This window comes from Pyxicephalus adspersus, chromosome 3 (assembly GCF_032062135.1).
Source record: "Pyxicephalus adspersus chromosome 3, UCB_Pads_2.0, whole genome shotgun sequence".
In the NCBI taxonomy this organism is placed as follows: domain Eukaryota; kingdom Metazoa; phylum Chordata; class Amphibia; order Anura; family Pyxicephalidae; genus Pyxicephalus; species Pyxicephalus adspersus.
Window position 1 is genome coordinate 103594386 of NC_092860.1, and position 144179 is coordinate 103738564.

The 144179-nt window shown below is 36.6% G+C and overlaps 3 protein-coding genes across 5 annotated transcripts in view; 2 read left to right on the plus strand and 1 right to left on the minus strand.

Annotated features, from left to right (window-relative positions):
• The window catches only part of GAB1 (GRB2 associated binding protein 1), a 61881-nt gene extending 37205 nt beyond the window's left edge, over window positions 1-24676 (plus strand). For 2 of the 3 annotated variants that reach the window (XM_072405868.1, XM_072405871.1), the window contains exons 4-11: window positions 1963-2552; window positions 5076-5161; window positions 5263-5566; window positions 13700-13789; window positions 14249-14336; window positions 15411-15531; window positions 16334-16453; window positions 16941-24676. In XM_072405868.1, coding sequence (XP_072261969.1) covers window positions 1963-2552; window positions 5076-5161; window positions 5263-5566; window positions 13700-13789; window positions 14249-14336; window positions 15411-15531; window positions 16334-16453; window positions 16941-17099 — 1558 coding nt within the window. In that variant the 3' untranslated portion in view covers window positions 17100-24676. The remainder of the gene's footprint in view (window positions 1-1962; window positions 2553-5075; window positions 5162-5262; window positions 5567-13699; window positions 13790-14248; window positions 14337-15410; window positions 15532-16333; window positions 16454-16940) is intronic. The other variant, XM_072405869.1, reaches the window with a different exon arrangement.
• A 29811-nt stretch (window positions 24677-54487) lies between these two features.
• On the plus strand, window positions 54488-74116 carry SMARCA5 (SNF2 related chromatin remodeling ATPase 5). The gene is made up of 23 exons (XM_072405872.1): window positions 54488-54769; window positions 59959-60039; window positions 61068-61234; window positions 62457-62557; window positions 63898-63998; window positions 64630-64809; window positions 64933-65088; window positions 65636-65836; window positions 66273-66382; window positions 66975-67201; window positions 67473-67594; window positions 67685-67837; window positions 68342-68474; window positions 69126-69274; window positions 69377-69496; window positions 69715-69825; window positions 69923-70036; window positions 70123-70245; window positions 70331-70463; window positions 71232-71350; window positions 71440-71652; window positions 72152-72262; window positions 73669-74116. The coding sequence occupies exons 1-23, from the start codon at window positions 54644-54646 to the stop codon at window positions 73732-73734; spliced, it is 3117 nt and encodes a 1038-aa protein (XP_072261973.1). The 5' UTR covers window positions 54488-54643; the 3' UTR covers window positions 73735-74116.
• A 1778-nt stretch (window positions 74117-75894) lies between these two features.
• FREM3 (FRAS1 related extracellular matrix 3) lies at window positions 75895-118682 on the minus strand. The gene is given in 24 exon segments (XM_072406829.1): window positions 75895-77395; window positions 78503-78649; window positions 79673-79860; window positions 80091-80217; window positions 80304-80438; window positions 80813-80940; window positions 81910-82014; window positions 82819-83011; window positions 83563-83894; window positions 84057-84188; window positions 84291-84594; window positions 84945-85103; window positions 85347-85477; window positions 85782-85964; window positions 86893-87057; window positions 87904-88101; window positions 89073-89282; window positions 89439-89588; window positions 94934-95185; window positions 96858-96983; window positions 97547-97777; window positions 98475-98621; window positions 112980-113069; window positions 113657-118682. Coding segments are annotated over 24 exon segments (9381 nt in total). The 3' UTR covers window positions 75895-76873.
• Window positions 118683-144179: the final 25497 nt, after the last annotated feature.

The window sequence follows — 144179 nt, forward strand, 5'->3', positions numbered from 1 at the left end:
TCTGCTTACAAAGATATCCAACCTGTATTTGTCCCTCAAGAACTGCAGTTAGGTAGCCCTGATCTAGTGGATGCTAGATTTGAAGTTATTGTTCTAGGAATCTTAAAAACAAAAAAGTACGTTCAAGTAACTTGCATAGCCAGCATATATAAATATTATGTATCACTCAAAGACAATTAAATGATTTATTCCTCAAGTCTAAGCATTCATATTGGCTATTTCATTCCTATGTAAATTCTGTTGATAACTCAGGCAAGGGTCATCGTCTGTCACATCAGAAGAGGATTATCTACTGCTGGAAGATTTTGAGAGCAAAAAGATCTGTTGGCAGTGAGTCTGAGGTTACTGCAATGGGAATTGCACTTTGCATGTGTGTTTTGTATCACTAGTTTTGTACTTTGGTTTGTATATGAAAAAATTGGCTTTATATACTTATGTTATGCAGTGTACATTTCAGTGCATCTAACGTCATCAACCATTATAGTCACCTATTATTTATTTTGGAACTTTTTTTTTTACTTCCAACAAAGCATGCTAATGCAACAAAGTACTGAAAAAAATACAATTCTGTATACTTAGAAGATTGAGGACAAATTTACAGATATGTGTTTTGGTGTTTTTTCATTGGAAACACTGGTAACAAGTTCAGTAATTTTATGCATGTTTAATGCTTTTTACATTGATTTCAATGAAAAATATGTGAGACAATGAAAAATAATTTTACCACATCCTATGTTATTGCCCAACTTTGGTTCATTGCCCATTGGCCCTTTGCAAATAGTATTTGGCTTTTTGGGGGTTTTAACTACATTTTCTGAAGTTTTTGGACTGTTCATTTGATACTGCAAGGTCCTTTTTACCTCCCCAGGTTGACTAATTCTAAATGATGCAGGGAGCCCTCTGCATAATAGTGCAGTGACCACAGGGTGCCCTCCCCAGATTCACACCCCCTCTTCACAGGGGCGGGTCCATGACGTCCTGCAGTATGCCTATAGTCTTCCGGTTAAGCGACACTAGATGAGGTTTAACCCAGTGGTTGCCAACCTTTATGGACCCACAGACCACTAAATTTACCGACTCTGAACCGCGCATGCGCGAGGAGCCAGGTGTCCCTTAAAGGGGAAGAAGCTTCCCCCATAGTGACTTCATGACGCCAGAACCCGCCCGCTCTCCCATCGCAGGCTTAGAGCTGTCCAGAGACAACCCACTCACTTCCCTGAGCCTGCCATCCATACAGGGAATGTGGTCCGTGGCTCTGGCCAGTCTGCCCCCCAGCGGGGTCCTTTTCCGGACCCCGCTCAGGGGCGCATCAGCCAGAACCATGGACCACCAGTTGATGACCGCTGGTTTACCCAGAATGACTGGGGACATCTTGTGGTTGAGAAGAGGTATTGCAGGCAAAAGCTCCAAGTTGAAGTTGAGCACTGTTGTATAAGCTATGAGCTGCTTTCGTCCTTGCACAGTAGTTTATTTAAATAAACTAAATATTTCAAACCATATCAAGTCAGAAATTGGAAATCTAAAGTCTTCAGATACAAAGCAGTTATTGTTTATTTCTTTCACACTAATATGTGGTTCATTATGTGAATGTCATTAGATTTCTAACATATATTTCACAGAAAACATTTTTCTTCTGTACTATCCTTATGCGAGCAAGAAAAGGAGGGGTTCATACACTTTTCTTCTGTGCTGTTAAATATCTATTTATTCAAGGAAATAGTCCCTGACGTTCAAGTAAGGCACATGGGACTGTACTTCATTATTTATTTAAAAATTGCACATTAGAAAAATGTGTACATGTCACTAATATTTTGCTAATATTTTAAGTTTTTTTAATTAATATTTTAATATTTTAGTTTTTTAATTATTATTTTGTATTAATAATTTTCACTTGTTTTTATTAGTATTTTTGTCAACAGTTGATTTGTGTGTTCTAATTATGTAATGTTTTTCTGCATGCAGGCCTCACCCAGATTCAGCAAAGTCTTTACCATCTGAAACAGACTGTAATGACAATGTTGCTACTCACAAGAGTTCGTCCTCCCTCAAGCATGCATTAAATGGATATTACCAGCAGTCCAGTGTATATGACTCTCCATCCCGTGCTGGCTCTTCTTCTGAGTCTAGTTTTTACAATCTCCCCAGAAGCTATTCACAAGATATTTTACCAAAAGCTGTGTCACCATCTGCTACAGACATGGATGCTGATCAAAGTGTTTTTAATATGTCTGGGGCCTCATTATTAGAATCACAACTGAGGCAAATGAATGTAAGCTATGACATTCCTCCTAGTTCGGGAAGCACTTATCAAATACCTAGGACTGTACATGAAAACTCATTGGCACAGTCCTCGTCAAAGTTAGACACAATTACAGATGTTCCTCCACCTAGACCGCCAAAGCCACATTACTCCTCCGAGCGTTCCCCTGCAGAACACAGCCTAACCCGTACTGCCTCGGAGACTGACTGCAACTACAGTGTTCCCACAGGTGGAATGGCATCATCACGTAGTAATACAGTTTCTAGCTTAGAGCTAAACAAATACAGGAAAGGTAAGAATGACTTTATATCTGAGCATTCATTTATTTTTTTTCTTTCATTTATCTATAGTTTATTTTTATAAATAAATGTTTACTTTACCCAAAGTGTATATTTTGGGTTTTGTCTTTGTGCTATAGCCTAAATGTACCTTGGCTTCTTATCCCAGAGAATTTACATTATGAAACCTTGTCAATCAGAAGCCCTGGGCCTGATTCCAAAGTAAATGTGTACGGCTATTAAATTTGTGTCCCTGGAAATCTTTTTTGATCACTTCCAGTGGTAGTAGAACAAACAAGTGCTGTACACACATGGAGAATGCAAGTGACGGGATATCACAGTGGTAATCCCCACTCGGTTGTTTACTGATCTGACAAGGAACTGCTGTATGCAAGGTAGTTTGTTTTTTGTTTTTTGTTTTTTTTGTTTTTCCAATTTTTTTGCTCACATTCTCCCTTGCCCATCAGACATTTCCTCAAACATTCCCCCATTGGAATTCTCTGGGCTGTTGTGTTTCAATTGTAATAATTGTTTCCTACCAGGGAATGTTCGAGGGAATGTCAGATTCCCTGTTTAATAAATAGCACTCCTATTGTTCATTTAACAGTCGGTTGTATGTATGTTCACATTGTGGTATGAAATTTTTAGGCATTTACAAGTTTTTAGTTCTGCATGAAGCAGAAAGGATGAGCATTTGCAAAGTTGTTAAACTGCAAGATCTAGCGTGCTGTCACTTCAGGGTACTCCAGCAAGGAGATCTGGTTGCATCTAAAAGCAATTAGCAGTAGGAAAGCATCAATGCACTTGCCTCTGCACTTATATAGAGTATCCTCACAGTAGAGGAATATCTATGAAACCAGTTTACCAGTAATGATAGTCTATACAGCTTGATGGAGCACAGTAGGTTTTTTTTTGTGTGGTGTACTGGACTGTTGAATGGTGGAGGTTGCTTTTTAGGTTTTGCTCTAAGCCAGACAGAAGTTGGACTGCGGTTTAAACTGTTTGTCTGTGGATCTGGTCCAAACCATAAGATGATAATTAAAAAGTATGATTGCTGATGCCTGTAATTGCAGTTTGTACAGATAGAAATATGGTAGCTGCTATTGCTTTCTTGCTCATGCTGCTAAGTAGGAGCAAGCCAAATAGGACGAGAAAGACCCTTCCAGAGAGTTGGGGCAGCTCTAGAAAAGTCTTGGAGCCATGCGTGTTATGAGGTTATGAGTGAAGAAGTCATTAGTAGGTCATTAGAGGAGCAGAGAGAGCGACCAAGGGAGTATTTTTTTTACCAGGTCAGAAAGATAAATAGGACAAGAGCTTGTGGAGGGATTTTAAGGAAAAGCACAGGAGCCTGAATTTGATTCTAAGGTGAAATGGAAGCCAATGAAGAGAACTGCAAAGAGATGCAGCAGAAGAGGAGCGGAGCGGAGGGAAGGATGGATGAGTCTGGTTGCAACATTCAATAAAGATTGTAGAGGAGAGAGTTGGGTTAGTAAAATACCAGGATGTTACAGTAGTCCAGACGAGAGATAAGAGTGTGTACAAGGAAGGTGTTTGGTGGTCTCTAGGGACAGTTTAGGGCAGATTTTGAAGATGTTGCGTAGGTGAAAGTGACAGGACCTGGAAATGTTCTGAATATGGGGGCTAAATGAGAGGGCGGAGCCAAAGGTGACACCAAGATAATGTGTCTGAGGGAAGGCAAAAATAACAGTTAGGAATATGTCAGTGGGAGATTTGAAATTTGAGGGGTGGAAGATGATGAGATCTGTTTTATCCAGGTTGAGTTTCAGGAATGGGTCAGACATCCATGACGAGATGGCAGCATGAAACCTTATCCGAGACTGAAGGGGACAAGTCTGGGGTGGACAGATAGATTTGAGTGTCATCGGCATACAGATGGTACTGTAAGCCAAAGGAGGATATGAGACTGCCGAGAGAGGAGGTGTACAGAGAAAAGGGAACCGGTCCAAGGACTGACCCTTACGGAACACCAACAGGGAGTAGAGTGGGGGAGGAGGAATTATTATTGAAAGAAACTTGAAAGGAGCGGTCAGACAGATAGGAAGCAAACCAAGAGAGAGCAGTGTCACTGATACCAATGGAGCGCATGATTTGTATTAGAAGGGGGTGATTAGCAGTGTCAAAAGCAGAGGAAAGATCGAGGAGAAGGAGCAGGGAAAAGTTGCCTTGAGACTTAGCTCTGATGAGGACCTTGGCCACTTTACTAAGGGCTAAATCAGTGGATTGGACAGCTCAAAAGCCAGACTGGAGAGGGTCAAGGAGAGAGTTGGTGCTCAGGTAATCGGTGTGTCTTTTGTAGACAAGGCGCTGAAGAAGGTTGAAAACATATGAGGGACAGGAGATAGAACAGTAGCTAAAAGGTAGGGAGGGGTATAGTGAGGGGTTCCTCAGGATAGGGAGATTCAAACAAAGCAGGAAGCTTACTCTTTACTGGTGGGATAGCTGTGAATGTTATCATTTAAATACATTTTCTCAAACATTGTAACTTGTAACATTGTCACTAATATTTGTCTTTGTAGAAATGAGTTCCCAAGATTTCTACGATGTCCCTCGTCCCTTTACCAGTGACCGATCCAGTTCTCTTGAGGCCTTTCATGGCCATTTTGTAAGTTTTTGATCATCATTCATGTACAATAATGTATGCATGTATTAATTGTTCAAATCCTTCTTTGCTTCAGTTGCAATCAGTTGTGTTCTTTATTGCAGAAAAACAGAAGCATGTTAACAGTAGGAAGTTTTTCAACTGAGGAACTAGATGAAAACTATGTTCCAATGAACCCAAATTCACCTCCTCGACAGCATTCTAACAGTTGTACAGAACCCATCCAAGAAACAAATTATGTACCTATGACTCCAGGCACATTTGACTTTTCTGCATTTGGAATGCAAGTTCCACCTCCAGCACATATGGGCTTTAGATCCAGTCCACAGACTCCACCAAGAAGGTCCGTTCCCTCTACAGACTGCGAGCCTCCACCTATTGACAGGAATCTCAAACCAGACAGAAAAGGTAGGCTGAGCTTTCAGAGGGCATTTTTGCTTACCCCTGCCTCTACTCAGCAAGGCTACCACAACTGCTGCTAAATCTAACCTGCTTTCTGTAAAGCTTAAGGACTATTGGTGATGTTTTGGCTTGGGAAGAGGTCAGCTAATGAGAACTAATCCAAAAAAATGATAAAACAATTGATTGTGTTTTATCAGTTAACTAAAAACAAACTGTTGACTCTGCAGTTAACTACATCTCACATGTCTACCATAATGCTAACATTTTTTATAATCGTAGATTATGTGTATAGTTTTTCTATATACAAATATTTAATTTTAATAGACACACAAAGTTTTAAATTCTTTGTGTTTGCATACCAAATGCCTGAAAATTTTAATGAAAAGGAAGATTTTTAAAAACTTTTTTTTATTAAAAGGTTATTTGCCCAAGACTTGTTATTTTTTCCATTCTATATTGGTACATACCATGGAGAGTGTTGAAGGGAAGGAAAAGGCCTGGAGGGACACAAACCTATTGCATCCACAATAAATAATACAGAATATATTACTTTAGCCTTAGGAAATAATTAGTCATACTCTAGCACCCACTAGCCAGTAGGAAGGAGGGCTGAGTCTCTTAAAATTCTGATTTGTACATTACCAACAGGGACAATGCCAATCCTCCAGTTTATGTACTCAGCTGCTCCTTGGTGCATTTTTTTTTGTTTAAAGCAAATATAAATCTGTTGCGGGTCAACCACATTTATAAATAAAGGAATTTTGATTTTTTTTTTTAAACGGTATCTCAAGCCCTAATATCACAGTATCATGTATCAATATGTATGTATTACCCCCTATTAAAAGGAAACAGCAAGAAAAGCATGCAGTTCATCTGTAAGTAAATTATTTGTCAACCTAATCATTAAATTTCTCATATAACATTTAACATGTGGTTTTAATTTCAAATAATACCCGATGATCTTGCTTTACCCGGTCACTTCCTGTTGTGTAATAATGCATTTATTAATGCAATAATTGCTTTGAATATCAAATTTTGCTTTTTTTGCTAAAAATTTGGCTATAGGAAAACGTGTTGCAGATACATGCAGTGAACCCTTTTCCCTTTTGCATCTTACTATCAGGAAAGTAATCATTGGACACCACATGGCATTACAAATTTTACTTTTTTTTCCTGATTGGAGCCTGGGAGACTCTACTTCCCTATTTATAACTATTATTATAACTGAGACAAAAAAGATGGGAAATAAAGATTGCCCCTGTTCCAGTGATAAATGTATTTCTTAAGTGGGAACACTTATTCTGATCACAACCATCTAAGAGGCGTGTGATTTCTCCCTTTGCAAAGACTAAAAAGGAAAACTCCCTAACAGAATACAATGAAATGAGATGAGTACAGTAAAACAAAACGCGAAAAACTGTCTGGGTTTTTACTAGACTTAAATGACCCTCTCACTAAAAGGTCAAAATAACAAATAGCCATACCTGCATTAGGAATTTTCTATTCATACCTTTCAAACAGTGTCTTCTGAGTGTGTAACTTCATGCTACCCCAACCATATGCAGTTATTTTACTTTTGCCGGTTTGTATATTACTGAAGAATTCCATGATGTTACCCTGTTCCTGATGATCCCTTTTCCACTGTTTCCAATGTAGTGGTCCTTCCCACGTGCGCATATGTTCTGTAATGACATACGAGATAGGGGCAACATTCTATGACTCAAGACTCCCACAAGTTCAAAATAAAGCGGTTTTTTTTTTTTTTTGTAGTGATGGAGTTACTTTAGTTCTACTCAAAACTTAGTGGTTGCTAGATTATAATGCCTATTATATTCTCCGAAACCAGCACCATTTTTATGATATGGTAAAAATCTTGGACAGAAGATATTACAGTGGTGTCATTGGGTTGTATTCATAAGTAATATATAATTTATTCCCTTGTCGGTACGGTTGTATTTTTAATCATCATACCTGTGCAAATCCCTATGCATTGCTCATTTCAATGCAGATTTAAAACTAAGACTCAGGATTTTGGCCAATAATCAAGAGAAGGCGGCAGTCACAATAGGAAATGCCATTACTTCTAAAGAATAATCTGGTGATTCTAGGTTTACCTGAAAGGGGAATTATTCATAAATACATCTCATTGTACAAGTACATGGAACAGTTTTAGTTTCTCAGCCCAAAGTTAGGTTTGAACATCATGGAAGTGGTTCTTCCAAATTGGATATAAGAAGCTGGTGTGTGAATGTGTCCATCCAGCAAACCAGGAATGGATCTGGTCCAGGATTTGCTAGCAAATAAAAATGAGTTTGGGGGAATCCATTCCAGTTTTGCTGGATCACCCAGGTTCACTGATGAAAGTTTATCATCTCCAGCTTTGAAGAACGTCATAAATCGGACCCTTAGACTTCACATCAATATTACTGAACCTAATATAGGTACGGTTTGCAATACAATATTTGCCCTATGATATCCTCTGCCTCCCATCTGCAATTAGGTTAATCTTCAACCTAGAAATAAATGTTACTATTATACATAGAATAAGGATAAGAGCGAACCTTTTCAAGCTTATTTGTGATCTTTGTCTTAAGGGGAAATTTCCCTCACCCCTCCGTGATAGAGTGAAACCCCTTGTCAGTTTTTTTTTTGTTTTGTTTTTTTACACTTTTTGTGTCTGTCTTTTTCAGTGAAAACTGCTTACTTCATTTCGCGTTTTGCCGTCACACGTGAATTTTCCCCAAATAAAGTCACCCACAGCAAAAAAAAAAATTGACTATCTACTACTTGTATACACATATAAAGCTAGTCTGCTTTTTTTTTTTTTTTTTTTTTTTTTTAATATTTCTTCTATCTTTTATATTCACCAAAATATACAGGATAGCACTCTCTACAGGGAGAACTGTAATCTGCTAAAATCCATTAGAAAACACTTGGATAGTTCACTTTTCTGATATAAAATAGAATAAAATCTCTATGTATTAAATTCATACCACTTATACTCAAATATAAAGTGATCTGGATATAAAATAAAAATCCAAACCTAGGACACAAATGTGGACTACTACAAATTCAAAATGATAAACAGAAGTACTAATAAAATTATTGTAAATAAAATATATCCATCGTGTGTTCTTTTTAAACCCCTTTTTTTAAATGAAGAAAAAATTAAAGCACACATTCTTGTCTTTTTTTTATTTTTTTCCCCGTCTTTTCCCACAGGTAAAAAAACTTTCTGTTTTTAGAGTTAGTTGTGACTGGTTGCTTTTTAACCTCCCTGGCGGTCTAATTATGTCAATGTTTTTACGCCAAAAGCGGTACATTTTTGGTGCATGGAAATTTAGTTTACATTGTAGGCCTATAATTCTTAAGCATAATTTACAGAAATACGTCCAACATTTAAAAAAAAAATTAATAAACTTTAAATAATAAAACACAAAAATCTGTTAAAACGAGTGCATAAAAAAATACTGAAACCTGTAATATTTCTGTACAGTAGCATATACCAAACAAATTTTTCCCATAAAAATAAAAGAAAATGATTAATCCGTTCCCATGAAAAAAAACATATATATATTTATATTTATTTACATATATATATATATATATATATATATATATATATTTGAATCCAATACAAATTTTTTTTAATTTCTCGCCGCACCTCCCGCATGCACTGACATCACGGGAACCCGCGAGTAACGTCAGTGCACTTGTCGGCGGAAGATCAGAAGAAGAAGGCACGTCCCGAATGGGATTCGACAGGAAGGACGCCGATGGAACCTGGTAAGATTTTTTGTTTTTTTGCTACCCGAGTGTAACTCGGGGTTACTGCTTTCAGCGTGTTTTTTTTTTATCCCGAGCCACACACTGAAATATATCAGGTCCATATGTTGGTAGTAATTTATTTTTCTGCCACATTAATTTGTGGAGAATGTCAGATGTATTGTACACTTTATAAATAGTCACCATAATGTGTGTGTTTTTTCGTTACTACAAAAACTTTTTTACTTTATTTAAGTTTGCATTTTGAAGGAAAACTCCAGACAAAAATTTTTTTTAATTTATTTATTTATCATGTTTTTCTAAGATTATTTTATGTGTAACTAGCATATCTGCCTTAAAAATCATCTGGTAATTCTCACCAGATGGTACAGAAAATCCTTAGTTCTTCATTCTGTTTATCATACTGAGTTGTCTGACCACTGTTAGTTTTGCAATTCTGACTGAGGAACGTCACTATATATTTTTCTGGAATGCCCAAAAGTCCATCTCTCCTGGGTAAAGGTCCATCGTCTGATCCAAACTTATGTACCATAACTTGCTACTCATACGCTTGTTTGACACAGAAAGAGAATGTATTCCTGTGATGTGGTGTCAGCCAGGGACCCCTTCAGTAGCACAGTGGTTTTGTAGAATCCATGTGCTTCATTTGATGAAAACTTTCACTTGAGAGGGACAGGGGAAGCTACTCGACTGGAGTGGATTTACTGGTCAATGTTCTCCTTCTCCGAGGATGATTGGGCTGTAGACTCCGGTTGAGTGGCTGATTCTTGATTCATGTTATTTCCTACTGCCTTAAGAAGTTTGAGCAATGTTGGTTGTTTTTTGGGCTGAATTACTTTTTTTTTTTTTTTTTTTTCTATGGTTTTATTGAAATATTAGAATTTAAATCTAAAAGTCCGCTTCTGGAATTTAACTTTTAACCATGAGGGATGGACATTCTTCTAAGAGTATTAGAGTGCTTCTGCTTTACCTAGTGATGGCCACTCTCACCCTAATGTTTGTAGTGGGGGGCCTAATCTATGTGCCACTACCTCTTTATTCCTTAACCTCCTGAGCGGTATTCCTGAGTATGACTTTGATTCCCAAGTCACACTCGAGATAGATTTAAGCTAAAAATAAAAGCCCACTTTTCTTGCTTTGTCGCCGTCCCCCATTGTCCTCCTGGTCTCGCAGGTCCTGGGGACACTTCCTTCTGCTCCGATCTCCAGCCGCGAAGTGCAGAGACATCCTTGCGGGGCTTCCTAGTGACGTTGGTGCAGCGGGAAATTTAAATCATTTTGTATTGGATTCAATACAAAATAGTTGTACTGAGTCCAATACAAAGAAATATTCATTAAATATATATAATATATTATACAAGATACTGTACAGCTATATTGCACATTAACTATTCTTTTATTTTTTTTTATTTTTTTAACAGATTTTTGTGTTTTTTAACTATTGGACATTTTTCGGTGAGTTATGTCTAAGAATTATAGGTCTACAATGTAAAATAGATTTCCATGCAAAAAATGTTACCGCTTTTTGCATTTGAACTTTAATTCATTTTTTTTTTTTTTTTTTTACTGATTTTTTTTTTTTTTTTTTTTTTTTTTTTGTTTTTTTTTTATGATATTTTTTTTTTAAGTTTATGATATTTATTTCATTTATTAACTATTGGACATTTTTCGGTGAGTTATGTCTAAGAATTATAGGTCTACAATGTAAAATAGATTTCCATGCAAAAAATGTTACCGCTTTTTGCACAGAAATCTGGACAGAGTCAGACCGCTAGGGGGGTTAAGTGCTATTACGGGGAGGGAGAGGTGACTAAGAAAGTAGAACTTTTATCATTTTGTTGTTTACATCAAAAAAATTAGGCTACAAAATATTGTGTATGGGGGCATATAACATAAAAGACCTAATATTTTGAGCAACTGCAACATATAAATTGCGTCATTTACTGATGATCTACTATTACTACTTTACATCTTATATTCTAGAGTGTGCCTACCGCACATCCTTTCACTTATCACATATATTGGCACTGTCTTGGACTAAGCGAATAATCTGGACAGATCTAGAGCATTTAACCCCATTTTAGTATGCCGGGCCATGTTGGACTGTATCTTATTCCTTTTTATGGTCAAAAATAAAATATCATGCTTTGTAAGGGCCCCATTACTAAAATATCCTAAAATTTATCATAATAATGTTTCATCATATTATTGTTTAAATCCCTACGTGAGAAACTTCAAAAATGGACCAATCTTGTCCTGTGAGATTTTACTAGAATTAGAATTTAAAATAGTCCTGTTCCCAAAACTTTTGTATGTCATACAAAGAGAGAGAGCTTATGTATGTTTTTTGGATAGACTGGATTAACATCTTCAGAGACATAATCAAGCATTGGCTTGTTTGGAACAGCAGAACATTATAAACACGAGTTTTCCCAGGCATCATCCTGGATGAAGTGATGTTTGTCCTAAAAAATTTACCCCAGGACACTGTAAAAAAGATCTCCTTAGTACAACAACAACCATGTTTCCTTCTTTTGAACATACATCATTTTCTAAATTTTGCTATCTACAGACCTACAGGTTAGAAACCTTTTCAAATGTTCTGGTACTTCTTGGCCAGCCCTCATGCAATGGCTGACTCCCCTGAGTGTAGCCTCATTCTAGAAAAGGATACTTGGAAGAAAAGTCAGTGTTTGGGAGTCAGACCAAGTGGCCAAGAGAGACCATGGCTGCTTAGGTAATGGTTCCTTCAGGTATGGTATCCTATAGCCAGCGCCTCTTTGGTCTCCTTGTTCTTATGTTGATGAACTTTACAGTATAGGGGGTTGGGTATGTATCTTCCTTTTCTACATTGAGGAAGTGACAATCTTTTGCTTTATTACCATTGTTTTTATATTTTCACCTCCTTTTTTTTTTTTTTTTTTAAACTTTATCTTTTTCCAAACCCCTTTTTCATATTTATTTCACCTCCTAGGTAAATTTTCTAATTTTGTAGTTTTGCCTGCCTCGTTTCTGCTCCTTAGGTGAATTGCCTTTACTTGTATTAGAGTTTATCGAAGAGCAGTTTGCTTCTACCTCCAGAATTCATGTCTCTAAAGCCTTAGTTTTTCATTTAAGAAGCATCACTTTCTACTGAGTGTGGATTCTACAAACTAAAATGCTATGGTTTTAGTCCACTGAATGTGGAAAATCGTCACCATTTGCTTGTTATTCCGTCTTATTGTTTTGTACCCATAGCCTTTGTAATTGCAACTCCCTCTGCCATTTTCACTGCGGCACTGGTTCTAAAAAAAAAAACGCATCTGCGTATTTGACAGCTGGCAGCAGCAAGTGGCACTGGTGTACCGCTCACTGCCACCCCCTATAATTTTCAATGGGGCTGCAGCAGAGAGAAGCTTTATGTAGCGTCTCCCAAGTCAAATGTTCACCAATATGGGGAAGTGGTAAGGGCACCACAACTGTGAACACAAACCTATTTTCTTGATAAATTTAGTTTATGCGGTTTGGACTGGACTTTCTGTTGCCATGTCTTCTGTATGTGCCTAAACATTTGTCCAGGCTAATGTAGGCTTTTTTTTTTCTTTAAAATTAACATACATTATTTTCTATCAAACAACCCTCCTTCTTAGTAAATTTATTTAAACAATATTATTTATTAAAACAAATTTATTTATTTAAACAATTTTAAAAATCGCTGACTTGAGGTGCAATACACCTTTAATGCCAAGATACTACAAATACCTATAAGTTAGTTGAAGTGCTGTGTGTACTAAAAACATTTGAAGTTGGATGCTGGTCTATTGCATGACTAGCTTGCTTTGAATCCCTAATGACTTCACTGGAAGATGCAAAGAGATATTTATAAGCCTCTTTCAATGGCTGTGCCAGTTAGGATATTGCTACTGTTAGTATCCAGCTGGAGTGACCGAGCCAAAAAATCTAGTAAGTGATTCAACCTACCATCTTCTACCAAGACATAAAAGCAGCTGCTCTGTAAAAATCCAAGCTTTAAGTTAAGCCTTATATGAGTTGGAAGAGGTGAGTACTGTGTTCCCAATGTTGGGGATCAATTTGGGAGAATTAGATATCCCTTTAATTCTCCTTCTGTTTTGCTGGCTTCAGGCAAGCTTTTGGCATGTGGCATTTTATCTTTTCAGTTGGGTGCTTCCCTTCCCCTGTTAGCATGAGTGCAGCTCAGCTGTGAAGTCTCTGGACAGGGTTGCTTTTGCTGAATAAATTAACCCTGCTGTGCTGCCTGGATTCCGCTGCTTTTGATGCAGAATTCCATTTTAGTAACTGCCTAATTTATATTTCAGAAAAACACCATATTAAGAGTTTTCTTTTTACCAATTAGGTCAGAGTCCTAAAATTTTAAGGACTAAACCCCATGGTTTAGAACGGACAGATTCACAAACCATAGGTGAATTTCCCAGAAGAAGAAAGGGTATGTATTTTAGATCTTAGCAATGTCCTGTTTACACTTATTTTTCTGGATTCTCCAGGGGCATTTAAATCAACATCATTGTTGTAAAATTGTTTTTTCATACAATAAACCAAGGCTAACAGTTGTTTTGGTTAACAGATAACAGACCTGGTTTGCATTATATTTCACTTAATTTTACACTTTATTATTGGATGTTTTAAATACTGCTCCGTGTATTTTGTTTAAGTTGTCAGATGTTAGGTTACCTTTTATGTATTTTGTTTTTTCAAAATGGTTACAGAAAAACTTTAGTAGTAATGTACACAAAATATGACACCACTTTGCAAGCTTTTAATGTGGACTTTGGGTTGTGAGTACAATGAAACAAATGCGGTTAACACAGAAGAACAAATTAGGTGTGAAATGTACACATGCTCATTTTTGGTTTATTACATAATGTACCTTTTCTTTTTTGTGTAGTAAAGCCAGCACCCCTGGAAATAAAGCCAGTTCCTGAGTGGGTAGAATTACCCGTACGATCCCCTGTAACCAGAAGCTTCACACGAGAGTAAGTGTAATTAAAAATGGTGATGAGTGGTACAATTATAAAATTATTATTATATTTTTTTTTTTTTTTTTTGGTTTAGAGATGAGAGGGATGATTTAGTTAAGACAAATGGGCAGGGATGCAAAACATTTTTGCATTCGGTTCACAACTTGAAACAAGGTGCCAAGCATATTTCTTCCATATCACATGCGTGTTATAAGACTACACACACAAAGGGAGTTCTCCTTATGGAATATTCCCACTCCCACTTTTATTAGGTGAGCCCATTTATTTAAATGGGATTGAACACACCAGAGAAGACAGACAAAATGTACCTGCACATTTTTTTTTTCTTCTAGTTTTGTTGCCATGCATTTTGGAGGAATGTTGGTGTGCTACACCACAATGCATCAATACCCAAAATGCTTATTATGTTAGAGAGGTGGTGTTGATTAAACTTAAACTAAGACCAAGATAGTCTTGGGGCATTGCTCAGCTCTATACAGGTTGTGAAAAGTCTTTGAAACCTCCGCAGGAAGCTCACCACACACCTCCCCATCAATCTTCTGCTGCGTACACACTTGAGAGTTTTGTCTTTCACGATCCTTTCCAATGACATAAGACCGAAAAATGCATGAACGAGCACTGTACATACAGCGCCATTCTGCTCAATGGGAAAGGGAGGGAGGAGAACGAGCGACCGGAACCTCTCTGCACTCTCCTCCTTTCACTTTCATTGCGGTTGTTCATCTTCTCTTCCAAAATGGATCCATGAATGTCGGACACACCTCAACCTTGAGGTGAGCATCTGATGAGAATCCTCTGACGTGTGTGCATTGCCTTAGGAAAGGCAAAGTTTTGGTAATTTAGCTGTCTTGAAGCACTCATTATTACATAAATCTCTGATCTGGCTGATCCTTTCTCTTGCCATAAAAAAAAAAAAAAAAAATTACACAGAACGTCAGATAAAATTGAAAAATATATTACCAGGTAAATAGAATGTTAACTTTTTTAAAACCAAAATTCTTTGTAAGTTTATAAATGTGACAAGATTATGAAGTTTCACAAATAATTGTAAATAAACTTGTTAATTAGTTCCTCCAGGTTCCCAATGCCTCCCAGACCAGACTCCGTTCATAGTACAGCTTCCAGCAGTGACTCACAAGACAGTGAAGAAAACTACGTACCAATGAATCCAAATCTCCCTGATGGTCCAGTATGTACCAATTGTATTTGTAATTCAACTCTGTAGTTGGTGAATCTCACATTCTTCTTTATAAATCCAACTTAGTATATGGCCTTCATCAAGTATCAAGCTAATTTTTAGGTGTGAAAAGGTTTGCAAATATGTTGGTTTTATAAGTAAAGGTGCAATACACTATATATAGTGTATGTCTGCTAATGACTTGTGTAAAGCACATCACAACTTGGTAGACCCGCAGGGTAAAATATTTTGGATCTCTCCCCCCCCCCCTTGAGACAGAAGTAGTAGCAAGTCTATATGGTGCATTACAAACCCTACCTTGTCTGAATATGCCCTTTTAAAAATGATAGTTTTCAGTGATTAACCTCTTGGGGCTCATGGGAATCTTCCAGGTTCAATGTTAGTAATAGATTCCCACACGGGATAGTCCGATTCCCTGCTTTATAAAAAAAGAGCCCTTGGTGTACAACTTTTGACATTAAAAACACTCCAGAATCATCACTTAATTCCAAAGTTTTCATAATTGTATACATTTTTTATTGATAACACAGAAGTCACCATAACAGTGCAATGTGTTTGGTCCACACAGCCCCTTAAATCTCTGGATATGACTATAGGGTGGCTGAATATATTAAAAATTTAAAGATCACAACAAATACCCAAACTTAGGTTGTAGTTAGTCTCGAACAGTAAAAGTCTTGCTATGTGCTCAATTGAAGACTGGCAGGCTAACAAGATTCTACTTCAACAAAAAAAGCTGTTAACTGCAATTTTAACATACCCTTAGTAATTTCATTGCTGTTCATGATTCCAGATATTTGAAAGCAACAGCCTTGATGGAGGAAACAGCCCTATGGTGAAGCCTAAAGGAGACAAGCAGGTGGAATATTTAGATCTAGATTTGGATTCTGGCAAATCAACCCCTCCAAGAAAAGTAAGTGACCTCTAGGAACCAATACCTGTGCTTATATGGTACATATGCTTGTTCAGTTTTACATGAGTTTGAGAGCCATACATACAAGGTTCAGTACTCCGTTTCTAATCTTTACTAACATTTGACATTAAGGCAAAGAATCAAACTAGGGCTATGTACCACAAATGCCTCAAAAGTTGAAGAACCAACTTGCTTTTGTAGTAAGAAATATATGTAACATACAGAAGTTAGTCTGCCTATTTGGCATGTGATTTTGCACCCTTTTGATTACATCACAGACTGTAAACATGTGGTTTTATGGATAATGGAAAGTTATTTTTGCTGTTTTCACAGGAGTCAAAAACAAACATGTTAAAGGCTTGTGCTTACACTTTATTGCAGTATTATTGTACAGAATTTATATTCCATTGTATGCACTTAAAAGGTTGCAGTTTATTCTGTTAAGTTCTAGAAGCTAAAATCAGTTATTTTTTACCCCACACTACAGAAGAAGAGCAGTGGCTCCGGGAGCAGTGCGGCAGAGGAAAAGGTGGATTACGTTGTGGTTGACAAAGAGAAAACCCTAGCTTTGACAAATACAAGGAAAGCATGGACTGATGAAAGACAGTCAACTGAATCTGAAACCCCAACCAAGAGTGTGAAATGAGATTCTAGCATGAACAATCTTCTTCCACCACGACAACCAAACCTTGTCTCTAGGAACTTTCCACATGAATTGGTGATACAGAGACTGATCAGTGCACTGTACCGCTCATATGAGAATGTAAATACTTTTTTCATGGGAAACCAACAAGGACCATTTGTTTTAACACATTTAGCCATGTTTTGTAGTATTACTATGTTTAATGCACTTTTGTGGTTCGAACAATGGTTCTTGTTCCTAACACATTTTGCTATTAACGCAGATAACTTCTTAGTTTTATGTCCTACACTAATACAACTAAAAACTTCAAGAATTTTAACATGGTAGATTGGCCAAAAATGCATTGCAGTGCATGGTAGCATAACAATGGCCAACGATTACCAAAACACAGAATTGTAATTATTGTATTCTCTGATTATAACTTTTATGCTTCCTTTTTTTTTTATAATAATTTGTGCATTTGTGTGAAATATGTTTTAGATTTCAGAAATGGATGTTCTTTGCGGACTTCATTGTATCGCTCTGGCCTTTGAATTTGCAGAACCATGTGCTAATTTTTTAAATGGGTTTTTTATACGGCCTATGTAATTATTACATTAGTAGATATTATTAACACAAACGTGTTCCTCCTTCCCAAAATTGCGGTGTGGAGGTTAGGTGTCTGGTATCCAAAAGACCACAAAACCTGCAATACAGGTTGTTTTTTTTAACTACATTGAAACTGGTAACATTTAAAAATATATTTCAATTTGTTTCCCTGATATCAGTCGCTAGGTAAATACTTTCCGTCTTTCTAGTTCAGTTGTACTTACTGGTTTAGGTAGACTGAGTGACGTGGACAATTCCTTAGGAAATAATGAATTAAAGTTCTGTATAATTAAGATTAAGTGGAAAGAGACAGAAAATATATTTTTTTTATGGATTTCACCCATTTTATTCTAACTAGCCATCTTTTTATTCATTCTTGAATATTTGTGTTAATGGATACACACACACATGCACTTAAGTGGCAGTTTTTAATAGATGTTTTATCTTACATCTAAAATGAACATTTTACATGGCATGTAAATATGTGTTGGCCTGTACACAACATCCACACAAATGTCCTGTTCATATATTCAACATTTTTTAGGATGACAATACCCATCTTCTGTTATCATGTTATGTTGAGACTGAACTGTCAATCATTGTATGGAGTGTAGAAGACTATAAATTGGATCCTCTGGACACCATCATTTGATGCATTTCTGCCCACAAATTCCATCTGTTCCTCAGGTATGTCACAGCAGTTTATGAATCTGTTCATTTCTGATAGCATGTTGGTGACTGTTGTGATCTTGTTGGGTGGGAGGGAAGTGTAGTGCTTGTGCATTATCAGTCTATAGGCACACTCAATGTGCTCCCCAGCCCCTTTTAGCTGTGTGCATCACCGGCACTTTTCAGCAACCGCCCGGCTATTTTTGGGTGGTTACTGAAGAGTTGAGTCACAATTGATGGGCTTCCACCTGCCTACAATTTCTTCTCACCCAACTTGGGTTGAACTGTGTTGAACTGGGTTGAATTTCTTCTCACTCAACTCTGGGTTGAACACTGGGCACACTGGCTCAGGCTAACAACAAATGTTTGGATATCTACACAAGTAGAGACATTGCAATAATAAGCCACTGCTTGCTCTGGCTTTGCATGTGTGACATGTTTGGGATTCACAAGAATAGATAGTGCAGTCAGGTGAAAGACCAGCTGTGAAGATTTTCTTGATTTCCGTTCAAAGTAACATTAATGGTACTGTTTATAGTCGTTTGTACAAATGTTAAAAAAAATGCTTTATCGTTGTATTTAAATTTACTGGCATTGTTTTTCTAAATAGAGATTATTCTTTGAACTTGGAATTTTAAATACTTAGTAGTAAAACTTAAAGCTTTCATTTTTATAGTTTGGCCATATCAGGCAGTTATTACATACAAGTGAAGTCACATCACCTTAAATTGTCATTCTGGTAAGATCTTCAGCATAATAAATATATTTTTGAATGTTACGTTTTGCTATTTAATACAAATTATAGCCTTTATTTGGTTTGTGGTCTTTCAAAGATAATGTCAGTGTTTCATTTATCCAATAGCGGCATCTCCTTGGAATTATCTTCAGCTTCAGTTCAATGACATGAACTTGTGAGGTGGCCAACAGTTTATGCTTGTCACTTTTTTAATGGTATAGTTTTCCTGTCAAGATGGTGAAAATTCTGCAGGGTCAGATTTTCACTGACAAGTGATTTTATTTTTTGTTATAGATTTTTTTTTTCTTGCATATGGTGTCTGCATTTTTTTTTTTTTTGTGTATCATACAGAAGGTAGACTAATAATAATCAGGTACTTTATAAGCACGTCTGTGCTGATAACACTGATCAGGACTTTACAGTAACATTAAGCAGTTGAGGTTTTAATGATTCTAGTGCTGTTGTATTTTATTAAGAAAGCTGCCATACACGTTTTAGTGCTAGCACAATACTGTGATTTGTGTTTGGAATATCCAGATATAGAATGTCTTTTGACACCATTGTGCCCTACACATTGACATACTTTAACTTAACACCTGCTTTGCCTTATATTTATATTTAAATTTTCTATGCAACTTGTTTTACACACAATGTAACACCTGTTTCATTTTTTTTTATTTCATTTTTTTCCCCACTATCTCATGACCCACACAATTGTAGACCTAAACCTAAATGTAGTTACAATACTTGTCTTGTATTGCACTTCCCTCTGATAAGTTTTTCTGAAGTCCCTTTACTTTGTCATACTAGTTGTGATGGCACTTGTATTTCAAGTTTTTTGTTTTTTTTTTGCTAGAACATTATATTATATATATTTCTTCACCCATAAATGCCCCACACAGACATTGGGACAAACTAGAATGCCAGCAGGGCATATGACACTCATCGTTTGCTCATCTGGTTAAACCCTGTCACTGCCAATGAAATTGTGGGATTTAAAGGGTTATTGCAAGTTTACATAAGTGTGTTTTACCAGCAATCTTCCTGCTATACTGTAGAAGTGATCACTTATAAGTGACAAGAAGGTTGATGTTGTCCTCCATGTTTCCAGAGCTCTTCCACTCTTCTCCAGACCTCAGAAATGACAGCTGCTAGTGGCCAAGGTTGCTTCAACCAACTTATTAGTAAACTCTAAATTGGTGGGCTGTAAAGAATTTAAAGTGCTACTTATGAACAATATTGGGTAATAGGATTTTTTTTTACTATTGTATGTATTCAATGCAATCTCATGTTTATTTGCTTGTGTAGAGGGACACAAAAATTAGCAATTTTATTTTCTACAGACTTTCTGCTCTGTTTTGTGGTGTCCATCTCATGTGGGAATTTCTCTGGCAGTGAAATGGTTAAATATCTTCAACCAGAAATGAACAAAAAAACTGTTCCTGCAAATGCCGATTCAACCTCTTCCAGTTTGTCCCAACCCCTCTACCGCTTGCTAACCTGCATGGTCTGCATGTAGAAGAACAAAGACTTGTGAAATAAAAAGATTTACTCTAATGAATATGTTTTCTGTTGCATGCATTTAACTGTTTGACAGAAAACCAGGCTGTTTTCAGAACTAAAGAGCTATGTTCAAATACAATTAGGGTAGAAGGTACTGCTGTGTGTGTAGAAAACCCACAATGCTCTGGTAAACCAGTGTTATGGGTATTTATTGCTTCAGTGTGTATGAAAAAAGCACTAGTATAAACCTTTGCATACCTAAAAATAAAATTCAAAGTGGAAAAATACAATTTCACCCCAAACCATTATGGTCTATTTAAGTACATAAGAATAATAAAAGACAATATTTTTGTACGATAAGGTTTTTTAACCTATAACTTCCAGCAAATCCCCCATTTACAGATAGCTTTTTAGGATCTGTCTGTTTAAAAGACTGCTGTTAATTTAGTCTGAGCGACTGTTAACCACAATCCATTTTTAAACACTGCACCATTTTTTACCCAATTATAGAGAATATAGAACTGGTCAGTATACCTCAGTAATGGGATGTGTAGATGCCACCATGATTAAATATGAAAAGAATTCTAGAATTTAAAGTCTATGGGGGGATTTGGTCACCATCATCCTACAAAAACTCCACTCCCTTCCTAAATGAAAAGTGTCCTCCAATAATCACTAGATGTTCTTGATGGTTGTTTTGGGATATGCATCTTTATCAATCGATTTTTATATATATATATATTATCATACCTAAGCCCCGTTTCTTAGTTCTCATTGTATCTATTATATTTTGAATGAATTATTTAAAAATACAACCTTCTCTAAAAAAAGTTTAATTTGAAGGTATTGGTTGGTAAGCGAGCATTGTGCATGACTGTCATGAATGGTCTTCAGGCAAGTTAATTGGCCTATTCCTTGCATGTTCCAACACATTTATATATGTGGTAAGCAGTCCAGTATTTTTTTTTTTATTAAATCATTTAAAATATTGAGAACCATACTACTGTTGTGCCTTTTAGTTTTAAAAGCTTTAAACACAAGCATTGTTTACCTCCCCTAACATATTTCCTATTATGGCATGTTGTTTTTGAATTGGTAACAAGTTACAAGAATTCTTTATACCTTTTACTAAAGAACAAAATACTACTGTTAAAAGCATGCACATTATCTGACTTGTGTTCATGTATAATCTCATGTCAATGTAAAAGCATTTGCCTTTGTAATGTTTGTTGGAAATTACATGAACATAACATGTACATGTGTTGCCCCATCACTACATTTTTTTTTCCTCTTTTTGTAATGGGTAATATCAGTCTAATGTGTCCCCTTTATAAAACTTTGTGAAGGATGCTATTTTGTGTTCTTATCAACTATATCTGGGTTTATTCATTAAAGCAAAGTGTAGTAACCTGTAGTAACAAATCAGAATCGGTCCTTTATTGATCTGCCTTAAATAATCTTGATATTTGGTGTCTATAGGTTATTCCTTCAGACAAAATTATATCTGACTGTGCTTTATGAATATATTGTATTCCGTTTTTTTGGTTTAGGCAACATACAGGAAAGCTTTTAGAGTAAGTAATCTGCCTTTAAAATGTTTGTAAATCACCATATGCTAATATACTTTTCCCCAAATTTACTTTTTTCTGTTCTCTTAGAAAGGATTGTTTCCATATTTATTAAAAGAAAAAGAGATTGTTTGAGGAGATTTTGAAGAATGCTGGAAAACTAAAGCCAAGCTTTTGCTTGATGTAATTTTTGAATGCATAATTCATACCTAAGCTATACCTAGAGATGCATGAAGCACTTAAATAGCCAGGTTATGGCCAAGGACTAAAGGAGTGTGTTTCATGTGAGAAGCAAGTAATATATAGGCCTTTATTATTACTACTACATGGATAAGTGCACTTATTCTTCACACATACACACACCCACGCTTGACCTCTAGCTCTTCATTGACCTTTGTTAAGCAGGCTTGAGCAGTCTTTTTTTCTATCTAATATTTCTCCATATTGAACAATTTTCAACATAAAAAGATAAAATAACCCTAAACACACCCTCTCCTGGGAAAAAAAGTATCCTAGTGGATACAGAATAGTTAGAGGGGAATTTGGCAGCAAATGATCAAACCTCTAACATTGTTTAGGTTCTGTTTGAAAAAAAAAGGGAAACATAATAAGAATACCATTAAATATTGTGCAGGCACTCTAAAATGTTCCCAGTTACTGACCTAATCCCTTAGCAGGTCTGGCCCAAAGAAATTCCATTCAGCAAGTTAACAAACTGCATAGGAATTTCTGGTAAAATGAATTAAGGCAGCCCATGTGCAGGAGATGAGATAAAGGACTGGAAAGATTTAGAAATGTCAGCTATGGGGCATCATTTCATATGCAAAAATGCTGCACAGGAGCCTAAAAAGAACAAATTCTTATTTCAATAAAACCATTTTGTATTGCAGAATGATCAAAGTATGCAGATGTTATAATTTGTGGTGTTTTAAAACAAAAATACCGAAAATAATCTACACAGTAGTGTCAACACCTGGATCATTGTCAGAGACTAAGGAGATAAAACTGAGAAGTGTTCACTTATAACATAAACCGCCATTCTTAGCCAAACGTACAAGCTCCTATTATGTAATGAAATTGCTTACTTGCTTCTTTTCCTAGCTGGAGGACATCCAACATTTTATATGTAAACATTTTCTCCCCAGTCTTAAGCTACGTACACACTTCCAATTATTATCGTTGGAAAACGAACGACGAACGATCCTGCACGATATCTACGAACGATCGTATAGCACTGATCTTGCACATACAGATAACGACACGATCGTTCGTAGATATTGTACACACAATAGATACGATCGTTTGAACGATACAGGAAGTTACGTGCACCACAGGAAGTGAGCGAACTTTCGTTCATTACGCATGCTCAGCCCATGGACGATCAACGAACGACCGTACACACGAACGATGTTCAACGATCGTCGTCCGATCCGCCGGTCCGGTCGTTCGTTTCCAACAAGTTTCCTCGTTCGTCGGCGTCGTTGGTTACTTTTTTACGAACGATTTTTTGCCCAATCGATCGTGGTTCGATTGGAACGATAAAAATTGGAAGTGTGTACGCACCTTTACTGTCATTCAATGAATTTCAGTTTATCACAGGGGCTCTGTCTCATATGTGGGCTTTACCTAGGGGGAAGACTATTTAAGTACATCTGCAGCCATCTTTTCCAATTCTAATATAAGGTATGTAATGTAAACAGGAAGGTATGAACCAGTTTCATTATGTTGAAAAGAGAAACCAGGGAAGGTAAAAATATATATATATATATATATATATATAATGGCAGCTGCCTTATACACTATCTTCTAGGTTCTAATGGTTAAATGTAAAATTAAAGAGCCCATAAGACTTTTAATACAGAAAATGTGAGAAAGTAAGGTTAGACTTCAAATAACCTTTTGGTACCTAAACTGCTGTGTCAGGTATTCATATACGCAATCCCATGAGTATAATGATTGAAGCCTGAATAAAAAAAAAAGTAGTATGCATTGTGCATGCTGTATTATGACTGATTATCTATCAAGAGGATGTTCTGAGATAAATCTGTCTGTCTGCTTAAAATGCTAGATTTTTATATTTCCCATAGGAGTGATGTTAACTACATCAAATCTGCATACTTGGTCAGTAAAACAGCCAGAAATCTAACATTTAGAGAGGTCACCCAGGAGTTAGGTAACATAATATTACTAGGATATGCCAACATCACTTAGGTACATCCTGCTGAAACAGGCCGGTAGTTTCCATGTAGCAAGTTTGGAACATTCATGTTGTCAGGTCTGCTAAGATGAATGATGCTTCCTTACAAATCTGGTACTTAAAGTATTTTTTTCTTTTTTTTTCTATCTTCTATCCATTAGTTTTGAATATATTTGTCCATGCATATAAACATTATAGTTGTTTTATTGTTTATATTGGGATGAAATGGGTACTAAATGTTGTCACTGACATCAGTGAGGGCGCTAACATACATTACTTTTTCCCTAAAAAAACTATAAATAAACAAGTCTTTCTTCTACCTTGTATTTGTTTCTTACATATAATGTCAATTTTTATACAAATTATTTGTGTTTATGCTTACAGTGAACATTGTGGTAAAAACACAGGGCTGTGGAATCTTTCGAATGGTCTAAAGATGGTAAACTGGCATATTGTTTGCATGTCAGCATGAACTCTCATCTTTGGAGGACAACAGTAAACTGAGAATTTGTGCATTTCTACTGTCTAGTGAAGTTAATCATAATGCTGATCAGTAACGAGATAGGTGGTACCTGGTACCTATACAAGCAGACTTGAGACACCAAAAAGAGAGAATAGAAATGTGTACAGGTACCCTATGATGCCTTTTACCTAAGAGAGGCCCCTATGCTTTTTATAACACAAGTTTAATTTTAAGAATCTGTTGGGGGGGATATAATGTAATCTGCTATGCTCAGCTCCACCAGAAGAGTTTTTTGCATGGGCATTTATACTGACTTTGAATCCTCTCTAAAATATTGAATGTTTATTTTCTAAAGTGATAAAGGTTATTCACTTGGCAAAGTGAATTATCACCATTATTACCAAGGGATATTTCACTTTACCTAGTAGAATGGCTGAAGAGACCAGAGCTTCATCACATCCACTAAGCTAACTGAAATTTCCCTTGAAAGTTGTTTATTCACTTTGCTAAGTGAACTGCCTATATTCCAATGTTAATTAACCCCAATTACTTTAATTGCTACATTTAAAAGTATTAATTAGCAATGACCCCATACATATTTCCTTCTCATTCACTGAAGGACAGGAAAACTTACCTTTAGTTTATATTGCAAGAGGATTAGACACAAAGATCTGCAGACCAGGTGGCTGGGCTTACACTACCATCATGACTCTTTATTATTTTTTTTTTAACTTCATTATTTAAACAGGAGTTTAAGCACAGACCTGCCAACTTTTATTAGCTCCATTTTTTTTTTTTTTTTTTGGACTAGGTAGCCTGGAGGTACCTACGGCCACAGCTTTCCACATTAGATTCTTTCCAGATTCGTAATGCTAACAAGTTAGCTGTAAAGTTCTCCCTAGGTACAAAGCCATCAAAATTGGCTCAACTTACTTCTATCCTATTCAGATTCAATAGGTGCATTTAAATTCCCTGTTTTTCTTTTGTAGAAGTGGTTAAAGCGGTAGAACTGAGCGCTAACATTTTACAGAGTGGAGTGTTGCATGCTCCATTCCCTCATTCCCACCATACTACATTGAGGAAGTATCTCGCCATAGATGCTACTGTTTAGAAAGAGGCAAATGAAGCTTTGATCATGAGTCTGTTCCTGCTGCCCTCCTATAATGAACTCCAGCCATCCAACCCTCACCTTCTACTGTTTGGATTTTGTGCATAACTCAGGCCTAACTTTGTACCCTGAGCTTTAGTTGTCTTACCACTAATATTATTTATTATTAAACAGAATTTATATAGTGCCAACATAATAGCAGCGCTGTTCATTAAATAGGGGTTGCAAATGACAGATTCAGACAGTGACATGAGGAGAAGAGGATCCTGCTCTGACGAGCTTACAATCCAAGAGGTGGGGGAAGTATTACACAAGAGGGGAGATCACGCAATAGGCATGTTTGTTTTTAGATACACAAGGGACAGTAATGCTGTACCAAGTGACCGCAACTTACATTACAGTAAGCATATGTGCTCTTTCAGGAGTCAGTCTTCTGCTATTACACCAAAATTGAAAATAAAGACCCTATTGGCTTATTGATGCAGTGAGTATCACTTTGAAACTTGAGGATCAGCTTGTTTCTGCCAATTCTGTTTCCACTCTGGTCTTTGGATTTTGTTAAAAAGTGCTCTATCATCACTGTTGATGGGCATTTAATATAGATAAATGTAAATTTATGCACTTGGGAGCTAACAACATGCATGCTTCATACTGTCTAGGGGGAATACATTTGAAGAGTCAGAAATAGAAAAGGAATCTGCAGGTTCTGGTAGATCATAGACTTAATAACAGCATGCAATTCCAAGCTGCAATATCTAAAGCTAGTAAAGTACTTTCTTGTAATAAAAGAGGAATAGACTGCAGAGATGGAGACATAATCCTGCCCCTGTACGTAGGATTGGTCAGACCACATCTGGAATATGCAGTCCAGTTTTGGACACCAGTTCACAAAAAGGACATTGTGGAATTGGAGAGAGTGCAGAGAAGGGCAACTAAACTAATAAAAGGAATGGAGGAGCTCAGCTATGAGGAGAGATTAGCTGAACTGAATCTATTCTCCCTTGAGAAGAGACGTATAAGGGGGATATGATCCCCCTGTATAAATATATAAACGGTCCATATAGAGAACTCTCTTCCCCATTATTCACTTTGAGATCATTACAAAGAACAAGAGGGCACTCTTTGTGTCTGAAGTTTAAGCTTCGGATAAGGAAGGGATTCTTTACTGTAAGGTCTGTGAAAATGTGAAATCGGCTCCCTCAGGAAGTAGTTTCAGCAACTACTATAGATTGCTTTAAGAAAAAGTTGGATGTTTATCTAGAAGCACAGAATATAACTGGGTATTAAGGCGTTAAAGTAAAAATAACAGTGACTGTTGATCCAGGGAACATCCGATTGCCTCATGGAATCAGGAAGGAATTTCTTTCCCCTGTTGAAGCAAGTTGTACCAGGGTTTTTTTTGCCTTCCTCTGGACCAACTATGTCTTATAGGGTTTTATATCTGGGATATGTTTAATTCCCAAGTGGTTGAACTTGATGGACTTATGTCTTTTTTCAACCTAAACTAATATGTAACTATATGTAATTATGGGCAGTACCCAAGCTCAACCTTTTTTCACCAGGCAAACATTTAGATCACTGTGCTCACCAGCATTTCCTGTTTCATTGGGACTCCTGCACTACTTGTATGTGGCTCGGTTTATTTTCATTTCCTGGTATGTTTAGACCAACTTCTGTGGATGGAACTTTGTCCTATCCAGCAGTTCAGTTGGTTTTTGAACTTAAGAAGGTGCTGGAAGTAGCTAGTCTTGGATACAATGAAAGCAAGAGTGTAGTGAAAATCCAGACTCCCAAAACTTAGATTTGAAGAGGTAGTAAACTCAAAACTGCAAAAAAAAAAAAATACACTTACCTTCAAACCCGCAGGGCAATCCGATCCTTCCAGGGATGTCCTGAATCAGGCCCCTCGTCGTCCCAGCATTCATCCCAGGAGCAGCGCTCCGGGCGCCAATATTTTCTCCTGTTCTTCATCCTACGTCACCCGACCCAGTCACTAAATCGGGTGATGTAGTATAAAAAAAATTGCGGATCTCACTCCGCCTGCATGAGAATAGGCCTAGGTGGTTGAGAATTAGGGGGCAGTGCTGCACAAAATAAAAAAAAAAAACAAACAGAATTTTTACATTACATAAAAGGACTGTCCACCCCTATATGTAAAGTGAAAATTCTGGGTTTAGGTATGCTTAGGTATGGACTGTTCTCCAGTCCAGGAGCAGAATTACTGCACTTTTGCATTACATCTCCTTCAAGGAAATCCCATTTGTTAGGTTTAACTCCAAACAACATTTTGGCATTGATAGAGAAGTCGAGTGTGAGCCAAAGGACCAAGCCGTCCCTGGACAGGTGACTTGGGATTGCAGTTCTGGAGTCAGGGTCCCTCCTTAGCATCTTTTGAAAGATCCTCACAATGGATGGTAAAAGATAAACCAACCCCGTTTGGATTATTATAAAAGGCACTAAATACCCCATCTGGTGGGTATTTGTAGTGCATTGGCCAAATTACTGAACATAATTCTGTAGCTTACTTTTTACTTTGGTTATATTTATTAAGAGATTTTTTCTATTGATCTCCCTTTGCCTTCTTTTTCTACATCTGCTCTTGTAGCGTTGGTTTTCCACTGTGTTGCTGGGCAGCCAGGATTTGTTTATTCTGGGCATGCATTGTGTCTGGTAGGATAGTGTGGTCCTTCCCTGCAGGGTTGAAGAAGCTTACTGCTAGGAGTGGAGCATCAAGGGAAGAAGTGGAAGCTGATCAGGTGACCTGGTTGTTGGCTGAGCATTACTTCGGCTAAGAGCGTTGTTTGTGTTCAGCGTTCTTTGAGCCTGTCAGCTAGGAGAACCTATGTTCCCTATTTCCAGGCCTTCTGCCTGCGTTTCATTTTCTGCTTATTCTGCTGTAAGTAATGGGGTTCTGGCTAGATGTTCCTGCCCTTTTTACTCCTGTAACTTCTCTTTCCTTCACCTAAAGACGTATTGGTTTGCTGGAAGTCAAGATAAACTTTTTGGATAAAGATATACCCTATACCTGTCTAGAACTCGATCAGAGAAGGGTAAAAGTTTAAGCAGGTCCTTTTGTCTATGCTCTAGCTATCCCATTTGTAAAGACTGTGAAATAAGCTATACATTGGAAAGGATATTCCTTTTCTCCAAAGAAAATATGAAAGCATTACCCAGATCTAAGTAAAAAAAATCTAACTTTTGTACTCATGCTTAATATATTACATATAGTAGAGGATAAATAGGCCAGTAAAAGTCAGGTTCATCACAACCGTGTCCAAAATACACCTATCTGATATATAAATGTATCAGATAGGTGTTCCGATGGTTCAGCCAAATTTCAGCGATCCGATTTTGCGAAACCATCGAGGATTGAGGAAATTATAACAAGAGGATTCAAAGGGGATTTACAGGATTCCCAGGAAATCCTCCTGTTTGCGATCCCCGGGGCACTAGAGGATAATTAACCTCTAGTGCCCCGGATATCGCACACTTTTCTCAATGAATGCAGCCACAGCTGCAATCGTTGAGAAGATGGCCAGCACAGGCGAACCTCCTGACATTGTAATATAAGTATCTCTTACAAATGATACATTAGTTACAGATACAAATGTATAATTTGTAAGAGATACCCATATTACAATGTCAGGAGGTTCTCCTGTGCTGGCCATCTTCTCAACGATTGCAGCTGTGGCTGCATTCATTGAGAAAAGTGTGCGATATCAGAGGCACTAGAGGTTAATTATCCTCTAGTGCCCGGGGATTGCAGAGGATTTACAGCCCTGGAAATCTTCCTGTTTGACGAGAGCTCGACCTCGGTGAATCAGAAGGCCATTCTTGCTTAAATTTTCGGTAAGTGAAAAAGGCCCAATTCGCTGCGAGATCAAACTTAAAATTCTCGCTTGCTCATCCCTAATCTATGACACAAGTTTGGTGTTGTGGCTCCACCCCCTCTCTGTGCTGTGCCATTTAGAAGCAAGCACGGAAAAAAATATTATTAAACCCTTTAAACGTTAAATTAACCACCTGGGCGTTTCACTGATTTCTAGATTTCTGTACCAAAAGCGTTACACTGTTTTTCATGGATTTTTTTTTTTTTAAGTTGTGGACCTGTAACTTACAGAAATATGTCCGAACAAGGGTCAAGTAGATATCATGAATAAAAAAAGTTTGAAACACAATCATGCAAAAAAAAAAAAAATAATTACTTTTAATAAAATGAAATAAAAAACACAAAAATCAGCTTAAACAAGAATACATAAATAAATCAAAAATACTGAAAATGCAATAATTCAGTATACTGTATAATAATATATTTTTCTAAAACACCTCCCTAGTGTCCGTCCCATACCTATAGACAAAACCACATAAATATATTTTGTATTGCATTGGATACAGGACTTTGTACTGAATCCAATACAAAATATTTGAATTTCCCGCTACGACCCCCATCAACGGGCGCATGATACGTACGCGAACGCCGGGTGTTCTAATTCTTTCCGAACTTCCATGCAAAAAGTGTTAAATTTATTACATGGAAATTTATTTTAGATTGTAGGCTATAATTTATCGAATTACTTATAATTCACCGAAATATGTCCAAAATTTTATTAATTTAATAATAAAACATTTTTTTATGAAACATAAAAAAAAAAATCTTTAAAAAAAATAGTGTATAATGTAATCTATGTGTACAGTAGCTTATATAATATATATATAATACAATTATATATATAATATATATAAAGACTTCTTTGTATTGACTCAATACAGCTTTTTTGTATTGAGTTTAATGCAAAGTTGTTTGAATTTCCCGCTCCGCCTCCCACCGCACCGATGCATGCAGCGACGTCACCGGGAAACCTCAGAGATCGTCACTGCACTCGCCGGGAGAAGAAGGAAGACAGAAGACGTCTCCGGAGGAACTGCGGGGACAAGGTAAGTATTTTCTTACAGTTGTAATCTGATTGTCATACAATGTTGTATGACAATCGGATTGCAATATAACACTTGTTTCTATTTTTAGCCATCTTGACTTTAGTTCGGGGTAAACGATCGTAGCAAGTTTGCTTACTCTGAACCAAGGTCGGGACAAACGCCCGGGTGGTTAAACCAACACACCCAATATCTGCAATGGCCCTGTATTCCAGCAGATGGCACTATAACACAAACAGCTATTTGACAGCTCATACACGTTTCTGGGAAATTCTCAAGCAAAAATAGTTTGTCTAAAAAGCTAATTTTCATCTTTTCCCTATAAGTAAGCCAGAGATTTTACAAAGAAAAAATACAGGAAAATATATTGATTCTAATTAAAAAACCTATTTAATTTGCATCAAATGTAAATAACATGAAATAATTGACATTTAGAGACAATAAATATGCAAATTCAAGAAACATATTTCAGTTAATTTTTTTGTTGTTCACAGAATTTATATTGTTGTGTATGACTTATTGTATCCAAGTATGGGCTATTCACATAATGATTTTATCTGATATTAGGTACTGTATATTTTATACTTTGGTTTATCATTTTTCTTTTACTGTTACTTGTGCTACAGAAGGGACATCTTATGAAAACATGTTATTTTATGTTCTACAATAAGCAGAGCAGAGATAGTAGTAAAAATAGAAGATCCTATTGAATACATAAATACATGTTTGAACATTTCAGCTGTTTTATAGAAGGTATTAGTGCTACTCCTCATTTTGTGCCTCTATCTTCTTTTAGCACCATTTTAACAATAAAAGGCTTTTTTAAAAATCCCAAATTTTCAATCATGCATTTTCTATGCTTTAAACTGTCTAGCTATAAATAGCATAGCATGGGTTTCTTTTAAAATAGTGGTTCAGTGTCTAAATCCCACACCACTACCACTCCATGCTTAGCAAAAAAACAAAACAGAAAGCTGAACATAAATTTGAATTGTTAGCTATGAAATGACAATCACTTGTTGTGTATTTGCCTTCTGACAACAGACACATGATTTTTTACACATTGCCTTTCTGAAATATGGATATCCAAGTCCCAAAATTATTGGAGAAATTACACCGTAAACATCTGCCATAATTTTTTGCCATGTGGAAGTTACAGTATTTGCGATGACCCGCAGAGTGTTGTTGATGGTAGCGCATGTTACAAAACACACCAGAAGGGCAAGGATGGCTTTAATGGCACTGATATCTCTTCCGTTGGTTTTTGTTCTGCTGAGTGACCCTTGAACAAATACAGTCTTCTTGTGTTTTAGGAGAAGCAACACCATCCATATGCTGACAAAGCACATTAGAACAATAGTACAATAAAGGCCGACAGTGCCAAGCACCAAGTCCAGCATTTTCGCAACAAGATCTTGGTCAGTTAAGCTGTCAAGAAAAGAGCAAGTACAGTCACCGGTGATGTTATTGACAGTCTGGCGGTCTGCTGGGATAAGGATGACAAATGGTAAGCAAACCAAGGTTAAAAACACCCAGTTTGCAGCCAAGGCCAGGTGCAATATGGTAGCCTTAAGAATAAAGTAATGTCTGTTCTGTATCTTCAGAAGACGGAACATGCCAAGAAAGAAGGTAAACAGCATACTCACTCTTCTACCTACACATAGAAACATGATGGATATCTTGCATGGTATGGTCATCGGATAACAGATTCCTAACACATATGGAATTGTATTTGCAGAAATCCGTGAAAGCAGCTGCAATACATTTGCAATTGAAAGGTGCATGATCAGGAGTTTGGCACTGGCTGTCCTCTCTGAACTTTTAAAGGCTGCATAAAAAACTAAAATATTCAATGGAACTCCAACAGCAGCCAAAGCGCTAGTAACTGCAAGCAGGTGCATTGTCACCAATGCCTTTGGAAAATGTAATATCAAGAAAAACCTTATGATTGTTATGGCTTTGAGAATGGGTGGTTCTTGGGAAGCAATTCTGCAAAAAGAGAGAGTTTTCTAATCTCCAAGGACTTTTGATAATTAGGATGGGAAACAAGACAAGGCTTGTTCCTTGCATGTCATCCAGGCAATTTTACCTAATAATATTACAGTAATGTAACCTTAAAGTAAATAATGTATAGAATCAGTGTAACAAAGACAAGGACTCTACACTGGACTGCTGCGAAGTAATACATCTGAAAGCAGGGAAAGACAAGTACATTTTGGTTAAGAGATTTGAGATTGCTAGGGCAAGTCTACTAGTATTACTGGTCAATACAATCATAGAAAAGATCTTTTACAGGTTTTCAAAAAAATGTTTAGGGAGATGTACCAGGGGTGTCTGAAAAAAAATAATAAGAGGATAAATAGTTTAAAGGAGAATCACTTACCTCATATAAGTAAATCCCATGCTGCACACTTGGCTGGTGAAGTAGAAGAATAAGGTTATTATTAATAAACCAAGTGGGGTCTGTTACTATCCCTAGATAAAAATAATTACATATTAGGCTAATTTTTTTTTGCGGCTCCTTAATAACCACTTTGCTTAGTTTGATAAATTTGTTTTAGAAGACATATGAAGTCTTATTGACAATACAATAAAAAAATCTATATGATATTACCATACCTTTTTTTTGTAAAAACAAAAAGGTTTAAAATAGGGTGCCTATGTATTTATAACTAAATATACTATATGGAGGGTATATTTTTAAAATCACCTCAGATATATAGGACCAGTTTGTTTTTAGGGGATGGCCCTGTCCACTCTCCCCTCCTGTATACATATTCTAATGAGTATATGTGATCCACATATAAGGCTAGGTACGCACCTGCAATAATTGTCGTTAGAACTCAATCGACTAACATCAGATCAATGGTAATTAATTATTTTGAACGATCACATAGTGCACGATTCTGTACCTGATGTAACGATACGATCGTTCAAATATAATCCACCAATAGTACACTAGAACGTATTGTTTGAACGATGCAGGAAGTCATGTGTATCGGAGCAAGTGTACCGCAGAACCATCCCCAATCACTGAACGACCGTACACACATTAGATAGTGAACAATCATTGCCCAAACTAATCTGCCAGGTCATTCATTTCCAGTGACATTCCTCGTTCATAGGCATCATTAGCCTGTCGTTGTGCATTTTTTTTGTTAACGATTATCAAACGATCTGTCGTAAATCATTCATTTCCAACGACAATTATTGCATGTGTGTACATAGCCTGAAGGAATGGCTTGACCTGGGTACTTTGGCATGATTTCAATTCAATGTAAGTAAAAAAGCAAAGCCTACAAGTGTATATGTTGATCAAGTAAAATGTAAAGTAGAATTCAATATAGAATGATTACTATAGAGTTTTCTCTCTTATTGTACTCTTGAAGAAACAAATGTAATTGATCCCTGAAACGTGTCAAGTTTAGTTACACAAAACAGATTTTTAAGCATGGCACAATAACTGGAATAAGGTAGGGCTAAAGTTATTGTTAATAATAAGTATTGGACGGAAGATACAATTGCATGATATATTTTTAATAAATGTGTTTTTAAATGTTAATATGAATTATTTTTGGAAAATTTTACACATATTTTTGGTAGATGCCTTAAAAGTGCCATAATTTGGTATGAGTTATATACATTTATGTAGTGAGATGTAGCATCTTGTATTGTATAGATCTTCTTAGAGCCACATCTGTCTCTTCTATCCTTTGATTTACCATCCCTGGGTAAATAAATTGATTTAGACCAAAAATTAAAGTAATAGGTCTGCATAGTTCTATTGCACAACTGGAAGCTTATTGTGTAAAAGCTATGTACCTACCTTATCAATAAGCGTTTTCTGCAAAATATGTCAAGGTTCCTTGGTTAATGTCCATTTGCCTGTACATACTTTTTATACATAAACCTACAGTTAAGCCAGAAAACTATGTGACATGTTTCCACTTGTCTCCCTGACTTCTTCAGCAATTCTGTGACAATACCATAATGTTTATAGGCTTTTCAATTTACTTGAAAAGTCTGAAACTTATATTCACAAAATGGTAAAAATTAGCTTCATTTTCACAAACATTTTTCCACTGGCCAAAACTGACATTTCATGGTGAAATCCACTTTGGTAAAATCACCTATCCAACCTCAGGAGGACAATTTCTTTATGATGGTTTAAGAAATAAACTACAGAAAAAAAAACAGAATCTAGCAAATGTTTTGCAATGATTTTTATTAAGGAAAACAACTGTTTATCAAGTAAAAGTTTGCACATTTCATTTAGTATTTGACACATAACTGTGATGTATTGTATTTTTGACATATAACTGTCTCTTTGTAATTGTTTTAAAACAAGATTGACAGTTACCACCCACAATTCATACATTTTTCTAAATGGGTCCAAATATTGTGGATCTTCATCAAAACATTTATAAAAATGGCTTTAGGTTGATGGTCATTACATTTATCATGGAAGAGATTACCACTTACCTCGTGTATTGGTTATGTCTCCAGTATGGAATTTGATGAAAATCCAACATTTTTAAGTTATCATGGGAACAGAAATAATATTGTGCAAAACTGGATATCTTTTACCTTGGAGAGATCTCCTTCTTTTTCCTGCTGTATCTCTGGGAAAGAAGTAAAAGTAAATCTTGATGGGATATAAACCCAAAAAAATCTGACATGGGTTGTACTCATTCCTTTTACAGGAGCTGCTGTCAAAATGCAGTCTCCTGAGGAAAATAACACCAGTAATACACTGTGATAATGTACAGGTATTGTTACATTGTATTTCATATTTTTCATATGAAGAACAAAGGGGTGTCTTTGGATCTGTTCATTACACCAATTACAGAAACCTTTACAAGTTAAAAAAAATAAAATGTATTTATTTTACAATAAAAAAAAAACATTACAAGTAAAAAAACGAATAGATAAAATATAGTTCTATTTAACCCCCATAGTAAACATTACCTGTTAATATTCTCAGTTAAATTATTCCTGCTCTAGCACAATTTTTTTTGTTGATTTATTTTTTATTTGTAATTTTTAACATTTAAAGTTTTTACATTTCAATTTACATTTTGCTTGCTATTTATTATTTATTACAGTTTATTAATATTTCAGTGTTAGTGGAAACAATCGGTAAGCATAAAGAATCAAAAATCACATACATTAGGTCATTATAAAATGCTTTTTGATTGATATTAGTAAGTATGCTAGTGATTAATTGTATCATATTAGCAGAAGAAAGAAGAATGCTCTTCACCTAAATTGGTCATTGCTGCAGGCAATATTAGAAGCCAGAAACAAGTTTCTGCAAGCAAAGATTACCGGCAAGCACAATGATCCCACGATTAAGTCAATACTTACTGAAAACATTATCATTATTATCTTCTTACTAACTATAGGTGGTCAAAAAAATGAGATTTGATGATCTCCAAGGACAAAAAATAATGACAGGGAAACAAGACTTGACCTGTTGAGTAATTGCCAGATTTTGTACATTTTTACCCAGAAGGTGAGTTTTGACTTAAGTCTGCAGTGTGATTTAATAATTAGACTTTTATGGAGACACAGCAAACCTGGAATAGGTTTCTAAACATCATTTGCTATAAGTTAGCAGATGTTTCAGACCTGGATCAGATCCATTCCAGATTTGACTGGTCACCCAGGTTCATCCATGATAGTCTATCTTCTCCAGTCCTGGAAAGCTCCAATAATTCCGATTCCAACACTTCAGGTTGTAGTGTTTGGAAGTAAATTTGTGCCAGCTGTTCAAAATATTTTAGATGTCTTCGATATAATTCTGACATCTCTTCCTATTCTGCTTTCTAACTTTAGGCAGAAATGGGTGACTGGGATGCAGCTGGATATGGTGAATATATTAGACACCTGTATACTGTAGTAATGCAAACTTCTGTGACTGTATAAAAAGACTGAAGAGTCTTGCGCTTAAAGGTAGATATTTATGCAAGCTTTGAAATGTATGATCAAGATTAATGCAAGTCAAATGACTCGAAGATTTTTCCTGCCAGTTGGAATGTAACAAAAGCAGGTGGCTAAAAACATCAGTATGCTAAGATATCCACCCTAAATAGAATTATAAAGAAGCTGTGTATATGGTAGTAGATTACTTCTGGCCACCAGAAAGCCTTCTACTAGTACCGTATTATAAGAAGTATTTGGGAAACTGACGTCCAAGGTCCAGAAACTTATTGAAATAATTAAAAGTTTTAATACAGAGCTAGTAAACATTAAAAATGTGAAAGGAGTTTAGAGGTATACACTTGGGGATAGGGCATATAGATGGCACACTAGAAAAACCACACAGTAGGAGAACTGCTAATAGGGGTTTCAATGGGTTTACATATGAAAAACATATGCATAGTTTAAATATTACACTTTATTTTTAAACACACAAATATAAAATAATCAATATACAGCCGTTTAGCCTGATTGAAACCTTGGTAAAGGGTTAGAATCACCATTGTAACTCATGTAATATTGTGTTACTGTTTTTTTTAATTTGTTTTTTTTTGCCAATTGCAATAAGTAATAGCCTATGTACTAATTTGTGGTTGCAAAGTACAGAATAGACTAGAGTGAAACAGTTGGTTGGCAGGTGGACCACCGACAAAAGCACTGCAATAATCAAGGTGAGGTATAATGTGGGCATGCTCAACCAATTAGTTGTACCTTAAGTAAGGAGAAATGTTTTTGAGGTGAAGACAACAGAAGGTAGACTGCATGATGGATGTAAGAAATTAATTGGAGTGCCAGGTCAGGTATTATATTAAAACAGTGGGCTTTGTGGGCATTTTTTTTGAGCCTGCAAAAACAAATGAATAGATAAAACAGTCATGCACCCATATGATTTGTGTGGAGAAGACGACATTTGGTAGAGTAAAATGTAATTGGAACACTGCTTATGTGTTGCTGCTGTCTGTATATCAAAATCTCAGGGACGTGATTCCTTCCTATCCTGGCTTATTGTATTATGTGTGGATGGGGTGCTGGTATTGTTCTCATATCTAACAACTTTTTTCTCATTAACATCTGCAAGGTTAGTAAACAATTCCTGTATTTTCCATTAATGGGATTTACTCTTTAATAAAGCATAAAAAATATACACTTGCACTATATTTTTAATCTTGTCTTTGGACAGGGCTCTGTGGAAACTTGACAACTGCATGACCTATAACACAAACTATAACACTTTAGGGCCACTGGCAATTTGATTTTTGTCTCCCTTTTACTGGGTGGCTAAAACCCCTAGGGCAACCTCTATAAATCAGCTTACCCCAATTTGTCCTGTGGGCCTTGCTGCATCACAAAACCATCACTTTGCCTTTTCTGAAAGCCAATTCTGACATAGCCTTATATCTTCCCTTTCCTTATACTGATTGCTTGCCTGTGGATAATTGTGTCACTTTTCTCCCTTTCCAAATTTTCACCTGTCAAGCACCTAGTCTAGTCGCCATGCCAGACTATGTTGCTGAGAACCCTAAAAAACTGAAGGGCTAGAACACTGCTTTTTTTTTTTTTTTAAAGAAAGGTGGCACTTTTATCCCCATATCAACTATCATGGTCTCAATGCCATCACAATAAAGAAAAATGTTATCCCTAGATCTATTTTATTTATGGTTGTTGATTGCTTTTGAGTAGCTTAAAGCGTACCTAAACTCAGAATTTTCAGTTTACATAAAAGGGTAGACAACTTTTTTTATGTAAGGTAAAAATCATATTTGTTTGTTTGTTTGTTTTTAGGTGCAACACCCTTTTTTCTTAAAAAAAAAAAAAAGGGTGCCTAACACTCCCAGTTTTAAAACCCTTTCATTATTCTCATCTCATGCATGCAGAAGAAGAGGAGAAGATGGCGGCGCCTAGCTCGACAGCCTGAACACGGATACCGGGAAGACGGGGACCCGATGTAAGAAACCTCCAGACCAATCGACTGCACTGTGGGAGTGAAGGTAAGTATTTTGTTTTTGCTTTGGGCAGTTTTGAGTTTTCTTCCTCTTTAGGTTTTTACTAAGGTTGTTCTGCAAATAGGCCTACAACCTAATCTAGTTTCCGAACAGAAATAAGTGAAAGACTCCTTTTAATACCAAGGACATTAATGTGATGTAATACCAAGTACCTAGTAATCCCTTTATGCATGTCCTATCCACCCTTCTTTTTTCCTAGCTCCTGGAAGTATCCACTCTTCGCACCAAACAGAAAAATTTCAACCAAATTTAGGCTCAGACCACTGATCATCTTCAGGAAACTGCCCATAAACAAAGAAAAGAAAGAACCTTAACAGAGCTGTGAATAATGAATGTGTGCAAACCTTCAAGAACTGAAGCAAAGTTCGACATTGGAGTGCACCAAAGTTCTTCCACAATGATGTGAGAGATTGATAAACAATTACTTCAAATTATTGCTGCTAAAGGTGGTTCTACAAGCTAATAAATCATAGGGTGTACTTTGTTTTTCACATATGAAACAGGCTTAATACAGGCTTTATAAAAACATGCCATAAAATAAGAGGTGGTCTAGTTGTCACTAACGCTGTTAACCATTACTATTTAGTACATATTCCTGTGAAAATGCATACTCCTCTGTGGATTAAGCTAACTAACTTTAGAAAATACATTTTCTAACTTTTTTTATTTACACCTATTCATGTAGCCATTTTAAAGTGTAATATTGGCTTATGATTTCAGACATTTGACTATTATAAAACACTAATTTATCATTGAGTAAAACAGAAAGATATTGAAGTATACTTGGCCTCCAATGATATTTGGTATTTACCTATTCAGGGTATTAATTCTTTAGCACCCTGTTTTTTCCTTTATTCTTAACTTGAAGTGAAGATATGTTTGGTAGCTATGTTTATTCATGTAAATTCAAAGACAGGTCAGTTAATACATTTAAGCTAAAGATGTTAATTCAAGAAAAAGGCTTTATTCAATATAGTACATCATGAAAATCAATTCAAATGTTTCCTACTATTACAGAAGAAATCAACCCTAATTACATGCATTTATAATATTAACAATAGAATAATAGCGACATAACTGGCCTGTTTATGGGATAATGTCATTGAATTATGTTAATTTTAATGCTTCAGTTACAATAAAAAAAAAAATTAATCAGAGCTTAGATTATACAACTGGTAAATCTTTCTATGAAATAGTTACGACTTGCTCTGTGTTTGACTTCTGGCAACCAATATGACATTTTACACATATTGCCTTTCTGAAGCTTGGGTATCCCAGTCCCAAAATAAAGGGAGAAATAACAATATATAAATCTGCAAAAATGATTCCAAGGTGATACACATCATACTCTGAAAGAAACCGGAGGGTGCTGCTAGCAATACTGCACGTCGCATAACACACCAAAAGGGCCACAACTGCTTTAATGGCAATGATGTCCTGATGCTTGGTCCTCATTCTGTTCAGTGTCCCATGTATGAATACAGTCTGCTTGTGTTTTAGAAGAAGAAGTACCATGTGTATACTAACATAGCATGTTAGTGCCGTCATAATATAAAGGCTTACAGAACCAAACAACAAAAGATACAATCTGCCAAAGGTATCATTTTCTGTTAAACTATTGTCAACAGAACATATACAGCCTTCGGTGACATTAAAGAGACTTGGTCGGTCATCTGGGATGAATATCACATGTGGTAAGCAAATAAAGTTTAAAAAAATCCAGTTTCCAGGCAATGCAATATGCAGAAAGGCATTTGAAAGATTAAAACGTTGTTTGTTTTTTATCTTCAGAAGACGAAACAGTCCAAGATAGAAAGTAAAAAGCATACTCACTCTTCGACATGTACACAGAAACCAAAGTGAGAGCTTACACAAGGAAATCATTGGATAACAAATTCCATACTGCTCTGGGATTACAATTGTAAAAATTCGTGAAATAATTTGAAACATGTTGGCAAAAGAAAGATGTATGATCAAAAGTTCTGCAGTGGATGTCTTCTCCGTATTTCTCATTGCCACATGCATAACTATTGAATTCATTGGCACGCCAAGGGAAGCCATAAAACAAGTTACTCCAAGCAGATACATCATCAGTAATGATCCCGTCATAAGTGTACCAATTCATATGATTACTTTCCAGCAGACCATGGATTGTCATTACAGTAAAATTCTTGGAAAGCAAATACATTTGCTGGTCCCTAAGGACCATTGCTAGTAATGAATACAAGACATGACTTGCAGTTTGCATGTTTTCTTTATGAAGAGTTGAACACATTCACCATAAAAAGGTAACTAAAGACTATGCAGTATTGATGAGACAAACTAAATGAATAAAAAACTTCTACAAATTGTAATTTCATAATCAATTAACTATAATTAGGTATTTTAGTCTGAAAGAGGATGAAAGATGGTCAATGCACAGACTACTGGATTTTATTTATATTTTGTACTGGTGTATAGACATCCAAACTCATATTAGTGAAGTCTAAATATTTATTAAAATAAACAAATTTACTCTCTTTTTATGAGGAGGTAAGTAAACAGGTAGACAGTGGAGTACCAGTTGATATAGTGTACTTGGACTTTGCTAAAGCATTTGACACTGTACCCCACAGACGGTTAATAAGCAAATTAGGGTCAGAAAAGTCAATCTGTAAATGGATAGAGAACTGGCTTAAAGACCGCATCCAGCGAGCAGTGGTTAATGATTCTGAATGCTCTAAGGCTATTAGTGGTGTACCCCAGGGTTCAGTGTTGGGACCTTTACTGTTTAACATCTTTATAAATGATATAGAGTTTGGGATAAAAAGTACCATGTCTGTGTTTGCAGATGACACCAAACTATGTAATTGAATTAGGTCCATACAGGATGTCTAATCTACAAGCAGACCTGGACGTACTGTTTGATTGGGCAGCCAAGTGGCAAATGACATTTAATATAGATAAATGTAAATTTATGAACTTGGGGGCTAACAACATGCATGTTTAATACTGTCTAGGGGGAATACATTTGGGGGAGTCAGAAATGGAAAAGGATCTGGGGGTTCTGGTAGATCATAGATTTAATAACAGCATGCAATGCCAAGCTGCAATATCAAAAGCTAGCAAAGTACTTTCTTGTATTAAAAGATGAATTGACTGCAGAGATTGAGACATAATCCTGCCCCTGTACAAAGCATTGGTCAGACCACAACTGGAATATGCAGAGAAGAGACGTATCAGAGGGGATATGCCCTGTATAAATATATAAATGGTCCATATAGAGAACTCTCTTCCCAACTATTCACTTTAACCTCCCCAGTGGTAACAAAAAACAAGCAGAAAGCGGTAACCCCGAGTCACACTCGGGGTAGTTAAAAAAGTAAAAAACAAACACCTGGTCCCATCAGCGTCCCCCAGTCTCCTGCCATCCTCTGGCCACGTCCTCTTCCTCGATCTGTCCCCGGCGAGTGCGCTGATGTTCCCCGGGAGTTCCTGGTGACGTCGACGCGTACAGCCGTCGCTAGGGGCACGTTGGGAATTTCAAATTATTTTGTATTGCATTCAATACAAAATAACTGTATTGAATGCAATTATATGTCTAAAAGCAGTACATTGTCTTTTATGAAAAACAGTATAATATATTAGTATGAGTATACCAAAAAATTCAAACACAAAATCCCTGGCGTGTGAATGTTGGGGACGTGAGGCTAGGGGAAGCAGATGCCAGCCAGGCATCTGTTTGCGAGTGTGTGGGGGTGGGACTGTTGGGCTGGTAGGCGGAGAATTTAAAATACTAAGTATTTTTAAATGTACCACTTTTACATTGAAATAAACAAAGTATTCATACTGCCAGGAAGGTTAACAAATGTTTTCAATCCTGGACCAGATCCATTCCAGGTTTGCTGGATCACCCAGCTTCACTGATACAAGTGTATCCTCTCCAGGCTTGGAGAGCTTTATTAAATCAGGCCGGCTGTGTTCATAGCACTAATCACTGTACCATACAAACTTTGTTGTATATTATATTGTACCTTTTCTACCTTGACCACTGTGATCTCTTCAATATGTTATGTACTCTTGCCCTATGCAGCAAATTGTATGTTACATAGCACTGATCACTGGCTACTTTTTGGCTACTAGGTAATCCTCATTTGTTTTAATTAAGTTTTCTTTTAGGAGAAAGTAGCTCAATATATTCTCGGTTTAGCAAATGTAATGAAAATGTTTTATTGATAAAATATGATCCTTTGTCTTGAGATCTGTGTGTGGTCTGTAAGACTCCAACTCACAGTTACACAGTAAAAGTACAGTATTTTGTAAGTATTTTGTTGACAGGAGGACTGTACAGCATATACTCTAAAATGGGTGCAGATTGTTTTTACTGGTCTTCTTTAAGGCACATCCAATAATTAGTCATGCACACTTTTTTCACTACTTCCTATGCACACCATGTCATCTGCGCACCAACTTGTCCCTCCTCAACTAACCTTTTAGCACGTACCTTGGCCATCCCATTCAGTTTTCTACAGTTTAAAGGTAGCAACCTTACATGAATCTTATTTCCAGTCTGGCTGAAATGTGCAGCCGGGTGTGTCGCATTTGACTCAGTTAGGTACTATGATCCAAACATTAGACAGCAACTTTCCCAGCAGAGCCCCTAGAAGCTACAAGTAGCAGATGGCTCCTAATAGAAGCAAGTAAGAGTAGTTGTCTCTCCTTGCAGGTAAGTGAATTTGTGTGAAAACGTACATCATGGGTATGAGAGAAAATGATAGGGAGGCACTATATTATGGGCTATTACCAGGAAGTCCCAGCTATGTCCAGTGCAGCAGGGTCAGTGTGCACCTTTCTTAAGTCAGACTGGATGATCACCCATCTGGCTAGCTCCAGAGAGACCAGCTATTGTAGCAATGGCACAATATAGTTCCTTAAAGTAAAATGTAAGAAAATAAAGCATTGTGGTGTAAGTGGACTCTAAAATCTGTTTACCTGGTTTGTTTGATGTTTTCGTACCATGAAAGGTTCGCCTAAATGACATAACCAAAGATGAATAACCAAAGTCAGTAAATTCTATTGTCCAAATTCTATTGTCCATAGTGTAAGTATTTATGTCTCGATTTGTATTCATGGATCAGAAGTAAGAGCCTTTAAATAGTCCTCAGAGTCAAAGCACATTGTCCAATAAAACCATCTTTGCCTGTTTATTTCCTCTGTGCCTCTCAAAGGCCGTGAGGTCTTACATCAACTGAAGCTCATAGATGCACGCAATCATTGTGGAATGCGGGAGGTCCCCTGGTGACGCCACAGCATCGGAATACACGCCCTCATTTCGTGCAAATTAAAAGTGAATTATGGTAAGTTTTTTGTTTAAAGCTGTTGTGGTGTAGAAGGAAGAACCCAGCATCAAAGGGTATAGGTAAATCTGTAAAATTGGTTAACAGGTTGTGGACTTTTTCCCAGAAAGGGCAGACACTTGGGCCAGCATTTGTCCAATACTTCTGGATATGGGTATATGGAGTGTTAAATTGATGGAACTCTATACCATCTTGTTAGAAGTTTGTAACCAGTTTCCTGATACGTGGAGCTATCTGAGGAGGTGTGAGCAAATGATAATAGTTTATCTACCTGTTCTGGGGAGAGAGTAATTTTCAGATCTTATGCCCACTTCCGTATGTATGGCAGTGTAAAATCTAGGGCGGGAACAATGAGTTCACAATGGAGATTAAGTGGAGTATAGGGCCTTGATCTATATCTTTTTTCGAACTCTGTGAGTGGTCTGCAAAATTGTCCAGGTTTGGGAGAGAGTGTAGTAAAAGTGGTGAAGTTGATGGGTTCTCCAGACACCCAGAGCGTAATATTTATCAGACAAACTCATCTTCATTAGGGATGGCCAAGACAAATTTAATTTTTTAATGAAAATTCATGGTGCTCTAAGAATCTTTTTACACATGTTTATTGAATGTTGGATAGAATGGGGTAGGGTTATCCCCATTGGAAGATTCAGCCTCACCTTTTGTTCTGTTGAGAACTATAAATGAGTGGAAGATTTTATATAACATTGCTTTCTGCATAAAAATTGTATTTTTGCCAGGGAAGAAATACTTGAAATTTCACTTACTTTAAGATGATGAAAAAAAAATACATTTTAATTTAAATTAAAACCTATAAAACACCAACATATTAGGCAGCCCTGCACATTACATAGTTGAAAATGGCAGGCATACCAAGAGGTCTATTTATAATGCAGTAAATCTGTCAATCATTGAAATCTTGCCTGGTGGTGAATCTTCCAGGTCTATGTGTTTCAATGACAGTAATTGATTCTCCACCATAGAAATATTTCAGTAAATGTTACGTTCCCTGCTTTAAACATAGACCCCTAACTGTTCTACTCATAAAACAAGGATTCAATTACTACCATAGAAACACATGGAACTGGCTGATTCCGGGTTAAAAATAGAGCACTAATAGTTTTTTCATGAATAAAATGATAAATATAGTTAGGAAAAAATATTTTAAAATCCAGGAGAGATTATATTTCTACATTTTTTATCATTTTACCATTGTTTCCCACTGGCCCTTCTGACCCCATCCCCACCAATTTTAGTGACAATACAGTTTATTTCACCCAGCTCTATAGACAAACCTATCATTTTGATTTTCCCTAACTTTTTGTATTCTAGTAGCAACAGTCACCCGGTCAAACAGCATGTATCCAGTAGGGACACAGACAGCAAAGCCAACATGACAATGAGTTTTAATTCCTTCCAATGCAACAAAAAAACAGACTTTTCATGTTCAATTCCAGTTTGAGGGGAAGGGTAAATAAGAGGGCAAGTTGTTTTTGTTTCAATTATACATATAAAAGTAAAAACTAATAATAAATCATAAAACATTAAAAATAAATACAAAATAAGAAGATAATATTATTATTATTATTATTATTATTATTATTATTATTAATAATAATAATAATAATAATAATAATATTACTATTAATAATAATAATAAGAAGAAGAAGAAGAAGAGGAAATAATAATAATAATAATAAGAAATTAAAATAGAAATGTTATTATTTTGAACAATAAAATTGGTGAAAGTTTCTAAAACAAGAGTCAAGAGAAATCCATCAAACAATAATTCGGAGTTCTGGTTTCTGCAGTAGCAACTCCACTTTTGACTTTATTTCTCTTCTCCAGATTTCATGAATCACCCTATACTTGTGAGTACTATTTATTATAAAAGTACTGATTAAGTTTGTATCATTTACATGTTTCCTTATTTCATCAAAACAATGCACTTAGAATGAATCTGCATTTTTTGTATTAAAGAACATAAATACTGAGCAAAATGACAGTTCTTATAATGACACCAACAACATGGCTAATAATTTGATGCATAAAAGCAAGTGATTAAACTATTATAATTCATAAAAGAAGAGTATATACTTCATGTAGCTAACAAAAAGGCATCCAAAATTACAAATAAATTGTTTATATTTTCTAAACTATACATTACACATACTGTATCTTAAGAAACAGTGTTTATTTGTCTAACTCTGGTCTTCTTACAGTCTCTGTAACATATAATACATGCTAATTTTTGCTTAAATCTCTGATCTCCAAAACCTAAAATGTAAGGACTTATGGCAGGATATAAGTGTTCAAATCCTCTTCGTAGGTCAGAAACAACTTCATCTGAGCAGGTACGTAGAAAGGCATGCAGAGAATGACAAAGCACAAAGAACACGACCAAGCTTGTGATGACCTTAATAGCTCCAACTTCTCGCTGATGATTTCTGACTCGTTGGGTAGTTGTTTCAGAAAATATGGTTTGCTGATGTTTTACAAGGATCCACAGAACCTTTATGTCTACCAAGCACATTAGGATGATAGCAGCAGACTGTATAGCAGTTCCAAAAATCATGTCATAGGTTTTCAAAAATGAATCAGTTTCAATGAGGGAGTCAAAAAATGAACAATAGCAAGTACTGTTATCTTTGGAGCTTTGCTGCCTTGGTCGGTCAGAAGGAACTAGAAGAACGTATGGCAGCCCAGCTGCAACCCACATCAACCAGTTCACAGCAAGGAAAAAAATGATACTTCTGCGGTTTAAAAACACAAACCTTAAAAATCCAGTCTTGTCTGTTAGCTTCACAAAGTGATAAATATCAAGGTTTAGTGTAAACCATATACCAGCTTTCCGACTACAAAATAATATAAACAGGGACATTTTGCATGGCAAAGCCATTGGATAACAAACACCAACTTGATGAGACATTAATATTGTAGGGATCCGTGCTATAAGCTGCGCAATATTGGCAGCAGAAAGATGTAGAATAAAGATCTCAGAAATAGCTATCTTTTCAGACGTTGTGGCTGCTATATACATCAGGAGTAGATTGCCTGGAATACCTATAGCAGTTAAAAGAATAACAATGACATGAATAAATACTACATGAATATACATAGTAAAAAGTTAGACCTGTATTAGTTGAAGCAAGTGTCTAATTCTCTTCTAGCAGACTGTATGTACCTCGATCTTAATAAATCCTCAAGGACTACTGGAGAAAAAAATGACTGTGTTATCTAAACATGTGATATATTGAAGATGGACATGTACCAACCTGTAGATAGAGGTGTGTGTAAAGGCTGACTTTAATGTAACAGACCAATTTTGAAAAAAAGTCTCACTCTAAATGGTACCAATGTTTCCAGAAGTAATTTAATCTGAACCTCCAATCTTGTGTTATAAATTATTTATTTATATGCTAAGCAAGCAGTACAGGAAGTTTAAGACATGGCCTCATTCATTTTTGTATCTACAAACTTTGTAAACAAATTTCTTATTAAATTTGCAGCCACACTGACGGACGTTTTTTTTGTCAGAACATGGATGGGGTCAAACTTAAGCCGTTTGCTATTTCTTTGAACATACAGTGGGTAAAAGTGGTTAACAGTGGTTAAAAGTTTTCAGGAAAAAAGTATATGTTTTAGAATGACCAAGTGAAAGTCCTGACCCCAATCCAATTGAATTGTTGTAAAAAGGCTCAACGAGAGCATGATATGTTTTAATATCAGATGGTGTTTTAGTTCACAATCATATAAAAAATATCACAATCTTAAAAAAATATAGAACATTATAAAGGCTTCACAAACTTTCAAGAACCACTGCATGTGAAAATCTGAGCGCCGTATGCCTTAAAGCGATCCTAAACTCAACAATTTTACTTTACGTAAATAAAGCAAAAATGATGTTTTTTTTTTTTTTTTTTTTTTAAAGGGTGCAGCACCGGTCCTCACATAAGGGGAGCCTCCAGCGATACCTACGTAATGCATCCCAGGAGGATCTGGCTGCTCCTTCTGCACATGCCTGAGATCAGGGCATGGGCAGAAGGAGCAGCCAGATCCTGCCTGAAGGGGCATTTTTCCACCAAAGAGAAAGAGATGCCTATCTCACGCATGCGCAGTGAGCTTCACAGTGGCTATGTCACCTGATCTTGCATCTTCGCTGTGTGAGACAGGATGACGTAGCATGAAGTCCAGTAGAAGACGGAAGAGAAGACTGAACATGGTAGTGAAGCGTCAGGACGAATAGGAATTCCAGGACGACGTGGGACTGGATCGTGGGAAGGACCAGCGCCATTGAGGGATGTGCGGGATTAAAAGTAAGTGTATTTTTGGGGTCTGAACTGAGTGGATTCCGGGAGTCTCAGCATTGGAGGCGCATGCGCGGAACAGGGGGATGCTAGAGTCCTGAGCCTGCTCCACTCTACAGCGGGACAAACAGGGCTGTAGCGGGCACATCAGGAAGCGGTTCTGGCTCATGGAGGCTTCCTGAGTGAGGAGCAGTACAGAGGGAGGCTTGCGGTAAGAGCCGGCAGCAGTGTGTGATAACACAGGCACCTGCATGCAGGAAAGCCAAGAAGGCGGATTCCTCCCCTCACATGTGTCAGGAAAGGAGCAAGTGCTCCAGTGAATTAGAGATGTATTCAGGGAGCCTGCCCTCAACACCAGCATCAGTTGCACAACAACAGTTTTCAGATTCAGAAAGCCTTTTGGAAAAATTTCAATTATTGTTACATACGGCATTGGAAAGTACTACTAAGAAAATTACAGAGCATTTTACAAAGGAGCTAAGAGAGTTGGGCCAGCGTACAGTACAACTTGCGGGGCGAGTATGATGATGATGTTACCATTGTCCTAGAAGGGCATGAAGAGGATATTGAGTATTTGAAACAGGAAGTAAAGCTTTTACATCACAAAATGGAGGACTATGAGAATAAGGCCAACCGCTCTAACCTCCGTATACGTGGTTTACCAGAAAGCATAATTGATCTTAGTACAACAGTGACTGCCATTTTTGTGTGAAATATGTCTTGAGATAGCAGTGGAAAAGTTAGAATTGGAACGTGTATATTGAACATTAGAAAAAACAAAAGTTGATGGTCCACCAAGGGATATCGTGGGTAAATTGCATTACCCCTATGTTAAAGATGCGATAATGAAGGCAGACAGAAAGAAGGAACCCCTCACTTTTCATGGTCATAATTACCAGCTTTTTATAGACTTGGCTCCAGCAACAATATTGTGTCGCAGAGAGATGAAACCATTTCTTCATTTCCTATAGAACCAGCAGATCCCTTATAGATGGGGCTTGCCCTTTAAATTGTTATTTACATATGGGGGCAAGTTACAAGCTATCTCTTCATTAGAGGAGGCCAGAAATCAGTTTCAGGAAATGGGACTTTATGCCTGTGATCAATATGAGAAATCAGGCCATGTGGGAAATCCTAATCCTCTAATATCACAAATATCTGAAGTACACTAGCAAAAGAGGACTAAGGAGCGTGAGGTCACAGATTTACTTAAACGCTTAAATGGTATGGGCAGCGCAAAAGACGGTGGTAAGGGGACGACTCATACAGATAGCCTCACAGATTAAAAAGAAACGTAGGGCAAAGGTAATGGAGTTAGAATCCAAATATGAAAAGCTGCGTACGCAGTACAAGGATTCATTAAATAGGAGTATAAGACAACAATGGAGGAGGTCTGTACACAATTGAATCTTTGTACAGCATCTGTTGCTGAGAAAATGTTGAGATGGTCAAATAATATATTTTATAGATACAGTAATAAAATGTATACATTATTGGCAAAAAGGCTGAGGTACTCAGAAAGACGCCCAAACACCTATAGACCTAGGGTAAATGGGATTGGACCCACTAGTAATCCAATGTATATATTGTAGGAATTTTATAAACATCTGCAAAAACTGTACCAAACCCCTCATTCTTTTGATAAGAGAGCTTTGGAAACATTCCTTCAGTCTATAAACCTTCCAAAGATTACCGGTAGTAGACTGGAAATTATGGAAGCCCCCATTACTTTGTTGGAAGTGACTAAAGCTATTGGGGATCCTAAACCCAATAAGGGACCAGGACCTGATGGGTTTACGGCAGTATATTACAAATATTACACTGATAATTTGTCCAGCTCCCCTGAATTATTTGAGTTCCCGATCAAGCACAAAACTGATGCCTATGGGACCATTAGAGCTAATCGGCGAGATATGCCACCCATGTTTAGCAAACAAAAGCTGAACACTGGAGAAATAGTTGCCTGGCAAAAAATGATGGCCCTGCGATGGCATGACAAAAAAGAGGTGTGCCTTTTGAGCACTGTACACAAAGCCACCAATGCTATAGCTAGAACAAGAGGAGGGAAAGACATTTTGAAACCACAGGTTGTTCTGGACTACAACAGCACCATGGGGGGTGTTGATAGAGCTGACCAGGCGATGACTTTTTATCCTGCTGTTAGAAAACAACAGAGAAAATATTATAAAAAAATGTTTAGGCATCTGGTGGAACAATGTCTTTGGAATGCTTTCATTCGACAGGCCTGTACTTCACCATGATTTTATCTGGCAAATTTGTGAGGCCATATGTCTAAAATATCAAAGAGCAGAAATGGATAGAGTTGGACGCATTGCTACCACGGTGGTGAACCCAGAACGCCTGACTGGTCGCCACTTTATGGACCACATACTACCAAGCGAAAGAAAAGAAGCGCCAACGTTGATGTGCATGGTGTGTTGCGCTAAGCGTGATGACACCGGGAGAAAAATAAAAAAAAAAACTCAAATGTTTGTGTTTTTTATTTAAAGTTTATTGATAAATTTAAAATTTTCATGAAAAAAGTACCGCTTTTTGACATATAAATCCAGAAAGAAATGAACCGCTAGGGAGGTAATGAGTTCCAGTCAGCCATTAGCCAGCCTCCTGCCTCTGCAACTTCAACTCCAACCCCTGTATCTGGGATTCCAGTACCCGCTACAGTTCCAGCCACCTTGCCACCATACTCTACACTTCGGCTTGCTTCCCCCCCTCGCTACTCCGTGGACCCCAAACTCTGTCGAGGATTTGTGAACCAATGCCAAATCCAGTTCCAATTGCAACCCTGGAACTTTCCCACTGAAGTAACAAAGGTGGCGTTCTTCATTTCTTTATTGTCGAGAGAGGCACTTGCTTGGGCTTTGCCCTTCTGGGATAAGGGGGATCCCATCCTGGGAAACTTCAGTGCCTTTTTGCAGACCTTCCTGCATGGCCATACTGTACACCAAGGCATAGAAATGCCTTTTTGAACGCCCGTTCCTGGCCTATATTCTTTTCATGGAGGTGGATACCTCCTCTGTTGGCGTTGGTGCTGTGCTGTCTCAGAAGAATGCTTCCGGCAAGTTAAGGACCTTTGGGTTCTTTTCTAAGAAATTCTCTCCAGCTGAGAAAAATGATGCCATCGGAGACAGGGAGCTTCTTGCTGTCAAGTTTGCCCTTGAAGAATGGCGCCATTTGCTGGAGGGAGCTCACCAAGCTGTGACCATTTTTACAGACCATAGGAACTTACAGTATCTTCAGACTGCACAACGTTTGAACCCCTGTCAAGCCTGCTGGGCTTTTTTTTTCTCAAGCGGCAATTTCGTACTCACCTATCGACCAGGTCCCAAAAATGTAATGGCAGACACCCTTTCTCATTCTTTCGAGAAGGAAAATTCTGAAGTGGAACCAGCCTTCATCATAGACCTGGCTCAAATCGTGCCCACGTCCCCAGTCCAGCTGCTTCGAGTTTCACCAGGAAAGACCTTTGTTCAAAAAAGCCAGTGTCCGTTGGTCCTTCGATGGGAGCATGCATCTAAGTTTGCTGGGCATGACGGGCAAGGGAGGACCTTTGAACTGATTAGCTGTAGGTACTAGTGGCCGGATCTAAAGCAAGATACGAAGGACTTTGTGGCCACATGTACCAAATGTGCCCCACACAAGGTGCCACGGAAGCTTCCCTCAGTCCTGGTAATTCCCCTTCCCACTCCGGAACAACCCTGGTCACACATCTCCATGGACTTTGTCACCGACCTTCCATCTTCCAATGGTTTCACTACTATTTCGGTTGTGGTTGATAGGTTCTCCAAAATGGCCCATTTTGTTCCTCTACCAGGTCTCCTGCCTGCCTCGACCTTGGCGAAGATCTTCTTCAAAGAAATTGTTCGCTTACACAGCTTGCCTTCCCACATAGTGTCTGATCGCGGTCTAAAATTCACTTCTCGTTCTGGAGGGCCCTTTGTTGTCATCTAAAGATCCATTTAGACTTCTCTTCAGCCTATCACCCCCAGACCAATGGGCAAACTGAAAGAATTTTTCAGGCGCTAGAACAATACTTGCGTATTTATTCCAATTCCCAGCAGGACGACTGGTTGGAACTCCTGCCATGGGCTGAACTTGCTCACAACAATTGCGTTAGCGAATCCACAGGTCTCTCTCCCTTTTTCATTGTTTCCGGTCTTTATCCCTGGATTCCTTCCCCTGTTCCTTTCGTGTCAGATGTTCCTGCTGCTGCCCCTAATCACTTCCAGCAGGTTTGGAGAAAAGCCCAAGAAGCCTTGCTACATTCCTCTGCATGCTACAAAAGGTGGGAAAGAAAGGCTGAAAAGAAGAGAGCTCCTGCTCCCCCGATGACAAGTTGTCCCCCGATGACAAGGTTTGGCTTTCCATCAAGCATATTCGCTTGCGAGTGCCCTCTCTCAAATTTGCACCTCGCTTCATCGGTCCGTTTATTGTCTTGTCCCAAGTCAACCCTGTCACTTACAAGTTGAACGAGTCATTTATGGATTCACCACCCAAAAATTAGTAAAAAACAAGTGTAATATCTAACTCAACAAAAAATGCATTCCCCAGTCTTATCCATATCGCCAGGGAAGTTAAAGAGAATAATTCAGAAGGGCCCTGGGTGCCACCTCCATGACGTAATGTCAGGTAAAGCAAAACAGATAGCACTAGGGTCCACAGACTAGCTGAGGGATGTTTATTACTTTATTATTAATAACAATAAACAGGATTTATATAGCACTAACATATTATGCAGCGCTGTACATTAAATAGGGGTTGCCAGATACAGACAGTGACACAAGAGGAAGAGAGGACCCTGCCCAGAAGAGCTTACAATTGAGTAGAAATGATTAGATTGTCAGTCATGACGTACCTCAATATGTATTCAAGGTATTGTGTATTATATCATAGTTTTTAGTAGAGGCAATGCCATAAAAAGTTGTCCACCTTTAAGGCACTATTTCAGCCCCCCAAAAGGCAGTCCTATTATTAATAAACAGCATTTATATAGCGCCAACATATTATGCAGCTCTGTACAAATGGGTTGCAAATGACAGTGACACAGGAGAAGACCCTGCCCAGAAGAGCTCACAGTCTTGGGGGCAGGGGGAAGTATCACACAGTAGGCGGCCCATGGCATCTCTCTGACCTGACAGACATAAACTGCTCAGGGAACTTCTGGGGGAACCCTGGCTGAGAATCAATGGCCTACTGCCTGGCTCCAGCTTTATGTGGCCATGAGGTGACTTTTATTATGTGGAGATGAAATCAGTTCCCTACATGAACATTGGGGCCTCAAAATATTTCTGTCAGAATCCTCTCGTGTTTTCTCTATGCTGTGATGAATATCGCTCTATATGAATACACAACACGGTTGTGGTGAGGTGCAGCTCACACAACGGAGAATACGTTGTTGTATAATTTAAACAATAACGTTCAGAGGACACAGAGAGTTCAAACAACAAACAGAACAAAGAGAGAAACTTCCGGATGTAACGTCACTCGGAGCACGCGGCTATGAAATAAGCCGGTAAAAGCCGTCATTCCCGCGAGATTTTCCGCCGTCTGTACGTCACACACAAATTAGCCCCGCCTCTCATTCAATCCAATCTCGCGAGCGCGCTCCTCTACACATGGTATTGTTACGTAACCCCTTGAACGAAAAAGTACGATAGCTATAGGTTCCCTTTCCGCCAATACCATCTTGACGCAGACTTTTTTTACGGTAGGGTTGCTGTGCTCGAGAATAATATTGATAAAAAAGAAATAACAAGAAACTCCGAAGCTCCGCCTAGTGACTAATAGAAGGCGAGGCGGTAGGATCTCGCGATATCTCATTGTACGCTACTGTTACAGTACAGGCGCGCGCTGGGATAAAAAAAAAAAAAAAAGTTGAGAAAGAAGGCTGAGCGCGCGCGCCCTTGTCGTAGTGTATCTCCCGCCACCAGCGCGTGTCGTAAAGCGCCGCCCACCTACTGAGCGCCGGCTGTCCGTGTAAAAAAAAAAAAAAAAAAAAGCCGGCAGGCTGAGCGCGCGCGCCCTTGTCGTAGTGTATCTCCCGCCACCAGCGCGTGTCGTAAAGCGCCGCCCACCTACTGAGCGCCGGCTGTCCGTGTCCATTGTACCCCGGTGTGCGGAGCTCTGTCCTGGCAGAAGACATGTCTGAGGAGAACGCCGAGCAGCAGAAGCTGGAGGCGATGGAGGAGGAGATGGCGGGGGAAGAGGGCGGGAAGAAGCCGGAGCAGGCTGGGGAAGAAGCCGGTGTAAAGGAGGAAGCGATGGAGGTGAGCGGCATTATGATAAAACCACATATCACCCCCATTGCTAGGCCGGGCACCTGTGTCCGCTCACACACACACAGCTTCCATGAGCAGGCCACACAATATAGGGCTGGGTACAATGGTGGGGCCCGTGGCTGTGTGTACAATGGGGGTCCTGGCAGCCTGAGCACAGAGGAGCCCTATGTGTGTCCTCATTGTCAGCCCCATACCCTCCTCACCCATCACCTCTACCAGAGGCTGAGACATCCATACAAGTCTCTGTGTCCAGACTTCACTCAGCTCGCTGGGACTTGTAGTGCTTCCCATGACTAGCTTGTGTCAGAAGGGTGACCCATTCAGAGATCCACCCTTCTCTTACTATGCAATCCTAACTCCAGGTGTACTTTGATTTGTAGTCAACTCAACCATTTTTGCATTCACCTGTATGAACTGGCTTTCAATCACTGACCGAGAAAGGTTTAGCAGCTTAAGTAACAAATAAATCACAACTACATACATCGCCTATTGGCAACAAGTTGCTAGTGTCTTTATTCAATAATCGATTGTAAGTTCTTTGGGGCAGAGTCCTCTCCCCCCTCCTCCTGTGTCATTGTTTGTCATCTGCATCCCATATGTAATGTACAGCGCTGTCCATTGGTAATAATAATAGAGAGTATTGAGGGAGAGAGAAGGAAAAAAGTAGGCTGAGTATGTTTTTAAAAAAATATATTTTAAATTTTATTTAAACATCCTAAAAAGCTAGACAGTAGCCATCTATACTTGGCCCTAGGCTAACATTCATGCGCTAGTCTTATCATGACATCGTACTTATATAGTACATATGGCTGACCGCAGAGTCAGCTCCAAGTACGCATATTAACATTATCTAATACTTATTTTCCCATTCTAAATGTACATCTTTACTTACCTCTGGTCTTTTCCCCCCATTTTCCCCTCTCCTCATCCTTCGTATGTCCAAGTGACTACTGGATTTTATGGCCAAGGTACCTTCAAGTAGAATTGGTATCAGATGTATCTTACCTATTAAGAGTTTCAGCAATACCATCAAGTAAGCCAAGCAGTTTTCTAGACATTATCATAAATATTCCTACTGATCATATTGTATGGTTTATACTTAATATTATTATTACCCTTAGGGTATCCTAATCCCCTGAAGAAGCCTTGCGGGGCAAAACGAGTAGGGTAGGAAACCAAGTGTTTTGCTGTAAACGTAACTCAATGTACAATATAAGTACGATGTCATGACAAGACTAGCGCATCAATCTTAGCCTAGGGCTATGTATAGATGGCTATTGTCTAGCTTTTTAGGCTGTTTAAAAAAAAGTTTAAAATTTCTTTTCCCAAAAAAGCCTACTTTTTTCCTTCTCTTCACCCGCATTACTCTCTGTTTCAATTTAGGCTGGGCAAACTGGAGTTAACTCCCCTTTTGAACCCTCTAAAAGGTCTCCTCCTTTGGTGGAACATATTTCTTACTACTAATATTAAAAAATAAATTCCCATGCTAACTGCTTTACGTCTGTGAGAACAGACAGGGTATATACACTGACATTGCTGTCCTGGTTGTATATTATACATCTTGTCAGTTGCTGTTCTGATCTTCTGAATTTAAAACCTTCTATACACCAGATCCAGAATCAGTATTCTGATCAGGGGTTCATCTAATTGTCTCACAACTTGTCACACAGTTATTGGTCATCTCCTCGGCCCCTTTTAGCTGGGAGCACCACCCGGCACTTTTCAGTAACTACCTGGCTGTTTTTGGGACACCCACTTGGCAGATTAGAATAGTTGGGGTACTAGGTGTGTAGCACAGACTGTATGGTGAATAGAACTTTTATTCCTGCTCTATAAATACAAACTCATTTATGTAACAAGGGTCGCTTTTTTTTGACAGTTGTCATACAAACTTTTCTGTTGGAGGTCTCTATTCCCGTTTTTGCTGTTAACCCAACAGTTTGGGTTTTCCTGTGCTTTTATTCCTGGTGACAGGTAATATGTTACAGTGTGGTAATATTGGAAGAAATGATTTCTGTAACATGACTTTTGGTTTTCAGAATCTTCTTTAAAGTTGTTGTGTGACTTGGTTAGCTCCAGAACTTTTCTATCAGTACTTCATAATCTGTAGTAACTGAATTTGTGAATGGATATTTCATTCAGCTTTACATTTTCATTAGTAATATAGGATGTTTTACTATAAAACTTAACAATACTAAATAGATTATTCTACAAACAGTAAGGGAGCCACCACAAAATTTAACTTTTTATGCGTAAATTTATTTTGCCCCTTTGAAATGTAGAGCTGGAATTGGTTTTAAAGTATTTTCTAAATTACAAACCTAGAATAAATAATCTGTAATTCAGTGTTTCTCACACAGGGTCCCTCCAGAGGTTGCTGGGGTTCCTTGTGCAATGAGCAGTTTGTGCCTTTCAGGACACATCCCATAGACATCAATTATCTTTTTGGCTATCTGTAAGGGTGACATTCTTCCCACTGACCACCACACTAATGCACTGTGTAAGCTGTGGATATAATTATAGTAGGGGGTTCCTTAAGACCTGAAACTTATTTCAAGGGTTCCTCCATGGTAAAAAGTTTGGGAAACACTGCTGTAAATGTAGTGTCAGAGTTTCTTATCTCTCTTACTTTTCCAGGTAAAAGGCTTAGACAATAAATAATTAGAATTTAAGCTAAAACATCATAAGAGCCAGGGAACTAGTTCAGAGAGTTCAGCAATGGCAATGTCTAGTCTGTCAGTGGCATAGTCTACAATCCTTATAACTGCTTGTGACCATACAACAGACACATCAAATTGCATACAACAGACACAGTAAACATATGATTGTTTTCTCATTTACATATACCTAGACATGGGGTACTGCATGATCTGATTCCTTTGCAGAAGATTTACTGTTAAACTGAGATCTCTGGGGTTCTTTTAACACATTTACTGCCATCTTCATTCCCCCATTATGGCAAACGACCTTGTTTTTAACTTTCGACTTTTTGGAGCTGTCCAATCTCTATAAATGGACAATAAAAGTGTTGTTTCTATGTTCACTTGGCTTCGCTGTGAGTCCAAGTTGTCTTTAGGAAGATTTGGAAATGAAATGGTAAACTGTTTACCAATTCTATTGTGATAAATGGATGTATTTGGGTCTGAGCCCTTTTTGATTTACAGGCTCCATTTCACAAGGGCCTGCTTAACTGAAAATTGAGATCCTAGTTCCTTTTTTGTATGATCCAAATTATGGCATTAGGGTTTTTTGGTTTGTTTTTTTAAAATAAGACCATATTTTGAGGACCCCATCACTGGACAGCTAAGAAAAAGTGTCTATGTCTAAGGGCTGGAAAATCACTTGACCAAGAATATTGGAAATTTAAATCCCACTGACTAGGGGTTATATGGGGTAGCATCACTGAGTCAATCATCACCTCCCTGTTCCTCCTCTGCAGGGTACTGCCTGCCTCTTGACACTTTTTGATTATTGGTCTCTTATACCTTCAGACTTCATCCTGCACACACTGCTCACCTACTTGTTCTTACACAATCCTTTTAAAGCAAGCAGATTTTCATACATTTAACCCTTTTACTACCAAGGATCCAGTTCTTAAAGCAGCAACTATGCACCATACAAACAAACCCTCATTAACTTTAGCAACTGAAAAATTGTTGATTTAATTCTGTCCCATGCTGTCCTGGATTCTTTCTTCGTTACAGTGTGGAGGAAGAGCCAGGCACTGCCACCTTCTTTTGCCTACGTCACCAATCTCTGCCTGTGCAGGTTGAGGGTCGGGTGACGTATCCTCCTGTATATATGTGTGTAAAATAAAAAAAATAGTGCCAATCTCATTGCGCTTGTGTGAAATTGGCACTTTTTTTCTTTACCCAGAAAAACTCCTTCTTCTGAGTTATGTGATGTAGATTCTGTACCTAGAACTTCTCCAGATTTCCTGAGGTCAGGCTTGGACTCCTTCAGGATGTAATATAGCACCTTTCTCCCCCATTATATAGTCTCCATATACAATCTCTATAGGGATGAGATCTTTTTGTTGATGTTTTTTTCTTGGATCTTCTCAGACACGATTGTCTTCTATTAGAGGGAAACATGTAGACAGCTCAACTGAACTTTCAAAGGATCAGATTGTTCCATGTGTCCTAACCAGTTTTGGCTGCTGGATATTGAGAAAGTCTTCTTACACCCTCCATGTTTCCTTTAGGGTTATTCAGATTTGTTTGCCACAGGCTGTACCTGTAGAGGAAGAAAAGGCACAGCACAGTGGCTCAGAGGTTTGCATTTTTGCCTTTGCTGCGCTAGGTCACAGGGTTACATCTCCGTCAGGACATTATCTGCATGGAGTTTGTATTTTATACCTGTGCCTGCGTGGGTTTCCTCCCACATCCCTAAAAAAATGCTGTCAGGTTAATCGAAATTCCCTCAAAAATTGTCCTTAGATTTCATTAATGACATATGACCATGATAGGTACATTAGACTGAGCCTCTTTTAGGGACAGTTGGTGATATGGCTAAGGACTTTGTAAAGTACTACGTAATATGTTAGTGCATATATTAATAATACAGGATATCTGGCTGGGAATTCGGGACACTAGTGGCGTTGGGCTATATTGGATGCTTCATTAGTGCAGCAGCCTCTAGTGAAAACTTGATCATCGGGGATCATCTGCTGATTTTGTGCGGATGTTTCGAGATCTTATTTCTCTCCTTAGAGGATGTGTTCTGGTTTCTCTTTGGTGCCGATCTGTTCTGACCTGTTTGGTGGTTCATATAGTCCTTAATTTGAGAATAATAGTTCCTGTTTACGAGATAGACTTGTAGTTTTTTTTTTTGTCCTATTGTTTCAGATTATAGTGTTTACTTTTGGCTTCTTATGGGTTCTCTGGTCCTGTTGGCCCATGTCTTCTGAAAATTTTTTTTTCTCCCACACTGTAACCCTTTTTTCTAAATGGTGTTTTGTAGCCTTGATTCATTCCACTGGGTGTGTTTTAGTCACCCTAAGTGTCCTTGACATTATTTCTTTGCTGAGTGTTGTCTTTGGTTGACAATTTCTTTTTGGTTTTAAATATACATGCCAAAATATATATTTATATTGTAATTGATATGAATTGTATGGCAGCATGGTCTATTTAATACCACATATAGTACCATCCATTTTTTTTTTGTTCCTCTCATAGGAAGGAGAGTCTGAAAATGAAGAAGGTGATTCCCCTGTTAAACAAAAGGATGACGCAGATCCTGCCTATGAGGAGAAAAGAGTAAGTTTATACATCTGTTATCTAAATGAGCATGATGAAAAGTTATAATGCAATTTTACAGTCTGCTTTGAAAAAGTTTTTTGGGTAGGGCAGTGTCTGTTATTTTGTGTGTATAGCCTAAACCGTCACCACAGAGTGGTGAATCTCTAATGAGGCTCCATCAAAATTAGACACGGGGACCACATTTTAAAGTGTTAACTGCAGTTAAAGGGGGTAAAGTTTAGTTATTAGCAAATAAGCTATACAAAATGGTAAATGCAAGTCATCTATAGTCAAAAGATATAAGTCTTTACCATTTATTTACCCTTTTACTGAGGAGCCCATGAAGAGGTTCTGGTTTATGTATATCTTTAAAAGTTGCAAAAATGCAGTTAGTCTAGGACAGTTAGGGAGAACGCAGTATTTTTAGTTGTCCATCTTAAACTACTCTAAACCAATGTTTCTCAAACCGTTCTTTGGGCAATGAGCAGTTTGTGACTCTCAGGTCAGTTTATGTAATTTTTTTGGCTTTGTCTAAACGAGGCATTCTTCCTACTGACCACCACGCTAATGTACTGCTGTGGATATAGTTGTTATAGGAGAGTTTTCTGAAGACCTGAAAGTTATTTTAAGGGTTTGCTCATATTAAAAAAGTTTAAAAACTCTGCTTTAGTATGAAATTCATGTTCACTTTTTATTTTAACTATGAGGCTGTAACCAGAACAGAAAAACACCATAGCTATATTAGCAGCATAGAATGGGCTATATCAAACACTGACTTGAGATGTGAATATTATGAAAAATCTGTCTGTTTTGTTTAACGTTTATTATTCCATCTATAGCTAAAACCTTTAAAGTGATTTGTATAGTATGTAAATCACATTGTAATATTTCCAGTTAAATCACTTGTCTATAAAATGTGGCATTTCCAAAGAATTAACTCATACAAAACACTTTTAAACTGAAAATAAAGGTTGTTTTTTAGTAGCAAATTATGCGTCATTTTTTTCAGGCCTTTTGTTGTGAACTGATTTTTTTTTTTCCTGTAGCAAACTGACAGGTCCAACAGATTTGAGTATCTCCTGAAACAGACAGAGCTGTTTGCTCACTTTATACAGCCAGCAGCACAGAAGACACCAACTTCACCATTAAAAATGAAGCCAGGGCGTCCTCGGCTAAAGAAAGATGAAAAGCAAAATTTAATATCTGCTGGAGAGTAAGTAGTTAACATTTTCTTAACGTGGATCTTTTCTGTATTTGCTTCCTAAAGGTCCCTGTTACAGAGGAATAAACAAATAACATAATTATTGCAAAGAAAATGATTTGTCTTGAAAATATATTGTAATCTTAATCCTTCACCTTGTGTAGCACCACTATGCCTAGCTTGTCAACAATTAGAAAAAAACAGTCAACATGTGTACAGATTAAAAACCCATTATACGAGGGATATATGTGCAGAATTTTTGACAGAATTACACTTTTTCTCTTGCTAATAACTGAAAATGAGGATAGGCTGTTCTTAGCATAAAGATGTGCCCACTGCTTTCCAGATCTGGAGAATATTTGCTGACCTTTTTGTAGGCTCTTGGAAGAAGTAGTATTTGTGAGATACAAACTGGAGGTACACTCTAGGCCCCCTTCCTTCCAACTTTCTCATTTTACTTCACAGGTTGGCAGGTCCCCTCTGATCCCTTGGTGCTCTTCTAGAACAAGAAGCTGTCCCAGTTCCTATAAAGGAACACTTTAAATGTTTTTTTTTTTTTTTTTTGTAATCTGTTTCCAGAATGGAGTATCTACTTTAATCTGGACCTCAACACGCTGAAGAGTTGTAGGCATTCTGTCAGCTAAGGGACTTGTTCCTCTGATGATCATTAGCTTCAATTTGGATCCTTGTACAAAAGTTACCACAAGATCCCTCTTTTGGGGGGGTCTATTCAGGAACACAGGTTCAACAGCCTGTGTTTATGCTAATGCTTTTTGTTACTGCTTTCTTTAAAACCTATATAAGATATATATGTGTGTGTGTAAAATAAGGTACCTTCTTTGAGTCCACAGAGGTGTTACTTTGACCAATCAGAGTCTTTATAGCCTTCAAGAAGTTTTCTTCAAGAAGTTTCTGCGGTGAAAGCTAGGCTTCTAGTATAGAGGTGACTTGGGGATCTATTTATAAATGTCTTCATGCAAGACTTACACAAATTGTGTATGAATCTTGTGTCAAAACATTCAATAGTCTCTGTAGTATGTATGTTTTGCAGTCAAGAAACTTTCCTGCATGGCAACTTGTTTTTCAAATGTAAAGTTCCACTTTTCAGAAGTCTGCAATGTTGACTGTGTTTGAAGTCACTTGACCTTTTCCAAACTGCCTGTACTTTCAAGGATTTTTTTTACCATCATATCTTTTATATATTTTCACCTAAACTTTATTTTTTTTACTATAGTAATCGGCATCGGAGAACAGAGCAGGAAGAAGATGAAGAGCTGTTAACAGAAAGTTCAAAGACGACAAATGTTTGTACCAGATTTGAGGAATCTCCTTCTTGTAAGTGTAGTTACTATTTATTTAACCACGAATGGTTTTTGGCTGGTTTGTGTCTATTTCATGATTTGCATGGTACCTGCAAAATATGAATTAAATATGCAATTGCTAATGGATAGTTTGCAATTGGTAATGGATAGTTTTCTTTCTTGCAAACTTTACAATATGCTGTTGGATGCTCTGTGATCTGAAATTGTTAGCCAATGGCCAACTTTAACGTTAACTCCTGTGAGAGTTATTTGTTTTGTAACTGGTATTATGTTGAAGTATGTTTAAAGTGACTGCAAACAAGAAGTTAAATCTAGGTAGCAAGAGATTTAAGTGAGGTGTAGCCCTTATTTTTTATGTCACATTTCTATTTTTTGCGGATGAATTTCACTGATCCGCTCTGGAAGCTAAGGAGAGCACACACCTATACAGAATAGTGATGTCTGCTCTGAAACTAGGGCCACTGCTAATGCTGTCACCTCTCCCATTTAGATAAAAGAAAACATATATTCCTCCCACCGCCTTTATTATCATCACTTCACACTAATTTTTCTCACATTCCTGAAGTGCAGCCACTAACAAAACAGTTGTGGATCGTACTTATAAAGCAGTGAATCTGACATTCACCACACTTTTCCTGCTGGTCACTCTTCTACTTTATAGTGTTTTTCAAATAGCAGCCATCAGTAATTGTTTGGGGAAATTCAGTTTTGTGGCTTCTGAAATATGTTCCCTGGTTCCAAAGCTGGAGAGGTCATTCTCTGTGATGTGACTTGCTTTGGGGCAAGTGATTGGATGCTAGGGTTGAGCACTGCATTATGGAAGGAATTTGGAAGCTGTCCCTTTATTAAAACTATGGGGAATTTTTCAGTGGCAGGCAAAGAAGGTACAGCAAGGTTGCCCAGGAGAGGGAAGTATAAAACAATTGGTGGCTTTAGGTAGATTGTAGCTTTGTCATGAATGGACAAGGTGACAGCATCTCTTAAAATGGAACTAAAATTCCGCTTTTAGGTTTGCATGATCAGGCAGGCCATTATTGCAGAAAAGGGAAGGCGATGTCCCTTCTGCAAGAATGCCTCCTACCTGCCTGCTCCAGGTTTCTGGCCTCCCTTGCATGTGCCGGGCTCAGTGAACTTTACATAATGATGTAATACGTTACATAATCCCAGCATGGCTGAAGAGCATCCAGAAGAAAAAGAGAATAAAGATGGACAGGTGAGCTGCGCAGATTTAGTTACCCTATAATGTAGAAAGGCCTTTTATTTTTTTGTATGATGACAAGTTTGTACTTTTGCCTCCAGATTCTAACGGTATAAATTAAATCCATCTTGACTATTGTTTGTTTTGTTCTGCAGATGTAAAAGGTGGCACATTAAGGGATTATCAAATCAGAGGCTTGAATTGGCTGATCTCCTTATATGAGAATGGAATAAATGGTATCCTGGCTGATGAAATGGTAGGTGCATGAATTAATTTATTTTTTTTTTTCATTGTAGTTCAAGGGGTTTGTAGTAATTAATGTAGCTTTTGATTGTGGGTTAATCATTTTGAAATGTATATAAAAAATCTTCAAATAATAGTGCTGCCAGTGTGCTAAATGATTGAAGTACATTTGGGGGCATATTGTATATATGCACTGCTTTGTGGCATCCCAGGGCATTGTTATACTTGATATAGAAATTTTTTTTATTGCACTTGATACAGAAATAAGATGTGCTTACCCAACCTTGAAAGTTTGATATTGTCATTCTGAAAATAATAGGAAAAACCTTCATTCCTCAAAGTTTGCACAGGAAAGTGACAGGAAAATGAGTAGAGCCTGGTAAAAGTTCAAGTTTAGCCATAGTGCAAACAAAGAGGATTTTAATTTCTATTTTCAAATTGTAAAAAAAAAAGTTATTTTTTTAAATTAGCATTGGTGTATTGGCTTTATGGAAACGTACATTTGAAAATTTTAATTTGTTTGGTACCACCTATAATCAGCAATTCACCAAGTCATTTTTTGTCAGTCAGTTATAGCATCTGAATGCTACAGTTTTTTTGTTTTGTTTTTATTAATGTATAGAACTTTATCTGTTTCCTTCTAGGGTCTGGGTAAGACTCTACAGACCATTAGTCTTCTTGGGTACATGAAACATTATAGGAGCATCCCTGGGCCCCACATGGTGTTAGTCCCAAAGTCTACCTTGCACAATTGGATGTCTGAATTTAAAAGATGGGTGCCATCCTTGCGTGCGGTGTGTCTTACAGGTGACAAGGAGCAGAGAGTAAGTATTTCTGCCTTTTAATAAGGATTTTTAGCTTGTGTGATTGGATCTTTCTTTAGTAAGTTCAGTCTCGTTGAATATTGTAATGCAAATTGTCTGTTAATGAGACCATTTGTTTTTCAGGCAGCTTTTGTCAGAGATGTTCTTCTGCCAGGTGAATGGGATGTGTGTGTGACATCTTATGAATTGTTAATCAAGGAGAAATCTGTTTTCAAGAAGTTCAACTGGAGATACTTAGTTATTGATGAAGCCCATAGGATTAAAAATGAAAAATCAAAGGTGAGTGTTTACAACAACAATATATACATCTATATGAATATACAAGGAAAAAATACATTAGTGACCCTTGCTGTCACTATCTGAATATTGTGATTGTCCATTTTGTTTCATTTGTGAGAAAATGTGATTTTAACTATGCATCTCAGCTGGATTGTGTCTTTAAAGTTTTGGCATCTATGCTGTGCACCTTTTTTCAATTAGGTTTATGGTAGGCTATGTGTAGTTTTCATTAGTTATTATAGATGCATACTCCATAGGACCATGTTGTGAAACCTGAACCCCATCTTGGTAAAGAAAAGGGAAGAGGTAATGGAGCAAAACAGGATCATTTAAATCTGTAGGTAGTGTGAAAACACCCAGGAACCTTATGCAGTTTAAAAACATGTTAAGCATGTTCCTCGGTTTCTACAGTTAGAAAAAAACTTCACTTTTTTTACTTCACCTACACACCTTTTTTTCTGATGAGTGTTTTCAGTTAGATATGTAAGGAATGTAAGATGCTTGGTATGAAGTAGCCATTTCATCTATTTTTATATTTTTATTTCAGTTGTCTGAAATTGTGAGGGAATTCAAGACGACTAACCGTCTCCTTCTAACTGGAACCCCCCTTCAAAACAATCTGCATGAACTTTGGGCACTCCTGAATTTTCTTTTGCCTGATGTCTTTAACTCTTCAGAGGATTTTGACTCTTGGTTTGATACCAATAATTGTCTTGGAGATCAGAAACTAGTAGAACGTCTTCATATGGTAGGTATTTACTTTTTATATATAATAAGTTGCCTAAGCTGATGGTGTTGATTAAAAAAAAAAAAAAAAAACTTGTTTCTCTATGCTAGAGATCCAATTATAGGTTTGGCTTTTTAATCCTGTAATCCTCCAAACAGTGAGAAGCTTGCATTCCCAACTTTGTTCTTCTGTAACTTGAACTTTTGTGTGGTTCCCAGGAACTCAAGCACAGAAATTTAACCAATAGAAAATCTGAGAGGTAGAAGGCAGTTTGGGTGATTTTTATTGAACAGCATCTGCCAAAAATTCAAATCTGTTTTTGGGTTTACTGATAAATACAGCAGCCGCTTTAAGCTAAATACAATGGACTTGTGTGGCTTGTAATGGTTTGCTTAATAGTTTAATATCTTTTTCTTTTAAATTCTTTTTATAAAACAATCCTTTCTTTTTTCTTTAGGTGTTGAGGCCATTCCTTCTCCGTCGTATTAAGGCCGATGTGGAGAAGAGCCTTCCCCCCAAGAAAGAAATTAAAATCTATGTTGGCCTTAGTAAGATGCAAAGAGAATGGTAAGTTAGAAATCAAACTGAAGCCAACGTCAAAGCCATAAAAAAATCTTATAGTGTAGGGTCATCTTAAGAGTCTACAACAAGCAAAAACAAATTCAATGTTTATCAGGAATCCCCCGCCATATTTTAATGTTACCCACCTGATTTTGTACTCTGTCACATAATCACTGGGCCTGTGTCTCGTCTCTTAAGCAAGTAGTACGTTTTTAGGAATAGTTATGCTGGGTGGATGCCAGTCTGAGAGGGTAGGTCATGCAGAGAGCCCTAGGTAATGCCACCATGTTGTGCCTCTGTAATTTAAGCTGGAGTCCAAATAATACAATTGGTGGGCCAGGAAGAGGCTGCTGAAACAAGAACTAGATAATGCTGGATGTCCTCCAGTCAGGATAGGAGATGGGTTCTGTCTAACTTTCGGCAACTTATGATGCACTTTGTGAGTAGTGTGCGGTAGATTTAGAGTAAGCCATTTCGATAGAGCAGCCTATAGTACAATGCAGAATGGAAGGTAAGGTTCTGCTTTAAAATGAAAACCATATTGAAACCTAAAGGTAAATATTCTACCACGATTACTTAAACTTTTTTTTCTTCTTAGGTATACAAAAATCCTGATGAAGGATATTGACATTTTGAATTCTTCAGGAAAGACTGATAAAATGCGACTTTTGAATATTCTAATGCAGCTGCGAAAATGTTGTAATCATCCATATCTTTTTGATGGTGCTGAGCCAGGCCCACCATACACTACAGATATGCACTTGGCTACTAATAGTGGAAAAATGGTTGTTCTAGACAAATTGCTTCCAAAACTGAAGGAACAAGGTAAATTATCGTGTGTGTATGTATGTATATATATATATATATATATATATATGTGTGTGTGTGTGTATGTAGATTTAGCGTCTGACAAAAAATTCAGGTTTAGTGTGTTTTGTTTTTTTTATATAATTATTGAACTTCTGTATAGAATTGTGGGAATCTAGTTGCTATTTGTGGTTTTTTTTTTTGTTTTACACATTCTCTTTTTTTCTTCTAAAAACTGGGTAGTGTTATAGCTAAAGACCTCATTGAAATTGTTTTATGTGATAAACAGGTTCACGTGTACTGATATTCAGCCAAATGACAAGAGTCTTGGACATCTTGGAAGATTATTGTATGTGGCGAAACTATGAATACTGCCGACTGGATGGGCAAACACCACATGATGATAGACAGGTTTGGATTTGGACTTTGATATTCTTTTTTTTTCCCTCTCTTTGACAGTGCTTACAAAACAAACATATTTTTATTTTCTGTATTTTTCAGGAATCTATACTTGCATATAATGCTCCTGGTAGCTCAAAATTTATTTTTATGTTGAGCACACGTGCTGGTGGTCTTGGCATTAACCTTGCTACTGCTGATGTTGTCATTATATATGATTCTGACTGGAACCCTCAAGTTGACCTTCAAGCCATGGTATGTCTTCAGTTTGTTTGAATGTTAAGTATTACGCTTACCTGCTTTAAAGGTACTTTTAAGGATAGAACAAAGGTAGCTACTAATAATGATTTTTCAAAGGAAATCTGTGCTAAGAATATTGGTAAATAATTGGAAAAAATGGGAATTCTGTACTTCTAATCTGCATAGATTTTTAAGGTCTGTACTGGACATCTCCCTATTCTCATCTGTATTTTTAATGAGTAGGTGCTCATTTTATTTTAGAGCAGATATTGATAGCCACTCTCCATTATGAGCTGCACTATGCACACCGCAGCCTATACCATTTATAACTGTACAGTCCTGAGCACCACTTTTTTTTAATGCGCTTTAGTATGTTTCCTTTTCCTGATTTTATTTGATGTGGTTTACAAAGTCCACCTTTGTTACAAATTTACTTTAAAAAGGAATATTCCTTTCAAAATAGCTAGTTTTTTTCCCCCACTTGTTAAATTATTTTTTTTTTCCTTTTGTACCATTTAGGATAGAGCACACAGAATTGGACAAACAAAAACAGTCCGAGTCTTCAGGTTTATTACAGACAATACAGTTGAAGAACGTATTGTTGAGAGAGCAGAAATGAAGCTGCGCTTGGATTCCATAGTTATTCAGCAAGGTAAGTGAATTTGTGTCAAAGCACCTGTGCATGGTCAGTATTATAAATGGTACAAATAGCAATACTTTTGCTTTACAGCACTAAAAAAAAATGTTTGTAAGGGACCGTTTACACCTATGAGCAGTCAGGTGCTGTCAGACCAGTGCACATCGCATACATTAAGGTGTATTTGATGCACATTTAGAATCCAAGACATAATGCTGCAATGAAATAGGTTTACATGGGTCCTCTGTTTGTGTAGATACTGCAGTAGTCTTAAGGTTCAGTATGTGTACATTACACCCATACAGAAGCAGATAATGGCAGGGCTACTTCCCGCCTGTGCTAATATGAATCCTACAAAATACAGCAGGGTATGCTATGACTAGTCTGCCTAATCATGCGCTGGAATTGCACCATTCCGGCCTGGCCAGTCAAGATGGTTCAGGATCTGAAACCCAGAGGAGGACCAGCCATAGAACGTGAACTGGTGATGTTTAAATAACATTTTGTTCCGTCAGGTAAGTTTCAGCACTTTACTGCTAAAGTGATTTATTATTACCTGTTGCCTTGTCTTTCTCCACATTAAACTAAGATATAACACTCAACAGCTATTTGAACCCTTATCTTTTTTAATCGGCTGTAATTTTTTTTCTCGTTTGTTTATCACAGGCAGGTTAGTGGATCAAAATTTAAATAAACTTGGAAAGGATGAAATGCTGCAGATGATTCGACATGGTGCCACACATGTATTTGCATCAAAGGATAGTGAAATCACTGATGAAGATATTAATGCTATCTTGGAAAGAGGTGAAAAGAAGGTATGGGACTCTCCGAATTAAGTCTCAAATTAAAATCCTTTTGAATTGTTAGAGCACAAATTGATAAAATCTTAACTCATATTTTTTTCTCTTTTCTTTCAGACTGCAGAATTAAAAGAAAAGCTCTCAAACATGGGTGAGAGTTCATTGAGAAACTTCACTATGGATACAGAATCCAGTGTGTACAACTTTGAAGGAGAAGATTACAGAGAGAAGCAAAAGGTAACGGTAATAAAACTATTGTGTGTCAAATTGTTTTTTTTTTTTTTTTCTTAATTAAGAATATGCTTTAAATGGCTTTCAGAAAGTTTTTCATGTAACAAAAGTATTTAAGATTGCTTTTGGAACTAGTAGACTAGTTGAGGTTTAGTAAAAAGGTGTAGCTTGAGTAATTTCAATAGTGATCGGCTATAATTTTGTTACTCTATATTTATTTACAGATGGCATTTACAGAGTGGATTGAACCACCGAAACGTGAAAGAAAGGCCAATTATGCCGTGGATGCATACTTTAGGGAAGCACTTCGCGTTAGTGAACCAAAAATACCAAAAGTAAGTGTGTATAACAGCTTTTGTGGCTTCTGATCTGTGAAAGCAAAGTGCTGTGTTCAAGGGGTCTTACCAAAAGGTATCTATGTTTTTTGATTAGGCTCCCCGCCCACCCAAGCAGCCAAATGTTCAGGACTTTCAGTTCTTTCCTCCACGGCTGTTTGAACTATTGGAGAAGGAAATTCTGTACTACAGAAAAACAATTGGTTACAAGGTATGGATTTAGGCTTTTATGATCTATTATGGTTTAGCTTTAAATTGAAGGATTGTGATGCCCAATTCTGTACCCTCTTTTTCTAGGTCCCACGCAATCCTGAATTACCTAATGCTGCCCAGGCACAAAAGGAGGAACAGTTAAAAATTGATGAAGCAGAGCCACTAAATGATGAAGAGCTAGAAGAAAAGGAAAAATTGTTGACACAGGTTTGGTTTTAAGAGTTTTTACCCAAGTACAAGACATAATTTGTCTGACACTTTATTTTATTGCATACTCATTTTCTCTTGACAGGGCTTTACCAATTGGAACAAAAGAGATTTTAACCAGTTTATTAAAGCCAATGAAAAATGGGGACGGGATGACATTGAAAATATTGCCCGTGAAGTTGAAGGCAAAACTCCAGATGATGTAATGGAGTATTCAGGCAAGTGTCCTGTCCATACTCATCCTTGTTTTCTACAAAATGCAGTCTGAAGTAGTCATGCAGCCAATCTTTATTATGATAGACTTTTAGTACACTGCAGGCATTTGGATTTATTAAACACTGATAAAAAGTTTTATAGCTGGAGTGCAACAAAGTATGTTGTCACAACATTGAGTGTTCATTTTTACTCTTATCAGCTGTAAAGTCCACTGGACTTATTTACATGACTTTAGAAGCGAGATAAAGTAGGGCTGTCCATCTCCAGTCTTCAGGTTCTTCATACAGGCAAATATTTTTATATGAACAGAGCTTATTCTTACTCTTTGTAAACAATTTACTACATTAAATGCTTCTAATTGGCGTAATACTAAAAATGCATGCCAGGAAACTCTGAAAGAAGTCATAGAATTAAATTAATGAGTTTTACTTAAGGACATGAATGGTATATTCCACATCTTATGGTGAAAAGGGCTGTACAGTTGGTAATCTGTCACATTGAAGGATACCATTTGTTGCCCCAGAGTAGCTATTTAGGGGCAAAGACCCCTGTAAGAGCTTATTCACAGCAAAGGTCTGTTTTTATTTGGTCTATTCCCAGCAAAGCTCATTGAAATGCTTTGTGTGCATTTAGATCGTGGTAGCCTTTAGCTTGTGTTAATCCTTTAAAAGGTAACTTCAATCTATACAGGTTCTCCTAAATAAAAAAAAATCTAACGTATACTTGCAGCATTTTTGTGTAATGAATGTTTTGCATTGTTTTCTTTTTAGCTGTCTTTTGGGAAAGATGTAATGAACTCCAAGATATCGAAAAAATAATGGCTCAAATAGAAAGAGGAGAAGCTCGGATACAGAGGAGAGTAAGCATTAAGAAGGCTTTAGACACAAAGGTAATTTGAAGCAATATCAGTCTTTCATTTTTCATCTTGCACAAATTCTGTCTTAACTGTACTGCAACACAATTTTTTTTCTTATATAGATTGGTCGATACAAAGCACCATTTCATCAATTAAGGATATCATATGGCACAAATAAGGGAAAAAACTACACAGAGGAGGAAGACCGTTTTCTAATCTGCATGCTACACAAACTTGGTTTTGATAAGGAAAATGTGTATGATGAGCTTAGGCAATGTATCCGTAACTCTCCACAGTTCAGATTTGACTGGTTTCTGAAATCCAGAACTGCAATGGTAAGCAAACTTTGTTTTTATAAGGATATCTAAAAAAATATTTGCAGTATCATTAAAGAAACAAAATTGTGATCTTTTTTGTATGGAAACATGTAAACATTTTTGTTGTGTTGATTATGATACTTATAGTTAATAATCCTAAATGTAAATAGAAGATTGCATCAAAAAAGCATTCTGGGTTTGCGGATTTGTTGAGATTTGTTTGGTATAAATAAATATTATAAATAAAATGATTTTAAACAGTGCAAAACTTAGGCTTATTATAGCCCATTGTGGTCTACTACATATTGCAAAGATGAAAACTATTTCAAAATCTTGCTTCTCCCTTGAGACATAGCTTCTTACTGGCCTCATTAGAAAGAAATGTTTGTTTCTATAGCGTGAATGAGCAAGTGTCAATTCATTTATCAAACCAGCTATCTTTCCCAGTTGTGACTGTAAGCTCCTTTTATCACAAAAGACATTAATCTATAACAAGGTTGCTTTTTATTCACCTCAGGAACTTCAAAGAAGATGTAATACTTTAATCACATTGATTGAACGGGAGAACTTAGAGTTAGAAGAGAAAGAGAAAGCCGAGAAAAAGAAACGTGGACCAAAGGCAACTTCGGTAGGACTTCCATATAAATTTTTTTTTTTTTTTTAATAAACCAAATTCTTGGTAAAGAAAACTTATCCATATAGTTGACTTGCCCTGTAATATATGATGTTTCTTATTACTGTGCACTAATGGACATTCATCTTGGGTAGTACAAGCCTGTTTAAAACTTGGCAGTTGTTTGATGGTAAAACAATCATTTTGGAAGTCTTTGATAGCTTGCAGATTATTTTTTGAAAGTTTAAAGGTGCTACTAATAATAAAAAAAAAAACCTAGCAAGTTAAGCCCCCCCCCGCCCCCCAGCGTTCTAATTCTGTCAGTTTTGTGATGCAAAAGATGATCGTATTTTCCTATTTTTTTTTGCATTGGAATTTTTGTTTATATTGTGGGCCAGCGAGCAGCGGCGTGGCCGGGACCCGGGTGGTATTTAAAAGCAAATTACTCATAATCTCTAATCACCAGTATATTTATAAAGGCTCCCATGCAAGTCACCTTTCCAAGGTAGTGTTTTGCCATCATATGCTGGTTTTTGCATTTTTGAATGCTGTTTCCCAGATGCACATGCACAAATGCAAGCCGTACCTAGCTGATTTTTTTTTTTTTTTTACCTAGCGTTTTTTGGTCAGTCTCCACAGTTATGTCCCTTTGAAACAGCAGGTAAAAATATTACAAAATGATTTTGTCACATATACCTGGTAAACAAACATGTAGCTTAAACTCAGTTTAAAAAACTAACGCTCCCGAGGTGTCAGTTCCTGAAGTTACATTGTGCAGCAGTTGTTTTTTTGTTTTTATATCAGTAGGGTTGACATTGGCAGAGGTAACAATTTTACTTTAGATTGTCATTTTATTAGCAGCTTTATTTAAACAGCCAGTTTGAGTAGTCATAGAACCAGCAAAATTTGAATCATGTATAGGAGAGCTTGATTAGCCTCAACCCCAAAAAACATTCTAAAGGAATTTGGAACTGATGTAGAGTTTTTTTCTTAAATGGGGTTCCATGTTACCCTAAGGTTCCTCCAGTGGTTGCTAGGGGTTCATTGAGCAATGAGCAATTTGTAACTCTCAGGTCAGTTTAACCGTTACCAATGACCATTTTAGTTATCTGTAAGGGTGGCATTCTTTCCACTGGCTAGCAATGTAAGAGGCATTCTTCTTACTGACCACTACACTAATGTACTGTGATATAATAATTGTAGCAGAGGTTTCCTGAAGACCTGATAATTATCCCAAGGGGTTCCTTCATGTTAAAAAGTTTGAGAAACGCTGATCCTAGAGTTTTTAAGAAATCATATGTATGCCTTCTATGACCATGGTATTTGTATTTACTCCCCTTCCCCAGCAATTTGATGGTTTATTTTTTATCAAACACATTTTTTTTTAATTTTTTGGTTTCTTTTTCTTTTTTTTTTTGCAGGCACAGAAACGGAAATTGGAGGGTGCTGCTGATGGCAGGGGAAGAAAGAAAAAGCTTAAACTTTAATGTGTGTCTTTTGTAATCAGTAAATTTCAGAAGTAGTTCTTTCTTTACGGGTCTTCATAAGATGTACTGTACATTGATCGGCTATTATGTCATTCAAAGACATCAGGTTCATCTGTTTATTGAACTAGGCACATAGTACTTATTGTAGTTCTTTTTTAAATAAAACAGCTGTGCTGGACATTTTTTTATTTACCATTAACCTTTGAAGTAATAAAATAGGCTTCGTTAAATGTTATTGTTAATGCGTTTTTTTTTCCCTCCCTAATGTTCTTGGAACAAAAAATCTGTAAATTAAGGACCATTTTTGTATTTTCTTTGGAATAATACCTACTACACAATTTTGTAAGATTCACTGAATACATATCTAATTTTTTCATAAATATTTGAAATTGTGCGTGTCTTTTTTTTTTTTCCTGCTTTCCTGTCCAGACAGGTGGTGTGGTAACCACTTCCACACACTCATGATTTGCTTCTGCATGTAGTTTCTAATCCACAGCCAACCCTTGGCAATAAATGGGACAATAGTGACTGGTTCTGTACCACCTGTTTTTAAAAAACGCTGTCATTCATTTTCTGGGTGTGTTGGATCAATTGTGCAATAACACCATGTGTAACATGATAAAACTTGAGCTATGGCGACACACTTTGTTCACGTATCAACAAAACTATCAGGAACCACTGATATGTGAGTCAAGGGAGGAAAGCACAGTGCTTTGCTGCTCACTTCTCCATACAGAACAGGTGCCATGTGTCTTGCGCGTTCATTCTTTTGTCAATGGAAACACTCAATAAATATCTTTTCCAGCAATGCAGCTTTAACGTGTGCACAGCCTTAGTCAGGACTGTTCAGTCTGTGAGGAGCCCAGAAAAGCCGATTTCCATTTAAACAGCTCTCACTTTTGTAGGGCACACTTTACTGAATCTCTACAACATCAGATTCAAAGGTTGCTCCCTCCCGCTATGGTATTCTGTATACTACTTTGATGTGATTAGTCATGCTGGAGGCATTCCCTAAACCGAGTACCGTTTTAGGCAAGGTACTGTTTAAGGATGCAAACACTATCTTTTTTTTTTTTTTTTTTTTTTCAATATAAATCTGATTTAGAGTTATTCAGAATAAATTTGTTTTCAATTCTCCATCACTTTTGGAGGTTTTGTACATTGCAGTACTTGACCATGCTGGACTAAACATTGCTGAATTAGGCTGGAAGTTACCTTCAGCACCAGGTTTAATGTGGGGCATGTTCTAGACAAAGTTCTACCGGTAGTTACTGTAACTGTGGGGTGTTTTTCCAGGTCTGTAGCCACTAGCAGTGCCCCGGCATCTCTGAAGGCTCTGCTTCTGACATCTGACATCACACAATCTTTCTAGACATCATAAATAGAGAATCTTGCCGTTACTGCTCCTACTTGCCAAACCTACGGGGAATTTTTATTTGAATATGAGTACAGTGGCTTTGATCATCTCCAGCCTCCTGTACTAAATTCAGACGGTCAGTCGACTTCCCCTGGTGTGTTTTTTGAGACCCTTCGTGCAGATTCCCAAGGTACCAGCTATACAGTGCCACTGAGTGCGTCTATATACTTTAATAGGACTGCTTTTACAAGCAGATGAAATTTTTTTCCCAGTTGTTTGGAAAACGGATATCCTATAATACACTGCAACCAGTACAAGACTATCAGAACACACAGCTGCTGCTAAACATGTTCAGCAAATGTAAGAAAAAGCCTGTCCAAACTGCTAGTAAATATCAACTTCAATATCAGAAATTTTTTTACTCAAAGGGGACACCCAAAAACAAAACTTGGGCTACTTACCCACGCCAAATGTTTTTAGTGCCATAATCCCCTCGGGGCTGAAATCGAACAAGAATCTGGCGTGTGTATAGCGTCGTCCAAACGACCGTCCGGGCGGGGCGACAGATGAACGATTTTAATGAAAGTGAAGGGGAGTTCAGTGGGGTGCAGCTCAGTCAGTCGTTTTCCCCCCACCCTCTCTATACAGCAGAATGGTGTTTTATGTGCAGTCTTGCACGTGTGTACCCATCCGTAAGAGTCTTATCCCTCCCATATTCACAACCTAAAATAGGAAAATATTTTGTTTTTGACAATACTTTGTTTTAACCTTCACACATGCAAACTCTTTAAAAAAAAAAAAAAGTTATTTTATTTGTTCAAACATTGACTCTGGAAATATTTACAGAGCTTTATAAATATAATGAGCATTACAGATTTCCTGCAAAATATCCAGTGGTATTTCTAATTTATACCTACAATATGATAAAATATCGATTTTAAAAAAAACAGTAGCAAACAGTATGTGAAAAGGTTTGCTTTAAGGCAAATTGTATACAGAAATTTGAAAAATCAGCATTCATAAATAATTTTAACCAGTGCGGCTGGTTACAGTCGTACCAGCTAGAATTCTTCTATGCGTCATATCAGATGACTGACCAATAATATAATCTGGCACATATCTGAGTTCAAAGATATAAATATTTGATTTCTACTGTAGTGCATGTATTTACTTTTCTGTAGAGTATACCGTATATCATTTTACATTAAATGTAAAATGAATGACTTCCATTGCTTACCACACTGTAATCCTATTGTACTAAAAATATAATATAACTGAGCAGGACATTGCAAAGTGTATGTTAAAGCTGCCAGTGAACTTCTCATGTGTGCTCCCCTTTGATATCTTCAATACTGAATTGTATCCTTTCCTGCAAAACAAAGAGCAATCCTGTATAGATTTTGTTGTCTTCAGGAGTCTTCCCAGTTCTAGTTTTGGACTGCAGTATGTACTATGTAAGTTTTCATTTTGTTATAATTTTGCCATGACCTGCTTTAATACAAGCTCAATTATTTTTACTCAATTATTCCTAAACAGATATTCCTCATTAGAACAGTAGGCCAAACACTTGTGTACAGGCTTAAATAAGAAAACAATTCTGCAATTTACAAAACCATGTAATGTTCTAAAAAAATATATACATTTGATCAGTATTGTTTCTTAATAGTTTGATTGGTAATGCTGTCAAATAATTTAGTGCATGTTGGATATGACGTGGATGGAAGAACTGAACGATATCAACATGCATGAGCACCATGACACATGAAATTAATTTACATTGTTCTATACCTCAGAGCTGTCACTGCTACTGGGTTGAGTGGTAACAGTCTCATGGCTATTGCAGTGACCGTTAGAGGGAGATTTTTTATCTGTATGTGACAGTCCTCTGTGTCTGAGAAACAGAACAACAATTACAGTAGTGCAAATCAGCAGCAGCAAGGCAACAACCCCTCCAATGACTGGCAATAAGGAACCCTGAGGGTCCTGGCCTGTGATTTCCAGATACGGCTTGTCGTACTGTCCACTTCCAGGTAAGTTGTCCCTGCCAGAGTTCCTTCGGGAATGTCTAAGAGCAATGTGTTGAATGTTTGTCCCCCTGTTCTTATCAGCTCCAATATCTTGCAAGGGTGTGCTGTCTTGATTAGCTCTCCGACTTCTTTTTAAAAGCAGTTGCTGACTTTGAGTTACACCGTTGCTTATGGCGTGATGGTATTCCACACTGCGCTTTCCAATACCTCTGTTAGCATTTTCTCTAGAGCGTACTGTATAGATGGTATGAATAAACCATTCTCGTCCAGCAGCCACCTAGAACAGGAGGGATATTTTATTATAACTGGTGGTAATAAAGTTTTTGGTTTTTTGTCTGCTGAACATTACAAGAATTTAATATGGAAGCTTCTCCAGTAAAAGTAATCTAATAATACCACTTGAACTCCCACACTATTATTAATGCATTGAAAACTTTTTTATATTGTCCTTTTTTATATTAATAAAATATACATGTATATTTTTCCCTAGTATAAGCAAGGTTTTCAAATGGAAATATTATTCCAAAAAAATGTATAACTAAAAAAGTTGTAAAAAACAAAAAACATTTTTTGTAGTTTAACTAGTGTAAGTATTAAAATAAGTATCTTTATACAGTTTATATGGCAGCAATAATATCTGTTACTGTTTAAATAAAAAAGCGACAGCTGAGATTTGAAGGTAAAATTGGCTGGAGAGCTACAGGAGATGAAAAGGGTCTGGGCATATTACCCATGCCCAAAGTATTTAGATGAAAATGTTCTGGTGTAGCATATCCAGAACTGGTTAAAATCTTCTATTAGGGTGTGTTTTTTTTTTTTTTTTTTTTACTTCTCACTATCACAAGAAAGCATGTTAAAGCCCACCACTCCACACCCACAGAGTGTATGTAAACCCTAACAATGGCCTCTTCTAAATATACCACTGAAAGTGTTTCATTATAACTGATGAGTACAAAAAAAATCAATGTTTCATCACAAGGCCTCCGACCTTCCTTTGGACTACAAAACACCTCTCTCTTATACAGCATGTTTTGTAGGTCAGAAAAAATGACTTGACATTTGGGTAGAATGTTTGAAAGCTGATAAAAAAGGGTATTTGGGCAGATTTTTTTTCCCAATACAGATCAGGTTTTAAGTGAATAGCACTCTAAATAACATAAGTCTATCACAAAGTATCAAATTATATGATGACCCCAATCGATATAAAATATCATAAAGGTAAATCACTTAGCGTATGCCTAGCACTGGCTGAACATTGGATCCTCAAGGGTGTGGTAATGACAGTTTAATGAACTAATAAGGGATGATTTGTTTCTTTTTATATTTTTAATGCGTTTATCAAACCAAAACATTTACTGTTCTTTTCAATTTAGATGAAACATACCTGGAATAGGGCATTTGATGAAAGGCTAAAGCCATCAGATCCTGGCTGCTTTACCAGTGGCAGAGCTTCTGTGATGTCAGCTGCTAATTTAGCTTCAAATGGAACATTCCCAAACAGCCTAGCTTGAGTTTCAGGCTGAGCTTTGTCCTTTGTAATAAAAGAGTTATCAAACAATTAGATTTACATAAAACCTTATAGCAAGATAATGTATTTGAAATATTGTTTAGGAGTAAAAGAATATAGCAAATAAATGTAACCATTGCTATGGGTCAATTAGTAATTTTTAGTTTATAATGTATTCTTATTTTTTCATATCTATTCATTATGTATTATGTTCATATTTTTGGAAAAATGTTTTATTTTTGGTGAATGTATAAAATCTTACATTTTTTATACATACACTTTTGCAGCCACTGGGAGGCAGCGTTGTCTTGTCCAGGCATTAATAAATAGGCGTATACTTTTTCCTGTCCACTGGAGTCTCACAGTTTTGCCCAACACAGCCCCAAGGACCGAACAAAGCAATCTGCTTTATGTCCTATGATTTATGTTCACAGCAATGCACTATATTGCTGTGTGCTCAAAACAAGTAGGGTATTTTGACAGAGCATTGTAATTTATTGGAACATATTGGAATCACATGAACAATGAAAAGCAGAAAAAAGTAAGCACTGCAATATGTTTGAACAATGCACTGTAGACCCCATGCACAACTCACAACAGTATACACCTATTATATGCACTATATTAGACACTGTGTGATGTGAATAGGCCCATTGGAAGTTATTTTCTCCAAATGGCCAATAATACTCATAGATGCTGATTTAGCTTAAGTCACACAAAGGCATGTGTTTGTCGTTATTAGGTATTAGGTGCCAGCCAGTGCACTTGAGCCTAAAGCGGGTCTTCTTAACCTTAGCATTCACTCAACCCGCCTTTTATGGGTACCTAAATTCTTTCTTCTTATGCTAGTTGGGATTAGGGGATGGCCACTCACCTGCAAAAACATGTCTTTGTGTCATCCAAAGCTAGAAGGTGGCCATGCTGAATTTTTTTAGTCCTACACACCAGGAGAGAGAATATATACAACCAGTGCAACATTTGTGCTGCTTGTCACGGAAACGTTAACTAGCATGGATATACACCGAAATATATCATAAGGTTACATACCAATATTTTAAATCTATAGAGTAAAGTAGATGAATCTGCCAGGCATCCATATTCTCTTTTGTCTGGGTTGTATTTGGGTACATAGCCATCTGCACCAGTACATAAGAATACTTTCTCAATGTTACAGATAAAAGAGTCTCCCAGGTTCTGAACAGGATCCACCATTACACGTCCATAAACTGTAGAGCCTTAAAACAAAATAAATAAATCTTGGTTGAGTGAACTTAATCCATACACTTGTTGTACACAAGGTCTATTGTATTTACAGGTTCAGTTTTTTAATCTCCTATTATTTACTATGCAATATCTGTAATAAAATCTAGCTGCTAAAAAAGTGTTGGAAATAGCCTAAAATTTGGTTGTTGGTGTATGGTCTATCCATTTCACAATGCCACTGCAGAATATCAATTTTTCTTACCTTCAGAAAAGGCAACATCTGTTCCTTCACCAAATCCCATTGATCCATCAGATAGCCATAGTTCCTTCTTGGATAGTAGGTACATTTGAGTATTTAGACTGAACTCTGCTGACACTGGATCACTGACCTACAAATTAATCATAGTCATTTTCTAGATACAAAGCTGTGTATTAAATATTCCATAGAATGTCACTTCTTATTAGTATTTCTTACCTGCTGGAACCTAATATCGATATCAAATGTGATTGGCCCAAGTGGGTTGCAAATCGGAGGAACACTGTATTCTTGATTAGGTAATGCACTACATGGGATAAGCTTTACTGTGTAGGTGCCAGAGTAGTCACGTACCTAGAAGAAGTATAGAGCTATTAGGAATATTGTACAGTCATATATAAAGAAATAATATCTAATCAAAAAATTAGAACCACAATACTGCTACTGAAAACAAGAGCTATATCTAATCATTTTTTATTATATTTGCTGAACCCAATGAAACCAGATGTGGAACAGTCAGGACAATTAAAAATAATAACCAGCTGATAGCTATGGATTATGCTCTGCGTACAATACTCTTCAATTTGTCACATAAACCAGCATAGACCTTCACAATCTATAATATCATACTTTTGGCAAGTGAGTGAATCGCCCGTACAATGAGGAACATTACCTATCGTAAAGAATGTGTGGAGATGAGAAAAGATCAGAATGTAAGAAATACTTACAGCAAAATCTGAAACAAAACTCCACTGCTGCACAGGCTGCCTGAAGCTAGGTTCACTGCGGACAAGGCTCAATGTAAAGGTGAGCTCAGGGTGGTCAGCAGACATGACCATGGAGGTCAGAGAGGTACCTAAAACAAGGTAAATTTTTATTATTTACTTATTAAATCAACTATAATCTGCATATCAAATGCTTATAATTAATGTTACATAAACTAAAACTTGTTTCACAGTATAACTTGCTGCCTAGTTATGCCATTAAAATTAATGTAAAATAATATAAAAGAAAAAGAAGAACATATGTGACATGTGATGGGGCAAGTCATTCTTTAACTGTATGTATTTTGAAGTGACATACTTTTGAAAAAGGCAAATTCTTTATCTTTAGGTTTTCCCTCATTTTATATATGAAGCAGTGCTGCATTTCTAATGTTTGACTGGCCTCAACCATTAAGTCTTTTTCAGTGTTTCTCAACCTTTTTACCATCAAGGGATCCTTGAAATAATTTTTGGGCCTTCAGGGAACCCCTGCTATTATCACTACATTACATCTCAGAGTAAACTAGTGTGGTGGTCAATGGGAACAATGTCTCCTACATTGCTAGCCAGTGATGATAATGTCACCTCTATATAGATACCCAAATAGATTATTGGTGTCAGTTTAACTGACCTGAAACGCACAAATTGCTCATTGCTCAAGGAACTCCTAGCAACCTCTGAAGGAACTCTACAGTTCCATGATCCAGAAGATCTAACATCACTAGACCTTGCACACTTTTCATAAATACCCTGTTGCTGAGACTTATTTGCAAAAGCTCCAAAAGTTTGGGGGGCACTGCTTTAGAGTATTGCAATGCCTTTTATTTGAACACCATGAAAGTAAAAACCTGACCCTAAAAGCAGTCCCAGAAATTGCTTTACATATGTGATAAACTGTCCATCCTAAAACTTCCTTGCCACATTTACCTTTATTACTGACTACTAAATTAAAACGCAATATTGGTGTTCTAAGGACAAATCAGTACTTATTTGATATCCATTCTTGCAGTAATTTTATGTGCAAAAATTACATGAACCTAAAAATACAGTAGCTGACTTACCTGGATGAGATAGCACAAACTGTCCACGGAAGCGAATTTCAGTTTTAAAGTTCACAACTAGACGGCCCTCATCATTAATGCGCATGCTGGTTGGGTAAAGGGATCCTGAAATGCACAGTAAAATAATAAATTTTTTTGTATATGGTTACAACAACACAGGGAATACAAATCACTAAAAAGGATTACAATTAAATTATCTTCTTTGTTTCCTCTCCACCAACTTCTAGGAATTATGACTTGCTTATGTAGCTCTTCTCAACTTCATGGTGTTCGTTGTACAGTAGAACATCAGTTATCTGGCACCCATGGGGAATGGCCAATTCTGGAAACGTGTTGTTTCTGGTTAACTGAGGTTACTCTGAAACTGAGGTTTCTCAGCCATTCACCACTAGACTTGAATGGGGAACTTGTCCCCATTCACCTCTGGAATGGCTGAGAAAAGGGTTTCTCTTTTCTCAGCCAATCACGCAGCGGAGCAATCAGCAGAGCTCTGCCCTGTTCTCTTGACAGCTCCGCTCCCATGATTGCTCCAGCAGCCCCAGCGGAGCTGTGGTAAGAGTCCTTGGATGCAGAACACATGCCACAGCTCCGCTAGGGCTGCAGAAGCAATCAAGAAAGCGGAGATGTCGGGTGCCGGTTATCTGAATTTTCCATATAAACGGGGTTATACTGTATAACTAAATTATTTTCTTTAGCAAAAGTATGGCTGGCACAATATAGAGAAATATGCATTCAAATACATCATCATGATAAAAAGACAAGTGGTAAAAGAAAGACGCAGCCAATGAGATCACATCTTAGAAATGTAACAGTCTAGTCTAGTCTAGTGTGAAACTCCCCAACAGAGTATGAATCTATATGTACATAGATATAAAGCAATCCACTATATAAGGAACATTGATGTCATACCTTGAAGTTCAGATTCTGGTGGGCTGCCTATGCCTTCATTCCATAGAATGGCTGTGTCGTACACGAATGTCAGTCTCAACTCTGATTTCAAGTCAAAGTGTTGCCAACCACCAACTGCAGCTGGTGAATGAAACACATAGGAGACATACAGGGGCACCCGCAGGGTGACATAAGACTGAACTAAGTTCAATACCTGGGAATACAGAATATAAGTCCATTATAGTCAGTTATGCCCTGCAAACATTTGTAAAAATATATGAATAGCTTTTTTTCTGTGATAACAAGATAGCTGTTAGAATAGCCATCAGAAGAACAAGTGTTATACTCAATACAGGTTCCCTGTTTTTAATCCTATACAGTTACACCTTAAAACGTAACATCTAAAAGGCACATAAGCATACAGCTCTGTAATCTTTAGTACATTATTAGTTGTATTTGTATTAATTGTAGTAGCAAACTGTGTAATTCCTGAATGTTAGCTGGTATTAGTCTCTTGCTATTTCTGTATAGCAGGGCCAGTGTGGAACAGGAGGAAACAACACTCTCCAGTTACAGGAACCTGGCATTCCTGCCTGATCAAGCTACTTGTAAATTTTAAATGGTTTATGGAAGTGTTATATGGAGTGTATTTATTGCAATATATTAAACAAGTATATAAATTCTTCACAAGGTCAGTATTTGTGATTTTTTTTGTTCTTAGTTTATATCACTTTGGTTTCTGTCTGTATACATATAAATGCCTACCTGTCCATCTGTTCCTATTGAGCCACTGCAGTCAGTTAGGAGCTCTGACATATCGTAGTAGCTGTTAAATTCCCACAGACAGGCCTCCAGATTGAGATTACGGTAGAAACGCAATGTTTTGGATGATCTCAGGGCTGCACTATACTGGTATGGTGAGGTTTCACCTATCACTTCATCATTTTTAGTGTTATCTTTGATGAACCCATGCTTGGTTGGAATCTCATTGTAGTCCAGAAGGTTTGAACACTTGTGGTTGCCAACTCGAGTTCCATCTGGACTAAGTGTGAGCTCAAAGTTTGACATATGTCTGGTTGATATAACAGGAAGCATGCCTGGAAGAAAAGATCATGTTTATGTTATTATGCTATTACCTTTACTCCATCATAAAGCACTTAACCCAACCCTTCTCAACCTTTTTACCCCGAGGAACCCCATTTAAACCTGATGGGAAAAAATCCTCTCAATTTTGTTTCCAGTAAAAAGAGAATTCCTACCATCCATATGAGGCATGGTCACTGTTAGCTTTATCAGATTGGGATAGTCAGGATCTTCTGGGCCTGTGTAACGGATCTTTGCAGAAAAGGGCTCAGCACCAACTGTCCCTGGAATCCGAGGTTGACACAATCCTGAAAAATAATACAGAAAAAAATAATAATAATAACAATAATGGTATAAAATCTACTAAAATTTTAAGAAAGTTTTATAACTGTGCATTGCGCAGAACTAACCTTCTTCCCTGCTAATGGTTACTATAGGGCTCATCAGCTCTAGGCCAGAATCCCCATTAGCGGTAACTGCCCTGGCCGCACACTGTACCCTGGAGCCAGCATGGAAATAGATGGAGTCTAGGGTGATTGACTTTGTATCAGTAAAAAATGTATTAGAATCCACCTCTCGCATAGGACTGGTCACCCCATCACTGCCACTTGGAGCACTAACCAACCACCGGTACTGAGTGAGGGTGTCATTGATGTTCTCAGCAGCACAGAGGGAACCGGTCTTGTCAAATTCTAAATATTTGGGATTACAAGCCTGGAAAACATTTTTATAAATAAAAATACATAAATAATGTAAATAAATACCTAAGGCGGGTCAAACATGCATTTCATAGTAACAAACTATGCTCAAAGCATAAGAATACAATGGCCATGAATCATATTGTATCATACACAACTTCATTAAAGGTGTGTACCATTTAAAATTAAAATGCCATTAATGTATTTAAAAAAATACTTCCCATAGAGATTTATATATTCCATCCCTAAAATAACAAAGTAAAAGATTGAGAACAAAGCTAAAAGCTAAATTGTTAGCTATGAAAGTGCCATCTGATTTATTTATATAACTGTTTATCATAGTATAATGTAATATGTAACACTTACCGTCACACACACTACAGGGTAACCAGTTGGAGGATGTGGATTGTCTTTCGATTTTGAAGTATCATCATATACCAAAAGTGAGACAACTTGAGGTACTGATGGGAAGGTGACATCAGCAACACTGTCCATTTCTTCAATGTATACAATAGCTTTGTTCATCTGAAAATACACAAAAATATAGATACAAAAAAATCATATGTTGTACATGAAAATGACAGTCCTAAATTGAATCACTACAATTTACCGGAACTTATATTTATTTTTTAAACATGTTGTGTAAATATGGTCCTAGTTTTGACTTTGAAGCTGGTGATATAATTGTTTGTATATCAATATAAACATTTTTTGAACTATTCTTGTTCTTCAATCTAAATGAAAGTTTCTCCTCTGTTAATTACATACCTGAGTTTCAGCTACCATATTGTCATCAGGCTTCAGATGAACAGTGAAAGCTTCACGCATCTCCCTTTGGCCATCGTACAATATTTCTACTTCAACAAAGTGTTCTGTATCCCCTTCTTTAAATTCAATATCTAGCGAAATGGGACATTATATTAAAGTTGTACAAGAGTAACTGGAGAAGGCACACAGCTATAAAATATACATGGACCCTGTAAAGAAAGTCTAATTAAAAGAAAGTTTAGTGCTGTTGTCCACAGCAACCAGTAAGAATATATTTTTTTTATTTTCTGACCTGCTGTACACAATTTACAGCTTATTCTGAATGGTTTCTTTGGGGCAAACCTTCACTTTTACATCATCTGCAGTGATTTGTAGATTATTTTCGATTTACTTTATCTACAGAAACCTAATGTAGGGGGCAGAAATATCTCATACCTTCAGAGAGTGGATTGTAGTCCTCGCCAGAAGTTGCCGACCCATCCTTCGTGTGGATTCTTACAATAGACACCTTAGAACTGTCACCTAGACGCAGTATAGGTATCTTCACCACAGTGATTTCCCCAGCCTCCAGAGGTTCTTTTATACTGTATTTCACTTCTGAAAATCTGATGATGGGTTCTGTGAAAAAAGGTGATATGATGTAGATTTCGTTTTTTCATTACCAGGTGGTAAATAAAACCAATAATAAATTGCCAATACTGTCCAGCAAAGGCAGTAATTTAACTTAACTCATGAGAGCAGAATAAAACTTGTCAGTTGCAAATATGTATGTCACAATGTTTGCACAATTGCTTTTTATACTTGTATTTTTATTAAAACCTGAACTTGAATGAACACAGACACAATAAAATTCCATTTTTTGGTTAAAACTTAAAAAACAAAATTTGCAAAAATAAAATAGGTAGTAAATATGTCAAGGCCTAAATCTGTGTGCACCCCTTAGGGACTTAATTCCAGCCTGTGTGAGGATATCCAGTGTGTGTTTTGCATTGACCTTTTCAAACACCTATATGTCCATGCATACCTAAATATTCATAGGTGCACTTTTAGGTGGTGGGGGTGTGTGACCCCATTGGAGGGTTTTTCCTAATTTGTTTCCTGATCACAACTCAAAGTTTTTTAAATTCCCTTCACATAAATCTTCACAGAGGGAACCCTTTTCTATTTTTTACAAAACTAAAAACAATTCCTTTACATACACTTTAACTCACACTTATATATTGTTTGACCTACAGAGCCCCTTCTCTAAATAATGTTTGCCAAAGTTGAAGTTAAATGTTTAGATGTGATCTGAGAGTCATGGTCAAATAGTCAGGGGCTCCGTAGAGAGATAAATATAGTTTATGCTAGGGAAAAGTCCAATTTAGTGAAATAGTGAAGTGAACTGGTCATCTAGGGGTTCCATAATGTTGAATAACACATCACTGTTTAGAACAAAACATGTCATGGACTATTAGTTCCATATGGACCTAATTTTAATCCACTACAAACCTTTATGGGTAAAAATTGGTTCAGTGATAGAATGATAACAAAGTCAGCTACTCACTGTCTTCCAGATCCTTTATTTTCATCAGTGTCTCCTTCTGTTCTCCAATTGAAGCTCCATAGCGTGACTCACTCTTTGGGGACCCAAGAAGCAATCTGAATTCTTCTTCCTCTTCATAAATGCTGTCATCCACAAGGGTAACCACACAAGGCTTCTCATTCTCACCTGTGGTTACAAAACCATCTCATCATGTACTCTGAGGGAATATTCTATGATATTACCAGTCTATTCTGTAACTGAAATACACCTAATGTGGGACATGTTTGTGGTTAATTAAACATTTAGAAAAAGGCCAGATTCTTATAGCTAGTTTTACTTTGATAAACAAAATTCTAGACATATGTGGATGTGTATTGTGGGCACACAAAATTAAATCCTGGGGTTAAAATGTAATGTTTTTAAAAAAAATGTACTTTGCGGTATACTGTTTTAATAGGAGAACATACAATTTTTTTCATGTGCATTACTGTCAGTTCATAATTTATGGTCTGCCTTATTCAGGCACTCTATACTGGGCAATAATGTGTAGCAAATTTCTTCTCTTCATTAGATGTACCAATTCAGTATTTTGAGGAACCTTTTTTTCTGTTACAAAAGAGTAATTGATATAGTTAAACTGACTTTCCCTTCTTAAACTGATTTCCCCTCAAAACCAGGGGCTGACCAAAAAAAAAAACAAAAACTCTGCTATACAGAAAAGCTGACAAAGTTATTTTCCTATTTGTACAACTCTCTGAACAGAATATGACTTAATTATGGCTCATGGCTGCTACCTGCACTACTGTATTGTGAACAAGAAGACATTTTCTTCTTTACAAAGATGACATTACTTTAGAACAGGGGCAGATATCATAAACTGAATATGTTGAGAACCTACCTTGCAAGGAGTTTAGCTTTATAACAGATCATGATCTGAATTCTATTTTTCTATGATCTAATTCCATTTGAATGATGATGCAATATTATCATATTTTAATCATTTGAAAGATTTAATTGCACCGATAATGTTACCTGGCAAGAACACAACTACTGAGTCATCAGTGTTTGGCCTTTCTTCATAATCCACTGTAACCTGTGCGGAGCCTTGGCGAGTGTAACATCTCACTGTAGATTTATGGCTCACATCACCACTTCGGTATATCATTGCAGTTACTTGCTTGTCTTTCTCATTCACAATATAAAGGGGTTCCTTAAATTGCACCTTGGGTACTAGAAACAAGACATATATGTTCAAATATACAGGCAGGCATTTAGATTCTATAGAGAACAACAGCTGTTTTTTTTGGTAGTTAGGAAACAGTGTTTTGTTATATAACAGAGGATGGAATTATTTGAGGGTTTTAATTTCACAATAACTTGTGGAAGTCTTTCTTTCAGGGATCTTAGTTTATAACAAAAACTAGACTGTAACAAAGTCTCCTCACTCATAGAATCATACTTATCTATATGTTCTACACACTTACCTTAGCAGAAATAGATCCATAATTTATATATAATATTTATTTTTATATATTTTACACATTATATGTATCTTTTACCCAATTACACATTAGGCCTCATTTATGTAATGGATTTGTTAAATGTCATTTGCTATTTATAATAATAATAATATTTAATATTTATATATATTTATATTTATATAAAAAATACTTTTACCCCCGGACCTTATCCATGCTGGATCACCCAGGTTCATTAATTAAAGTGTATTTTCTCCAGCCTTGGAGAGCTTTAATAAATAAGACCCATTAAGTAATCCTGCTTTTATACTTCCATATGGATTCTTCCTTTGTATGTCATCAAAGTGATTCAAATACTTGCTTAACAATCAGAGCCTGAAAGCTATCTGCTTAGTCAAAGTGGCCAGCAGACCTCATGAAAGTAAAGCGTCTACATCCCTCCGGCTACATTGAAGCATGTTCTGCAATATGAATTTTATAGCCTGATAACTATTATGTTAGAGAAACATTTTTGGACCAGCAATTTTCTTTGCTGCATGAGCCACTGTCATTTTATAAATGGCTGTGGCTGAATTTGAAACCACTCTAATCTTGTTCCTGGGCTTTAGGGCAGAATCACTATTTACCGCTAAAAATACCTTTGTTCAAATTATGCTTAAAATAAATATAATGTATATAATTTGTTTCAACATTCAGCAGATCAATTAATTTCAAATAACTCACAGTCAGAGATAGTATCATTAATGGTGATGGTTGTTTTGCTTGGTTCTCCCAGAACAGCATTTACAGGCATTTGAAGGACCAGTTCAAACTCTTCTAGACCCTCCAAAGCTGGTCGACCTAAGTCATCAAGGATGGTCACTCGAAAGCTTTGCATGTTCACTCCAGGAGCAAAGTCCAAGTTGCGGCTGATTCCAACATAGTCTGTGCCAGCTAGATGAAATCAGAAAAACAGAAAGGAGTAATTTAGAAAAATAAACCTTTACCATAACAAGCTATACATTTCTGTAAATGTTTATATCCAAATATTACTCTAAAATAACATTTCATACAAAATATTACTGTAATAATAAATATATTTCTACTCACCATCTGCAGACAGTGGCTCTGTTTTTCTGGAGCGTACGGTGACGGTGGCTGCTTTTGAGAGATCAGTTCCTGTTCTCCAGACTCGGACTTCCACATAACCAGCACTTTCATCCACATGAGAATCAGTGTCGGCAAAGTAGAAGGCAGGCTCTGTAGACAAGAGAACATATATTCTGTTACTTTTATACTAGTTTTCCTACACAGGCAAATTAATTGTTATATATATATATATATATATATATATATATATATATATATATGTTATATATTTAGGATGACAATAATAAACTATAATAAAAACATAAGTTAGTTCTATAATTCTCATATATGAGCATTTCCTGTGGCTGATATCAAGTGAGGGTCATAATGAACAAAGATACATTTCAGCTATTTTTCAAGATAAGAAGTAGCAAATTATTTGCTTTGGGGAAGAATAATTACTCTTATCATCTCTGAAGCTTCCACCCTCTCTCAAAGAATGATAACTGCCAAGGGCATGGGCTGGACATTGTAGCGTGAATACATGTCTCAGCAGGGATCCCACCACTGACTCTAATCATCTAATCATCACCTATTGCATATTCACTAGACAGATGTGCCTAGGTGGAAGTAAGATAGTTTATCCAGCAGTACCGGATGTGGGCCAGGAAACATGGTGCCCAAACCCACAACTTCTAGTTCATCTTTTTCTTGCCTTGTAAAACACAGAGCTACAACTATCTTCTGTAAGTGAAACCCATTTGGGGGGAAAGAGTTGTTTTTTTTACTCTTCAGGCCTTCAGGCATTTTCATGATGTTACTCTACAGTGTTTATGCTCATCATGACTTCTTGTGTGACAAGATAATGTTGTTATTATACTGGTGCTCTTGAGATTCCAGTTCAGCTTTGCTTGCTTTTGTTAAATAGTATCTCCCCAGGGCAGTTGTCCAAGTGAACCCTGAACTGAGGGGAGCTAATATATTCTGTCCTATGTTATGCATTCCATTCACTTGGACTGGTTCCTTTTGCATTTGCCTGAAGTGAAGATTTTACCTTTCTAGTGAGCAAATTACAGAAATGAAAGTCAAATATCAGGCCAAAATGTCCTTGAAGATTTTTCAGCTCTGCCAATTTGTTGTGGAAAACTTCCAATATTCTCTTTTTGCCCATGCTATTCATCTTGGAGTTTTAATTAGATTCCATTGGGAAATAAACTTGAGTCCAAAAGACTATTTTTTTAAATATGTTCTAACAATCAAAAATGTGTCTTTAAAGTGTCTCAGTGAAATAGCTGGAAGTGGCATAGAACTAACAGTTTGTAGCACTTTTACTGTGATGGATTGCCTGGTTTGCAATCCATCTCAATTGCAATTATGGTATTATAAGGTTTCCTAAGGAGTTGGCAGGTGGACTTATGCAGTGACACAAGGAGGTATATATGTAATCTTTTTTTTAAATTGGCCATACCCAAACCTCTGTTTCCCCCTCTCCATTGGACACTTTTTTTTCTTTTTTCCCCCAGATCTTCTCTCCTTCTTCCTATGGTCCACCCTTTCTATCTCCCCTTTTTACAAATTATAGTAAAATAGACATTGGACAGAAAAGGAAGTCTACTTATGTCAGTGCCAGTCAAGTGAATAGGCTTCATCGATTTGTAAATTCAGAAATATAGTCATTTTAGTTGTTTCTTTTTTAGAGTTGTTTACTATTACTAAACTTATATTGGGTTTTTGTAGCATCACATTATAGAGCTTGTGGGATGGAGACACACTTTGGCAACCTGACATTTAATTCTTTGGGCTGGCAATGACCATCAGGCAGTGGACAAGCTACTAAGCACATAGCAATAGTTCCTCAATATAGGGTTGTACGAGAATTTTGTATTTCTGTATGGTTGTGAGAACTTTCATTTTGGGCTGATCCCTTTCCCCCCCATTTTTTTTAAACAGCCCTCATATATTTTTGATATTTGAGGAAACATTTTGCATTGGCCAGAAAATAAAAAGAATTGTGAGTTAATAATCAAATTATATGGTTTGTTTTATTGTGAATACATTATATATTAAACCACTGCTACTGGTTTGTTAACAAAATCAAATGGAAAGGAAACAGTTAAAAAGATCAGAATAAATGTTCACACTCTGTATTCTAATGCTGTAAACCAAGCCCAAATGTTTATAAGATAATTAGGAAAAGCCTTGCATTTCAACTCTGGGAAAAGGTTGTAATGAGGAGCAGATCAGGGAAGGTCACTTTTTTGTTTTCAAGAAATCATTGCACATGACAAGACTAAGTTAGGAATGCTAATTGGCCAACTGGGTAGTACATGGCCACAAACAATGGATAAAAAAGATTATTCTATAGGTAATTGTATAACTCATATAAAGTGTTTATGTACAAAATATTGTTAGATATTATTATGTAAAATGTTTAAATGTAGCTATTAAATAATTAATAAAAACCCCCAGCACATTAGGTATATTAGCACCATTGAGATTTTACCAATTGCATTATTGCGATGGATTTATGTTTGTTTGCTTGCTTGGTTTACAGAACAAAAATCTGTAGTTCAAGTAATGAAACAATTTGTGCCAGTCTCACAAAAATGATTCATAGAAAATGTTCGTCATTCAAATATAAATTTCAGGAAAAAAGTTTATGCTTCTTGAGTTTACTGAGCAAAGCTTAGTAGCTCAAGTTTTATATTTACATACACATTCATGAGCGATAACAATGACCCATCACATCTTTCTTGAATAGAATGGCTCTATCTCAACTTTCAAACTGAAGTGTGAAAAATAAAATAACTTCTCATGCCCTCTCTCTTTAAAAAATCTATACCTATATAATGTCCTTTGTCATATATTAAATGTTCATTGGTAAAACAAAGATTGTAAACGTATAGAAAAAAATAAAAGCTGAAATACATCAGTTTGAAAAAAGTATATATACTTAAAACAATTAAAAAGAAGAAGATTGACCCAAAACCAATAATATTTTTATTTAAATCTTAAAAAAGTAACATATACAATAAATGCAATATACCCCAGCCCACCCAGAAGTTTAGTGGTTAAATCCCCATCTTTTTGAAGCTTTCAGGAATTTGACACAAAAGAAAGGAAATCAGATTTTCCCAATTATCAGTTGCATAACCCTCTTTCCTTTCATTCATTCAGCCAGTAAACACATCAGTTAACATAATGTTCTCTTAGCCTTTGCCTTGTGCTTAATGCTGTAATTTGTGCTTATCCAAACAACTACATTGGATAAAAGGTTTCTCTCATTGAGGAAGGATCAGTTTGTAAGGATAACAAGCTAGATACTTCTCAAGTAATCTCACTTATATTTATGAGGTTCCATCTCAACCAGTGAGGGGAGAGGATATGTATATATATATATATATATATATATATATATNCCACAATTACTATGTTTGAATTAACTTTTACTGATGATTCTTACACTTTTCTAATTGTATTCAATGTAAACAAATTTTAAAATAAGTTGGGCATATGGTTAAAACATTTATATATAGACCCCCAGGACTTCTAGTGAAGGTGGACCTTCTTAACAGAGATTGTACCTTACAACTCTAAAATTACTATAAAGTGACCGGTTCATAGCATCATTAGTAAGAAAATTAAATAAAAAAATAATTCAATATTTAATATTAGTAAAAAAATATTAATAATAAAAAATAAATTAATTAATAAAAAAATAAATCAATTAATTAAAAAAATTATATTTTCAAAAACGGTAGTAGCTGAAATAAAACCATGGTTATTATAAATATAATAAAATAATAAAAGTTATTATAAAAATATATAAAAGCACAAAAGTTTTATTCCATCTGTTTGTAATGTCTTATCTATCTATCCAACTGTTCAATGCAGTTGACTATGCTACCGTTTAATCTGCTGCAGGAATATCCACCGTCTACACACACATTCTCATTTCACTTTGTTGTTTCTGGGAAAAAGAGTCATTTACACTAATCCTCAAAGGAGTCTGTGAAAGTGGCCTAAGAAAGCTTACCTTTGTTGTGTGTCTACAGGGGCTGCAAACCTTTTCTTTTTACCTTGCCCTTCAAGTAAGTCTTTGTACACTGAATGAGTGTGTGGTATAGAGCAAAAGCAGGAAATTTATGATTAGACCCACAATCAATGAGATCATGTTCCCAAGCCCAGGTGCTTCTTGCTCTGTCTTAAAGGATGTAAAAAGGCTCAGATACCCAAAATAAAATACACAATAGTGGAACAATGGCACCAGTACACTTCCCCCTACCATAAAGTAGGCATTTTTAAAGAAAACTATTTATGTAGAACATGCATTTCAACTTTATTTTGTGTGGGATGTTGATATGCAGGAAATATATGTAGGATATATGGTATACCAATTTATCAAATTAGTTCTAGTTTTTTTCTAGCTTTATTTATAAACACACAGAAACATTTCCAAATAAAAAATGTAAAAAAAATACAACCTCAGTATTTATATAATATAATAAAGCCTATATGTAAAAATATTATTTTTTGTATTTGCTTATTTATCAAACTTCTTTCTATATATTTTCAACACAACTAATTACTTTTTTCCAACAATTCTTGCTGACAAATATCCTAACTTGGGATTAGTCTTGGTAAGATTTTGAAAACAGAGTTCCTATATATATATGTATATTCTTCCTATATATATATATATATTCTTTTGTAGGGCACTGCTAATGTGTTTTCTTTAATGAATATTGGTAATAAACCTCAGCCTTCATGCTTACAACAGTTCCACTGCCAAAAGGTATAATGAAATGACTAATTACACTGAGCCCTGGGATGCACATCAGAGAACAGAAGTAATTCTGTGATCTAATTTCTCATAAGAAATAACATTAAGACTGGCCATGGAAAGCTGACTCTGTTTGGAAGAGTTCCTGATCTGGTAAGTGGATTTCTTATTTCAATAAAGTAACACAAAATCAGGCTCAAGGGGAAAAAAGCTCTTTCATTCAGTAAATCTTCTTGTATTCCTGTTTCCTGTTCTCCTTGAGAAGTTAGCTACATTAGGAAGTCTTAGAGGGGTCTAATTAGATGCCAATCACCTCTCTTGCATATTTAGTGTTAGTTTGGAAGAAGACTCAATGCAGAATGCTGCCAAACAAGTATGTTTAAAAAATAATATCACCTTCCACATTACCTGGTCCCTCTGGATATGGGTGAACATGTGAGTCACTTTCATGTAATATTGCTTAGGCTTAGCCTGCACTGATCTGATGGTTCTTTAGGAGCCAGTGTTGAAACATTTTACCGCAGGCAGCAGTGAGCAGTACTGAACTGCTCATCGCCACCTGCTTTTTCAGGGACCCCTTCTGGTGAGGGGGGTCCATTTTCTTAAAATATCTACATCATTATTTCCACTATTGCCCTGTTCTAAAAGTTCCTCTTAGTTGGGTATGCCCAGTGCTGCTCAAATTCTGTGTTTATAAACTATAAAACTATATTATAAACAAAATTTTACTTACCATCATCATTATCTGCCAGAATAACTACTTTGGCACTGGAGAATTCAGCCCCTACTTGGCCACCCATCGGCATACTTAATGTGACATTAAACACCTCGTCTTCTTCATAAAGGGAGTCATCCATTATGATAACGCGACAAAATTTTTCGGTTTCATCCTTGTCGAAACGGATAATGCTGGTGTGGTCATCTGGGCGAGTAATATAATCGGAATAGGACAAAACTGACGTGGGGACGGTACCTGTAGCTGAGCCTAAGAGACAGACCAGATTTCAATTCCAATGTGGGAAACTTGTAGAAGACAATTAGATGCAAAAGACTAGCAATATATAAAACATGATCTAAACCTCATTGGTGCTGATGGACACTGATTTTCTAAGGTTAATAAAGTGTTAGGACTAGGAAAAGAAAGCCATGAAAAAAAAGATGGCTGGATTCATCCTTTCTAGACAGCTGGCAATAAAAGAGGAACAAACTAAGATAACATATAATGAGATGTGAGCTAAAGACAGCTGTACAACACATGCCTGAATGTGGTGTTAATCCAGGGAGTGTGTATGCTAGTAGCAAGTACTTATGTCCTGTACCCCTTCATCAAAGACTGTAGAAGTGTCTTGGGCTCTGATGAGAGAGACTTTGATTTATACAATACTGATCAAGTCTATTTGCTGTAAGTGCATTTGTGATCATTGCTTAATAAAAAGTGTTTTAGTTGCACCTGGATGCAAATGTATAAAGTGGTAAAAAGGTATAAGAATTTAGCTTTATTGAGTGGAGTTAACCTTTAATGTCTAAGGTACATTCAAAGTCATGTTATTGTCTGGTCATTTTAGTATATCCTGTTGATAAATACTTAAAGTAATGTAATTAAAGCATGAGAGAGATGAGAAATCATTTACATGTAATTTGGATCGCTAATCCTTTCCACAATATCAATTTCCCCTTGGGGTATTTTCAGGAAGAAAATATTTGTAGAACAACCCGATCCCCAATATTGTGGACTATGTAGAGTGCTTTTTTCTCTAAGAGATAGATTTCAGACAGACAGTGTGATGTGATATTCTGATCACCTTAAAGGCAAATGCTGAGCAGGAGAATAGAGTAAGCCGTGGTGTCTGCAAAGATCCTGCACATCTACTAAATATAACACATTTTTGGGAGATTAGGTTACATATAATAGTATTCCATTACGTAAGGTTACCTATTACAAACACAACATTACTTCATGACAATCCCAAAAAGCAAAGTTTTTTTGTAATTTAATATAATAAAATAGAGTTCAGTCGTATTTCTTAAGCCCTTGTAGTAAACTTTGCGTTTTGCTTTATAGGTAAGACATAGTGGCTCTAGAGCAGTGTTTCTCTTATTTGGAATCCCTTGAACTAACTTTCAGATCGTCAGGGAAGCCCTGAGTTCACAGTACATTAGTTTGATGGTCTGTAGGAAACATGTCTTTAACATTGCTGGCCAATGGAAGGAATCTCATCCTTACAGATATCTAAAAAGATCATTGGTATCAGTTAAATTCACCTACGAGACACAAATTGCTCATTGCTCAGGGAACCCGTAGCAACCTCTGGAGGCACCCTGGTTGGGAAACGCTGTTCTAGAGTCACACATTGCAACAGGGTTATGAAGTGCACAGTGTACCCTTGTGGGAAAAGACATGATTACTCATCCAGCAAGGGGCACACTGCAGATAGAGCTGGAAATAAGTTTTTACAAAATAAACCTTATACATGATATTCAAGCTAAACTGAAGTTCATGTAAAAGTCTTTAAAGTGTGATAAAAAATATACTTTGCTTGGTGCAAACTTTGCAATAGCAGTTTCATGGCTTTTTCTATATACAACAGTACAGGCAGGGAACGTAGGTAATCACAATGTTCAAGAACTTAGAAAATGTCACAATGGTTATTACTTACCTTGGTGGGTTGAACAGACAACCATCAATTCTTGACTAACATCCCCTGATCTCCTAACAGGTATTAGTAATTCACCAATATCTTCCTCAACTTTATACTCGGATTGTGGTATGTATACAGTAGATTCTAGGAAAAAGAGATTAAGAGAGTTGATATGCAGTTCATGTATAGGCTACAGAAACTGGAAATGTGAACAACTGCTTTAAACGATTTTACTTTATCAATGTATTTTTACCAAGTAGTATGTATTTTTCAAGAGCCACAATTGGTTGGGTATAAGCTTTCTAGATAATGTCTGCTGACTTAAAGTTATCTAAAAGTCCATGAAGTACGCTGTAATAATTAGGAGATTTGTTGTTCTAGAAGCATTTGCCCCTAGGCTGCTCATCCAACTCCCCCCTGATGTCTATAAGAGCAGTACTAGGGGCTTCAGGGGATTTGATCAGATTAGCAACAGGAAAAGTATATTTGCCTTGTTTTTTGATGATATAGTTACCTATCTTACTCAGTAAATATCCTTGAATTCGATGTAATTGTAATGTGAAAAAATATGCAGATGCCTATTGTTCCAGTAAACTAAGCGAAAAATTTTACCTAATATTACACATTTTTTCATGAAACGTTCCCATTAGCTGTTATGATAATGATGATAAATATTTGTAATAAAATTATATAATAGTAATACATACCATCACCTGGGTCCACAATCTCCACAACAGCTTCATGAGGGAACTCCAGTGCTGCCATAACAGGCTCAGAGAGGATAATCTGGAAGGTTTCAGATTCCTCGTATTCATCATCAGCTATTATCCTGACCTTCCATGTGGCCGTTGTTTGTCCAGGGTTAAACTGCACTTGTTTCTGGGCTTTTCCTTTAAAGTCTTTATCTTTAATTGCTGCGCCATCCTTTGTACTGATACCTTAATGAGGAAAATGAAAAGGGGTCATCCTTATAAAGAACACAAAGGAAGGATAAAAGCCTTCCTGTGTGGCCTCTGTGTAGCAGTGGTTGGGATTTATAATGCTTGTAACAAGTTGAACATACCTGATCATTCTTCCAACCAGTCTCATCAGCAAGTAGTCCTACTCCTATACGTAACATTATACACCAAAATAGTGTGAATGTGATGTTCTACAACTACTTTATTACAGCTGCATTCATTCTACAACAATAGAAAATCCCTTCCGCTTGTGTTTTATTAAGTTGAAAAGTGCAAGGAACAGAATATGTTGCTTTTGATAGGGTGGAATAGATTACATTACTTCTACATATGATTGCTATTAGACCTTTTCCAAATTTATGGTTTGGAAAGACCCCAGTGATATCATCTTTAAGATCCTGCTCATTGCAGGGGTGAAATTTTTATGTTGTTCTTATTTTTCTCAACTGATAGAAGGTGAATTTTATCTATTTGGTGTAAGCTACTATACAATATTTTTACTCTATAAACTGACATTTAAAGGAAATGGGAACTTCTTTGGTAAAGTCATTCCTTGCAGCTAAGACAAAAGGGTATATAGGGGAAATTATTCAGTACATCTAAGCATTCTGCTTTTCCCTGTTGCCCACTGTGTGTCCACTTTGACCCGTATGGCTCTATTTAGGTAATTACTTACTGACAAAAGAAGTTTCACCAAGGTAACCTCTTCGTTTCAATGTAACTTCCAGGAACTTGGCATCTTCATCAATGGTATACTGCTTTCTCTCCAAAGAAATCCAAGCCCAGTTGAGGCGAAATGGCTGACTTTTAAGCTTATTACCTCCTGTTAAAAATATAAATAAGTATATTTGCAATAATACAACTAAGAAATTGCTATATTGATAGAATTATACCAGTAGATACCATTAAAAAGTAAGGTCTCTAATTCAATATATATAGGACGTCTTTTACTTAGGAATGTGTCTTCTACTACATTCTACTAACTCTTAGTTTACAAATAATGTGATAATAATAATAATTTGCACACCACTTTTAATTTGAGTATGTGTCCAACAAAGACCATTGTGCAATAAAGGTAAATACAGTGAGTGTTCTTTTATCCCTATGTAAATGACATTTAACATTTATTGTAACATTGTGTGTATTGATAATGTGGCTGTAGAAACATATAATTTGCATACTTTATTGGATGGAACAAGTTAAAATTGAAATAAACTCAGACAGAAACTTCCTCCCCTAACTCACCATCCTTTGGTTTGAAGAGTGTTTCCCAGCATGCTAGTAATGGCCACCCATGCTAGGGCTGACAGATGATAACTTAGCTCTTGAGTGATATATTGTTTTAAATTAATGGCACTGAAAAAAATGATCTTCGGAAGTGTGTTTAATTGATGTGAAAATGTCAAAGCCTAGCCTGCTTTTTTGCTCCTCGTTGTCCTTTAGAATTTCACCACAATCTAAGATTAAACAAGCAGCAAGCAGAGGCTTGTAAGGGTAGATCTTGTATTAGGATGGCTGACAGATTCTAAGCTCAAGATGAATGTGTGATGAATGTGTGATACACTGCCTAGAGGTTATAGTTAATGGGGTGCTGAATAACCCTCAATTCTGATGATTACCTTTTCTGTCACTACAGGTTCTCTTTGACCTACAGTGCAGGAAAAGGTCTATAGTGACTGCATTACAGAATGTAATATTTTTAGGTTGATAGTTTCTGTAATAATTTGTATCCCACTCCACCAATAAAACAATGTACAGACACTCAAATATAGTCTCTGCCAATAGCTATTAGTGATCAGTTACCAGCGACAGTAGAACAATTGAGCACAGATGTCATGCCCTGTTTCTTTATCTTTTTGAAAGTGTGGGAGAATAAAATAAAATGCACAGTGACCCCAAACATTGACAATGAAGTTATATACTTTAATTGGTAATGACCATTTCTATTGTTTTTTATGTACATACTTGAATCACTTTTACATAAAGTGAGGTACAATTTCCCTAACAGAGACACAAGAACAAATAAAATAACCCTTGTATTATTCATTATAACATTTTCTAAATCAAGACAAAACCAAAAAAAATGCTAAATTTTAACTTTACACTGCTGTGTCTCTGAGTACTGGTGAGTTCTTTGGGCTTTTTTTTACCTTCTGGTGAAGCTGCTCTGCGTCCCTTCAAACATTACACAATGCCATTATGTAAAAGGGCTTCATGTATGTTGATTGGTCTTTTATAAAAAAAATTTAAAATACAAAACTTCTTGTATAGGCCGTTCAAACACATTTAACTACAGAATGATTCTAGCTGACAGTGACCATCCTTTCACATTTTCCAGGGTGTGTGTGCGGCTGGATTAGCTGTCTGCCTGAACTTTCTATTTTTGCCCAACACATGCTGCATTCTTTGTGTGGCATCCACTAAGAAGTAATTCTACTACATTTACAGGTCAGTGTGAGTTCCTAGAGGTTCAAGTGACAGTAGCAGTCATGGACCAGTGTACTTTTGTTCATATACCTTATCTGGTTTCCCAGACATCTTAACTGCAGAAACAATCTATCAGTACTGGAGCAAATATGAAGCTGCTGCCTATGGCAATCAGCCAACATTTTACTTTATTCTCTGGGAAGATTAGGCAAGAAATCAATCTGATTGCTTTGGAATTTGGGTCCATGGAACAGGTGTCCCTAGTAGAGTGTTTCCCTTCACCTCTTTCTAGGTCTCACCCTCCCCTATTTTTCCAAAATGAAACAAATGTCTTTTGGCTAAAGCCAAACATTGTCTTCCAGTTTTATATAAAGCAGGGAAGTACTCTAAACCCTATCAGATTTTAACAGTCTTCCTGTACCATAACTATTGGTTATAGTGACCATTCTCATTAGAATGGGTGGTTTGAATAGGAAAGGTATCTTCCCATTGCAACATAAACACAAAGAAAATTGTAATAGATAATTTCCTAGTTTATTTATTTTCCTAGTTTATTTAAATATATCATGAGAAATCTAGAAATTAAAATTTAGGTTTTTACATTACTGTATAAAAATTGAAAGGCAGTACATGTTCTTTTTATATAATTAATTGTATTTAAAGATTATTGGTCCTTTAACAACAATTGTACTTTTATGTACTGTTCTGTAATGTTAAGAACATTAGACCATTTACAGATATAACATAAAGATAATAAATTTAGCTCTACAAGCAAATAGCTGGCACGTTTTATCAATAAAGGGAGCGAATCCCCAATTTCCCCAGTGTGTATTTAAAAACCCTGTGGTGAGTTTATGCCCTTAACACAGGATATTTAGTGCATGGATTAGTTCAGTACCTTTATTATCACAGTTTAAATGCATTGCTTTCTTTCTAGAGGAAAGCTAAGCACCGGAAGGGCCAGGGTTACGGTTGCTGAACTGTGAAATTGTCTTTTGCCACTTTTTTCAGACTCACTTTTGTGTGTTATAATAACACAGCTTTGTCATATGTAAGTGGCAGCCACTTACAATGAAATGAGCCTGGATGAAACATCTCATATTCCATCCAGACAAATCATATTACAGGGATACACAAAATGCTAGAGAAGGATAATCTATATTGCTTGTTATCGTGATGAATAAGGATTTAATTTAGCCTTTTCACAGTTGTTCCCAGCAACCAGAAATGGTTGCTTTTTTTCAATGTTGTTAATTACCCAACATACTTTTGTTAAAAGTTCATCTGGATTATGTTCTCTTTTTAACAACTTTGCTTGAAAAATGATTTCATGCATTTGCTCTCATACAAATACCTTACAGTTTATAGATGTAGAGGGGTTATAAAGGTGTGATGAGTTGCTAAGTGTTAAGAACCTGATGAAGGCCCAACTATGAATAAAACCTTGAGCCGATTTAGATTTGTGATGGCAAAATGAATGGACTCATTCTGGAATAGTAATAATGCAAATTTAACTTTATTACCAGCGTGACATAGCCCTCTGTCTGCAGTAGCCAATGCTCAAAAGGAGCTGGTAACACGATGGGATCCAATATTGATTGGGCTTGGGTTATGGGGTGACAAACCTCACCTCCTGGTACTACTTTAACCTAACAATGAACCTATATTTTTTATCATAGGAAAAATATCACTTTTTTTAGTACAGTGGTATTACACAGGGGGAAAATACAATCCAACAAACACTGTCCATCTATGCATAATCAATAACCCAAGGAATTTACAACCATTTGGCGTCCAACACCAACACCATTATTCTATGTTTTTCAAATCATAGTACAATTCATATTTTTTAGAACTTTGTAATAATACTCAAATATGAGCATTCCTACTGGTGATAGAAAGAAATGTTTTGCCAATAATTAGCCTCTGACACCTATAGGAACTAGCCTATTGTTACTAAAAGTAAACCCAACCTATAATGTGTAATACAGGCAGCATTGTGGCAGAGATTTATATCAGATACAACTCTCTCCACTAACTTTTTTTAGTGATTGTAGCTATGAAATTGTTTCTTTAGTTGGCTACTTTCTTTCTGTATGCAGCTACAAATCCCTATTATCAGGTCCCCGGCAGCTACATTGGATAACATGAGTGGCTATTGACCATGGACGTTCATTACCTAGCTTCACATACTCTAAAAAGTCACTGAAATGTTTGTAGTCACCATTTCTGTAGCTGCCACAATTCACACCTACAAAATTGCCAATGTTACAAAAGCCTAGAATGCCTCATACAATATTTGGTAATGATCAACATCTAGCTGCATTACCTGCCAGTTGTTGACAACTGTGACAGTTGTCACAACCTGCACCCAATTTTGTCCACAATTAAAGCACAAACTGATCTGATGCATGCCTTAAGCTCAGGATAGGACCTGTAAATTACTTATTATTTGTATGTGATTAATCTTGTTATTATGGTTTGGCATGGAAAGTAACATTTATTTACATATAATAAAATTATTTGTTTTTATTTATTTTTTTTTAAATAAAAAAAATTACAGAATAAATGAAATTGTAAAAATGTATATGTACTTCTAAAAGGCCTTTTACACTCATTTATCACACTTAGATGGGTTTATTGTTTATACTATTTTGTGGTTAAAATCGACTGTGATATAAGGGATTGGGTGAGAAAAAATGTTTTGGAATTCACATGGGAATTAATGGTTTTACTATTCCTTAGTACCAGTGACACTTCACAACCCATTATATTTGTGCCTAATTATATGTGTGTGTATTCAGTGCTGGGTGGCCAGTGGTCAAATAATCTTCTTGAACTTGATTTCAGCTTGACAGGGGTATAGGATTATTTTGTAATGCTAATGAACTTGCAGCCAAGTGTAATAGATTAATTGGAGTGATGGGGACTTAATTCCTTTCTAAAAAAATTACTTCAATAAATAACATTCTTATTCTCTGCAGGGCAGTTATAAAACAGATAATATATTATTTCTGGTCAGAACCATTTCTATATTATAAATATAAGATCTTTAGTGGTCATTTATTTTATTGAAAACTGGTTCATGCCGTAAATGATAATCACTTTGCTATATATATATATATATATATATATATATATATATATCAATTTTTTTAATATTTTAAAATCATCTTAATAATGTAAAACATATTTTGGTTAAAAATCCCATGTACTCAGCCACTGCCCCTGAAGTACTGTTCAACACATAAACATGTGGTGGACATCTTGGTGGACATACTATCTTCTCCATTGACTAGCTGTAGGAAGTAGAGGGCCATACAGGTAACTGGTGTTGGTCGAATATCTCACTATTCGATTAAACAGCTATTCTAACTAAGACTGGGATATTGTTGAATGACGAATTCGAACACAATTAAAGTCAATGTGGGAAAATCCGGGACTGTGAAGAACTGCAAGAGCAATGAGGGGAGCCGAGCTGAGAGTTGACAGGAGTCCTGTGTTCCTGGATAGAGAAACTCTATCCAGGAATAGGGACAGTGCTCCCTGATTGGCTGAGGAAAGCTTTCCTCAGCCAATTAGAGAGCACTAGAGGTTTTGAATGGGGAGACTTGTCCCCATTTACCCTCTAGTGCCGGGGATCGCACACTGTTCCCAATGAATGCGATCGTGGCCGCATTCATTTAGAGAATCCCCAGCACTAGAGGTTAATTAACCTCTGGTGCCTCAGATCGCACACTGTTCTCAATAAATGCGACTGTGGCCGCATTCATTGAGAAGATCCCTGGGGCACTAGAGGCTAAATGAGGACTAGTCTCCCTATTCATTTACCTCTAGGGCTCTGTGATTGGCTGGAGAAAGGAAAATTCTTTACCTTTATCTTTCCTCAGCCAATCACAGAGCATTAGAGGTGATGAACTTCCCCCCATTTAACCTCTAGTGCCCAGGGTCCCACACTGACAGGAGGATTTCCACGGCTGTGCAGCCATGAGAATCATTCTGTCATTGTGGGATAACCTAAAAAAAAATTTAATTACACAAAGTTAGTTACATAAATCACACACATTCAATAGATTACTTTACCATTATTTATTTTGTTTTTAACACTTTTTTCTACACAGGAATTTGCGCCGTCGAATCCTATGTTTTTCGGGTCGGGTCTATCCGAATTCGAACAGCCATATTCGTGTCGAATATAAGGACAACCCGAATTCGAACACCAACACTACTTGTAACTACCTCATCACAATCACAAAGCAATTGTAAATATGGTAGCCTAAATTTGCTTAGCCCAATAAAATTATAGTGCCTCCAGCATAGGGCTGTATTAATCAGCAGAATAAGATACATTGGACCAGAAATGAATCCATCTGAGTTACATTCCTTTTATGATTTGCTTCTTTTTAAACAATTGTAATATAAATATATAACCAAATGTTTGAATAGAATTGGTGCATCTAAAGTAATATGGTATTTTAAAATATAATTAAAACATAATTATTTTTTAATAATATGTCAGATTTACCCATATTTGAGTATATGACATGTAATAGATACCCTGACAGACCTAATCTGGGTGTTACATCGAAAGGATTAAAACATCTTTGCTGTGGATTAATTTTCAAAAGAAAAGTGATGATCGAAATAATTTAAAACCAAGAAATATTTACCTCCAGACAGCCAGTCTGCCTGCTGACACAAAGCCATGATCTTTGTATCTCACATTGAGGAATGTCATCGGGCTCACAGAAAACAAAGGCCACTAAAGTCTCAAGTTCTTTACAGCATCAGGTGGGTTTAGTAGTGTTGAAAAAAATTAAAGTTGGATGTTTTCATATGATCATCTCTTGTTTTTATTACACAAGGAAGGCCTATTGGTAAAAACATTGAAAATACTATCTATACTATACTTATCTAATTCATTCAATTTATAATGACGCTAATATTGCAAAGGTTTACAAATTTTGTGTTGTTTTTAATATTATTATTACAATGCCATAACACTAATACAAAGGAGGCACTTATTAAAATAGGAGATTGGAGATATTATATATCATATTATTCACCAAACTCTTAGTTTCTGCTGGTGGTTACAGTACATTGAGAGTTGGAGACAACAGATTAATCAGATGAATGAACTGAGACGCTATGAATTATCATATTCATTAGTTTTTCATTGGTGGTAACCAATTCTCTCCTTTAGGTATCTCAGCCTCCAATATATATATGAATCTTCTTCTAAAAGCATATAACATGATAAAAGGATTAGGTCCAATCAATGTCTGGCTACCTTTGGCTTGATCATTAAGACGATTTAGATTTAGAATAGCATCTGACGTATTAATCCTGCAAAATTGCATTTCTGATGTTTTTATGAAGTTCTCAGAGCACATGTTTTATCTGATTTATATTATTTTATGATGATTTCTATTGAATTTCTATATAAACACTTTTCCTGGCAACGAGGGCGTTTCTCATGTGAAAAAAGTTGCATGCACTATTGATATGGTGCAGTCACTCCTAAAACATATTCGGCTACTCTGTATTTAAAGTAATTTACCTTGCATGGTTGTGGCCTTAATTAAAAAAAAAACAAAAAAAAAAAACTTTTTTCGCTCTCCTGCTCACCTTTCATCTTGTTTAGATGACAGGCTCACATCACAGCCACATTTTTTCTGTGCTAACAGTAGTATACCAAATCCTGATTGACAATCAGATTACACTTCAGACATAGACATACACACACAGAACTGATAAGTCCTTTCTTTTACTTCCCAGGCTAAGCCTTTTGGATTCAACACATATACAAGCACAAAATACTCTTGCAAAAGATATAATGATAGCAACAATGACTAAAGGCCATATTGTACCAATAATACATTTCACATTCATTATATTAGCAGTTAGGACAGTTTAGTTGCTAAACAGTTAGGACTGCATAGTTTTAGTAAATGATAACATTGATCACAACAAAAATATTGCCTGGCCTTAGAATAATATTTTTTTTTTAGGTTCTTACCTCAAAATTGAAGGAACAACTTTAAACAACAAACAATCAGTTAAATAAACTTTAGATTCACCATGAAAGCAAAATATTGCTGTGGATTAATTTTCAAAAGAAAAGTGATGATCGAAATAATTTAAAACCAAGAAATATTTACCTCCAGACAGCCAGTCTGCCTGCTGACACAAAGCCATGATCTTTGTATCTCACATTGAGGAATGTCATCGGGCTCACAGAAAACAAAGGCCACTAAAGTCTCAAGTTCTTTACAGCATCAGGTGGGTTTAGTAGTGTTGAAAAAAATTAAAGTTGGATGTTTTCATATGATCATCTCTTGTTTTTATTACACAAGGAAGGCCTATTGGTAAAAACATTGAAAATACTATCTATACTATACTTATCTAATTCATTCAATTTATAATGACGCTAATATTGCAAAGGTTTACAAATTTTGTGTTGTTTTTAATATTATTATTACAATGCCATAACATTAATACAAAGGAGGCACTTATTAAAATAGGAGATTGGAGATATTATATATCATATTATTCACCAAACTCTTAGTTTCTGCTGGTGGTTACAGTACATTGAGAGTTGGAGACAACAGATTAATCAGATGAATGAACTGAGACGCTATGAATTATCATATTCATTAGTTTTTCATTGGTGGTAACCAATTCTCTCCTTTAGGTATCTCAGCCTCCAATATATATATGAATCTTCTTCTAAAAGCATATAACATGATAAAAGGATTAGGTCCAATCAATGTCTGGCTACCTTTGGCTTGATCATTAAGACGATTTAGATTTAGAATAGCATCTGACGTATTAATCCTGCAAAATTGCATTTCTGATGTTTTTATGAAGTTCTCAGAGCACATGTTTTATCTGATTTATATTATTTTATGATGATTTCTATTGAATTTCTATATAAACACTTTTCCTGGCAACGAGGGCGTTTCTCATGTGAAAAAAGTTGCATGCACTATTGATATGGTGCAGTCACTCCTAAAACATATTCGGCTACTCTGTATTTAATGTAATTTACCTTGCATGGTTGTGGCCTTAATTAAAAAAAAAACAAAAAAAAAAAACTTTTTTCGCTCTCCTGCTCACCTTTCATCTTGTTTAGATGACAGGCTCACATCACAGCCACATTTTTTCTGTGCTAACAGTAGTATACCAAATCCTGATTGACAATCAGATTACACTTCAGACATAGACATACACACACAGAACTGATAAGTCCTTTCTTTTACTTCCCAGGCTAAGCCTTTTGGATTCAACACATATACAAGCACAAAATACTCTTGCAAAAGATATAATGATAGCAACAATGACTCAAGGCCATATTGTACCAATAATACATTTCACATTCATTATATTAGCAGTTAGGACCGTTTAGTTGTTAAACAGTTAGGACTGCATAGTTTTAGTAAATGATAACATTGATCACAACAAAAATATTGCCTGGCCTTAGAATAATATTTTTTTTTAGGTTCTTACCTCAAAATTGAAGGAACAACTTTAAACAACAAACAATCAGTTAAATAAACTTTAGATTCACCATGAAAGCAAAATATGTTGGGATAGATAAAACTATGTTAAAAACTGAATTTAGGTAGCTTTAAAAAAAGATACTTAGGGCCCTTTTCATAAAGCAGAAAATCTGACATTTTCTGGTGGGAGACAATTACTGCCATTGAAACACATGGACCTGGAACATTCCATGAGGGAATGTTTGAGGAAAAGTCTGATTCCCTGTTTTATAAATAGAGCCCTTAGAATTGATTTTCTTAATACTGTCATATGCAAATATCTGGGTATATGACTAATACGGTATTCTCAATTATAATCACTGTTATATGCAAAAGTCTGGGTATATGACTAATACAGTATTCTCAATTACAATTACCAAATATGCTTGCTTGGCATTACCATTGCTGGCCCTGACACCTGCTAGGGGTTATCATTTGTAGCCCTGAAACTTTCTGGGGGTTGTCACTGCTGCCACTGACACTAATTGTTGTGGTTATCATTACTGGCCCTGATACATGCTTGGAGGTATTGTTAGCCCTGACAGTTACCAATTGTTATTGCGTGCTTTGACACTTGCTGATGGCTATGGCTGGGATTTATCTTTGCTAACATTTGCAAGGGGTTATTATTGTTGACCCTGACACCTGCTGGCATTATCATTGCTGGCAGTGACACTTGCTAGGGGTTATCACTGCTTGTCCTGGGTTTTATTGCTACTACTGACACCCAAAATGGGGCTTACTAAAATCTACTCCCTAAGGCCCTATTTTGCCTAAACCATAGCAAAACAAAAGTCATACATGGGTAAGCAAGACTCATTTTGTTGACCGCCCCCACTAGTATGTAAATTAAAAAAATTCCCCTTGAAAATATATATACTAATATATGTGTAAATCAGCTGCATTACTTGTGGGTAAAGCTGCACCGGAGGAGAGAGAATGGTGTGAGTTACAGATTGCTGAAAAATAGAATCCTGACTTTGTTGTTTATTTACCTGATGTGTGCTGTCTTGGTACCCTGTCTAGGTGTCCATACAAATTGTTTAGCACTTATAGGCACTCACAAGCTGGATTACTTTTGTCAAGTTTTTGTTTGTCATTAAACACAATGTAGTGAATATACCTGCTGACATTTTCAAAAAAACGTGGACCTGCATGTCTCCTGTATATATATATATATATATATATATATATTTATATACATAGAGAGGGGGAGATACACATGTATTTCATCACATAATATATGCAATGTGATGTAATAAGTGCAAAAAAGAAAACATTAATGAAAGAGAAATAAATGTAAAAAAAAGGATGGTAATTTCTCAACAGAGATAAATTACATTAGAATGCACAAACCTATAACATTTTCTAAAGGATTATTTAGAATGCCATTTAAACCTTCAACAAGAGATACATTCTTTAGGACAGAGCTGCTGCAAGTATCAGAAGGGCAAAGGTTGCCTGAACTCTAAATAATAGGTGAGGCCCCCAGGTGTTGTCAGTTTTCCTGTTCAATCACAACACAAAGGTATCTGGAATTCTTTACTTTTTACAAGGTTTAAGAGGTGGAGAGACATAATCCCATAGGGCACATATACCAGCCTTTGCAGAGAGGGAAAAGGGACATTTTGTTGCTTAAAGTAGGAAGCTAATAGTCACCCCCTTGCCATGTCCCTGATTTGTGGCCCAAAAATAAATATGCAAAAAGTGTTTGGTTAAACCAAAAAAAAATGTTAGCTTTTCTAAATAAATAATAGAATAACGTAGTGGCTAGATAAAAGGTTAACTGCAAAATTACACCTATGCTACATTCATATGTAAATGTGGAAAAGATCATCATGATCATTTACAGCAACACTAAAACATTAGCTTTTTAGTTCTGGGGAGAGGAGAGGTGGGGGGATGAGCAAAAGGCACCCCATTGTGCTCTCTTCCATAGGGAGGTACAGATAATATCTTCAGTCAATAGTTCATTGATCTGCCAGGAAGGATAAATGCACAATGTTGGGCAACAGCTGTATGCATGCTAGTTCCTAACCTGAGATGTAATAATCATCCAGCCTATATACATAGCCTTAGGGAGCTCTATCCTTCATTAAAGGGTCCCAATCTACACTTCTGATGCAGATCCTAACACTACGGTATGTACGTCACAACAGATTCCTCCTTTGCCGACATATAAAATGAAGTGTATTATGAAGTGAGATTACCAGTCACTGTGGAACTCAAATATTTCCCCATTCAGTCAATGGCATCACAGGTAGGTTGTCAACCTATAATTTCTTGTGACCCATGTCATGTCAGTCAGTTTCAAAGGATTGTGATCTGAGGACATGGCATAACTTAAAACAAGTCGTTTTATGGAATGGACATTTTTTTTACAGAACAACATATTTACAAAACAAGTTAACAGATCTTTTTGGCCCTATTATTAGTTGACTATACCCTATGCAAATAAACAGAAGTCTTTCCTCCCTGTGGAGGGGGTTATGTCACTATGTTTTCATGAGAGTAGAGCCTAAATATCTGTCTAATAAGTCACTTTTGTGGGACCTAACATGATGACCAGAAATACTAGATCTCATGCTGATGTGTTATATTTTGGGAGCTGTATTTATTAAAATAACACAAGGAAGCTCTTGCAGGTTTCTTGAACCATAATTGTGGATAAATTCAGGGAAATGTACATGAAAGCATGTGCAGGGTATACTGAAAGGAGTTAGCATATTTGCTGATGTTCTAGAAACATGATCCTTTCTATTTTTTAATGGTCTGCAAACAGCATGTTGCCACTTTTTTCATGGTACTGTTTATGATTCAAGAATGTTTCTAGATGTTCATTTTAAGATAGTATATCTTCAATTTTTAAGCTTTAAACCACTAAAAGGCACGCATCGTTATTTTGTATGCTTCTCTAGCAGAACTTTTGGCCAACTAAGAGGCTAAGTGACAAGTTCATATTTGTCCATCTATTTCCATGAACTAGTTCAAATAAGACTCACACCTTGACACTACACCTGTTACTTTGCATAGTAAAGTTCTAAGAAAAACTAATATGATGTTGAGATTGCAACTAAAACAGAACAGATGAACGCCAAAGTTTCAGTTACTAAATAGCAGTGCAGCAGGCAAAATCTAAGACTGCAAATATGTTTCCAATAGTAGTGGAGTTAGATATTTATCACCTGTCACTGGAGAAATTCTTTTTTTTTACTATTAGTTCATAGTTTACTGTAGTGCTTTAAATCATTAGCTATTCAAGCATTTCTGTTGAACTGGGGTAGGTCAAGACTTAATTATTGTCATACAATTGTATAGCCAAGGGCTCCTAATTCTGCCACAGGTTTGCAGATTGCTTACTAGCTTTTGTAAGAGAAGACTTTTCAGTAGACTTATCAGGGAAACCAGTCTTTCTTCCCCTTCTTCTCTGTATTGTAAATATCAATATCTATTCTTAATTTTTGGCTTCTCCTTCCCCAAGTCCTCTGCACTTTTACATTATCTGATGAGGCTTTATTTATTGTCCATGGGAAGGTATAAGGGTGGAAAGAGTTGGGCAAAATATTGACCATAGATATTCAGCTTAGCCAAAGATGCCTATTTTAGGGTCTTGCCAATTTAGATTTTAACATTGTTATTGCGTTTGTCTTATCTGACCTCTGGTCTAATAACTGCCCAATTACCATTTTTTGTCCAATGAGAGAACCTCAAGGATCTTTGGAATAGAAGAATAGCAAATGGGCAAATTTTAATTCTATCATCGGGCACTTATGACCCTAATGAGAAACATAAAAGTAGGAATTAAAAAAAAGGCTTAAAAGGTAATTTTTTGCCAACATTTTGCTTAAGTACCTTACATACTATAAGACAATAGATCAGTAAATGATAAGTTACTACACAGCTACAAACCAGTTGATGTCCTATATTCCCTGTAATGATTGGTGTGATGTTCAATAGCCATTCAGCCATATCTGTCATCAGTAAACTAGTTTTTATCAAACAGAGCACAGTTCAGAGCAGTCCTGTAACTAGTCAAGTAAATGTGTGACCCTGCACTTGTCCAGACCTGTAACTGGCTGGTAAATTGCAATTCAGAGCACATACTATTGCCTTTTGTAATGCTTGCATTCCAATTTAGCTGTCGGATGTAAATGGACACTTAACAGATCACAGTGAGTGCTTAATTTCCAAATGTAACCTCTATGTATCTTAGGCCTTGGAGTAAATCCGGTTATCACTTTCAGATAGAGAATTGTTATGGGAAGTGTCCTAAACATGCCAAAAAATGCAAAGCAAGCACAACACCACTAACACATTCTGCTTTAGGACTGTTTAAGCTATAAGTCTGCAAAAACTTACACAGAATGTCACTATGGAGTATTTGCTATGTTTTAGTTTTTCTTTAAACATTTAAAGACCATAGAGGGACTATTTAGACATCTAGGCCATAGGGTCTGAGAAAAAAATTACATTCTAATGCTTAAATGACTAAATACAAGGTCTAAAGAAGAAACCACAAAAACCATGGAATGTCTCTATTATACCATAAATGCCGTGTTTCACATGGAAAACTTTGTGCAGTCAACCATAAGTATGAATTTACTATTACATTTCTCACATCGTAGAATATATAAAAAATGATTTTTTTGCCTACATGACTGAGGATTTCTAATTAGTTTTGAAATGCTAGTTATGAGTTAGGCTTTAGGTTTATTGACATGTCACATTCTTCCTCATTTGTGCCACAACACAACATACAACATATATTTTGCTCTTGCGGTCTTTCCACATTTAACCACCACCAAAAAAACCTTTGTTTAAAAGTCTACTTTTACAAGAATTCTGCTAAGCTAAGACAACATCTCCCATCAGAAATATATCTTCATCTTTAGCATTAATAAAATTATATAGGCCTAATTTAATAAAGCTCTCCAAGACTGGAGAAGATAGATTATCGTGGCGGAACATGGGTCATCCAGCAAACCTGGAATAGATCTGGCCCAGGATTGAAAACTACTACCAACTAACAGCAAAAGACTTTAGAAATTTTATTCCAGGTTTGCTAGATCACCCAGGTTCTAACATAGTCTATGTTCTCCAATCTTGGAGAGCTATAATAAATCAGGTCATAATGTTTTACATTTTTAAGAAGTTATTTATGGTCACCAACAATGAATGTTACATTTTGTATAAACATCAGAATAAAAACTCACCATTGTCTTCTACTGAGAAGTAAAATATATCACTGGTAGCATTGTCGCCATCTTTAAGAACGTAGCAGACTTTCAGGTCATCAATATCAGCTGAAGAAGAAAAGTAAAGAAGTAATTTCTTGCCCTGTGCCATTCATAAAGATTGATAGACAATACATGTTATACTGTATTACAATAATATATATTCCTCACTAATATGTAATGTATTTTATTGTTATGTATTTATATTAGTATTTTTATATGTTATCTATTTTTGTCTTCACAACCTATTGAACTATGAACTGTCATTACAAATATCATTTAAAATCTGTCACTCTAAACCTTTCTTCACTAATTTGTGAGTCACTGCCTGGAATTATTATCTTCATAAAAGTAAACATAATATGTGAATGATTCCAGGCTATTAATTTACCATGTAGTAAAAGAAAAGTCAGCATGACACCCTTGAAGCATACACCATCAAAAAAAAATTTCCTATTCTGAAAATTTAAATTTAGTTTATCTAAATAATATACCATAAATAATTCTAATTGGTTGTTAGATGTTGGTGTACTTTGTATATTTCTATACCTCAACTAATCTAGTTATACCACAGAAGGTAAAAATTGGTATTGCATCTATATATCACAAAGTTGGTGCTATCCTTATGAATGCAGTTCAGGGTCAAATGTACTTACCTTGTGTGAACGTTCTCACAGAGTCATTGCCTTTTGCCAAGTTGATAATAACACCGTGTTTTGGTCCATCTGTAATTCGGTATTTAAGAAATTTGTTGGGGCTGTCACGATCTTCTGCTCTTAATGCTTTACTGGTTATTAGAAAACCATGATGGCTAGAGGAAAGACTTCTTAACGCTGAAGCCCCTTTATTAACAACAATTTGGGGAATACCATTGTCAAGAGAATTAATATTAATCTTCATCATTTGAGGCTTTCGTGTTTCAAAGGAGGTGTCAGGAAATACATAAAAGTCTGTGTGGGTTCCATCAGTCACAGTGAAAGAAAAGCTGTCTTCAGTTGTCTCACTACCATCATGCTTGTAACTGATGAGATTTTCATTAAGATCTTGCTTAGTAAATGTAGATACCTGACGACTATTGTTGAGCAAAATGTGACCATGAACTGGTACTTGAGTGATGGTAAATCTCAACAAATGGTCAGGAGAGTCTAGGTCTTCTGCTGTGAGTTCAAAGGGAGTGATAAGCTTGTTTTCTCCTTCATTGACTGTGAGGTCATGAATTGTAAGAACTGGCTTCTTATTGTCCACATCAGTTATTGAAATCCTAAAGGTACGGAAAACAGGATTGTAGCCATCTGTAACTTCAAACTCAAAGCTGTCCATCTTCATTTCATCTTCTGAAGTATGAATGTAATAGATTTTATTCCCAGCTAGTTGGAGCTGGGTGAAAGCAGTAATTGGGACTCCAGGTTGATCTGTGCTCTCTAAATGACCACGACTTGGAGCCCTTGTAATGCTGAATTGCAAGTTCTCATCTGGACTGTTGATATCACTGGTGCTCAGAAGGTCAGTGGTCAGAGTAACCTTGCCCCCCTCTTTTAGAGTGACTCCTTTGTTGATAACATCTGGGAAAGCCATGTCAATACTTCCAATACTAATATAAAAATATCTGTCAATGAATGGGTTAGTTCCATCTGTGATGTCAAATTTTATGAGATCACGAATACCCTCTTGGCCTAAGTGAGTGTACTGGATAAGATCTTTGTCAATGTCATCCTGAGTAAAATTCATTCCTACTGTTATGTTACTCAAAACTGATCCGTCCTGATCAAGCCGCTGCAAGAGGCCTTGACTGGGACCAAATCTAATGACATATGTAAGTGATTTATCATCTGAATCTAAATCAGTGGCTTTTAGAACCCTATTAGTAATTAACTTAGTTTCTCCTATTTCAACTTCCAAACCATCATTGATTGTCATTCTTGGTGTCTCATCATCTACAGGGATAACCATTACAAGGATTTTCTTTTCTACACTGTGTTCTCCATCAGTTAGGAGAATAGTAAAGCTGTCTTCTTTTGTTTCTGAGTCATCATGTTCATAAACAATGCTGGAACTCTCTTTAATGTCCTCCAGTGTGAAATTAAGGATGGGAGTTTGCTGTAATACTACTCTTCCATGTTGAGGGGGCTGGGTGATAACAAAGAGAAGCTCATCTGGTGGTTGATCTGCATCAGCAGCATTAAGGATTGGAGTGTCAATAACCAGACTCATACCCTCCATTACCACAAACTCACGGGTAAAGATTTCTGGTTTTTCATCATTTGTCGGAATGATTACAATTGAGAAAAATAGGCGTTCAGAGAAGCTAATGCCATCTGAACAGCGAAAGGTAAACCTATCCTCTACAGGTTCTACTTCCAGGTGAATACTTTGAACATAATATATATGTCCAAGACGTATATCTCTTATACTAAATGCACTGATAGGAGTTCCAGCTCTGGATCTTTCAGAACCAGGGGCTGGAGAGATATTTTCTACATACCCTGATGTTGGCTGCACAATTATAGTGCACAATATTTCATCTTTTCGTGTATCAATATCTTCTGCATCTAGGTGATTTGGTGTAATGAGGTTTTTACTACCTTCTAGTACAGAGAATTGTTCTCCTAGTTTTACAATAGGAGCTTCACTGTCTACTGGCAGAATTGTCACATGAACCTTTACACCCTGTACTTTGTTGCCTCCAACAACCCACTCATCAGAAAGATCTGATATTGTTATGTTAAAAAAGTCCTGCTGTTTCTGAAGACCTATCTCTCCAAAAGTATGTGCATATACAACATCACCATTGAGTAGGTCTTGCTGAGTAAAGCTCTCAGCGGGTAAACCACTGACCAAAATTTCCCCTCTTTTAGGAGGTTCTTCCACAATAAATGTCAGGATTAAATCATCTGTGTCTGGGTCAGTGCCCTGGATGACATTGGTTGTAATTTCTGTTTCTCCCCTCTCTAAGACTTCTAAGGAAGATCCTAAAAGTCCCCCAGGGAGCATAAGAGTGGGAGCTTCATCATCCACTGGTTTAACATGAATCCGTATTGTTATGGGAACTTCATGAATGCCATCACTGAGAACAAATGAACAAGTGTCTCCAATGGATTCATCTCCACTGTGCACATAGGTTAAATGGCCTTGGTATATGTCAGATAATCCAAATGATTCTCCTGGTAATAAGGGCTCCCCACGAAACTGCAAATTACCATGCAAAGGGGCTTCTGATAGCATAAGCTTAATGTACTTAGTTTCTGTATCTTGGTCTGTTGCATCAAGCTCATTTTTAGTAAAGGTAAAAGATCCTCTTTCTAAAACAGTAAATCCAGTGTTGGTAATCTCAGGTGGTTTGTTGTCTACAGGCTGTAAAAAGATAGTGAATGTCCCTTGCACTGAATTTCATGCAGAATCCTCTACTGTGAAATTAAACTGCAAAATTTTGGGGACTATTCCAAGTTCCTTTTCTGGGGGTCTATAGGAAATCTTATGGTGGTTGATCTGGGCTTGTGTAAAGGATGTGACCTGAACCTCTGAAATGTCACTAAGCACTATGTGACCAGTCAGAACGGGGTGGTTAGGATCAGTGTCTCTGGGGTGACTATGTATAGTATACTTGAGGCTTCTGTCATCTGTATCCATATCTGTGTAGCGCAGGTGCTTTCTTTTGAAGGGGGTTAGTTCATATTCTTTAACCGTCATATGTAAAGTTGTCCCTTGGAAAAGCTCTGGCGGAATATCATCTATAGGTTCTATTCTTATTGTAAACACCTGTTGTACAGACTGGTTAGGTGGATCATTGTCATCCATTACTATGAACAGTATCTTTTCTAATACAGTCTCAGTACTGTGTGGCCCTACATGCTTGTAATACAGTTTTCCATCCACAATATCTTGTTGGTACCACTGGCTTACCACTTTCTCATACAGTCCTTCTTCTGGAAGATACCTCCAACCGTCCTCAAAAGGTTCTTCTACCTGCCTAAGAACTATTTCCCCAAGGTGGCTGCGGGGCTCTTGCAGCACAAAAAGGATTGTGGAATCTTCTGAATCAATGTCTGTAGCACTGAGCATAAACGGTGATATAAGGGCTGTACTTTTTTCTGGTAGACTTAGCCCAGTATTTGCATTGAGAACTGGGGGCTCATCATCAGTAGGAGACACAGTAATGGGATAGAGCAGTTCTACACGATGTTTACCATCATCCATTCTTAGAATAAGATTATCACTGTAGGTATCACTTCCATCATGCTGGTACACAATCAGGCCAGAGTGCAATTCTTGAGGTGTAAAAGTAAAGCCTTTGCTCCCACTGTCACTGGCAGTGCTCCCATGTGCCAAAACAAGCTGTCCATGTCTAAGCCCACCAACCACACTCAATTTCACCTCGTCTAGATTGTCCTCATCACTGATGATCAGATTGTTCAGTCCAGAGCCTGGCCCAGACAGTGGTCTTGACTGGCCCTCCAGTAGCCAAAGACCAGAATTTCTTGTTGCTAATGGAGCCAAAGTGTTCATAGGTTTGACCACAATCATAAAGGCAAATGTTTCAGAAGAAGCACCTTCAGTGTCAATTACCTGCATCTCCAGCTGAAGGATCCTCTCCAACCAGGACTCACTAGATGGGGGCTGGTATGCAATCTTTAGCTCTGTTACATCTCTTTGGAAAAAGGAGGTAATTGGTAAATTCTGATCATCTGTGCTCACCAGATACCCAGATGTGTCTGGGTCTAGAGGATTTGTCAGGTTGAAGATAAGATCACCAGGGTCAGATTCTAAATCTTCAGCTGCCAGCATCTCAGGGGTCAGGGCGGTAAGTACAAACTGATCCACTTCCATCATAAGCATGGAGACAAAACTGGGACGTGGAGGTGTGTTTTCAACCCCTTCCTTAATGCGGACAGTCAGATGAAAGTGTTCCTGTCTAGGGGCACTGCCACCACCTGTAAGTTCCACCACCATTGGCAAATAGTCTCTGTTGGGTGAGTTGTGAGGGGCAGTGTGCTGGTAGCGAAACCCTGAACTGGTAAAACTGTGACAGTCAATGCCCTGCTGGGAGGATGAAGTCAGATTCACAAGGTGTCCATACCTTGGCATCCCACCTGTGCCAAGAAGAGGTGTAACCTTGCAAGACTCCTTGGCAGGGTCATAGGTGAACCCCAGGACTTTCTTATCAATGGGAACACTGAGTCCATGGAGTTTCTCCACCACCAGTGGCAGATTGCGAGTGACTATCTCCAGCTGCTGGAATATCACCTCCACCTCCAGGACAAAAGGAACGATCAGAGTCTCTGTAGGGGAATCATATTTGAGCTGAAGCCTGACTTTATCCCTGGGGGGGCTGCGGGACCCCATATGAGTGTATTTCACTTCTCCAGGACCAAAGTCACAGGAGAACCTCTTAGGGGACAACCAGCCAGGTCTCTGAGATAAGGGGTCATTGTCCAGCACATTCAGGACACACTTGTCTCCGGGCTGCACTTGGATGATTAGGTCCTGCACCGGGTCCAGGGTCACCGATCTGCCGAATGGTACTCGGATTCCTCGGTTAGCCACAAGGATGTGATCAGCACTGAGCGATCGGAAGTCCAGCTGTGCCTGCACACAGGTAAGGACCGCCAGCAAAGACAGGATGAAGAAGCTGAAGATCGGCGGTCTTCTGTGCTCGCCATGGGTCGCTAGTAGCCTCCGGTCCATTGTATTGCCCAGCACAGGGAGCAGGTAATTGTCGGTGCTGGGATCTCTCCCAGGTGATTTCAGGACACGGCTACCTTTCCTCCAGGGAGATGAATGCGGGTGGGACAGAGTGAAGTGCAGGTATTAGTACAGCAGGGAGGGGCTGGGTGCCATGTATAGATCTCCCCCCATCCAGTCCTCGCCCACCCATGTACAGCCCTCTCTGACTTCTCTCCCTGGCTCCTAACAATCCGCGCATCTCAATATGTACCCTGCAGGAGACTTTCCTCATAATCAGAAATACATTTGGAAACTCTTGTATCTGATAACTTTATTCCATGTATAGTACATAGCTGTAGGGTCTTCTTCACCCCTGTATCATAGTTTTTTTTTACTGGATTTTTATGTAAGTGTATCATTTGTATCCTGAGATTTAATATATAACACTGCATAATATGTTGTCTCTAAAGAAATAACAGTTATCAATATACTATTTTTGTGTGTAGCTTTGTATCAAAATCAGATTGCATATTGTAATATTGAAACGTGTGGAATGTGTGCTCATCTCTACTCTGGTTTCCTCCCACATCCCAAAAACATGCAGTTAAGTTAATTGGCTTCCCCCTAAAATTGACCTTAGACTACAATAACCACATATGACTATAGTAGGGACATTAGATTGTGAGCTCCTTTGAGGGACAGTTAGTAACACGACTATGGACTATGTACAGCGCTGCGTAATATGATGGCGCTATATAAATACTGTATAATAATAATAATAATAATAATAATCTCTGCTGGTTTGTAAGATCTGGATGAAAGTGGTGCAAATTACCCTGAGATTGCTGTGTGGAGGCAGAATTGAGATTCACCTGCTGTCATTTTCTTTGTTTCTCATGTAATTGCATTACACTGGTCAATTAAAGTGTATGTCCAGTAAAAACTTTTTTTCACTTAATGTATTTTTGTTCTTAGATTTACATAGCATAAGGAAGGATTAGGACAGGTGATCGGTTTTACTGCTATCTTCAACTCTAGTGGGACTAAATTTAACTAGTAAACTACAACCAGGCAGGTCCTTTATATACCCATAATCTGTACTTTCTGCAAAAATTACCTTACCTGCTTCATCACAATTTGTTAAATTACACATATCTGTCATTGCTCTGTCACAGGCACCGCCAAGAATTCATTCATGCCCAGTGGCCAGGGGTATACTGGGAATATAGCAATTATATACTGAGCCACACATGCAGCTCAATGTATATTGAAGGAATTGCAAACAGGAAGGCAATTTATTTTATTTGAGAATTGACATCTCCTGGGAAAATGTACAGCAAGGCAGATTCATCAATAAAGAGCTGGAAAGATCTGTAGCCTGTGTATGCTGCTATTTGAGAAAAGTTCGATCCAAAGAAGCCAAAGAAAGCGATTTAAACCTGAAAGAGGATTACAATCCTTCACCACTCATTCAAAAACCAAAAGAAGGATGGCTGGTTGTACACTTTAAGCAGTTGTCCTAAAATACTCTGGTGTCCTTGTGGATATTCATGATGGGACAGCAGATCAAATATACACACTCCATTTCTGATCATGTTTATATGGAATGCACATAGCTGCTTTTTTGAGAATATCAGACCAACTACCAAGGACAGGGATGCCTATGGGAAAGGATCTATACACTAAAACCTTTGATCCTGCTGACATTTTTTAAATATGACTTTTGATATGTAAGAGGAAGGAAGAAACCTGTAGAGGTTTATAACCTGTAGTGTAAATACATTTCTTGTTTCACAGAGGATCTCAGATCACCAAATCCCCAAAAAAGGACTGTTGTTTACTGTATAATATGTTCAGAGCAAAGGTTGGAAGTTGTGGACTTGAGTCCGACTTAAGTCACCTAATAAACTACTTGCGACTCGACTTGGGGGTTTTGTCCAGCAACTTGCGACTCAGCTTGCAGTGAGTTTTCTGTAACACCGCCTTCCTTGCCGCCTTCCTTGCATTCTAAGTCCATGGCTTTCTCCTCTGACAGCTGAAGGGGAGGGGGAGGAAGGAGGTGTTACAGAAGACTCACTGCCTTCCTCACCATCCCCTTCAGTTGTCAGCAGAGAAAGCCAAACTTAGTGGACTTAGAGGAATGTAGGAAGGAAGGCAGACTAACAGACTAAGTACGACTTGCAAAAGACATGATAAATGAAGTGACTTGACTTGGGACTTGACTTGGAAGAATTGTTGGTGACTTGAGACTTGACTTGGGACTTGGTGTCAATGACTTGGGACTCGACTTGGACTTGCAGGGTGACAACTTAGTCCAACCTCTGGTTCAGAGATCAGAAGTTTTATTCCTTCACACCTGATTGACAATGCAATGCATGACACTTGATAAGGCACAGGTTTAACTGCATGTGCTGTGCTCTCATGTGCATTTTAGTGCAATTTTTAAGGTTTTCCACTGATTGACTTTTACCTATGAAGAAGAGGAGAGAGAAAAAGATGTGTGTTGCATTCTTACATGTTGTACACTGAGTTGCATAAAAATTCAGCATGTCTACTTCTTTCCTCAATCCAAACTAACACAAGGCTTTGGTGTGAACATGGCCCATAGTAAAAAATTGTGTCCATGTGTTGTGAATGTGTTGATTAATGCTCATCAATGCAGCTAGGGGTGAATGAGTTCCAGGTTCCATGAGTTTATTGATTTGAATAACAGCCTTGGTCCATCATAGTTTCCTTTTTTTTGCTTCTCTTTAGCAAACCCCCAGATGATCCTGCACTTGGTTGCACATAGACCTCACAAATGAGCAGTGCTTGGATTCTAATGATTAGAGAATGCAGAGCAGATTGTGGGGGATCCAGGGAAGGACTAATGAGTGGGTGCCATAACCAGAAAGAACTTCTTTTGTACATACTCCTGGGTTAAGCCTTTCATAAACACATACAAAGATCTACAAAGCGGATATGAATGATCTTTACCTGTTGGTAAAGCCAGATTATGCTCTTTGTAAAAAGGCACTTCACATAACTGCGCCTCACTTTAGGTTCTCTTTAGAAGATCAAATGACAGCAAATTTGGAAAAAAGATCTATGGTTCAGCCTTACATACATTACAAGTGGATTAAAAAAAGACAAATAATAAAATAACATGTTGCATTTTATTACAAACAACAAAAAGTGAGGGTCATTCACATTTAATTATTATTAAATGAGTACCTTAAACACGCAAGAAACTGATATATGAAAAAGCTCCTTTGATTGTCTCAGAGATTAGGACAGGAGTCTGCTTATGAAAGCATAATAGCTCTCCAGATCAAACAGCATCTTCACACAGCTACAAACCCATTAAATATACTTTGGACTTTTTAAAGATTTCACCTGAAAGCTTTTATTGTATTCAGTCCCCTGGCTGTGTGGAGAGGGCAGTCAGAAAAGGTTGTGGGACAAAGTGCTAGTAAAAGCTGGATTTGTGCTCCACTAAAACTAAACTACACTTTGCAATAGGATGATCATTGCTTGATTCAACCTTACACCCTCTTAGCAATGACCAGTCACAGGAGATGAACCTATAGTTAGATTCTTCTCACAAAACCAGAACTGTGTTGATCTGTTCTTGTATGCCAGATTGTGCCACACACCCTTTAAAGAAAATACACGCAGGGGTTGAATCTCTCAACCGCCAGCCCCTGTTTATAAACACATTTAAATTTACTGTTACATTCGATTGCGGAGTTTACCAAAATTTTTAAAGAGAGAATAGGTCTACCATTGGTCTGTACTGTGGTCATTAGGGATGAGCAAGCGAGAATATTAGGTTCCATCCCGTGGCGAATCGGGCCTTTCTCGCTTACCGAAAAAGTAAGCGAGAGCGGCCTTCTGATTCGCCGAGAGGTCGACCTCCCAGCGAACAGATATCCGGGGGCTGCATCATGCAGCCCTGTAAATCCTCTGCGATCCCTGGGCACTAGAGGTTAATTAACGTCTAGTGCCCCGGGGATCGCACTCTCCTCAATCGCCACAGCTGAAATCAATGAGAAGATGCCCAGTACAGGAGAACCTCCTGACATTGTAATATACGTATCTCTTACAAATGATACATTTGTATCTGTAACACATGTATAATTTGTAAGAGATACTTATATTACAATGTCTGGAGGTTCCCCTTTTCCGGGCATTTTCTTATTGATTGCAGCTGTGGCTGCATTCATTGAGAAGAGTGTGCGATCCCCGAGGCACTAGAGGTTAATTAACCTGCCGGGGATCGCACACTGTTCTCAATGAATGCGGCCTGGAAGTTTGAGGAAACTTTCGCGAGAATGCCGGAGGTCATTAATAGGATGAAATGCATCTACAATGGCGATCAGTAGGGACAAGAAATACCCCAGTAGTAAACAGGAGTGTCAGTGGAAGAAAACAAGGCCCTGTGTCATTGGGGGCCAATTGTCGGTGGGAGTAAAACTTTTCCCAGTGATAGTGGTCACTGTGTGGGTGATCAGTAAGAATAATAATAAAAAACCCTCACTAAAAAACATGTCCTTCTTCTCTGCATTGATGTCAGTAATAAAACAGTCAGCATAGATAATCTCTTAGGGCTCTATTTATAAAACAGGAAATGTGAAACATTCCCTGGTGAAAATATTATAGGTTAATGTGTTTCAATGGCAGTAATTGATTCCCACTAGGGAATGTTTAAGGGAATGTCAGATTCCCTGTTTCATAAATTGAGCACTGCACTTATTGCTAAATTTTCAGTTAAATTGTGATATAAATTGTTTAAAGGAAGAAAGTTCCACATTGGCTGCTATTTTTTTGACATTTTATGTGGCAAAAAGCTAACAACTGGATTTTCTTTGTACTTTCTTCCCCAAACAATGCATTTTAAATCTGAACTGTGAAGCTGCTTCTCCTACCTCAAATTAAAAAAATGACTATGTTGGATCTACCATGATATCTTTATACACTCTGTCCAGTGTCTTCAGGTTAAATTGTGACTGAAGGCAAATAGCCTCAATTGTAACTTGCTTGCCAAATTCTCTTTAGTTGACTTTGTAATCCACACCTCTGCCAGTTACTATAGCCAGGCCATACCAAGGCAATACAACTTGGTGAAGACTTTTAATGCTGGGCCTTCTACTCCAATCAGCAACATTCATTTTTAGTTTCATAACAATGTGCAATAAAGTAAAACCTATTCAGTTAGATTGAAGTGGATTTTAAAGTACTGGTTGATGTTTTTATTTTAACACCTACTTTCACACGATCTCTCTTTCATACAACAGAACAACTTGTTAGACCTGAATATTATGCATTTCTCTAACATAGTATTTGACATTCAAAGTACTATGAACAAATTGCTTTTAGTAATGTTACGTTATGTTTCATGAAGCATATCTGCATATTTAATTAGGGTGTATTGTGAGATGTTTTATATCACTATGACATCCATGTATTGCTGTTTCAGATGGAAGCGTACCAGGATGATGGTTTCATAAACAAAAGAAAAAATGTGAAACGTAAAAATGCAAACATGTAGATGGTTTATAAACAAATTAAAAGCAATGCAGGCTGTAGAGAAATCAGGTTGGTCTTAGAATTACTCTAGCACACATAAGATATTCAATACTTTTTGTGAACCTTTTATATGTGACATAACAAAATTAACCCCATTTGGGCCATTAAATATTTACTGCAGGTAATTTCCAATGAGCTCCACCTAGTTATAAAAGATAGATCATTTTTCATTGAGACAAGGCTCAAAGACAAACACATCAGAATTTTTAGGATCAATTAATTAAAGAAAACTAAAGTAAACTGAAGAAAACTTGATTCATTCATCCTATCATGTGACGGAGATATTTCAATTTGTAAAAATGTTCTGCACATAATTGAATATTTAAAGAGAATTATGTGCACATAGCCTAAAATATTCACTTGTTACTCAATACTCCATGTTACTTGTAGGCTACTTGTGCTTCCACTGGCAAGGTTAGCGATTTTGGTGCAATTACACTATTGTGTCACCAGGGGTCCTAGTTGAGCTCATTTTAGTGGTAAAGCCAGGAAATAAATACCTGGATGAGAAAACCTAAAACCAAACCAAACCTAAAAACTTATATTGTGTATGTTCTTGTGATTTATTGTTATTTGTTTTCCTTCTAAAAGTAGTGGTATATTACTAAATGATTGTTTAAAAAATATTTCCTATGGTTGTGAGTATTATTATTACACAGTACTTATATAGCTCTGACATATTACACAGTGCTGTACACAGTCCATAGTCGTGTCACTAGCTGTCCCTCAAAGAGGCTCACAATCTAATGTACCTACCAAAGTTATATGTCATTACCACAGTCGAAGGCCAATTTTCGGGGGAAGCCAATTATCTTAACTGCATGTTTTTGGAATGTAGGAGGAAACCGGAGTACCTGGAGGACTCCCACACAAACATGAGGAGAACCTGCAAACTCCATGCAGGTAGTGTCCTGGCTGAGATTTGAACCTGGGACCCAATGCTGCTTAGTGTTAATCACTAAGCCACCATGCTAAGTATAAACTATTATTTGAGGATTCATTCAGACTAGATCTGCTACATTTTGATGCTATGTTTTAGCGCAGGAAAAAATATTGACATAAGTAAAACCTGCATTTTTTGTGCTTCTGATCTACAGTTTTGATGTTTAAGGAAAAAATACTACTTATCTAAAATGTATTAAATTGTATGTAATGCAACATATAACATACGTCACACATCCTGGGAGGTTCTTAGCTGCTCCTTCTGCGAAATTGGAGATGTGCATGCTAAGGCATTCGCAGTGACATTGGCACTCTTTTTTCCCCTTTTTACAGCGGGCTCTGTCACTCAATCTCACAAGATCAGGTAATGTACCCAGAAGAAAGAAGACAAAGAAGAATTCCAGGACAACATGGGACCTGGATCGAGAGCTGCCTGGGTCTTCCTAGGGGTTTTCTTTCCTCTTCCAGTCTGAGTACACATGTACAAGGGATTACAAAAGACTGAGAATAATACCAAGTCAGATTCAGGTACATACACCAGGGGCATTTCAAAATATATTTTCAATAGTTCTTTAATACATAACAATAATATTGATGTTTGCTGACTGGAATGTAGTTTTTTACCACAAGGCATTACTATAGCATAGATCTGAACGGAAAAGAACTGAAACAACTGATGATAAAATGTTCCAACAGCTGTACTGTTTGTGAAAATGCCTTACTTTAGGGTAAAAGGGTACAATTACTTCAAAGCTGAACCCCAGCCTTACCTTTGAACTTCCACTGCTGTACAGACTCCTCTCCTGTACTGATATTGATTTCCACAGTGTTCACTAGAAGCTGCAGCAAATCAGAAAGAGTCCACTTCCTTTGCCGGATGGTGGATGGCCAGTATAATACAGATCTTTTCTCTCTGACCTTTCAATCCCCTATTAACTCCTTTCATTTATTAGATTTCAGTTCATGGAGGCTCATTGTTACATGTTTTCAGGAATGTATATACAGCGTGCTGCCTACCACAGCCATGATCTGTCTTCAATGCAACAAGAAGCACAGCAAGAAGGTCTAGTGATGATGTCACTGCTCTAAAATAAGATAAGTAAAATGAATAAATAATGTGTAATATTATATGTTATGATTATATTGAGGTTGTACACATTTAATGTTTGTTTTTTATTCTGAAACATTTTAATTAAAAAATTGGGTAAAATAATCTATAATAATTTAAATATTCATATTGAGGGCTGAAAGCAGGACACAAAGATAGCAATAAACTTCAGGTTTAAAACTGGTATGTTGAAAAATTGGTGGAGTTGTAAAAATGTGTTGCTTGTCTAAGTTACCCCCATACTTTCAGTAAGAAAGCAATGCCATCGGTTTTAGGCTAAAGCAACAAGCAAAGTTATTAAGAAGAACTATAATATATTAGCAATTTAGAAGGAACCTCTTGCACCCTGTAAAGGAATATGAATGCCCTTGTCATCAACAACCAACTTTCCTTTAATGAGTTTTAAGGTACAAAACATAACTGAGCTTCAAGCTGATTACTAGATTACTGGATATCAAAGTATGGGTGTCATAATCAAATTTAAAATGTGAAATCATGTCCATACTGCCTGTTGTTTCATTTCTAAATAGATCATTAAATAAAGTCATTTTTAAATAGTTTAGGTACCTTCAGATTCGCTATTAGTGGTTTAGTAAATGTTTAGTATTTTTTGGCAATCCATGTAAAATGTATATGGATTTATGTATTTTACTATATCATTCCTCAACCTCTGAGACCTTATTAACAATCTGTGTTCCAGAATGACTTAGTTTAAAAAAAACATTACACAAAAACTTCTATTTTATGTATTTTCACTCTTTTCCCATTAATCATTTTCTGCATGTTACTGGCGTCACACACCATAAAAAGTGTAATGGATGTCAATGGGTTACAGCCTACTAATTAACCTTTAACAAGGAGTATCCGCATTGTGACCAACCATGGTGGCACTTTGATTTGTGCAGCAATAGACAATGTTGCCATAGTAAATGCTAAAAGCTGGACTAACTGTTATGATGCTGGATTTATGGAGTTAGGCTTTAAAACAACCTCTTTTGTTCAGTGGATAAAGTCTTTCTTAGTTTTGACATTATTGGTTTAGTTAAAGCAGCGTAATCCAAAATACCATACAATGCAAACTTACGTTTCATACTTTTTATTCTGTTGCTATACACAGTGCTCTGTGGTTCCCTTTGGTGATCCTTACACCATCTTGCATCTTTTATATTTTGTAATGTGCAGTAGAGTCCTGCAAGAGCTTTCAGAGAACATAGGAAATTGTTCCTTCTGGAACTTAGGACAGTATTATAGCACTGGAAATAAATGCTGTTATAGGAATCTTGAAAAAAGGTACTTACCTTCTTCTATCACAGCCATTGGTTTTTTGGATTTTTTTTGGATGGCAGCAAGACCCATCATGCTCTCCAAAGGTAGGTACCATAGCAGCTGAATGTATCTTATTTATTAGTATCTGAAGCAGCAAAGTTTCAGATTTTGTAAAAAGTAATGCAAATATTATTTATTCAATCTTCATTGGAGAAAGAGACACAAATCCTAGTAGGGAAAATCAGAATAGATCCTAGCCATTTGACAATGGAACTTTGGAACATTTGTACATCTATGGCCACCCTAATAATACCCATAGACATTGGATGACTGTTGTGACGACTTTTGATATCTGTAGGTGCCACCAGACACAGTCAGTAGACTGTAGGGAAGGGCAATTACAACAATAAAACAGGTCCCATTTCTATGTTTCCCTCCTGGTAAGTTGGTAAAATCCTTTCTTCTGCTGTCCATGCCACTAAGCCTCTTGTACCTATTGAAATAAACAGAGCCATAGGTTTGTGAGGGTAATTAATGAATTACTCTGCAGTTTGTGAAACATTTTCATTATTTGCTTATTGGGCCTGATTTATTAAAGCTGGATACACTTTTGAAAAGGGTGAAAAAAACCTGTACTACAAAAATTCATGTACAACTTATGCTGCAATATTTAGATGTACAATGTGCGGGAGAGTTGGAACATGAATTGTTGAAGCAAAGAGCATTCTGCAACATTTTTTTAATTAAGCTTTTATTTTTATTTATTTTAAAATATAATTAAATATTATTTCCTAAAAAAATAAACTCAGCTAGCAACCCTGGCAGAGAGAAGTGAATGTGATAACTGTCAGTTAGTTCACATACGGTATGTCACTGTTCCTGGAAGTTGGTGATTTTTCTCAGTGCTTGCTTGTCCTCTTCACACTCATACCCTTGATTTTCATGGCCTATGTAAGTAAGCATAAAGGCCACATAAATGGGTTACACATTCCCACTTACTTCTTTCAGATTTAAAGGACCTGATATCATTGTATGTTAACATTATTGTATAGAATGACTACTTCTAGCAATGGTGATGCACATAATAATATAATATAATTGGCAAGAGCAACATTATCAGACATTACAGTACTGCAAAGGAAAACAGATAATAAATATTGTCCATTAGAACTGTGCTGCCATATGAAAAGTGAAAAATAGGAATCCAGTTTCGCAAAAAGTAAAAAGCTTTGAATAGAGACAGTGGTGTGGTAAATAATATTAGCTAAATTATAGTATGCACTGACCTATACATTTATATTTTTATGATAAAAAATTATTGTATGTATTTAATTGCATTATAACAAATAACATCCATAGAAACTCTACAAGTAACAAAGTTATCTGTGAAAGGTAATGTAGCGTACATTTAAAATTTCTGTATATTTTTACATTTATAACAGTGATACAGAATTATACTGAATAGTACTTGAAATAATTAAATTATATCAAACAAAACATTGACCTATTGGTACTGTACAAAGTTGGTGGATAATGGAAGGTCGATGCATGCTGTATAAAAAGTATTGCATTTAATATATATACATGGTCAATAAATTATAGTAGGCATGTATAATACTAGATATTAGTTTGTGATGATGTATTTATTCCGGTTAGGCAAACTATATGCTCTTGTCATCAGATTAAGAATTTAAACTAAATACATATTTGTAAATCCATACTTTTATTGGTAATTTGACTACAATTAAATACATTTATTATAACCCTGTGTTACAATTGGATTAGAAGCACTTAAACTGGTCTCTGGAGATTCCTTACAATGTATTCCACAACAATATTATGTTGTTAATAGTAAATCCAATGAAGGACATAGAAAGTTAAACACTTAGCTAAACACCAGAGAATAGTTAAGGACTTTTAAAAGGGTTTCAAAAACAATACTTTCTTAACTGTCCAAGAAGCAAAGAAACATTTAAAGGTCATAATAAAATAACACACGAAAGAAAACTGGGACTGTCCTATTAACCTAACAATAGAATAAAAGGACCCAAATTCTACTAACAAATGTGTACTAACAAATTAAAGTGCACAATGCTACTTCACATTCCAAAAAAAAGCTACCAGGTAACCAGACAATGAGCAAACTGCTCTGAGGAGAAGCATTTGTTTTTTTAGCAGGTTCTTTTTCCTTAATACATATATATATATATTTATGTATATATATATATATTAGTATTTTTAAAAAAAAGTTTCATTGTTAATAGTAATGTAGCCTTCCACCCACACATTCCTGATTCTGTAAAAAAGATAAAGACTGATATTGTTTAAATCTAAAATCTTTTTACACTTGAGTCAGAACTGATCTTTTAGCTCCCCACCATCTGCAGCTTTTGGCCTTTTTCAGGACCCCTTTCATTTTAAACTTCCAAACTTTTCTCAAGGCCCATTCACCTGATTCACCATCAGCCACAGTTCTTAGTATTTTTCCAAAGCCCCTGCATGTCATAGCCCCATGTCATAGACCCTTTTTACAGGGTCACCACCAGTCTTGTTTTAAAGACCACACCAGCCACAGCCACCAGTCTTCTTCCACGGTCCCCACCAGGAACAACAGCCATACTTGTTTCAGGGCCCCAACCAGACACAACCACTAGTCTTGTTCTATGGCTTTAAACAGTTCTGTCACTTTAAAAGTAGCATGAAACTGCTTCTATGGGGAAATGCTTTGGGTACCTGAAATACTGCATCCACTTTCATCAGTGAAGCCGGGTGATCCAGCAAATGTGGAAAAGATTTCTTAATAGTCATTTCTTATTTTTTTTGGCAAATGTTTTTAATCCTGCACCAGATCCATTCCAGGTTTGCTGGATCACCCAGCTTCACTGTATCCTCGCCAGCCTTGAAGAGCTTTAATAAATCAGGTCCATTGTGTAGAATATGAGAACTGGCCATATATGCAGAAATTAAAAAAAAAATATAATAATATAAAAATGTATATAATAATATATAATATTATAAATATATATATATATATATATATATATATATATATATATATATATATATTACACAGTGAAAATATTTAATGCAAACTTATTTTCTAATCTCCATCTTAAATTGGCAGGAGGACTCTCCTTGTTTTTTTTATTGAAAATAGACTTCTTTATCATTCTGAGAAGAACATCTGTGTTGTCATATGATTAAATGTCATCTATTTATCCCATATGAGGAAGGATCAAAGTTTATGTACATAGCTTTAGAATTATCTGTGCTTCAAACTTATCAAAATGCCTATTAAATACTATTCAATGCTTCTTTATTTTCTAATTTAGGGCAACGTAGGTCAGAACCAAGGAACAATTTGTTACTATCCATACTGTTATCAAATGTTTCATTGTGCTGTATGTATCATATATTAGTTCTGAGTAAGGAAAGCTCATCTTTCAGACTGTCTTGGTCACATCACAGATTTTCCCAGATGTCTCTGAAAATATGAGACACAAATTAGTGAGGCTGATGGGCCTGGTGAAAGAAAAATGAGAGGGAAACTTCTGAAAAATGGCAAAGGGACAGTGGGAAAATAAAGAAATTACCAGCAAGTGATGAAGTGATGAAATATGGAGAAATTACAGAAATGGGGGAAGAATAGTTGAATGAGACTACAGTTTATAGAATGCCAGATTTACATATGAAGTTCGATGTACGACGTTGATATTTTAAACAAAAGACAAGACATCTAAGCATGTGTAGATGTACAAATTTGAATAAAAAGTTAAATAAATTTCTGAAATTATGCTAACACTTATTTTATATTTGGATAGTGACGATAGTGAAGGGGTAAATCCACTGCCAGTGTATTTTTACTGCCTGTGTACCACTGGGGAAAAATACTATGATTTCCTGCTCCAGAGAAACAACAGGAGGTTTGTGGAGACCTGCCAAAGTGATGGAAAATATCACCTTAGACAGCTGTTCCTGAAGTAGATTCCCTCGATTTCCTGACACTTTCTGTTCTGGGGACAATTTTGGATTTCCTATAACTTTATGTTTCTGTGACAATAGTCACCAGTATAAATGCAGTGGTGATTTTTTTCACCACAACATCAAGTTCTAAAACAAAGAACAATTCTAAACAATCAAGAACAGTTTTGGGATATTTTGTAGATTTCCAGTTAGCATTATAACGGGTCTATTTGTTTAAGGCTCTCCAATACTGGAGAAGATAGACTATCATTGGAGAATCTGGGTAATATAGCAAAACTGGAATGGATCTGGTCCAGGAATGAAAATATTTGGCAACTAATAGCAAATCATTTTTAGGAAATCCATTCCAGGTTTGCTATCTTCTCCTGTATTCAAGAACTTTAAAAAATCAGGCTCGTAATCTGATAGGCAGTTCTGTATATTTGCTACAATTTGTAGTATAGTATTTGTATAGCTTTTTCCAGTGTTTTTACATAATTCGAATAACTAATATATGTGTCTATAATAAAATGAGGATTTTACTAGACTTCTTTTTTAAATATATAAGAAATTTTTGAAAACTGTCTTCCAAAGTGCAAAACCCGTACTGACATGACAGTGAGTACAAGATACAATATCAAAAGCTGCCAAAACCTGCTGTGAATGTAAGCTATAATACAGTATTGACAGTATCTGTTCTCAGTATTGTATGGCAGGGAGTTGGAAGGTTGGATGTCTGCTTAGATAACTCAGCAAAGTAATTTGTTCAGTCGGTTGACACAAATATACACACATCTGTAAAGTGAAGGGTCTGCTTTTATACATGAGTTATAGGTGTGCCCTCATGCAGGTACACGGGTCAAGTACACAGTCTGCTGATATACAGATATAACACACAACTTGAATCTGTCCACACAAGTACATCTCTATGGTACACTATTTAATGGTAAGTTTAAAAAACAAAACTGGTTTTGTTATAATCCTGTTGGAGTTGAGTATCCTATGTAATCCTATGCAAGTGAAACTGTAAAGAATATTGGGATATGTTCATGCTTTGTAGTTCTACCATATTGTTGTGCACAATATACCCTTAATATTTTACTTGCAGGAAAATAGTACTGGTGGAGCCATTGACATATGCAGTCTATATGCTGTAGATAAAATAGAATGCAAGCATTATATGCTAAAAAGGCAATCATAGCTCATGGATGTCTATTCTAGTATTGCCATAGCAGTTCTTAAGTACAAATTGATTGAGAGAATGAAAAAACCGCTGACTGCATTTTTTTGAGAAAATATAATTCTAGTACCAAGGGAGACACCAACTCTCTCCCATGCTGCTAATATTAGTCAGATGGGGCAAATAGAGCCACGATCTTGACAGGGGACCAAAGCCTGGTAGATATATAGAAGTCCTAGCTAAATAACTAATGTTACTCCAATAAACCAGGCACATAGACATTAGTTTGCAAAGCTAAAGAAACAGAATAGTGAAACAAGGCACTTGTTGATTTTTCCACTCATTTTGTTGCACATTCATTTTTATGCTTTGTAAAATGCAGGCCTGGCAGGGGTGTGTCATTTGCATACTTTGAGACAAAAAGTTGGAAGATATGATTCATTTTAATGCAAAAGGGGAGATTCCCTTATGCCTTGTTGCATGTATGTCAAACCTTCCACCTTTGGCCTGACTCATTCATTGCAAGGGGTAATTATGTGTAGTAAATACAGTGCTGTACTACAATACTTTGGAAACTACCCCTTCTATCCTTTCCATCTAATAATAATAGGTGCCTGTTTGAAATGCTGATATCCAATGCATTGTATACATTCTAAGGAACAATCCTGGTACCCATATAGAGATCAAGTTTCAGAACTACTGCTAAGGAGATTATGTAGCCAGAGGAAATAAGACATCTAGAAGTTTTAAATGAACAACATGTCAGCAGTAAGAGTTTTCCTGCTTTATTTTTTCTTTAATAGAGAAAACACTTGAATTTCACTACAGGATAAACGTCATTCCAAGCAAAAATCCAATTCTGTCCTACTTGACTGGTACACAAATGAGCAATGCAGTTTAGTTTATATTTTAGAGAAACTATAGGGTCCAGGTATTACCAACTAATACACATTACCACACATGTTACAATGACACACATGAATGTAAATGGGCCTTGAAAAGGTATGCTGCTGTTTTAGATTCAAAAGATATAATGAAACATTGGTATTCAATAAAAAAAAATAATTCAGATGAAGATCTTGTTTAGCTCATCATAATCCTGACCTTATAGAAGAAGAATGTTATTAGTTACCGGCCACTCGGAGCATCATATTTGATAGGGATCCAAAGATGCAGATATCACTGGAGACAATTTTTTTAGGAATATAGATTTGCACATTTAGTGCATTTATGGGCATAAAACTTAATTTATTTTCTTTATTTTCACCTTGTGACTTCTGCCACTAACTCAGCATGACAATTGTCCCTCTACTGTATCAAGACAACAACAGGGTATGAATAAGGAACTCCACCACCCTTTTCCAGAATGGTAGTTGCTGAGAATAATGTAAGTGGTACCAGTCAGCACAGAAAGAGATAGTAACCTATAGAACCCAGGATGTGCGGTGTTTTGTGTGTAGCCCTCTACACTTTGGCACCCATCTGCAACACCAGGCCCCCACTCAGACAACTCACAACCTCCCAGATTCTCCACCAGATATTGCCACGGTTCTGCACAGCTAGGCCTGCCTAGCACTTTCTTCCAATGTTCTGGACAGACCCAGCCTTCTCCTCTGCACCACTTGTGGGCCATCTTTCAGAACTGTTTTTCAAGAGTCATGCACTTCTTTCCTTTAAATATGGAGTCTCCATTCACTAGGACATAAGGCACTTGCTTGCAAAACTTCAGAAGTCCCTGTCTGCAGTGTGAATGTTGACATTATGGAGGTTACAGCTTTGCAAAAAAAGTACCACCAACCTTTCTTTATTTTTTCTGTTCATTATCTGGGCTCTATTGAAAGTGATCAGAAAGAACTACAACATCTGAGTTTAGTTTTTTTTCATGTTAAAAGCAACCCATACTATACATTAATACCCTTTATTGCATTTTGCACCCCCCTCCTAACCAATCCACGTTTAATGCCATCAGACTGGAAAACATTTCAGGGTAGAACACTATATTTTGTTATAATTTGTGAACTGTTATTTCTTCCGTTATATATTAGGTATTTTGACTTCTCACCTACATTTAGTAATTTTAACATACTGTGTAATATATTGTAGTCTACTTGGTGAAATAGCTTGAAGCAAAACTGAGGCATTTTCAGGATCAAGCCAGGTCATACAGGCAATTACTAATTCCGATATCTTTGTTAAAGGGCATGTGGTTGGTTTATATGTCGGCTTTCTTGTATCCTCTATGGGGTGGAATATTTTAATGCCTTTTCAAAGAAATATCAATCTCTCTCTCTGTTGCAGCAGTAACATTTACACTCTACAATGTAAAAAAAAAAATCTTTTTTTTGTTAAAGCTATATTTAAACTGTTTTCTATGTTTTTATTTTAAGAACCACAATAAATTCATTTTACAAAAAAAAAATATATATATATATATATATATATATATATAGGACAAGGACACAATTTTGTTATGTCAACACCAGGTAGAGGAGCACCTGGAAATTAAGCTGAAGAGAACTTATCACCTGAACACTCATTTTTCAGTGGTGATTATCAGTCAAAAACAGGTTAACAGTCCTTTTATAATTTTAACTTGAAAGTGATATATATGTATTAGAGTTCAACCCCATCTGTATGGTCATGAATGTATCTGTTGTAACATGACAATCAAAACCTTTTCCCCGAAGCACCCAGAAAGCACCCAGAATCGCACCCAGATGTATGGCCATTTGCTCTTGTCACAGGAGAGTCATGACTTCAAAGCAGACACACGTGTACACAGATTTTTTGGTCCATGCAGATGTGCAATAATTATCACTGGTAACAATATTTAGTCATTATTTCCAGTAACAGTAGAATGAATGTGTATTATAAAAATCAATGCTTGGTTGTATGTAGAGAAAAAGGGACAAACAGCTGGTATCCTGCTGCATCGTAACCAAAAGAATACATAGGTGGTTGGTCATTTAGCAATCTGGCATAATTAGTAAACATTACTGGACACTTGTACAGAAGCTGAATGTTTTTTATTTTACAGTGCTGCAAAATATGTTGGCGCTAAATAAATACTGTTTATTATTAATAATAATAATAATAATAATGATAATAAAAATAAACAACATAGTACAGCACAACACTGAATTTGTGTCAGTATTGTAACACACCAGTCCTTTGCCATGCATTGAGGTATTGCAGGTTATCACAATGCAGTAGTGTAAATCAAGCTATATTGTGCTATGATGTATGTCATTAACACTGATACAAGCTGAAATAGTACAAGACAAGAGATAGAGCACCCAACAATAGCATACAAGTTTAAAACTTTTTTGTACATTGGGATTTCCAGTTATGTAAAAGAAAACCAACTGATTGTACCTGAATTCTACATTAATTCATGTAATGTAAAGATAATGACCTTTCTACTTTCTCATTTCATAAGTAATAGTATGAAGCCACCCCTCTAGGGTCAAAATGTGAGAATATTGTTAAAAAGAAAGAAAAGAGAGGGGTTTCAAAGCAACTTGTTAGTAAATATTTTTAACAAGGCTTTTAAGCAAATGAAATTTTATATCCAAAGTGTTTATATACATCTGTTTCCCGTGATACATGCATAGGAGGGATACTGATAAACTAGACATGAGACACCTTTATTATTTTTATTACTATTATTATTATTAAACAGGATTTATATAGCATCAACATATTACGCAGTCCTGTACATTAAATAGGGGTTGCAAGTGACAGACTAATACAGACAGTGACACATGAGGAGAGGACCCTGCCCCGAAGAGCTTACAATCTAGTAGACCTATACTAGATATTGGTATTGAGATATTGCGTAAATAGTCAAAAGAAACGCCTCATTGCCCGTCACCTCGTGGGCTTCCTCAGGGGTATGTAACAAACGTTTATGCTTTTTTTGTAGTGAAAAACTGATAGTGATGGCAGTGTGATAAAGGATGATACTCTTGATGTATAGTCCAGTTTGCAGAAGGTATAAATTATGCAGGAAGCTGGTAGGTTCAAAATGATATTGGTGACAAAAAAAAAAAGTTTAAAAGTGGGATCCAGATATTGAAAGTTAAGAGGGCAGTATTAGTGTTTCCTATAATCATCAAAGGCCTTGTTAAATATATTTACATACAAGTAGCCCTAAAACCCCTCTCTGTTCTTTCTTTTCAATGATATTCTACAATAATACGCTTAATTGCAAAAAAATACCTATTGGCCTTACCTGAAATCCAATGCTGGTCTGTGTCCTGTGCAGTCTGCCGCGCTATTTTATACAATGTTATTAGCTTTGCCTGTTCACACAGTTATGCCGATGATGAAATGTTCTGTAACCGTAGCCCACTTCTTGTACCTGGGTGACAAAGCTACTCTTCTTTAGATACAGTACAGTGAGTGAGAATTTTCACTCCACAGCAGAAAGTGTGTTGTTGGCAGGATCACCAGGTGAAAATAAAAGGAATCAAGTCTGAAATGGAAAATGAATGCAGTCACCACATCTACGGACTGGTAAGCTGCAACACATCATATTGTTGTTCTTCGATTTAGAAATGTTTAAATTATATATTTAGTTTACAACCTAAATGAGGAATTTTCTACAGCACCTTCTTGTAATGCTTGTTTTGTCTTGATGGGTTCCAATATTGTAAAGTATTGTTTAATAGTCTTGTCAAAACATATTTGTCAAAAACATACTTGTTTTTATAGTATATCCAGAGTGCTACACTAGACTTTCCATAGTGGTGACTGGTCCACCAAAACCTGTGTTCCTCTGCGGTTGTGTTGTCACCCCTCAAACAAATATTATCACATACAATGGAGGACCAGAGGCCACCGTTGTATGTGATAATATTAATAGCTATACTTAGAACCTCTTCACAAAGAGGTCATTTTAAAATTTTGAACATAAAGGTAATAGTCTAGTTCAGAATTAAGTTTAGAAAACACCACTTAAATGGTTGCGCCATTCTGGTTTTCTCTGCATTTCTAAAGCTGTACTCATCGATAACATCAAAACAACGTACAAGAACATTTTCAAACTCTCGACATGACAATATTGTCAAACCTTTAGGAATGATGGTATTGAATCCATGGTTTTCAATAATCTATTTTCTACTTTTGTCTTGATACTCATGCACCAGACATGAAGCTGCAGGTACTGCTGACACTTGTTAAATATTGGTAGTAGGTGAAATGAGGTTGTGCTACTTGTAATGAATGTCAGGTCTTTGTATGTCTGTGTGTTTATTTATAGTTCATAACCTGTGACATCTTGTCATATTTCTACTGTCTACCAGCTCAGCCTTCCATCTGAACGTCTTGTGTTGACACGGCTCAAAGTAATACTGCGTTTCCTGATGCCGCACACCGCACAAGAATGATAATAGCTTTCCTCTGTCAACAGCACTGGAACAGTGAGAGGAAAACAAGGCACCTGAGGGAATGAATGCCATGTTACTACTTGCTAAACATTCCAGTGAGCTGAGAAAGGAGAACTCTTCCTTAATACCTTTATCACACCATCTGACCTTCCCCTGAGCTCTGAGGGCAATAAAATGGCTAGTACATGAGGCAGCATGTAGCTTCTCCATACAGTGATGGTCTGAGACAAAAATCACCCATTGTGAAGATAGCGACGCATTCATACTTGATAGTCTGGAATCCACTTGGAGTTCAAAAAGGTGCCAAGATTTTATGAGCCGCCTGGTAGTCTGTAAACATTCAGACTAATATTAGATGCAAAGATGGTCTCAGCTGTTACTGGAGATTATTTGAGCAGCTGTAAGATGTGAAGTCCGCAGACATGTATGTAGCTTTCAAGCCACTGTTACCGCTATAAAACAGAATTTCAGCTTGGCTGCCGTGCTTCCATTCAGTCACCCAACCATTGGGTGAGAATGTAAATGCATTTAGAAAAAACAAAGAAGCTTTCTGTAGATGAAAAGAGGCTTTGTTCTTTTAGGGTTAGTGTCATTAAAACCGAAAGATTTATTGTTAAATTTAAAGCCCAACTTAATTTTATTACAGTTTCCATTCACAGTATTTGCAGTGGATTCCTTTTCCTTCCGATGCCACATATTTTCTGATTTGGCAGTCGTTGTATATATGGGAGGTGCACAAAGAAAAATTCAGTAGTATACGTTAAATTTCTCAGTATGGTGGCAAACGCAGCAGGTCTAAAGAAAACTCGAGGTAAAGAAGTAATACATGGGGCCATGTATTTACATTCATGCTAACCTATTGGCCTCAGGCTTATTGTCATCAAAATAGGGTGCTCCACTGAAGGATTTCCTTTTCCTCCCTTAGTGACATTGGTCACCAATACAAACAGATGGAGAATCTCCACAATGGGGTCAAAGACATCAATAAACAGCAAGTTCAGATGAAACTAAAACATGTGGAGAACATATGAACTCTACACAGAGGGTGTCCTTGGGTGGACCCCAATTCTAAAAGATAACATGTTACCAGGTAATAAAGTTCTGATTTACCCCTGTACCATGCTAAAATTTACCAAAATTGGTATTCAGAAGTATATACTCTAAAGACCCTGTCAGATTTAAATTGTGTAAATAATTTCATGTATCATAATTATACCATATTGGATTTCAAAGTTATCAGCACAGCTGCTTTGTTTAATTGACTTAATGCAGATGTGCTCTTCTGACATCCCACCCAGGTAAGATCTTAGATATATAATAAACCAGATGTTGTCCTTCCCTTCTCCTTTTTCTCTTTCATTACTAGACAGAAATGTAATGTTTGTTAAGCCGAGTCATTTTGAAATGTGTTTTTAAATGGAGATTTTTCTCAGTTAAATTATACATGCCTCAGATGTGTTGCTCTGCAATTACAATTTGGTTACCGCTAAGTGGACTATGTGTTTGAAATGTTAAAGTGCTAAAAGTAACTCATACATTGCAGGTCAGGAGGATCAATGCAAATCCTACCCACAATTAATGATGAAAAAAATAAATTGGGGATTCACTCCACAGGTAATATAGACAATACTCATTTTGTTTCAATTTAAGGGCAGAATAATCACCCAGGTTAAATGTGTAGCTTTTCTTATTTTATTTGTCTTTTTAAAGTCTCATTGTGTACTCAGTGCTTGGTAAACCTAGGTTCCCTGTGCACCTTCACTGTTTGGTCTAAATAAAGGCAATTACATTACAATGACATGGTGCACCAAGCCATCATCATATCAGGCACGATACCATCATTATATCATACATCATACACCAGATACTACAGGTCAATTTATGTGCTGATCTGTGCAGGAGGTGGTAGCTCTACCAACAAGCAGAATCTTTTGGATTGCATTAATTGGATAATTTGTGGTAAACATTTGTTTGTTGCATGCTCCTGATTTGCTACAAAGTGATTTGATCATCACTGCTCACAATCATCTGAGTGTACTTGCCCACCGCTAGAAGTAAAATATCCATTTTCTAATACTAATCTGTATTACATATACTGTAAATAAACTATGCTTTTTAAACTGGTAATCCTCAACAAAAATGAATTAAAAATTGGATTAAATGTTTATTTTTGGGTTAATTTTATTATTGATCATTGACTTCATAATGATGGGCCAATGGGAAACCATGTATGTATTCATCTGAGGTTGTTATTGCCATAATTGGGTGTATCAAAATGTTTCTGGTAAATAGAGGGGGGCTCCAGGGATATTACATATACTATAAACAAATACATTAAAATGTAGTATACAATCATTGTATCACAAAACACAGAACAAACAACACTCTCAAGTATGGTATTAGGGTCAGTTCACTCAGACATACCATGTGGTATTTTAGGAAAGATGCATTTTCATGGATCTGCTAAAGATATTACATGCATGTTATGTCAGCAATGTCATATTATTCTGTATGTAGAATTAGTACACAGGTCATTGATTTTCATTTCATTCTGTTAATATATTGCTACTTTCTGGTTGATGTTAATTGTAAGGTATAATGAGTTGACTATTGAGTAGAACAGTATATGAGGGTGGAGATGAAATAATTTTTGCAGTGATTAAATGACTCTTATGGGAGTATCTGAGTTTAGTAAATTTAAATAAGAAAATATATTGCAGTAAAGTAAGGGGCCTGAGTAATTGTAGAAGAACTTTCAGTGCATTAGTTAAAAAACCCTTACCTTGGCAGTGATTAGAATACATTACTAAGAATTCATTAGCAATATTAAGATGAAAACACATTCTATAATTAATAACCACTTTAAGTGGCAAAGTTGCTGCAATAAAACAAATATGTAGTGGTTTTGTAGATAAATTTCTTTCTTTTTTTTCTATCTTTCTTTCCTGAAAAAAATGAAGTTATTTTGTTGATTGTAGGGTTTATAGGCTGTATTGAATATAATAGTGTCTCCAACTCAATGACTGCATGTCTGAGCTATATTTATACATGTGTGATAAATTGGTTTTAGTATGTGAGCAGCTGGGCTAACAGAGGAAGATTTTTTTTTTTTAAAGATTTTTTCTTGAAATGTTATGGTTTAACTCCAACTAAAATATTGTATTTGTTTAGGACCTTTCCTTCCTCCATAACAAATAGGGACAATACCGAGTGCTTTGGGGTATTGAGGAGTATTTGACCTCCTCTTTTGTGACAATGGTTGGGTCTAGCATCCAGTCACTAGGCCCACGCACCTTCACATGCCCAAGCACGTGCCATTACTGCTCCCACTAGTGTCTTGCTCTACGGAACTTTAGTCCTGATTGTGCTGGATGAAAGACTGGCAGGAGGTGCCCTACAAAATGATTCTCAAGAGTCCATAGCTCTCTTCAAAGACAGCATTGCCTTGTCTCAATTGGTCAAGGTTAGAGTGGCAGAACTCCAACTAAAAATAATGTGATAATAATAAATAGCATTACCATAAACAATAACAAAATTACCCTGTGCTGCCAAATGTACCTTCAAACCAGAGCAGTATTTTTTCCTGCCACTAGAAATTTACAATCTATTGGTCATTATCGAACTCACTTTCTCTGAGCCCAGATCAATCACAGCTGCAATTAGACAGATAAAAGGAAAAGTAGCACAATGATGAACTACTTTTCGTTATCTTCCTAATTTCACATGAACTGAATGCTTTCTTGTGGTTTGTTCCCTTAGCTCTGTTGTACAATGACTGCAAGAGTCTAAAACCAGGTCAAAATATTCAGGAACTCACATTACTCAATTAATTTATAATTATATGCATATTTTTTCTTTCATATATGTCCTAAATACAGCATGAGGCTATATATATATATATATATATATATACATGTTTACATAAATTCAAAAATAGGAAGGAGGAAGGGACTTTGAAGGCATACTTAATCCCATTCTTTACTGACCTATGCTATATATCAAATAATGATTTACATTTATATTTTGTACTAAAAACAACTTTATTAAAACATTCATAAAAGAATGAAAAAAAACTATGTTTTATTAAAGTTGTTTTTAGTACAAAATATAAATGTAAATCATTATTTGCTATGTAGCATCAGTCAGTAAAATATGAAATTAAGTATGCCTTCAAAGTCCCTTCCTCCTTCCTATTTTTGAAATTTTGTTCTTAGAAAAACTATGGGATGTGGCATTGAGAAATTAGAGGGGAAACCTATTTTGTTGTTTTATGTTATTGTGGCATGTGTCCCTGTTGGGGGAACTTCCTTACTGACAGTAAGATGGACAGAAAGTGTTGGGAATTATTTTTATAGTGATTAAAAAGTAACATTTTTGTAGGGTTGAGAAAGATCAGAACCTATGTGTTGTTTTAATTGCTATCTGTAATTTTCTGTCCCAATAACCCCCTATTTAATTTTAATCTGTCCAAGATCAAGAACCTGGCAGATGTTTTAACCCTTATCTGATTTTTTCAAGACTAACAAAACATTTAGTTAGCATACAAATTGCTTGGGTTTGTATAGCTGTTTTGGAAGCAGGTCATGATTTTTTCCTTTTTACTGTACTATTTTATCATGTCTACAGTAAAGATCAGATACACCTGGGGATCTGTAGGGTTTGTAGGCTTTCAGCCTCTTTTCAACTGTCATAAAGCCAAAAGATATTGATAAATCTTTAGCCTGATGTGGATAAAGCAACACTTTTTTAAAATAAATAATTTACAGTAAGCATCTCAACAAACTGACATGAAAATCATCTTAAGGAGGTACTTCCTCCTTTCCATATGATATTAGATGCATGCTCTGAACATTTTCACCATTTGGAGATAAATTAAGAATTTGTGGGAACTTAATAATGGCTGGGGATGTTTACCTTGATCAGGATAGTTCTTTTTAGCTTTGCTATAGGTATCTAGCCAGCCAGATATTTATCAGTAGGTGTGTAAACTAAGGTCACCTCTACTGAAATATAATTGATGTCTTGATCACTTTATAGTGCTTCAAACCTAATAGTTTTATTCCTCCATGATAGCATAGCTCATGCTGTACTTCCAGGCACACTCTGTATATATCTGTGGGTCTTATTTATTGTTGCACTTCTCTCTATTTCAAGCACCTCCCCCCCCATGCTGCCATGTATTTTGTAAATGGTCAAAGAGGTGCCTGATTTATTAAAGCTTTTCAAGACTGCAGAAGACAGACTACCATGGGAGAAAATGAGAGATCATGCAATTCTGGAATGGATTTCTTACATTCCAGGTTTGCTGGATCATCCAGCAATCTGGGTGCCCAGTAGCATTGGAGAGCTTCCATTCAGACACACCTTTCCTTTCTCTCCCAGCCGGCTGTACCCACCCCTTGAGGCAGCAGGTTCACCTTTCCTCAAATATCTCCTGACCTTTGTGCATCTAATTATCTATATATTCTCATCCTTGGTTGGTGATTTGAAAACAAAAAACAGTAAATGTGATGAAACCTAGCTAAAATTGACATCTTTGCTTTGTGTATGAAGGAACTAAATATGGCACGTGAGCATGCTTATACAGCTCTGTAAAAATTTCACCTATCCAAGCTTTGGAGAAAAACTCAAATACAGGTAGTTTTGCTTTCCATGGTCCAACCTAATTCCAGACATTTTTGTCTTTTGTTGCCAGAGTGTTACCTGACATATCTCTTCTAATCTTTGTTTGGACAACAGGCTCAGTAAGGCGTTGGAATTTTAAATCCTCTACCCCTAAAATTTACTTAAACCAAGAAAGAAATGTCCTGTTGAAATTAAACATTTGCAGGAAATCTGTCCCACTCACACACTGACTTATCTACAACATTCACACGCAATTCTATGAGAGAACCTGGATGTAGAATGGATCAGTCATAGAACACTTATTATTAAAACTGTCTCAGATATTGTAGAACTGATAAACTGTGTATATGTAGAATACTAAACTGTTTCACAGTCTTCTCTAGAAGGTACACTGAACTCCACATGCACATATTGATGTGCAGTCTCTGCACACCTAGGTGCCAGAATGAATAAACTCGTGTGTACAGGTGCAGGAG

Coding starts and splice junctions, on each gene's coding strand:
- SMARCA5 (XM_072405872.1), top strand. CDS start 54,644: ATGTCTGAGGAGAACGCCGAGCAGCAGAAGCTGGAGGCGATGGAGGAG. Junction 69,275..69,376: donor TGGAAAGAGGTGAAAAGAAG/GTATGGGACTCT, acceptor CTTTTCTTTCAG/ACTGCAGAATTAAAAGAAAA. Junction 72,263..73,668: donor GTGGACCAAAGGCAACTTCG/GTAGGACTTCCA, acceptor TTTTTTTTGCAG/GCACAGAAACGGAAATTGGA.